Source organism: Silene latifolia, chromosome 1, assembly GCF_048544455.1.
Source record: "Silene latifolia isolate original U9 population chromosome 1, ASM4854445v1, whole genome shotgun sequence".
In the NCBI taxonomy this organism is placed as follows: Eukaryota; Viridiplantae; Streptophyta; class Magnoliopsida; order Caryophyllales; family Caryophyllaceae; genus Silene; species Silene latifolia.
Genome location: NC_133526.1, coordinates 39,574,897 through 39,719,075, shown reverse-complemented (window position 1 = coordinate 39,719,075; position 144,179 = coordinate 39,574,897). Strand labels below are relative to the sequence as shown.

General features: G+C 35.6%; 2 protein-coding genes and 1 non-coding gene across 5 annotated transcripts; 2 read left to right on the top strand and 1 right to left on the bottom strand.

Moving 5' to 3' along the window:
- Window positions 1–37,238: 37,238 nt before the first annotated feature.
- Window positions 37,239–43,065, top strand: LOC141644475 (uncharacterized). The gene is made up of 6 exons (XM_074453959.1): window positions 37,239–37,354; window positions 41,943–42,120; window positions 42,248–42,371; window positions 42,469–42,598; window positions 42,692–42,852; window positions 42,955–43,065. Exons 2-6 carry the CDS (start codon window positions 41,948–41,950, stop codon window positions 43,063–43,065), a joined length of 699 nt encoding a protein of 232 aa, XP_074310060.1. The 5' UTR covers window positions 37,239–37,354; window positions 41,943–41,947.
- Window positions 43,066–77,919: 34,854 nt separating this feature from the next.
- Window positions 77,920–87,572, bottom strand: LOC141604157 (uncharacterized). 3 transcript variants are annotated; one of them, XM_074422950.1, is made up of 5 exons: window positions 87,257–87,572; window positions 87,090–87,157; window positions 83,094–83,553; window positions 81,177–81,244; window positions 77,920–78,123 (listed from the first exon to the last, which is right to left on the bottom strand). In XM_074422950.1, the coding sequence occupies exons 3-4, from the start codon at window positions 83,551–83,553 to the stop codon at window positions 81,189–81,191; spliced, it is 516 nt and encodes a 171-aa protein (XP_074279051.1). In that variant the 5' UTR covers window positions 87,090–87,157; window positions 87,257–87,572; the 3' UTR covers window positions 77,920–78,123; window positions 81,177–81,188. The 3 variants fall into 3 exon arrangements, 1 of the variants encoding a protein (XP_074279051.1); XR_012525923.1 differs by lacking the exons at window positions 83,094–83,553; window positions 87,090–87,157; window positions 87,257–87,572 and adding an exon at window positions 81,344–81,617; XR_012525921.1 differs by lacking the exons at window positions 77,920–78,123; window positions 81,177–81,244; window positions 83,094–83,553 and adding an exon at window positions 83,830–84,033 and having other exon boundaries at window positions 87,257–87,541.
- Window positions 87,573–88,581: 1,009 nt separating this feature from the next.
- On the top strand, window positions 88,582–88,688 carry LOC141620352 (small nucleolar RNA R71). Its single transcript, XR_012531943.1, has one exon. It is a non-coding gene; the product is annotated as a small nucleolar RNA R71 (small nucleolar RNA).
- The last annotated feature ends 55,491 nt before the right edge of the window (window positions 88,689–144,179 follow it).

Here is a 144,179-nt window from a genome sequence, read left to right as displayed (position 1 = left end):
TTAGCTTTGGGACCATTTTGAGAAACATTTTGATATGGATGCCCTGAACGAGTAAGGTGGTTTATATCTTGGTCTTCACTATTTTTGACTATGTCCTCACTAATCTTGACTAGGTAGTGTTTGGTGAGGTATTCATCTTCATCACCATTGGCCCATATGCCGTTGACTATAGCAAGTTCTCTCAACCTGATGATTTCAGCATCTAAGTGGATTATTTGATCGATTAGGCTATCAACCGCGGTTATCACTTCTTGTATTGTAGAATTTTGAGAGAGGTTTAGTGGCATGCTCTCTTTAGGTATGGTTTTTGGATTGCGAAGGGATGCTACTACATTTTCTAGCTCCGAGACTTGTCTATTCACACTCTTTGCCCATGCAACAAAGTCGGCGATGGTAGGAGAAATGGTAGAATAACTCCCCTCGTATTCTAATGCATGGATCTCATCTTCGATTGGAGAAATGAGGTGCGAACAATATAAGGTATATTCTTCATTTGTAATCATCAGAACTCCAAGGATTCTGAGTATTGTTAGGCTTACCTCCAAGAGGTATGGGTAGGCAACCGTCTTCGATCATATCTTGAAGGACATGTTTTAGTTTGTAACACTTCTCTGTATCGTGTCCCTTACCTCTATGATATTCGCAGTATGAATTTTCGTCCCAAAACCTGGACTTCTTTTCTGGATCAGGCGTAGGCCCTATGGGTTGGAGCTTACCCTGTTTCAGCAACCTCTTCAAAGCATTGGAATATGTGTCACCAATGTTTGTGAACTTCCTTTGGGGGTTATTCTTCTTTGATGATTCGAGAAGATTAACCTCATCAGTCTTGCTAGTAGAGCCATAAGAATGACTCGTCGAGCCTTGAGATCCACGACCCACCGTTTTGGACAAGAGTCCTTTACGGATGTCATCTTCGAATCTGGTCCCTATCACAGTTAAGTCCTTGAAGGTCTTAATGTTTTGATACCTTAAGTGATTTGCATAGATGGGTCTTAAGTTATCCACAAATTTTTCCACGAGGGTAGCTTCATCCGGACGCTCGACAAGTTGTGTGCTAGTATTCCTCCACCTACTTAGGAAGTCGGTGAAGCCTTCTTTCTCATTTTGGGTAAGAACCTCTAAAGTGCTCATATTGACTTGGATTTCAGCGTTATCCGCGTATTGCTTAGCAAACTCGATTGCGGCGTCATCCCAAGTGGCAATCTTCTTGTGCTCTAGAGAATAGAACCATTGCTTAGGAATGGTGTCAAGAGATGAAGGAAAGATCCTTAAGAACATCTCGGGTTTGATGCCTTTGATAGGCATGTAGTCTTTGAAAGCACGAATGTGGTTCAAAGGGTTTTCATGTCCCTTGAACTTTGGGATGTCAGTCATGTTGAAGTTGGTTGGTAATTTGGCACTCACGGCCTCATACTTGCGATTGTTTTCCCTATAGATATCGTCTTCTTTGAGGTACATTATTGCTCCTCCAAGTATTGGAGTCGCTTTTCAGCTTCAGTAAGACCTACTGGAGGGTTGATTTCTACTTGTCCAACATAGGGTGGAAGGTTGTTATTCACAACTTCATTAGGAATTTTATCTTCTGCAGGAGGTAGCCTAGTTTCTACCGCAACAATTCGGCTTTCAATAGCATTAAGGCGTTCATAAGTTTGTTCTTGACTTGTTTGGAGACGAGCGAGCGCAGCTAGGATTTGATCAATACCATTTTGGGGTTTTCCATTGACACTTGCGTGACTAGTTCTAGACATCTTTCAAAACTGGATAAAAGATCGATGACAAATCAAAACACGATCGACCACTCTAGCACACTTACTGAAAGAAAAGACTCGAATTCTGAAGTGGGAGTGCGCCACTCGTGTCAAGTGAGGTTTGAAAATGACAGAGTTTTGAAATGTTTGTCCTAATCAACTGTAGTGTAGTTGTAGGGGTGTTGACTCGAAGTGAGGTTTTGAGGCCCGAATTTTGACTCGATATTTGGACAGAGCTTCGGCTCATTTTGCGCTAATTTGGGCCATTCCTCGAAATATTTACATTTTGAAAGAGGTTTTTTTTTTATTTTACAAAATTCGTCATGGTTTTGTTTAGAAAATGGTGATCACATATGTTACAAGCATTCAAACAGGCATTATAACGGTATGCTGAGTGCATTTAAAGGGTTTTGGCTTAAAAGGGTGGGTTGCCATACCGAGCAATCAAACCCGGGTCTGTGGAGAGGTCCGCGCCAAACAAGAGTAAGGCCGGTTCCTAGTCCATTCCCTCGAGTAGTGAAAGCCCTTGATACAAACAGGAGTATGCATCATGGTATGGTTGACGTCAATCGTTATCCATCCTTAGGCCTAGATAAGAATTTGGACCGTCCAGACGGGACGATTGGTCGAATGGGTTGGGTTGGGCCTAGGAAGGCCGAATAAAACGATCTAAGAAGATCGAGTAATGAAAACCGACGACTGTCTCATATAAACTATTCCCTAACCTTCTTCAAGTTTTACCCTTGGCAACATGTAAGTGTATTACTCCCTAGCGAAGTCGCCAAACTGTGGACACGGGGGGCCCACGGGGGCGCTTGGGAAAACAAGCGTTTGCATTTGTGGAGTCGCCACCAATTTTTATGGGAAATTGGAACCGTTCGAATACCTCGTGCCATGTCAAGACGACACAAAGTAGTGACATGAAAACTAAGAACTCGTTACCCTTAGCATTCTATGTCTAGAATGACTCTCGTGGATGCCAATGAACACGGATGTTCACAGAGATCTGGAGTAAGGGGTGAGGGTACGTATTAGGAAGCTCTTTTGATCGAACACCTAATCCCGCCCGCCTCGATAGCGGCCTCTACTAATGATTTGGGAAATCATCTATACTTGATATGTTGTCGATTATATGCATGCAATGCAACAAACAACGTTTTGATCCTAACATGTGAAAATTAACTAAATCGGTGAATATGTAATTAGCACTCATTAATGTCAAAGTAAGGATTTTAGGTTGATTAAATGTGAGAGCAAACAAACGATAATAAAGAGTACAATAAACAAAAATAAACAATAATAAAAAATACAATAATTACATTGGTTTAATGATTTACGTCGAAAATACATTTAAAACTGGTAATTTGAGAAAAGAAAAGGGAAATAATTAAGGTTAGACAACGGACAGATTAGTTGTGATATTACGATTAATAGTCGATTAATACGTAAACTAATGAATTAGGTCAAAGCAAGAACGGAAGTTCAGGGACAGAAATCACCTCGGAACAGGCGCAGCAATGCTGCGTCCCTTGGAAGAGGCGCAGTGGTCACTGCGTCTGTTCCTGAGGTGAGTTCTGGCTGTGAAGCCGGAACTGCATATTGTTAATGTTCGTTGGTGAATTTAATGATCTATTATTAATGTTCGACTCAAGTAGAAGTGATTTAACGGATTATTTACATGTGAATTGGTCATAAAAGCGATAAAAAAACAAGTTTAAACGGATGAGAATTAATTAAAGCGAATTGAAGTGAATTATAAACTAATCACAAATTAGGTTTATTAATACAAATTTAATTAGACTAATTAATTAGGTTAGATGATGATAAACAGATGAAATATACAAAAAGCGAATTCTAGAGACTTGATATGAACAAATCGAATCTCTAAAACCCGGGTTTGATTTTAATGACGAAAACCCGCAAATATCGATTACATGGGATTTAAGTCGGATTTAAAGGTGATAAAATAATGTGATTATGTATTATAATTATGCGAATGGAAATATGAAGAAAATAAGACAAAACTAAATAAAAGAGGCGAATCATCAAAAAACAAAAGGAAGAAGAAGAAAGGCAGAAACTGCGGCAACCTCATGAAGAGGCGCAGCAGTTGCTGCGTTTCTTCTCGACGTCTGTCTTCTGTTAATCCGTGAAAATAGGTTTGATAAAAGGTTTTATAAATCGGTTTTGAACATGCTTTCGACGTAAATCTTACATTAATTTATACAATAATAAAGATATAATAATAAAACATGGGATTTACACCCTCAGACTTACATGTTTGACGAAACGAGATTAACTAAGTTAACGATTAGTGATTGCTCGACTCGAATGTATGATGAAAGTGCCCTCGTAAGAGGAATTAAATTAAATTGAGTGGAGTTGGTCAAATTGGTCGGTCATGCAAAACGAGCCTGGTACTCAGAAGGATCCGAGCTTACGTGGTCAAAAGTTCAAGAACGTAGACGTCTTTAAGCAAAGAGAGCGGTCTTAGAATGCAAAGGGAGATGAGAAGAGTGGACACTCGCGCGAGAAATATGAGGAATGAAGGTCCCTATTTATACTAATCACACTGAAGAATTAGGGTTACGGTAAAACTTTGGAAACAAATCTCGAAAAGATCTTAAAATACGCAGAAAAGAGCTGGGGAAGAGGTGAAGCAACGACTGCGACCCTTAGAAGAGGCGCAACAGGTGTTGCGTCCTTTCCCCAGAAGTTTTCTCCTGCGGAAGAAAGATTTTCCGCGTTTCTGTTATGGAATTGCGGTAGATCTCAACTTCCTTATTGTTTAAAATATGATTTCGGGATATATTTTGCCAAAAGATGAAAAGATTAAATTATGGAATAGAAACATCCGGAATATTCCAGAACGTTCTGACTCGACATTTTAAACGGCTTATTGGAAAATAAAGATGGTTTTTGACCCGGACTCCAAATGAACTCTAATTACTGTCAAAACGACCGTAATGGCGCGTAGATGACGACCAAGGGGTAGACACAAGTATTTGAGCTATAACTTGATGATAAACTTACGAACTGTCATAAATCATTCCGTGTACCAAACATGCGGCCCAATCATCACCGGGTGGTTTGCGGGAGGTGCAGAAATGAGGTATCTACAAGTTCGTCGCGTTACTATCAAATCCCAAGGGCTAAGGTTGTCGGATCATCGTGTTCTTTATGCCGTTGAGTTCTCGTGTCGAGGGTAAGATCCTTGTATAGTTTTTATATTGTTTCATTGATTTTGTTTAAAACCCTAATTAGGTAGATTGGGGGTTTTGGGAGTATATTGTTGATGAGATGGTAATTGTATGATTATATGCTTATAGGAGGAGGCTTCGTTCAGGAGCGATATTGATTAGCTGCTTGTGACGGTCTCGTGATTGCTTATTCCAGGTAGGGTTTCCCTACTCGGTTATTGATTACATAATGTTGATTGTGGTGGTTTATTATTGTTGATTCATATCTTATTGGAATTGGTAATTGGTAATTATTGTTGTATAATGTGGTTGGTTGTGATTGTTTGTCTGTGGTTCTCGAGGTGCATCCTCGGTTGAATGCAGTCACTTGCGGGAGTGGCTTCACACCTTTGATTCGCCTTCTGTGGAACCCGCCACAGAAGGGATGTGCACATTTAGGAACATGGGTTATCGCTTGGATAAGATGAGCGGGGCTTAGGCGGGAACGGCTTGTTAGGAAATATTAATCTCAATAATTTACATATTCATATATGTGAGAAATTATTTAGTCATAAAATAATTACAAATCTTATGCATGCAAACATGAATAAGAATAGAGAATAAATCGTTATCCTTACTATAAAATTTCGGATCAAAGGGCACAAGTAAGATCTCCTTCTTATTTGTTCTTGAGCTTTCCTTATATGGATGAACAAAGATTCAAGCTTAGAATCCCTCCTAAAGATGAATACCCAAGATAACCTCTTAAAAGACTAATATTATTTGATCTAGAACAATATTAATCTTACTAAAAATTGACCCAAAATATTGTTTTTGCTCTCTTGTTTTTCGGCCAAGAGAAAGAAAAGAATGATGGAGTATTTTCTATCTCTAAGTTCTAGTAATCTTAGAGAATGGAATAATATTACACTAGAAAAATATGTAGTGTAAAAGTAGAATGATTATGGAAGAAAAACTCTTGTTTTTCTAGGTGGAAACCGAGTGGAGGAAGAAAAGGAGCCAATGCATGGCCAAGATGCTCTTCACAAAAGCAATTAGGCATGCATAGCTAGAAGTAATGTAATCATTTTGCATTCCACTTAATTATTTAACACAATTTAAACATATACTCCCTCCATTTTTTGGCACTTATAAAATGTGAGGTCCATTTTATATTTTGTTATTTGTCAATTGTCACATGTCACTAGTCATGTGTAATTGTAATGTATTTTTAACATATTAAAAATCAACGTATTAATAAAAATACGTCATGTACAAAATCGACTTAGTAATTCATAATTACTTGTACCAAAACGGTTTACCAATTATAAATCACAACATCTTGTATTTATAATAAATTATTCATTCAGATTTAATTGTTTCGTAAACAATAATTTTATCTAAGTAATAAAACAATTTGATTACTTAGACTGTATCTTATTTAATCGAATTACAATAAGATACGTCAATAATATTCACAAAATCGTCCGTCAATTTTAAGCAATTTAATTAGCCCGTATCAGCATACGATCAATTAAATAATCAATTAAGAGTGTTACCCTTTAGGTATGACCTAAGGGGATCAACTGATCACCACCGTCGCACGACAGTAATGTCAAACTCTATTCAGCCAATCATTACCGATATGTGTGGACCAGTTGACTGTAAAATATTACATCCCACATGTATTCTTAAAATGAGATTTAAACATGTGATCATCATGATCGACAGTTGTGATCGCATTATTGTCGGAGGACACTTATTCCAACACGGCTGCGGTCCCCCACTGGTGGTGTGGAATACTTGTTGCGATGGGTATTCTGGCAGGTCTACACACTTTAGTGTGTAGTCCGGTGTGTGGAGTTGTGACGGAGATTGGGTAATTTGTGTATTGTATCTGTTGTATTATTTTTGTGTAATCAGTAACTAACCCCGTTTAAATGTTTTAAAAACTGTGGTGATCCATTCGGGGATGGTGAGCAGTTGTCTAGCAGGTATACTATGGATGCGCACGGGATTAGCTGGGGATGGAGTCGCCACGAGCCTGATAGTAGTCTTCCGCTATGTTATCTTGAGACCTTTTGTTACTTTAGTTGTAGTTTGGTTTGAGAACAGTTGTACATTACTTTACAGTTGGTTTTGTTATGCAATCACTTAAACTTATCTATTAAAGTACGTTCTTTTATGGTCTATTTGATATTCATTGCCTCGGGTAACCGAGATGGTAGCATTCCCATGCGTTAGGTGGTCCTGGTAAGGCACTTGGTGTATGGGGGTGTTACAGGTTATGAGATACAAAATTACACTTCGGATTATTACCTATTGATTTTTTATTTTAACATAAATAATATTAAGTGTGATTACAAATTAGTCATTTCAAGTCTTTTTGGGTCAACTAGAGTTATGTTTTGTCGGGTTATTTTAGGATTGGGTGGTTTCAGATTGGGTCATTTCGTATTGAGTTAGTTACGTGTTAACAAAGCTCGTGTCATGTTTAGGTCGGGTCGGGTACGTTCGGGTTTAGGATCACATTACGGTGCTATAGTGCGAGTCAATTTTGTGTCTCGGATCAACCCTTTTGGGTCTAGTCAATTAGGTCGGTTGATTTTGCCTAGTCAACTCAAAGTCACATTGCTTTTGATGAATTTACATATTGGTCAGTTGTCCTTTCCTCATATGGAAACAGATATAATATATGGCAGTAGTAAGGCAACATCTATACCATTTTGCTCTCCAATGTTTCCTGTGCCTCCTCATACTTATCCTATGAAATTCTACCGTGTACTCTGAACTTTGACGTCTGATGCCCATCGAGCCTAACAGGTTCAACCATATGGCATTAGAAAATGAACATTTGAATAATAGATGCGCAAGAGTTTCCCCCTTAGCTTTGCAAAGGAAACACCTATTAACCAATGTTGGAATATGTTTATTTCGACATAAATTATTTGTTCGTATTTGTTCAAATTACACATTATACCACCAAGTTTTAGATAATTATAAATCCAAACATTACATTAAAATTAAAATCTTAATTATTTTGAGTCTATTGACCTTTTCATATCCAATCGAGATTTATAGTCTCTGATCCGAAAATAGTTGTTTAAAATTAATATTTTGTTTAGTTTAAATGTTTTAAATCGTCTCATTGCCTAAATGATATTTTGATATTTAACAATACGTTTGTTTGAAATATTACCGAGTTCTGAAAATGATTATAAATGAAAAGTTATATTTGTACATAACTCAAGAGTTCGCATGTGATCAAAAAGCGTGGATATCAACTAATAAAATAAAATCCTTATGTCGTATATGTAAATATTAGATGTAAAAGCAATCCGCCTTTTTTTTAAACTTCTGCCGATATAAAACAACAAAGTTAAAATGTTGATGAATTCCCCATCTAGATATATATTTATTTTAATTTACAATTTCAATTCATAGATTTTAAAAAAAAAATTTCAACATTAAATAATTTCACTTCATTATTTTTATATTTGCGCAGACATTTGTTATGTAATGTTAGCAGTTATCTTATGATTTAGTAATATTCGTAATATTTCAGTGAGTAACATTAATGATTAAATATTTGACAGATTAAATACTTGGTTAGAAAAACATAGATCAAATGGAGTTTTCATTTTATAAATTAAATAGAAATAAAACTAGATTATATATGTATGAAAACTAATTTAATAGATAGTGGAAGCTAAAACTTTCAAAATCGGATGTTAAGAAATAAGACTAATGCGAATGTTAGAAAACGTAAATAAAATATAAGTCTTCATTATGATTAGGGGGTATAACCTACAATTGTTATGTGAAATATATGAAATTTAGTAATAAGAGATATAATTTCACTAACCACAATTTCAATTATGCAAATATGTTAGATAACGTACGTATTATTCAATATGTGTTTTGAACTACAATTTAGAAGAGAAAAAAAAATATCCTAATAACTAACATGTCCAAATGTCTTGCAAAGTTGCCACACTTCATCATTTTTACCCCAAGCTGCTCGTGTTTCTTTCTTCTGAAGATGCAAGTATACTATCGTCACTTCTGTTAGAAGATCGTGACAATCCTCTCCGACGCTTAACAAAGCGCTACAACATTCTTTTGAAATATTTTTTCCGCTGGCAAATATATATTTAGATATGGCATCTCCACAAGTCCCTAAACTAGTTGCACATTTTTGGAATTCATCGATTGTTGTAGGGCTTGGTGCGGGAGCAGATTCAGTAGCAAACCCGTATTCTACTATTATAAATAATGGAATTAGGAGTAGAGCCATAGTGATTGGTTTTGACTCCATAATGAAAAGTTAATTTAATTATTTGTATTTTTAGTGCTAATATTGTTTAGCGCCCTTAAAATAGAAATACAAAAGAAGTATAGGGCTAGTTGTTTGAAAACAAAAGCATTCATCGTTCTAATTTATATTTGAAGTTTCACATTTAACGTTTTATTCTGCATATAATAAACATACGTTATTGCTAATATTTATTTAAAAGTAATTAATGTGCATTGTTAATAACTACGAGTTTGTTTCTTAACTTATCAAATGTTTTTTTAATGATATTATCTTCATAATTTTGTGTGGTTACTTTGGGAGTAATATTTAGTGTAATAAACAAGTTATCTTATTAAACTCGATTGTTAAACATTAACTCAATATATGATCATTATAAAGAATAAATAAAGACAAATTATCCGACTTATTAAGATCTTTTAACTCCTTATAGTTCATAACATAAGTATAAAGTAGTTTAATAGCCTACACGACTACACCTGCCAAACAGGCCAATCAGGTCGGATCGGGTTAGGCTAGGTTGAGTTTGTCACATTATTTGGTTTGTTCGGTTCGAGTCGGTTTTTTTACGGTTTTCAAGTCATCTTCGAGTATGTTGGTTGCGTCATTTCCGGATCAAACGGTTCGGGTTATTTCGGGTTAATGGTTATGAGATAAGAAATTACACTTTGGATTATTTCCTATTGATTTTTTATTTTAACATAAATAATATTAAGTGTGATTACAAATTAGTCATTTCAAGTCTTTTTGGGTCAACTAGAGTTATGTTTTGTCGGGTTATTTTAGGATTGGGTGGTTTCGGATCGGGTCATTTCGTATTGAGTTAGTTACGTGTTAATGGTTCGGTTTAAAACTCGTCGTTAAAAGCTACCAACCAATACAATATTTATAACATCACAAACTACTCTTAGTGTACCAAAAAAAAAAACCAAACAAACAAACTACTCTTAGTAAAGAGGTAAGTAAAGGTCGGATCCCAAGGGACGGGTATTGATGTAGGATTTTCGATTGCAAGTAGCTATGTCTTAGGGTGTCACAAATTGGGTTTGAGATGAGATATGGTCTAAACTAATCAACAAAATGAATGTAAATTAAGTAAAGTAAATAAAAGAAAATAAAGGGGTTTGTAAACAATTTATTAAGGGCACTAGGGTGTCATGGGTTCATAGGGGATTCTGGAAATAGATTATACAAACATGTTCTCAAATAGATGCAAGCACTTATTGTTGTGATGGGATCGAGTTAGTGTATATCTTACAATCCCTAGGACAATTTAGGTCCCGAAGCCGAGTCGTCTAGACTATACAACACCTAAAAGTCGACTTAGTCTCCTCCTATTCAACTCTATACATGGTCTAATGAGGTTCGAGTTGGTTTATGTCTTACAAGCCTTATTGAAAAGATAAGGGATGGTCCAAAAATGCAAGGATTCATAGGCTCGCATTTCATCAAACATAACATGTGCATAAGTTGAAATCACAAACAAGCAAGCAAATTAATTATGAAAACATATTAGATTAAGCATAGAGCAATCCCCATGTTTGTTTCCCCTAATTCCCCATTAACCCTAGCTAAATAACTACTCACTCATGATCAAGTTTAGCATGCTAATAAGGTTGTCAATCATACTAACAAAGCAAAATATCATGAATAAATGATGTGATTAACAATAATTAAACAAGGGTAAAAAGGAATTATACCTATGGAGATGATCCAAATAATAAAGCAAAGAATAATAGAAGTAATCTTGATGATTGATGGAAGGTTGTCAATCCTCCAATAAACCCCAAATAATCTTCTAATTACCCAAATAAAACTAAGAACAGTTTAGAAATTAAGGAAAGATTAAGATGTGATTAATATTGAGAAATGTATTACAACTAAATTAAAAGATGATTAAAACTTGATTAAGAAGGGATTAAAGCTTGATTAAGAGTTGATGATAATCTAGGTAGTACAAAGGGGTATTTATACTAAAATTAAGTACAAGGATTAGGGTTACTAAGGGCTTAAATGACTATTAAGACCCTAAGAGAAACTTGAGGAAATGCAACTCCTGAGGGACATGCGCTGATCATGCTTGCAACTCCCACCAGGATCCGCTCGTCCTCACCTGAAGCACGGGCTGTCCTGTAAGAAGATCCACTCGGGTTGGCAGTCGGGACGCCCGGATTGTGCTTTGGTACGCTCGGATCATTCTCAGGGATGCTCGGATTGTTGCTCTGATCCGCTCGTCCTGAGCTCGGGTTGCTCGGATCGTGGCACAGGATTATTCTCTTGTTTGGCTCCTCAACAATCCGCGTGGATCTTGTTTGGGATGCAAGGATCTTTTCCTCATTGCCCATTTCACTTTATTTATTCGCTTAGGCCTCTAGTATCGGTCTCCTCCTTGATGCTTGGTCATTAGATGCAATCCATTTAGCTCCATTTCGCTCTATAAATGCAAGGATAGCGATCCTCTCCTACCAAGGACACAAAACCTCAAAGAATATGCAAAATGGGAAACTAAAGATAAGAAATGACCCTAATATATGCTATAAAGCATGGGAACGAGGCTAATTCAGGGACTAAATGTGCATAAATATGAGTCATATCAAACATCCCCAAACCGAACCTTTGCTCGTCCCGAGTAAAGAGGTGACTAAAACTATGACCTTTATTTAAACTAACCTACTAATATAACCGATTTGAGACAATTAGCGGGTCTCACTCCGCCCCTTCAACTCACAACAAGACATCTATAAGGTAAGATGCCTTCTTGCAAGGCAAGGTGGGGCTGGCCAAAATAGCGATACATCCAAGCATTAAGCACACAAAACAAGTAATGGATGCATCTACAAAAATGAATAGCCACTTTCCCCATCTAAGTGGCGGAAATTATCTGGAAGGGAAGAAATCTAAGGGTACACACTCCATTATATATATGGTTTCTTCAAGTTAGTAAGCCTAGGAGGATACCAACAAATCACCCCCAAGTTGTGTCAAGCTAGAGTACCTTCGTCCTCAATTGCTAAATGCTTTCGTCAAGAGTAGTCTCCCTATGATGTTAGAAACATTGTATGATCGCGGAATTCCCCCTCTTGCCTAGGCAAGAAGAAGGATCGTCCCCTCTCCACCATGCGCAAAAGTGGGTTCAAGTGCAAAAAGGGATCAATGTATTTGAGTTTCATAATGGGAGTTTGCATTTGATTTTGTTATTCCCCCCAATTTCTTGTGGCATTTGACATTTTTGAGAACAATTTATTTTGCCACTTCTTTGATGTTTGGCAATTTGATGCTTCACAATTTGATACTTTTGCATTTTTTTTGAACATTTTCAAAGTCACCCCAATTTCCAACGAGGGCGCTTTTATTTGAAGCATAGGAGTTCTTATTTTTGTACTCCTCTTTTCATTTGATGCATTTTGCAAACTTTTTTATTTTGATTTTGGTACTTGAACTCAAGTTGATAATTTTTGTGCTCATTCCCTTTTTGTTAACAAAAATGATGATAGCTATGGAAGATGGTTGCATGGTTTCAAGGGTCACCATAGAATAAACGGTAGCCAAGGAGCCATCACATCACAAGGTACTCTTGACTAGGCCTTAGTCCATGGGTAAAAGGATACTAGTGAAGGAAATGTAGATCTATATACATAAACATACTCATATATGTTATAAATTAATTTGTCATAAAATTAAATATGGATTTTATGCATGCAAACAAATGATAAAATAGAGGAGAAATCATGTTCTTAGATTGGTGATTTCGGTTTTATGGGCACAAAAGAAATCTCCTTTTCTTTTGTTCTTGAGCTTTCCTCTAATGGAAGAACCAAGATCCAAGTATAGGATCTCTCCCTAAGCTTAATACCCAAGGCTTTCTCTTAATAAAATTAATATTATAGGCACTAGTACAATATTAATTTGAAGAAAATTGAACCAAAATATTATGTAACACTTTGAATATTTCGGTTTTGTAGAGAGAAGGAGAGGAGAATTATTTTTCTCTCTAGAATTATATTTTGGATGAGTGTTAGAATGAATAAAGATACACAACATTTTGTATATCATTAGGTAAAAATATGAGAAAACCATGATGGTTTTCTCTTCTCAAAAACCGGGTGGAAGGGGGGCTTTTGGGTGAGCCAATGCATGCAATTGTTGCTCTTAACAATGTTAATAGGGTTGCATGGCTAGACAATTAGGTAATCATTGTGTTTACTTAATAAATTAATCAACACAATATTAACCTAATACCCCATTAATTTCGGTACAATCATAATATGGAGTCCATATTATTTTTGTCAATTTCTCAATATGTAACATGTCACATGTAACATAAATTTGTTATGTATTTTTAACATATTAAAAATCAACGTATTATTAAAAATACGTCACATACAAAAATCGACTTAGTAATATCATAATTACTTGTACCAAAATTTTTTACCAATTTATAAATCGTATTCATAATAATTCATTCAAATTTAATTGTTACCTTAAACAATTATTTCATCCGAGTAATGATACGATTCAATTACTCAGACCGTATCTTATATAATCACATTTTAATTTGATACGTAAATTTTTACTTCCAAAATCGTCCGTCAATTTTCAAATAATTTAATTAACTCGTAATGTTATACGATTAATTAAATAATCAATTAAGAGTGTGGCCCTATAGGTATGACCTAGGGGGTCAACTGATCACCACCGTCGCACGACAGTAATGTCAAACTCTAGTCAGCCAATCATTACCGATATATGTTGACCAGTTGACAGTAACAATATTACTTCCCAATTGTATTCTTTATAATGAGATTTAAACATGTGATCATCATGATCAACAGTCGTGACCGCATTATTGTCGGAGGACACATATTCCAACAATCTCCCACTTGTCCTCGACAAGTGTGCGTCACCAATTCTCTTGTCCTATTACTATCTCCCACTCAATGCAAGGTGTCTTTCAGGTCGTACTTGCAAGGGATCATATCGAGAGTGATTTCCTCGATCTGGAGAATAACTGATTGACCGGACTTATCTATCATAGATACTTTCCGAGCGTGGCCACGCATTTCCAGTTCATTACTCCTCGAGTGGCCCTGAGATATTGTTATAACCCTGACTAGGGGTGGACAATTCCTATCGCACTCATTCCCTTCAACTAGCCACAGCCATCATAACCCAAAATATGCCCATTTGACCCCATTTACGAAGGTCGTAGTAACACAAATCAAAGTTAATCTGAAACTGTGCCATCTTAGGCGAATAGTCTTTAGTCAAAAGAATCGACTCATTTGAATACTATAGTAGCTCTCGCCACGACCAGGCTATATAAATTTCCAGAACTCTATAAGCGGTCATTAGGCCCGACAAAATGTTCCTAACAGTCTGCCTATGTGACCGACTAGTCATCTTACATGACTCTATGGCACTTGAACTTGCCATCAATCGCATCACACTCTAGTCACTTCGAGACGTCACCTCATACAAGTAACTATGGGCAAATACAATGTTAATCCGTGCTCACTTTAACGGGGTTCAATTGTCTCCACAACCCGTTTGGATACAACAATGTACAAGGTGAGTTAATAATAACTCAAACGACAAATGTCGACATCACACTCGGGTAGTCAATATCATATTACAACTTTGTGATGTATATCATAAGTGTAAACACTTATTAATTGCAATAGAAGTTTAATATGCCATGTGTCCATATGTTCAAACTTCTTAAACTTGCAATTTCCGTTACATTCATGTTCTCTCTCATAGCATGAATCTTACCAAGTACACATCAAGGTTCCCGACCTTGGTTTTGGTTCTTTAACTTGAAAGAACTTTCTTATGGATTATCTCATAACGAACGAATTTGTGATGAATGATATAACTTGTACTGATCAAGTAATCCATCCACACACAATGCACTAGGTACATGTTTTGTAGAGTCTTGCAACAATTTGACAAGATGATTAGCCTAGCACTTCTCACAAGTCCTAGCATAGTTAGGAAGGATTAGTTTTGAGTAACTTCTTATTCAACTAAGTATCTTTCCAAAACTTCTTATTTCTCTTTCTAGCTAGAAAGGTTAAGGATTCTCATAAATCCTTACATGTGCTCGGATTTTTATTAATATGCGCAACCTCTTGACACATATAAGAGCATTCCATCAAACACTAAAATCGCTCATCGGATTCTATTCGAGAATTCATGACGTTTCTATTATAGCTTACCAATCCATCATCATGCTCGTATGCATATGATTCATAATTGGACATGTACATGATCATTCTAATGGCGGAAACATTAGTTACTAATAATCATGAGATCAACCGTTCATAGGTTCAATGAACGACCATGACTGCTAATGGCAATTCCATTTTCATCTACATGAATAACCTATGTGAATGTTGATACGATGAGTATATCTTAATACAAATCCAATACCTCTCAATGTAATTGGATTCATCATAGTCCATGTTCATCCAGAATTGAAAACTCAAATACTTCATTGTGAAGAAGATATCAGCTCGTCATTCCTTAATGAGTAATGAGTTTTATACATTCAAGGATGATAGCTCCCACTAAATTCCATGTCTTCACATGATAATTTCTAAACTCCCACTCAATTTCACACATTTCGAAATTGACTTCTCAATCAAGAATTGAAATATAAATTGCACTGCCAAGTTATTAGGATAAAACCATATATGTTCTCATCATATCCTTTCAAAATACTTATTTTGAAGTGGTCTCATCTTAACCTTATGGAAAGAGATTTTTAAATCTCCAACACACTCATGTCATAACGATGTGTAGCAATGTCATTATTCCAATATAAATAATATCTAGAATACGTCCTTCGCAAATACCCTTTTGGAAGGAGGTTTAACCATTTCATAATGAGGTTAAGCAATGACATTTGCGTGGTTAAAACTTTGGCCATTGAAGATATCGGTATATCAATCTTTGCAACTCGATCATAACTAGTATGTAACCATGATTCATTTAGGCTCTTAAGTAAATCTCAAGGTTGAAACTATTGGTCAAATGTTTCATAAACTTAGTCAAAAACTTGTTAAGACTTTACATTAGTCATTTTTCTTCCAAAACATTCTTTTGGTCTCCTCGTGTAGTTATCTTGAGAATATACTCTTATGATTACTTCACTTGGTCTCTTTAGTCATATAGAACTAACTTGAGACTATAGATCTCATCTATTCGGCATACTATGTAAATAAATATGTAATACTCCGTATTTATGGTCTTGGGGGTACTCTATCGAGTAGCCCTTACTCTGTCGAGTAAGGGTATGTTGCAGAATAAAATAGTTTCTGACCTGTTGGGCACTCGATCGAGTAGCTGGGGCACTCGATCGAGTAGGGGGGTACTCGATCGAGTACCTTGGGTACTCGATCGAGTGTCCGGTTTATCGGGGGAGTTTTCTCGGGTTTTGTTAATTACGCGATTAAGGTATATAAACATATTCGTCTTTGTTTTAAAACACTTTTACCAAAACCTAAAACCTGTTTAAGAGAGGAAGCAGTCAGTCCTTCTTCCTAATCGCGTTCTTGACAATTCCCGGAGTTCAGACGGTCGGTTTGCATCGTAGTTCATGTCGTTGGATTCCTTGCGTCGAGGGAGGAGAATTCGTAGAAGAGGCGTTTTGAGACAGCTGTAGATACCGTCTGCGTGTTGTGCTTTCCAGGTAGGATTTCCTACTCAGTATTAGTCCCATAATGGGATATTGGTGATGTGCTGTAATTAGTTGATTGATATGATGATTGTAATTGTGATTGTGATTGTGGTTGTGTTTGTTGATGGTTCTCGATATGCGTTCTCGGCTGAGTGGGGTCACTTGCGGGAGTGATCTCACGCCCTAGTTTCGCCTTCTGTGGAACCCGCCACAGAAGGGATGTGCACATTAATGAGCAGGGTTATCGCTCGTACGATGAGCGGGGCTTAGGTGGGAACGGCTGCGGTCCCCCAGCGGGGTGGTCCGGTGGACGATCGGTGATTGAGACGGTTGGTTGGTGTGTGTGTGTGTGTGGCGGTTTAGCATTGTCTGTTTGTCTTATTGTTGTTATGTATATTGATTGTGTGATTAATCGACCCGGTGTTGTTTTGTAAACTGCGGTGATCCATTCGGGGATGGTGAGCAGATATTGAGCGGTATTGAGATGAGTGCGGGATATTTGGGATGGCCACGACATGACGATAGAGTCTTCCATTGTAGTTTAGCATTTATTTATATTTCGATTGAGAAACGATTAGTTTGGAATAATGTATCGTACTTTCAGTTTGGGTTTCAAGGATTGTATTCATTCATTAAAGTATTTATAATAAATGTTGTTTCTGTTTTGTCTATTTGATTATCATGCCTCGGGTAACCGAGATGGTGATGTCTTCATACCTGAGTGGTCCTGGTAAGGCACTCGGAGTATGGGGGTGTTACAAATGGTATCAGAGCGACGATCCTGAAACCTGTAACCAATAAACTTAATAAACATAGGGAGTCAATTAAAATGAACCCGGGGTAAAAGTTGTAGGAGCTAGTGCAAGGGCTTGGGAGACGTCCTAAAGTCGTAAGGGGTCGCCCTACAACTTTGAACCGGTCACGGGGGAAAGTGTTTGTTGAATATATGTGTGCTTGTTAACTTGTGCAACAAAGTGATGAAGTGTGTTGATTGTTTGGTGTTGAAATAGGAAGTTGAGCATGCGAAAGGAAATGATATGTGGAACATGTTAATGAGATGATAGCATGTTGAAGTGTTTACAACGTGACTTTCATAGCATGATGATTTGATTTTGTTGATAAGTAAAATAGATGCGTAGCATATTATTTATGATATCATGCGTTTTTAATAAAGTTTAGCATGTTAATATATGACGTAACATGCGGGTAGTCTTTACGTATTAGTGATACTTGATCGAGTGAGACTAACTCGATCGGGTGGGTTTCTGGCGATTTTGAGTCCAGAATCGCGTTTTGGGGCACTCGATCGAGTAGCTAGGGGTACTCGATCGAGTAGGGGGTCACTCGATCGAGTAGCCTAGATACTCGATCGAGTGGGTTAGAGATCAGAAGGTCTGTTTGGTTCTGGAGTTTGGGTACTCGATCGAGTACATAGGGGCACTCGATCGAGTAGCCCGTTACTCGATCGAGTGGGTTTGGATACTCGATCGAGTAGGTTCTGGGCAGCGAGTTTTCGTGTTTTGAAGTTTAGTACGTGTGTTCATATCTACTCTTTCTTATATATGTTTAGTTTCAAGATGCCGCCAAAGAGAAATGCCTTGTATGCGAGAGCTGAGCTTATGACCGTGGATGACATCGTTAAGATGTTAGAGCACCAGGATGCTCTGACTGAGACCCTGAAGAAAGTGAATGAGGACAAGAATAAGGGAAAGGAGAAGGAAGTTGACCATGCTAAAGTCAGCCTTTATATTGCGAGGTTTAACCCGAAAGAGTACAAGGGAGTTGAGGAGCCTAACCTTCTTGATAGTTGGCTGAGGGAGATGGAGAACATACTAGACTTAGTCCACTGTCCTGATGAGATGAGGGTGGATCAGCCGCATTTTATCCGAGGGAGGAGGTGGCAAGTGGTGGGATTCGGTGAAGGTGAGTGCTAAGGAATTGTATACCAACCAAGGGTTACCTGCTATACCTTGGGAGGAATTTCGTAATTTGTGAGGAAGGAGTTTTGTCTTAGGAGCATGTGAGGAGTAAGTTGAGGGAGGAGTTTGATAAGTTTAAGATGATCACTTTGAGATGTCGTGGTGAGTACTACGAGACAGTTCAATGAGAAATCTAGATATCTTTGAGGACATGGGTTTGAGTGATGAGAATTTGGCTTTGAGGTTTGAGAGTGGACTAACCACGAAAATTATGGATAAGTTACCCGTGGGAGTCCTTGCGATGTGAAGGAAGCATATGAGAGGGAGGGGAGAGAGCGAGAGACTAGTGGAGATGGCGCGGGAGAGGTCGGGTGGAGAGAAGAGGAAGTCGAGAGCGAGGGTGGTGGCCAATCTAATTACAAGAAAGGCAACCACAATCAGTCTAAGGGGTTTTCTTCGGATCGGGGTTTAGTCTTTGGGGCTTCCTTTGGGCGAGGCCGAGGGAGTGTGAGTAATAGTTGGGGAGTGACCTGCTTTGGATGTGGTGGCGTAGGCCACAAGAGACATGAGTGCACGAGTGCACCGGGATCTTTCGAGACCGCACAGAGCTTCGCGAGCAAATGACCAGTGGGTCATGGCCAAACCGGGAGGTCGAGCTACCAGAGTGGAGGCAACCGCAACGGCGGTAATTCTTATCGGAAGACACCGATGAACAACAACAACAATCAAGGGTCGGGTGCTAAGCCGACCGCATCGCCTAGTCTTGTCCGGGGAGGTGGGCGGAAGACCGATGGCAAGTTATTCATGATGGACAAGAAAGCGGTGAGGAAGATGAGCATGTTATCACCGGTACATTCCTTGTTAATGGTATTCCTACGTTTGTTTTGTTTGATTCGGGGGCTTCTCAGTCGTTTGTGTCTTCGAGTCATGTGAAACAGTTGGGTTTGAGAGTATATGAGTCTGTTAATGAGCAAGTTTTCATACCTTCGGGTGAGTCTGTACCATGTGGGAGGTTGTTTAGAGGTGTATCCTTGATAGTTGGGCAAGTCGATTTCCCTGTAGACTTGCTAGAGTTTCCTTTTAATGGTTTTGAGATGATAGTTGGGATGGATTGGTTAGGAAAGTATAAAGCTAAGATAGACTGTCATCAAAAGAAAGTGTCCTTGAGAGGTCCTAAGGGTGTTAGTGTGTCTTCAGGGGTTTCTAGTCGGACCCAAAGTTAAGTTGATTGCAGTTTGTCACCTTGAAGTCTTATTTGAGGAAGGGATGTCCTTTGATTTTATGCCATGTGAGAGATGACCGGATAGAGAGTCCGACGGTTGATGAGATACCAGTGGTGGGAGAGTTTGCGGACGTTTTCGATGAGATTCGGGGTTACCACCGAGGAGAGAGATAGATTTTACCGTGGAGTTGAAGCCAGGGACGGGGCCAATCTCTAAGGCCGTGCCACCGTATGGGTCCTAAGGAGATGGAGGAGCTTAGGAAGCAGTTAGATGATCTGATAGTGAAGGGATACATTAGACCAAGTGTATCGCCGTGGGGAGCACCAGTTCTATTTGTGAAGAAGAAAGATGGAACCTTGAGGTTATGCATAGATTACAGAGAGTTGAACCGTGTGACGATAAAGAACAAGTATCCTTTGCCAAGGATAGATGACCTGTTTGATCGGTTGAGTGGTGCAACAGTCTTTTCTAAGATTGATTTGAGGGGGGTACCATCGGTGAAGATTAGAGATGTGGACATACCGAAGACAGCTTTCACGTCAAGGTATGGCCATTATGAGTATGTGGTGATGCCGTTTGGGTTGTCTAATGCGCGGCGGTGTTTATGGATTTGATGAATAGGATCTTTAGACAGTTCTTGGACCAGTTTGTAGTGGTGTTTATCGATGATATCTTAGTCTACTCTAAGACTAAGGAGGAGCATGAGGAGCATTTGAGGATCGTGTTGCAGACGTTGAGGGAGCATGAGTTGTATGCTAAGTTGTCCAAGTGTGAGTTCTGGTTAGAGAAAGTTGCTTTTCTGGGACATGTGATATCTAAAGATGGGGTAGTCAGAGATCCGGCGAAGATTGAGGCGGTGACAAAGTGGGAAGCACCAAAGAATGTTCTTTGAAGTTAGGAGTTTCTTGGGTTTATTTGGATACTACAGACGGTTTGTGAAAGATTTCTCCAAGATAGCTAGACCGATGACAGCATTGATGAGAAAAGAGAACAGGTTTCGTTGGGATGAGAGTTGTGAGACAGCGTTCCAAACATTAAAGGAGCGTTTGACCACAGCTCCTGTCCTAGCATTGCCTGAAGGGAGCGAGAATTTTGAGGTTTATACCGATGCCTCGAAGAATGGGTTGGGATGTGTGTTGATGCAGAATGGTAAAGTGATTGCCTATGCTTCTAGGCAGTTGAAGCCTTATGAGGAGAATTACCCTACTCATGATCTAGAGTTGGGTGCGGTGGTGTTTGCTCTCAAGATTTGGAGACATTACCTTTATGGAGCAATCTTTAAGGTATTTTCGGATCACAAGAGTCTCAAGTACATCTTCACGCAGAAGGAGTTGAACATGAGACAGAGGAGGTGGATGGAGTTAATTGGCGACTACGACATGGAAATCATCTACCATGAAGGGAAGGCCAATGTTGTTGCTGATGCTTTGAGTAGGAAGAGTGTACATTCCTTGTGTACAGCTCTATCTTTGATGAGGTTGAGGGATGAGGTCGCGAGCTTTGGGATTCATATGATGCAGAGAGGAGATGCCATGGGTGATATGACAGTACATATGGAGTTTTATGATGATATTCGAGGTAAACAGGCTTTGGATCCTAAGATAGTTGAGTGGAGAGCTGGGGTAGAGAAAGGGACAGTGTCCCGGTTTTCTATTCATACAGATGGTAGTTTGAGGTTTGATGGTAGGTGGTGTGTTCCTAATGATGAGGAGTTGAAAAAGACAATCATGACAGAAGCGCATTGCACACCATATTCAGTTCATCCAGGTGGAGACAAGCTTTACAAGGATTTGAAGAAAACGTTCTGGTGGCCTGGGATGAAGAAAGAGACAGCTGAGTTTGTGTCCCGTTGTTTGACATGCCAGAGAGTTAAAGGGGAACAGAGAAGACCACAAGGTAAGATTCAGTCTTTAGAGGTGCCTGAGTGGAAGTGGGAATCCATTTCCATGGATTTTATTGTGGGTTTGCCAAAGAGTCAGCAAGGTAACAACATGATTTGGGTGATAGTGGATCGCTTGACCAAGTCAGCTCACTTTGTCCCAATGAAAGATACATGGACTAAGGCACAATTGGCTATGGCCTATCGAAAGAACGTGCTTAAGTTACATGGAGTCCCTAAGGACATAGTGTCTGACAGAGATGCGAGGTTTATATCGAGGTTTTGGAAGGAGTTGCAGGAATCGTTGGGAACAGCTTTGAAGATGAGTACAGCATTTCATCCTGCGACAGATGGGCAGACTGAGAGAACAATCAAGACTTTGGAGGATATGTTGAGAGCTTGTGTGATGGATTTTGGTGGTAGCTGGGAGCAGAGGTTGGACTTGATAGAGTTCTCTTACAACAACAGTTATCACACTAGTATTGGTATGGCACCGTTTGAGGCTTTGTATGGGAGGAGATGTAGGAGTCCAATCTGTTGGGACGATAGTGCTGAGGCAGTAGTTTTAGGACCAGAGATGGTGCATGAGATGGTTGAACAGATTAAGATGATCAGGGAAAGGATGAGAGCGGCTCGGGATAGGCAAAAGAGTTATGCAGATCTACATCGCCGGGATATAGAGTTTCAGGTTGGGGATAAGGTTCTTCTGAAAGTGTCTCCTATGCGCGGGGTTATGAGATTTGGGAAGAAAGGCAAGCTAAGCCAGAAGTTTATAGGGCCGTATGAGATCTTAGAGCGAGTTGGAGAGGTTGCTTATCGTCCGGCTTTACCTTGCGTTAGAGAGAGTGCATAATGTGTTTCATGTTTCGCAGCTGCGGAAGTATGTGAGTGACCCGTCACATGTGTTGGAGGCAGAGAGCTTGGAGCTAGATGAGTCTTTATCATATCTTGAGGTACCTAAGCAGATCCTAGACCGAAAGGTTAGAAAGACTAGGAGTGGGGAGACAGTTCTGCTTAAGATCCTGTGGTCTAACCACGAGACCGAGGAAGCTACATGGGAAGCCGAGGGTATTATGAAAGAGCGTTACCCTTTCCTTTTTGATCAGGTATGTATGGTTACGGGGACGTAACCTTGTTTCTTTTAGGGGGGTAGGAGATGATCGCGAGAGTTTTTAAGGGTCTATACACCTTTTATATGTTGTGTCGGGATGTTTGTCTTGGGTTTGTATCATGTTTTGTCTGGCTTTTGAGTCGGGAAGGTTGAGGGAGTACCTTTGTTTTATAGTGGTTTGAACTTCGGGGACGAAGTTCTTTTTAAGGAGGGAAGACTGTAATACTCCGTATTTATGGTCTTGGGGGTACTCTATCGAGTAGCCCTTACTCTGTCGAGTAAGGGTATGTTGCAGAATAAAATAGTTTCTGACATGTTGGGCACTCGATCGAGTAGCTGGGGCACTCGATCGAGTAGGGGGGTACTCGATCGAGTACCTTGGGTACTCGATCGAGTGTCCGGTTTATCGGGGGAGTTTTCTCGGGTTTTGTTAATTACGCGATTAAGGTATATAAACATATTCGTCTTTGTTTTAAAACACTTTTACCAAAACCTAAAACCTGTTTAAGAGAGGAAGCAGTCAGTCCTTCTTCCTAATCGCGTTCTTGACAATTCCCGGAGTTCAGACGGTCGGTTTGCATCGTAGTTCGTGTCGTTGGATTCCTTGCGTCGAGGGAGGAGAATTCGTAGAAGAGGCGTTTTGAGACAGCTGTAGATACCGTCTGCGTGTTGTGCTTTCCGGGTAGGATTTCTACTCGTATTAGTCCCATAATGGGATATTGGTGATGTCTTTGTAATTAGTTGATTGATATGATGATTGTAATTGTGATTGTGATTGTGGTTGTGTTTGTTGATGGTTCTCGAGATGCGTTCTCGGATGAGTGGGGTCACTTGCGGGAGTGATCTCACGCCCTAGTTTCGCCCTTCGTGGAACCCGCCACGAAAGGGAATGTGCACATTAATGAGCAGGGTTATCGCTCGTACGATGAGCGGGGCTTAGGTGGGAACGGCTGCGGTCCCCCCACTGGCGTGGTCGGGTCCAAAGTGGACGATCGGTGATTGAGACGGTTGGTTGGTGTGTGTGTGTGTGGCGGTTTAGCCATCTGTTTGTCTTATTGTTGTTATGTATATTGATTGTGTGATTAGTATCGACCCGGTGTTGTTTTGTAAACCTGCGGTGATCCATTCGGGGATGGTGAGCAGATATTGAGCAGGTATTGAGATGAGTACTGGGATAGCTGGGATGGCCACGACATGACGATAGAGTCTTCCGCTGTAGTTTAGCATTTATTTATATTTCAGTTGAGAACAGTTAGTTTGGAATAATGTATCGTACTTTCAGTTTGGGTTTCAAGGATTGTATTCATTCATTAAAGTATTTATAATAAATGTTGTTTCTGTTTTGTCTATTTGATTATCATGCCTCGGGTAACCGAGATGGTGATGTCTTCATACCTGAGTGGTCCTGGTAAGGCACTCGGAGTATGGGGGTGTTACAAAATATACCTTTATTCAAATCATTCTCTCTTGCGTAGATCTTCATTTACACAAGTACACAATTTTATCTTGCCTTGTGTGTTGTGTCCTCATTTTTCTCCCACTCTATCTTTAGAATAAATACACTATAGATTCAAAGATAGCATATGAGACACAAATTAATGATGTTGAAGTATAAGGAGAACTATCTCATAGATAGACTAATAGTTATTGATTTCATATGTGTACTTGGTGATTGACAATCCTTTAAGAGTGTTTATAGACTCAAAATCGCTTTATAAATGATCATACACAAGCCTTAAACATGTGGACATATAATGAAACCCGTCATTATATTTGTCTATTGGATCACTTTAAGTGAATAATCTTATGTTTCAAAGTGCAAGCAATTAAAGATGAATTTTTAGAACATAAAAGGATAAATGATAAAACGGGTGACTTGGGTTGCAAACCAAGTCACCATTATCCAAAATACAAACCATTATCCAAAATACCTTTCCATGTCGAACACGGAAACTTAAGGTTCTAAAATTCAAAACATAATTTAAAGTAAGACAATGAAAAGCAAAGCTCCATAAAAGCTATCCCTAGCTTCTCGATGGTTTCTCATGCTTGCTTTTCCTTTCCCTTGTCTTTGCTTGGTGGAGGCCCTATTTACAATAAAAAGGGAGATACATTATCACAACTTTGCATCATATTACCATAGTTGAATTAGAAACATAAAAGAAGGATAGTCATTTACCTACTGGAGTAATCTTTCCAGTTTTGATATCACCAAGGTATTTGGAACAATTTCTTTTCCAATGTCCCATACCATTACAATAATGGCATTTATCAAGAGGACCCTTCTTGATCTTTGAGGTGCTAGCTTCACAAGTCTTAGCTTTGGTGAATGTGGGAGCTTGCTTCTTGCCCTTTCTCCCATTCTTCTTGAACTTCCCCTTACTCTTAGTGTTTATGTTAAGCACATCCTTGGGAGGGTTCACATTTAACCCCATGTCCCTTTCGGCTTGCACAAGTAACTTGTGCAACTCCTCAAGAGACACATCCTTGTCTTGCATGTTAAAATTCACCCGGAATTGAACATACGCTTTCACTTTAGACAAGGAGTGTAGAATCCTATCTATAATGAGTTCTTTGGGGATTTCAACCTTTTGAATTTTCAAGGTCTCGACAAGCTCCAATAGTTTGAGCACATGAGGGCTAACCTATTGGCCCTCTTTGAAGTCGAGATCAAAGAATGCCGCGGCCGCCTCATATTGGACGATCCGCGGAGTTTGTGAAAACATGGTCAAAAGTTTGGAGTAAATCTCATTAGCATTGCCCATTTTAAAGGCTCTCCTTTGGAGGTCCGCCTCCATCGCTAATATTAAGAATTTTTCATTGCGGCGGACTCCTTTTGGTAAGCCTCATATGCTTCCCTAGTGGCCGCGGTGGACCTAGTGGAGGGTTCGGGTGGAGAGGCCTCGGTAAGGTAATGAAGCTTGTCGTCACCTTCGGCGGCTAATTTGAGTTGGGCATCCCAATCGGAGAAATTTGACCCATTCTTTTCAAGTTTACATCGATCCATAAAGGATCGGAGCCATGACGAACTAGCGAGAGGTGTGGCGTTAGGAGTTGGTGTTGGTGTTGCCATTTGTTATGAAAAAGAAGTGGTCTACAAAACAAAATATAAGGAGTAAAACAAATGTCGTTTTAATAATACTCGTAAAAAAAAGTATGATTTAAACAAGTTTCATGCATTTTTCTAGTGACCTCTACCCAACTAGATAAATGATTTCAAGACCCAAATTCATATCGACTTAGGCACGGTAGGGCCGATTCATCCTTTATCAATATAACTCGGTGGATTAACGTTTAATCGATTCTACTTTTAGAACTCTTGGTTGATAATATTACATTAACAATTATCTTTAGCCCAAAACACATTCGACAAGGGCACGGTAGGGCCGATACATCCCTTATCAAAAACTTTTGTTGAGTTCAATCCAAATTTCGAATAAATGTGTCCATGATCCAAATCCATATCAACTTGGGCACGGTAGGGCCGATTCATCCCTTATCAACATGAATTCGGTGGATTAACATTCATCACCCACTTCCCCTACGTAACAAGGTTTGTACCCCGGTAGGGCCGAGTGCACTCCCTCGCGAAATAGGTTTTCATGGTTTCTACTATTTGGTAAGGCTATGTGTCAATTAATTGTTTTAGCGAGAGGTCATGTCAATTTATTATCTATCACGTTTTAAGTGAACTAAAGCGGTGAACTACGATAATTCTAATTGACACGGTCGATAAACTCGATGAAAAGATGCATGTTTTAGTTATGGCGATTTAGCGATGCATGTGACATAAAATAAAATGCAAGCATAAAAATAAATAAATCCTAGTATGGCCTTTCCTAAAATAGAAAAACTATTTAACTATTACAAATTCGGAAACCAACTCCATTGGTCCCTTGAACTTCGGTTGTGGCACGCATCTCGAGGTAACACCGTCTTTATGTATCGCCATTCTTGAAGAAATCCGTCTTTGGGAACTCCGGAATGATTAAAATTACATAATAAATTACATAATTTCCTATTATACATTTGTAACTAAAATAAAATAAATCTATTAAATTACAAAACGGTGATACGAGATCACAATAAAATTACAACCGAATCGATATTCCCATACATTTCGGGAAATACCAATTAAAATCTAAGGCCATACTAAGTAAAATTACATAATTCAAAATTACATAAATTAAAATTATGACAATCATAAAGAAAAATGCAGCATTATAATATGTATGAACATGCTCAATTTTATGCTAAATCGCCTTTAATTAGCCAATATCGTATATTACTCGGTTTTTACGGATTTGCGTGATTTCAACATTTTTATAATCACAAAAATACATAAACTCATATTTATGCATAAGTTAATTATCCTAACCTCTTAGGACTCAAAATTTAGTCTTCACTAATAATTTGACCATAATTAACCCATATTTTATAAAATTGTTCATAAATGGACCAATAATTACAAAAATAAGCTATAAACTCCAAATAAATCACAAAATTTCAAATAAATTCAAAATTCAAAATTTAAACTCATGAACATTCTGGAAAAAAAATACCATGACACTCATAATGTTCAAAATCTTAGGTTAAAAATTTCGAAATTTTTCCGGAAAAACAATGTTGCGGTTTATCGATTTTTAATAAAATAATCATAAAAAACATGGAAAAATTATATTCATTAACTTTTCAATTTTAGATCTGAAAAAGATAATAAAAGGCAACATTAGACGTTTTTCCTAAGTCATAGATTATGTTTTATTAATTTTTCACTAATAATGTCACTATTTATGCTATTTTTCTTCAAAAATCCATAAATCATGCAAAAAGACTTCTTTATAGCCAATTATTTTACACACATCTTGTAAAATTGCATGTGACAACATATTAAATTTCTATGACCAGATTCGAAATTTATCTCATATTAACCTATTTTTTACCTAAATCCGAATTTAATAATGAAAAATCCATTTTTCGAGCATAACAAGTCCAAAAATTATGAAAATTTACAGGTTATCTCAAAATAATATATGTGACAACATATCCAAAAATCAACTGAAAATTCGAAGTATAGCTAATTTTAGACCGAAAATGACATTTTTACTCATAAAATCATATTTAAATGCCATTATTGTATAATATGAACAATAAAAATCCGTAAAATTAACCAAAATATCCTAAAACATTTTAGGACCAGAAATATTAACATGCATGAATTAATTTCGTGATATATCATAATAACACAAATTTTACAAGTTTTATATGTTATTCTTATAACTCGGAAAAACTTTTAACCGATTTGCATGCAAACAACCATGGCTCTTGATACCGATTGAAGGAAATGTAGATCTATATACATAAACATACTCATATATGTTATAAATTAATTTGTCATAAAATTAAATATGGATTTTATGCATGCAAACAAATGATAAAATAGAGGAGAAATCATGTCTTACATTGGTGATTTCGGTTTTATGGGCACAAAAGAAATCTCCTTTTCTTTTGTTCTTGAGCTTTCCTCTAATGGAAGAACCAAGATCCAAGTATAGGATCTCTCCCTAAGCTTAATACCCAAGGCTTTCTATTAATAAAATTAATATTATAGGCACTAGTACAATATTAATTTGAAGAAAATTGAACCAAAATATTATGTAACACTTTGAATATTTCGGTTTTGTAGAGAGAAGGAGAGGAGAATTATTTTTCTCTCTAGAATTATATTTTGGATGAGTGTTAGAATGAATAAAGATACACAACATTTTGTATATCATTAGGTAAAAATATGAGAAAACCATGATGGTTTTCTCTTCTCAAAAACCGGGTGGAAGGGGGGCTTTTGGGTGAGCCAATGCATGCAATTGTTGCTCTTAACAATGTTAATAGGGTTGCATGGCTAGACAATTAGGTAATCATTGTGTTTACTTAATAAATTAATCAACACAATATTAACCTAATACCCCATTAATTTCGGTACAATCATAATATGGAGTCCATATTATTTTTGTCAATTTCTCAATATGTAACATGTCACATGTAACATAAATTTGTTATGTATTTTTAACATATTAAAAATCAACGTATTATTAAAAATACGTCACATACAAAAATCGACTTAGTAATATCATAATTACTTGTACCAAAATTTTTTACCAATTTATAAATCGTATTCATAATAATTCATTCAAATTTAATTGTTACCTTAAACAATTATTTCATCCGAGTAATGATACGATTCAATTACTCAGACCGTATTTCATATAATCACATTTTAATTTGATACGTAAATTTTTACTTCCAAAATCGTCCGTCAATTTTCAAATAATTTAATTAACTCGTAACGTTATACGATTAATTAAATAATCAATTAAGAGTGTGGCCCTATAGGTATGACCTAGGGGGTCAACTGATCACCACCGTCGCACGACAGTAATGTCAAACTCTAGTCAGCCAATCATTACCGATATATGTTGACCAGTTGACAGTAACAATATTACTTCCCAATTGTATTCTTTATAATGAGATTTAAACATGTGATCATCATGATCAACAGTCGTGATCGCATTATTGTCGGAGGACACATATTCCAACAACTAGCATGCCACATCCTAGGGTGTTTTAGAGGTATTCTAATGAGCAAAGTCTCAAGAAGAAAAAGTATCTACAAGGGCCTTATATACACTTGTCAAGTTTCCCAAATAGATGTTTTCACAAAAATTTTCCTAAAATGCAACTACATGCCATGATGCAACTAACATTTATACAACCTAATGCATATGCTTCTATCAACTAGTATGCCATATAAACTACATGCAACTCCTAAGATCACATTGGTTTGTACCGCATCAATCAAAATAAAGCCACATAGTCATTAACATAGAGAGGAAAAAGGAGATTTGGAAATATCATACCAAGCGGTCTTCATATTCCTCATGCCTCGGATGTGGCGTAGTCGATCCAATGTGATAAGAGGAACAACAAACACAAGTATATACACAATATACAATTCTATACTACAAAGGAAAGGACATGTTTTTGGATTTTTAAATTTTTCAAATTTTTATGGTTTTTGAAATTTTTCAATTTTTATCATTTTTGATTTAAAAGTTAAGTTAGAATTTCCCATCCCCACACTAGTATGGGCATTGTCCTCAATGGCCAATACGATAGGAAATTATATAATGCAAGCTAAATGAATATGCATGATTTCTATACTAATATGCAAACTATATGACATATATATACACAAGTGATGCATTCTAATCTATTCTATATGATGCATGCTTTCTATTGTTCGGAGAGCTAATTTGAATTAACTCGCATTTCTTGTGTTTGAACTTTCCCAAACCAAGTAAGACACTATTTCTAGTGTAAAAATAGGGAAAGTTCATGCACAAGGAAAGTATGCAATGCATGAATCCTAATTGTCATTTTGGATTGTACAAGTGGGAACAATAAATGAGACACCTCAATTGAACCGAGGTAGGAGTCCCTTAGATGTTGCTAGGACTCAAAACAAACACTCAAGATAAAGATTAAAAACATGATATAAAGACAAAGTTAAAGGAGGTGTAGGAAACTCACAATGGAATGGGTTGAAGTCAAGTAATCAACCCCACATGTGTGGTATCCTCCAAAAAGCCTTATAAACCCTCAATTGTCGCTCATTATGACATCCTCATCACCGGCATCATTTCCGTCATCATCATCATCATCGGAAGTATCATCAATTTCTTCATTATCTTCTTAACCATCTACCTCCATTGACCCGGAGGATTCACCATTTCCATCATCATCATTGGAACTTGAACCTTGCTCTTCTTCTTCTTGGCATGAATCATTACCTTTCCTGTCTTCATAAACAATAACCTCCTTTCCATTAGCCACCCGACTATCCATTTCGGCATCTTGAGAAGCACTTGGGAAAAATACCTCCATATCCGCCCAACTAGGCAAAGGACATGAAGGATCAAGAAGTCCTTGCCTAGCTAGATATAGAAGGGCGGATATTGGGCATGGTAAGCATTCATCCGATCTTCATGAGCTTCTTTATGCATTTCTTGCATTAGTTGGGTCAAATAGTCGTTGCCTACCATGACATTAGAGCGACACGGTTTGAATTCTTGGTAGGCAAAGGGGTATGGTGGAGTCACAATGGTGGAGGAGGAGGACTTTGCAATTGCCCTATGTTGCTTAATTATCACTTCAGCTTCCTTGGAGACGGGTAATAGGTAGTTTAGTCTATGGACGGAGAGACGACAAATCTTACTAGGCAAGACAAAGGACTTAGCTTCTTTGGTGAGCCACTCATATTTGTTGTCAAGATTGTCATTCTTGACCCAATGGAATTTGTTGATCATAGTGCACATATCGAGGAGGTTGCTCCCTTTAACCAGTTTGTATGTGTTATCTTTGTTGAAATTTGGGTTAAAGTGCTTAGCTAGCCTTGTTACTAAGTCGCCGTTTACAATGAAGGCCACTCCGTCTTTCCCATTATCAATGTAATACTACGGTTTTATGAGTCTTAGGATACTCTATCGAGTGGGGCTTACTCTGTCGAGTAAGTATGGTTTTACGCAAAACAGTAGTCTGCCTGATGGGTACTCGATCGAGTAAGCTTGGCATTCGATCGAGTAAGGGTCACTCGATCACGTAAGTGACTTACTCGATCGGGTAAGTCGGTTAACGGGTGACTTGCGACGGGTTTGTTAATAATGCGGATTAATATATAATGTTTCGTCAACTTTTTCCTAAAACACTTTTACAAACCTAAAATCACAAAAGGGAGAAGATCTAAGTTACGTTGCTTCATCTCATCGCATTATTAGCAAATCCCAGAGCTAGAAGTGACGGCTTTTGTCGTTCTTTATACCTTTATGATCCTTGCATCGAGGGTAAGATTTACATATAATTTTCATATCGTTTTGTTAAAGTTGGTTAAACCCTAATTGGGTGATTTGGGGGTTTTAAGTGGTTATATGATTGTATGTATGTATGTATGTATAGGAGGAGGATTCGTTAAGAAGAGATTCTGAGTTTGCTGCTTGATCGTCTATTGTGGTGTTTGCTTTCCAGGTAGGGTTTCCCTACTCGGTATTAATTATATGGCATGATTGGTATTGGTGTTGTTAGTATCCTTGTATTGAGTAATTATCATGTTGGTTTCTGATTTGCTGGTTATTGATAGAAGTATTGTGATTACTGTATAACTATCTGTGATCTTTGGGGTGCACCCCTGGCTGAGTGGAGTCACTTGCGGGAGTGGCTTCACGCCCTTGATTTGCCTTTTGTGGAACCCGCCACAAAAGAGATGTGCACATTAATGAACATGGGTTTATCGCTCAACGGAGATGAGCGGGGCTTAGGTGGGAACGGCTGCAGTCCCCCACTGGCGGCGAGGAGTACCTGTTGCGATGGGTACTCTGGCAGGACTACACACTATAGTGTGTAGTCAGTTATGTAGAGATTGGAGATGGTGACTAGAGTAGTGCTAAGATGTTTGAGCTGTTTGTATAATTGTTTCATTGTGGCTTTGATTGTGTAATTAGTACTGACCCCGTTAATTGTTTTAAAAACTGTGGTAATCCATTCGGGGATGGTGAGCAGTTGTTGAGCAGGTATGAGACGATGCGCATGGGATAGCTGGGATGAGTCATCACGTTGCAGTTTTAGAAGTCTTCCGCTGTGTCGAACATTTTGTTATTGTTTAGAAGTTGACACTTTTGAGAACCTTGTATTCCCTTTTATCAGTTTTGCGCATTTGAACATGTAATCACTTTAAACTGTATTGTTATTTAAATTATGTTTCTTCATTGTCATTTGATTATCATACAGTGTTGCTTAAGGTTCTTTGGTCCAACCATGAGGTTGAGGAGGCTACATGGGAGGCAGAAGAGACTGTGAGGGAGCGGTACCCGTCTCTGTTTGATCAGGTATGTGTGGTTACGAGGACGTATCCTTATTTCTTTTAGGGGGGTAGGAGAAGGTCGCATAGGGTTTTTGCATGTTTTATATGAGTTTTAGTATAGTTAGTGGTTGTTTTGAGTCGGGTTGAGTTTTATTTTGGAGGTGTGTTTTGGAGTTTTGTGTCGAGTTTTGTTTATGTTGTTGTGTCGGGTTGATGTTAGTGTGTTTTGTTTTGTTTGTGGTTTGAACTTCGGGAACGAAGTTCTTTTTAAGGAGGGAAGATTGTAATACTACGATTTTATGAGTCTTAGGACAATCTATCGAGTGGGGCTTACTCTGTCGAGTAAGTATGGTTTTACGCAAAACAGTAGTCTGCCTGATGGGTACTCGATCGAGTAAGCTTGGCACTCGATCGAGTAAAGGTCACTCGATCGAGTAAGTGACTTACTCGATTGAGTAAGTGACTTACTCGATCGAGTAAGTCGGTTAACGGGTGATTTGCGACGGGTTTGTTAATAATGTGGATTAACATATAATGTTTCGTCATCTTTTTCCTAAAACACTTTTACAAACCTAAAATCACAAAAAGGAGAAGATCTAAGTTACGTTGCTTCATCTCATCACATTATTAGCAAATCCCGAAGCTAGGAGTGTCGGTTTTCGTCGTTCTTTATACCTTTGTCATCCTTGCGTCGAGGGTAAGCTTTACATATAATTTTCATATCGTTTTGTTAAAGTTGGTTAAACCCTAATTGGGTGATTTGGGGGTTTTTGGTGGTTATATGATTGTATGTATGTATGTATGTATGTATGTATGTATGTATGTATGTATGTATGTATGTATGTATGTATGTATGTATGTATGTATGTATGTATGTATGTATGTATGTATGTATGTATGTATGTATGTATGTATAGGAGGAGGATTCGTTGAGGAGAGATTCTGAGTTAGCTGCTTGATCGTCTATTGTGGTGCTTGCTTTCCAGGTAGGGTTTCCCTACTCGGTATTAATTACATGGAATTATTGGTATTGGTGTTGTTAGTATCTTTGTATTGATTAATTATCATGTTGGTTTCTGATTTGGTGGTTGTTGATAGAAGTATTGTGATTACTGTATAACTGTCTGTGATCTTCGGAGTACGTCCTTGGCTGAGTGGAGTCATTTGCGGGAGTGGCTTCATGCCCTTGATTCGCCTTTTGTGGAACCCGCCACAGAAGGGATGTGCACATTAATGAACATGGGTTTATCGCTCAATGGAGATGAGTGGGGCTTAGGTGGGAGCGGTTGCGGTCCCCCACTGGCGGCGAGGAGTACCTATTGCGATGGGTACTCTGGCAGGACTACACACTTTATTGTGTAGTCAGTGATGTGGAGATTGGAGATGGTGACTGGAATAGTGTTGAGATGTCTGAGCTGTTTGTATAATTGTTTCATTGTGGCTTTTATTGTGTAATTAGTACGGACCCCGTTAATTGTTTTAAAATCTGTGGTGATCCATTTGGGGGATGGTGAGCAGTATCTAATACCTTCTGCAGGAAGTAGTGAAAGAAAACAATCAATGGTATCTTGACAGTGGATGTTCAAGACACATGACCGGAGATAAGAATCTATTTCTTTCACTCAAGCCCTTCCACGGAGGAAAAGTGACGTTCGGGGACAATAAAAAGGGAAAAGTAATCGGCGTTGGCAAAATCGGAATTTCTAAGTCTCACGCGATCAGTGATGTCTATCTCGTGGACGGTCTAAAGGATAACTTGCTAAGCATATCTCAACTATGCGACAAAGGTAACAAAGTTGTCTTCCATACTGATAGTTGTCGCATTATAATCGAAGGAACTAGCAATGTTATTCTTGAAGGCCATAGGAAAAGGAATGTTTATATGGTAGATTTAAATGATGTGCCTAATAACTCTTTCTCTTGCATGAAAGTTACACTTGATGATCCCTGTTTATGGCATAAACGGTTTGGTCACATTAGCTCACTAACCTTGAACAAACTCAAGAAGTGGGACTTGGTTGAAGGATTACCTAAGATCAAGTTCGACCAAGAAAAGATGTGTGACACGTGTGCTAGGTGCAAACAAGTAACATCACCATTCAAACCTAAAAGAGTAGTAAGCACAAACCAAGCCTTGGAACTAGTACACAGGGATCTATGTGGTCCTATGAAGGTAAGGAATAGAGGAGGATCCAGGTACATCTTTGTTCTTGTAGATGATTACTCAAGGTATGTATGGCCTATCTTTGTTCATTCTAAAGACGAAACATTTGATGAATTTGATTGTCTTATGAAACGTGTTCAAAATAAGTATAACACTAATCTTGTATCCATTCGTACGGATCATGGTACCGAGTTTGACAATCAAGCTTTCATAGAATATTGTAGAGTTAATGGTGTAGGGCATAACTTTTCTGCACCAAGAACTCCTCAACAAAACGGTGTCATTGAACGTATGAATAGAACGTTGGAAGATATGGCTCGTACAATGCTTTTGTGTAGTGGTTTGCCTCGTAACTTTTGGGCTGAAGCCATTAGTACTTCTTGCTATATCCATAATCGTGCTATGATTAGACCTATTCTTAAGAAAACCCCTTATGAACTCCTTAGAGGTCGAAAACCTAATATCTCCCATCTTCGTCGCTTTGGGAGTAAATGTTTTGTTCACAATAGCGGTAAAAACCGGTTAAGTAAATTCGACCCTAGGAGTGATAAGGCGATTTTCATAGGATACTCAGATCATAGCAAGGCTTATAAAGTCTTCAATAAGAGAACTCTCTGTATTGAAGAAAGTGTCCACGTTATTTTTGATGAAGATAACGTGTTTGATAAGCCTTTACAGGATGAGGAAGAAGACTTGGATGAACCCGACTTTCGTCTTTCAAGAGACGAGCCCCCGGAACTGGAATTGGAGGATAATGAGATTGAAGGTACAAGTGATGAACTTGATCGTTCCTCAAAAGATAAAAAGGAGAAAACCAAAGTTATAGTTGATGATACTATAACATTGACTCAAAATAAGGACTCCCAAACTAATGTTATAGGTGATGTTACTATAACATTGGATCCAAATCAAGGTGTAGAGTCCGAAGTTATAAATGGCTCTAATACAACACCCGTATTGGATTCAGGGGGAACTTCCTCCAATTCCGATCCAAATGAAGTTGAGTCAAGCTCAAATAACGATGAAGAATCAAGTACTTCAACAAAATGGAAATACAAGAGCTCACACCCCATGGACAATATTCAAGGGAATATTAAGAAGGGTGTTCAAACGAGATTATCCTTAAATAAATTCTGCTCCTTCTACTCTTTTCTATCCATGATCGAACAAACGAATATTAATGAAGCTCTTGCAGAATCAGATTTGATTATAGCTATGCAAGAAGTGCTACAACAGTTCAAACGAAACAAGGTTTGGCACTTAGTTCCTAGACCAAAGGATCGATCTGTCATTGGAATAAGTTGGGTCTTTAGGAACAAACTAGATGATGTCGGAGTCATTATCAGAAACAAAGCAAGATTGGTGGTTCAAGGATATAATCAACAAGAAGGAATAGATTATGACGAGACTTTCGCACCTGTTGCTCGTCTTGAAGCTATTAGACTTCTGATAGCAATCGCTGCACATAAAAGAATGAAGCTCTTCCAGATGGACGTCAAGACAGCATTTCTAAATGGGTATCTACAGGAAGAAGTCTTCGTTGAACAACCCCCCGGATTTAAGAATAGCAAATTTGAAGATCATGTCTTCAAGTTAGATAAAGCCTTATATGGATTAAAGCAAGCACCTAGGGCATGGTACGACAGATTATCTAAGTTTCTACTTGACAGTGGATTCAATAGAGGATCCGTTGATAAAACTCTATTTCTAAAATCCGAGGGTTCTGACCTTTTGGTTGTTCAAATCTACGTCGATGACATTATCTTTGGATCGACCAACCGAAGCTTGTGCAACACTACAAGAAAACACGATAAAAGCGACAGACATACTACAGTCGCCAAATTGGCGACAGGAAAAAAAAAACGGGCGACCACTATCCGTCGCCAATTTGGCGACTATACCTTTTTATCCAAAAATCCGTATGAAATCCACGGGCGACGCAATATTATCCAAATTGGCGACCGAAATCAGTCGCCAATTTTGGCGACCAAAACCCGTCGCCAATTTGGCGACCAAAAACGGTCGCCAACCCTCTGTTTATTTTTTTTTCGCCAATTTCTTCACCCCGTCCCCTTCATTCACTTCAATCACAACTTAAAAAAAAAAAAAAACGCAGCAGTTTGTCCGACGATCCGACGCCACCACCAACTACAACCACCGGACGCCACCACTCGCCGCCGCCATCCGCACACTACATCCCTACCGACCCTTTGTTTATAATAAAGGTTTGTTTTCGACTCAAATCGATTTAATTACTTCAATCCTTCATATTTTGTTTAAGTTGTGATGTTTATTTAGTATCTAGTTGTAATTTATACATTAGTGATGCTTATTATTGTATGTAGTTGTAATTTAATTAGCATTTTTGTTAATTAATTTGAGTTAGGGTTAGAAATTGGGGTTTTTGTTAAATTAGTAATGTGATTTGATTAGGGGATTGTATAAGGTAGTATAGTTTTATGAAGGTAGAAATTGTGGTTTTTGTTAAATTAGTAATGTGATTTGATTAGTGATGCTTAGTTTTAGTAATATTGAAGTAGTATTGTTGAAGGTAGTATAGTTTTATGAAGGTAGTATAATGTTAGGATTGTATAAATTTGCCTTATAATTAACCAAATTAAGTTAGAATGATTTAATTAGCATTTTTGTTAATTAATTTGAGTTAGGGTTAGAAATTAGCATTTTTGACAACTTGTATAATTAACCAAATTAATTAAGTTAGAATGATTTAATTAGCATTTTTGTTAATTAATTAGCATTTTTCTTGAATAGAATGAGCATGATGTATAAATTTGTTAAATTAGTAATGTCATTTGATTAGGGAATTGTATAAATTTGCCTTATAAGTTTGACAACTTGTTTAATGACCTAGTACCCGTTCAAGAATTACTCATTAGGAGCAATTCTTGAATAGTCCCCATTTTGGGATTTGTCTTTTACGTTTCAAGTCACTTAGGTAGTAAACACATAGTTGTGATTTTATTAATGAGAAAAGAATTTGGTTGCAAATTTCTCCAATGTTCTCTGAATACATATGTGGAATATGTATCTTTTCCACATTGTGTATTTGGAGAACTAAGGGGAATTCTTTGCCGAATTTTTTCTCATTAATAATTCACAAATGTGTGTTTGCTAGTGACTTGAAACGTACATTGATGGGTTTAGGTTGGAGTGATAAGGACCCAATTGAAATCTTGAAATTAGCATAAAATGGAGGATGAGATAACCATTGCTTTTTTTGTTGAAATTAAATATTATTATTTAAAATGGTTAGTTTGCTATATATTGCTTATAGATTAAAATGAAGAGATCTGAACGTAGTTGGATGTACGAAGAAAGAGTAGATAAGAAGAAACGTCCTATCGCTAGATTTGTAAAGGGAGTTCGTGGATTTATTGAATTTGCTAGATGTCAAGATTCATATGATTTGGAACAACATAAACTTAGGTGTCCTTGTACTAAATGTAAAAACTTAAAATATTTATTTGACATTGAAGTAGAAGAGCATCTTGTTACAAATGGTTTTTTTCCAAACTACTACAATTGGATCTCCCATGGAGAAAAATATTATCCCGAAGAGCCTCAAATCCAACAAAATGAGAACCCATATAGAGAAATGGTACTTGATGCCTTTCAGTCTAATGATTTCATTAATGACGACCGTGTACCAATGATTGATGAAGAACAACCAAACCCAAGAGCAAAAGCCTTTTTTGACATGCTAAGTGCTTCCGAAAAAACCTTATATGAGGGGAGTAGAATGACATTGTTACAAGTTGCATCCAGGATAGTTTCTTTAAAATGTGAGTATAATATGCCATTTAAAGCCGTTGATAGTATTGCTACGTTGGTTGAGGATGTTATACCCGATAATAATGTTATGACCCGAAATTTCTATAATACCAAGAAAGTGGTCAAAGGTCTTCAACTTCCACATGAAAAGATTGATGCATGTCCTAAAGGATGTATGCTTTTTGGAAAGATGATGCTTTGCTTGACAAATGTAAGAAATGTCAAAGGGATAGATATGAGACAAGTGAAGGAAATATTGTTTTGAAGGGGAAGAAGGGTAATAAAAAGAGTGGAAAGAGAAAGAAACCAATATCAGAAAACACATTAATTTATTTTCCATTAGCTCCTAGACTTCAAAGAATGTATGCCACGAAAAATCTTGCCAACCAAATGAGATGGCACAAAGAAAATCCTCGTACACCAGGAAAGATGTGTCATCCGAGTGACGGGGAGGAGTGGAAGCGTTTTGATAGGTTATATCCCGATTTTGCCGAGGAACCTCGCAATGTGAGACTTGGCTTGTGTACGGATGGGTTTGACCCTTTTGGTGAGTTTGGTAGAAACTACTCATGTTGGCCCGTAATGACCACGCCGTACAACTTACCTCCTTGGCTTTGTGCGAAAAGACAATTTATTTTCCTCTCTTTACTTATTTCCGGTCCGATAACCCAAAAAACCATCCGGATGTTTATTTACAACCGTTGGTGGAGGAACCGAAGTATTTGTGGGAAGTTGGTGTAGAAACATTTGATGTGTCGAAGAAGCAAAATTTCCAACTAAGAGCTTCATTGTTATGGACTATAAATGATTTTCCCGCATATGGTATGCTATCGGGATGGGCAAACCGGGGCGAAAGGCATGTCCTTATTGCATGGATAGGAGTAAAGCATTTTATCTTCCTAATTCCAAAAAAATTAGTTGGTTTGATTGTCATAGATGTTTCTTACCGGATGGACATATTCATAGAGAGAACAAGAAATCTTTCTTAAAAGGTAAGGAGGTGCGTGACAATGCTCCGGTTCGACTCTAAGGGGATGAGATATGGGAGGTCATACGTGATTTGCCAACAAGCGTCGATGGGGTGAAGAAGAGTTTAAAGAGTTGAAAAAAAAAAAAAAATGGTTGGTTTAAAAGAAGTATTTTTGGGAGCTTCCCTCTTGGAAAACAATGTTGATCGGACACAATTTGGATGTGATGCACATAGAGAAGAACTTCTTTGAGTTACTTATTCATACGATTATGGATGTAAAAGGAAAGACACGTGATGATATTAATTCAAGAATAGAATTGAAGAAATTTTGTGATCGTCCTAAACTTCATATTCGTAAGGATGGGGCTAAACCAAAAGCCATATTTACTCTTGACAAAGCTCAAAGAAAGGTATTGTGCGATTGGATAGGAAACTTGAAGTTTCCAGATGGATATGCATCCGATTTGAGCCGTTGTGTTGATTTGAAGGAACTGAAGTTGAAAGGGTTGAAAAGTCATGATTGTCATGTTTTCATGGAGCGCTTATTACCCGTGGCTTTTAAAAATTTACTCCCGACTACGAGTTTGGAATGCGATTCTGAGAAATAAGTCAATTTTTTAGAGATTTATGTTCCTCCACGATATCAGTTGAGGACATGAGTCGTTTAGAAGACCAAATACCAGAAATTTTGTGTAAACTTGAGATGATATTTCCGCCTTCTTTTTTCAATTCGATGGAGCATCTACCTATCCATTTGCCATATGAAGCTAAAGTTGGTGGACCCGTCCAATATAGGTGGATGTATCCTTTCGAAAGGTTTCTTAATCATGTGAAGAAAAAAATTGGTAATAAAGCTCGTGTGGAAGGTTCTATATGCAATGCCTACCTAACGGAAGAGATTGCCAATTTTTGCTCTCTTTATTTTGAAAAACATATTGAGACCAAAGCAAAATACTTGAATATTGATGAAGCGGATGAACTAGACACAAGTATACCCAAGTGTTTCCAAATGCAGGATGAAATAGGGTGTTCATCGGTTGGGGAACAAGATTTACGGATGACAAGGAGTATAACCGTGCCCACCTTTATGTGCTATCTAATTGTGAGGTTTTGGAGCCATATGAAGCTCAATTTGTGACAGATTTCATTAAAGATCACCCTAATGTGAACAGAGAGGATGTTTGGCATAAGCATGAGGATCAATTTCCAGCCTGGTTTCGGAAGCATGTATGTAAGCTAAATATTCAAGATGATGTGATAAGAAGCTTGGCTTTGGGTCCTTCTCGAAAGGTTGTGACGTGGAATCGATATTCAATTAATGGGTTTAAGTTTCAAACATTTGACTATGGCAAAAGTAAGGCTAAATGCAACTACGGCGTTACTATTTCTTCTCTTGATGGCAATGATTATTATGGCATATTAGAGGATATCTTTGAGTTTTGCTACAATGGCCGGGATAGGAGTTATAAAACCGTCTTATTCAAGATTCAATGGAGGGATAATTCCGTAGCTGGAACGAGAGTCCATGATCGTTACAAACTCGTGGAAGTGAATCATACTCGAACCTACTCTCAATATGACCCATTTATACTTGCACAACAAGCTCATCAAGTTTATTTTGCATCTCTTCCGAGCACAAGCAATGATAGACAACAAAAGCAATGGTGGGCCGTTTTTAAAACAAAGGCACGATCAGAAGTTGATACATCTTTTTTCCAAGAAGAGGTTGTATCGAAGCAGATTTTGTCCCCAGTTGATCATGATGAAATTATTTATGCAAATGAGATAGAAGCGGAGGAGGAGTTAGAAGAGGAAGAAGAAGAGAATGATAAGGAGAGGGATGGGATAGAAGAGGGGGAAGAAGAAGAAGAAGAGGAGGAGGAGGAAGAGGAAGAAGAAGAAGAAGAAGAAGAAGATGAGGATGATGATGATGATGAGTAAGAGAAGGTTTTATTTTGTCTTTTATACTTGTTTATTAGGTTTTATTTTTTTGTATCTTATAATAATTATCCTGTAATATTTGCTAACACTTTTTATTCAATTGTATGTAGTACACATGGCTCCTGGAGGAAGTAGGCAGCGCGGAGGCTATAGTGAGGGAGGTAGTAGCTCCCGAGAGCAGGAGGAGGACGTTGACCGTTCTACTACGGAGGTGAGTGAGGAGGAGGAGGAGGTTGCTATACCCCGACATACTGACAACAGGATGATCCTTGATCCGAATGGTCTTTGGTAATTTTTTATTCATTCTATTTTGTAATTTTTTTATTTAGTAATAAATGACTTTTTTTAGACATATGTTAATTATACATTATTTTTTTTTCCTATATAATTATGTTTTTAACATGTTTGATTTCAGGTTTAGAAGTCAAACAGTTGTTCGTGGTGTGACTAATAGCACCCAAGAGAACATGACACACGGCGTTACTTGTTGGAGTAACGCTAGTGATGAAGATAAGGAGATGTGGTTCAACAACTTCCGGGTATCTATTTATAAAATATATATTATTAAATATAATTTATTTATTCTTTTTACCTTATTATTAATTTGTTTCTCATCTATATGTTTACTTTTTGTAGCGTGTGTTCTATTGGCCAACCAACCTTGAGCGCCTAGTTTGGCAAAGGTATAATGACGTTGGCAAGAAGAGGCTAAGGGACAACATGTATAAGGTGTCTAAGAGGAAGAAGGCGCCATCTTTCATGAAAGGTATTTAGTTTCTTTTAATACCCGTAATTAGTTAAAATTCATTACATATTTTGAAAATATATTAATTAATAATTGTTATTTTATTGATTACAGGTTCGTCATATGAGGAATATACCAAGTACCGGAACAGTCCTGAGTTCAAGGAAGCATCGGCCCGGAACAAGATCAACAGGAAAGGAGGAGATAAGGATGCGGAAGTTGAGCCTACTCATTATGGAGGGTCTCAATCTTTTCATGATCGTGTGGTGTTAGATGTAAGTTATTTGTCTTAGCTTTTAATTTAATAGTCTTCTAATTTAATTAGTCTCATTAATTATCATGTTTGAGTAACAATTTCCTTGTTTTTTTTCCGGAAGACCAAGAAGAATAAGGGTAAGGTACCCACGATTGTTGATCTCTTTGTTGACACTCACGCAAAGAAGACAAGCAAGGGCAAGTTGATCTTCGCGAAGGAAAAAGATCAATGATTATATGTAAGTGTCAAAAAATAAAAATTTCTTAGCTTTTTAAAGTATATGTTTTATCAATTTTTAGATAAGTAACCTCTAACCATTAATGTTTTATCAATTTTTTAGGAACAATTCCTTGTCCGTAGGAAGAACAACCCGGAAATTGATGACAATGAGCTATGGTTTGATCTTGTTGAGGGGTTCCAAAGAGGAGATGTGTATGGAGCCGGGTCGGCAAAGGAGATTTTCTACCCTCCTACAAGAAGAAGAGGGTCAATTTCCTCCCAACAACAACCTTATACCCCAAGTGTCGTGAGTGTGCTCCAAGCTCAATTAGCCGCCGAGGAGAGGCGGGATGCCGAGAGGGAGAGGCGGGATGCCGAGAGAGATCTTTGAAATTAAGAGGATGAAGGATGAAATGGACCGGATGAACTCCTTCTTCGCCAATTGCAACACCGGGTGGCGCCCAACCAAAGGATCCTAGAGATCCTAATCATGGAGGTGGTAGTGGAGCGGGAGCAAGTTTCCCTGTTATGTAGTTTTTTAGAAAACATGTTATTCCCGGATAATGTTAGATGACCAAAACTCGTAGAACTCGTAGTTGTGTGTATGGAACATGATTTTCTTTATCAAGTTTGGTTGTGTTGGCTTCCCATGTGTTCTCTGCTGGAAATGTTGGTTTATTTGCAGGTTTTTACGTATTTGGCTAGGTCAAAAACGATTTTTAGGCTAAAAAACATGTAAATTTGGCGACAGACACTGGGCATTTGGCGACGGGAAACCGTCGCTAAGTCTCTGATCATGAATTTATTTTATGGGCATTGGCGACGGAAAACAGTAGTTTTGGCGACGGAAATCAGTCGCCAAAATGGCGACCAAAAACAGTCGCCAAAATGGCGACCAAAAGCAGTCGCCTTTTTTAACAATATTGAGATGACGTGGATTTTAGTAAAGCGACTAATAGCAGTCGCCTTTTTAGCGACTAATGACAGTCGCCAACTTTGGCGACGAATTTCGGTCGCCCGCTTTAAAAAATTCGATCGCCAAAATTGGCGATTTAACGCTGTCGCCAAAAGCGACCAAACCCAGCTACGAAGTGCGGGCGACGGGTCTTAGTCGCTTTATTCGTAATGGCGACTGTTCTCAGTCGCCTTATATGGTCGCCAATTACCTTATTTGTTGTAGTGCAAGTATTTCTCTGAGTTGATGACTTCCGAGTTCGAGATGAGTATGATGGGAGAATTGAAATTCTTCCTAGGTCTGCAAATACAACAAACTAATGAAGGCATTAAAATCCATCAACAGAAGTATATCAAGGAATTAATTCGAAAATTTGAAATGGAAAATTCTCATGCTATGTCTACTCCAATGGTCGAAAATAAGAAGTTAACACTAGATGAAGACGGTAAGTCAGTTGACGAAATAACTTACCGAGGTATGATTGGGTCATTGTTATATTTGACCGCAAGTCGACCAGATATCATGTTTAGCGTATGCGTTTGTGCGAGATATCAATCATCTCCCAAAGAGTCGCATATGACGGCCGTAAAAAGGATTTTACGATACTTAATTGGAACGGCTAAGCTTTATTTATGGTATCCAATGGAGTACAATTTCGATCTAGTCGGTTATTCTGATGCCGACTACGCAGGATGTTCTCTTGACAGGAAAAGTACGTCAGGTGTTGCCACATTCGTTGGACCTTGCATTATAACGTGGGGTTCAAAGAAGCAGAATTCAGTTGCCCTTTCAACTGCTGAAGCCGAGTATATCACTACAGGACTGGTATGTACTCAACTATTATGGCTTAAGCAACAGTTATGTGATTATGGTGTTAATGTAGGTTGTATTCCTATTTTATGTGAAAATACGAGTGCTATAACAATTTCCAAAAACCCCTCACATCACTCGCGTACCAAACACATTGAAATTAGACACCATTTTATACGAGACCATGTTGAGAAAAGGAATATAAAACTCGAATTTTGTAGTACTAAAAAACAATGGGCTGACATTTTTACCAAAGCATTGGCTAGAGAACATTTTGAGATTTTACGGTTGGAAATTGGTTTAATTGGTGGCAACTAAACTTGTCATAAATATTTTATTTCCCGTATGACTGACTAGATTTGACGAGATTGTATGACTGTGTTCGTATTTTCCGTTGCAAGTATATTCATGTATAGTATTTTACTATCTTATGAGAATATTCCATTTGCTAGTCTGTTATATTTTGTGTTGTATACAAACCATATTTCTTGTTATTCACATATATATTCTAAGGTTTAGAGCTTCATAAACCAATGACATTCATGATTGGTTTCATTTAGGATGTGAGTAGTACTCCTTACATGGCATGTAACATCAAATTGCATAAGCATGAAATTTGTCTCTTATTACCTGTATACACTCGGGTTTGTGGTGGTGATACATGTGGAGAGGCGGCCCTTCCTTTACGTTTTACCTACTAATCTCACATTAGCCAAATTTGTCTTGTTTTGACCTATTTATTCAACTACATTCCATATGGCCTACCCTTGTCAAGTTAGTCTTGTTGATATATTTGGAAGTCTTGTTGTGGTCAATTTGGTTGGTGTTGTGATGAATATTGGAAGGAAGGAAGAAAAAAATGAAATGAAAAAAATATACGATAAAAAAGGAGAAAAATGTTATTATAAAAGATGGAAAAGCAGAAATCTCTTATTACTCCTATTCTTATTTATTTCCATATTACTTGAGGAGAAGTACTTGTTGATGTGAGTGAGTTGTGCCATACTTGGCATTGTGCATCATTTTGCAAGTTGGGTTGAATAGTGGAATTTGGTTACTTTTGGTTGTGTTCGGTGCTAGCTTGGCTTTTACCTCCACATATCCAAATTATTTTACCCCTTCTTACCCAATTACCTTACCTCACATTCATATGTAAGTCCTGGGCATGGGTTTTGGACCTCGATTGGTTGGAGTGTATATGTACGGTAGCTAGAGATATCTATCATGTTAGATTGCATGCATGCTTCTGTAGGTCGTAGTTAGCTGAGTGACTATTTTCATTCTCTTTTACAAAAATCTATACTCATCTTTGTTTGTATTACACACTTTATAGAGCTTTCTTATGTTGAAATCGTTCTTATACTATAATATGTGCTTTGATTAATATATATTTCTTGCCTCAGTTGACATCATTCTAGTCGTTTTATGTCTGTTCTCGTCTTTTCGATGATGTCAAGAGGGGGAAGAAATTACCATGATTTAGTATTTGCCTAAGCTTGCTCCTTGTCAAGACCTTTAATCTCTTAAGGTCCTTAGATGCTATACTTTGTATATAATTGTTTGATCTTGCGTTGATCTTTATCTATAAAGATGACGGTATTATATTGAGGGGAAACTTTATACTTAGTCACAATTTTAGGAGACTTGCCATCATCAAAAAGGGGGAATTTGTTGAACCATATAGATATATATGTTTATGTTTTGATGATGTCAAGAGTGCTTTATATTCTATATACCGTAATTGTTTCTTTAGTCTTTTAGATTGGACTTACAATCGCAAGCATTAAAGAATTGTGATGGAAGTATACAAGAACATATTGTGATCAAGCCCTCAATCACGGATCAAGATATTACAAGATAGTGAAAGAGTTATTCAAGCGTCATGAGAAGATAAAGCTCATCTAAAGATTGATCAAGCTTGAATAATGAAGTAGCCTACATTCGAAGATCTCCTAACGAAGATTAGAATAGCGTAGGTGATTATCTCGTAATGATAACGTAAGAATGGACTTCTTACATTGGTAAAGTTATAGCCTCACAGCTATAACATTACTTATATAAGAGCTCAATGTTATAGCTCTTCTACTATAACATTGAGATGTGAATTTTATAAAACACACGACAAAATAGTTTTTAAATTGTTTTTGAAAAACCGTTTTGAATGTTTTAGTAAAAGTATTTATTTTACAAGGGAGCTTATTTTTATATTGAGTATGGTTTTACTATTAGCTTATAATTAGTAATTATGATTGAATCAACTTATGAGTTGAGGCATCTTGCTAATTAGGGTTTCTAGTTTCTACATACTCTAAAAACCCTAAATCTAATTTATCTTACCTAGGGTTTTCGTGAAAGAGGATTGGGCTTATGAGTCGTTTCTTTCTCATACACGGTTACTCTTTGTACAAGTTGGGGTTTTGTGTAAATCTTTATAATATTTGATTAGAGATTTAATATCTCTTTTATATTATTTTGATTTATTCTTTCCTAACTTATAAGATATTATTTTTGCAAAGATAGAAGGAAAAGATTGAGTAAATCTTTAAAATAATATTTGATTAGAGATTTGTTATCTCTTTATTATTTGATTTATTCTTTTCTATCTTATAAAAATATTAAGGATGAATAGTGCTGCGTGAATAGTGCCGCGTGAATAGTGTTGTGAATAGTAAAACGTGAATAGTAATTTCTTTCTTGTGCAATAAACCTTTGGTTGAATAAGGGTTAAGGTATTAAGATAATATTTGTTAGAGATTTCTTTATCTCCTTATATTATCTTTCCTAATCTCCAAGATATTGGTGAGTTGTTAAGATAGGAAGATATTATTTATTAAGGCAAGTCTTGGAAAAGAATTAAGGAAAGATTTAACCTAATTCTTTCTTGCTTTACAAGACTTCCACGGCACTTAGGGTTTTAAACAAACCAAAACCCTTGTTCCTCTTTTACTATAAATACTCCATACTTTACATCATTAAAAGTTAAGACCTTTGAGCATAACTTTCATATATTTTCAAAAAGCAAAAAACCGTGTTTTAGAGAAAAAAGCGTTTTGATATTTTTCAAAAAAGGTCGTGTGATTTATAAACTTGTGCATTCGTTCTTATTGTTATCGTTATAAGATAATATTGCTTATTTGATTTCTTACTCGTTCATTAACGTGAACTTTTAGTAGAATTATTAGTGCTTTCTTATTAGCGTAAGTTAGTCACTCGAGTATTTAACGGTACTCATTGAGTTACAGCTAGAGTTAGTTGTACGAGTTGGGTCAGTAAATTTGTAATCCGTAGAAAGGTACTAAATTTATTAATCGAGAATAGTGGACGTAGGTTTCGATTTGTGAAACTGAACCACTTCAAAAACCGTGTGTCTCTTCTCTTTCATTCTTTCGTTTACTTTGTTTTAATCATTCATTAGTTGATTAGTTAAAGTTTAATCAATAAACTTTAAATAATCAATTATATACACATAATCGAAAAAGCTTTCAAAAGTTTTAAATCCTCAATTCACACCCCCCCCCGAGTATTTTAGATCTATAAACTCTTCAGTAATTATCATGTTGGTTTCTGATTTGGTGGTTGTTGATAGAAGTATTGTGATTAATGAATAATTGTCTGTGATCTTCGGGGTGCGTCCCTGGCTGAGTGGAGTCACTTGCGAGAGTGGCTTCTGTTGGAGTTAGTGTCCTCCACAATAGTGCGTTAACATAATAAATCTCATTAATAGAATATCATCAGATATTTAATTATTTGATCCTCGTCAGTTGATTAACGTAAATCGATAACGGTTGGCTGACTAGAGTTTGACGTTATTGTCGTGAGACGGCGGTGATCAACTGACCCCTTTCGGTCACACCTAAAGAAACGAACCCCAATTGATAACTAATTAATTGTATGAGATACAATTTGTTTAGTCCCTTGATTTATAGACTAAGAGGTTAGTCGATTATTTTTAGAGAGATTTCGAGTTGCGAACTCGAGGACCGGCAGTTATTATTTAATTATGCGATAATTAAATAATAAGTTTTGGGAAACGGGTTTTAGTTAATTAACTATTAATTTACTAAAATTGTACTAATTGATTAATGTGATTAATATTAGTACGTAAATAATATGTGTAGTGGTACACGTATATTTACGAAGTGAATTGGACGAATTAATTATGGAAGTATTTAAACATGATACGATGTTTAAAATAAAAATTACACGGATTTGTGTGACAAATATAAGAACCAACATGGACCCGTAAATGGTCAAGTGGACCGTGTAAAATAAGAGTAGTGGATGATTACTCACATAATCATTTCACCTTACTTTATATTCTTCCATAAGTTATCTTATAATGATTTTGCATGTGATGTAAGATTGATAAAAAAATAAGAGATTCACTCCTACACTCCTCCTCACCAACCCGCCACTTTTCCTCCTTTTTATGAACCAACATTTGCTCATTTGTACACACTACCTCATTTTGTGCATTTGCATGTGAAAGTTTTGTTGGTCTTTTCTCTCTAAAAAAAACCAATAAAATCATTTTACTAAGATATGTTAGTAAAATAAATAATTACTAAGATGTAAGTAATATCTACATATTATCAAGAGTAGTCTTACTTATATCTAGTTAATATTAGTAAGGTTGTTGGGTAAGTTCTTGGGTGGATTAAGGAAGGAGACCTTCTACTTTGGAGGTTGGTTTTGGAGGATCTTCCATATTCATATAGCTCAAGAACAAACTAGTAAGGTGAACTAGTTTGTGCCCTTTTTACCACTAAATCAATGTAAGGAAATTATTTTTCCTCATACTTTCATTTTTATGCTTTCATATTAGCATGTATGTTACATAGATCACCTAAATGACAATTTATGAGATAAATTAATTTTTATTAGAGAGTCTAGTATGGATCTATGATCTTTCAAGTGGTATCAGAGCTTAGGCTTGTAATTTGCATGTTGATTTTAAGCATTTTAATGAATTATGTGATAATTTATAAAAACTCAAAAATTGTGTTAGAAGAGGTTTTAGCAAGAAATTTTTGGGACATGCATACCTATTGATCTCAAAAGATTTGTCGAATTTGTTGGTGATTTTTGAAGTTATTTTGCTTTTTTTAATGTTTTTTGGTAGAAAACCGAGTCAAAATGTCGTATTTTAGTTAAAAATTGACTAAAATTAGTTAAAAGTTGATTCGGTGCATGAATTTTTTATGGTAGTTCATGCATGTTTTCTACTGATTTTATGCAAAAAGTTGAAGGTTGGTTCGAATTTTTTGCATGTTTATTGATTTTTCGAATTAAAAGTCGATAAAAGTCAAATTAATTAATCATAATTTTGAAACTTTTGATTCTGCTCTTGATAAATTTATGTACATTTAAAAATATTATTTAAATGTTAAAAGTGAATTTGCATGTGTGTTTTCACTTTATTTTGATGTTCATTGGTTTTTATGGTTAAAAACCAATAAATATGGATCTTTTTCTTCATAAAATTTATCCGGATTTTTGGGGCAATTTTTCTGACATTTTAGTATTCTTGGGAGTGTTCCAGAATACTAAAAATTTTTGTTTCATTTTTTTGGGTAATTTTTCAATTATTTTGGATTTTTACTTAAATATTGTGATTTTACCGATTAAATTAACAAAATATCACCAAATCAAACTAATTATTTATCATAAAATTAGTGAGGACTAATTTTGAGGTTCAAAACAGTTTGGACAATTAGTTTGGACTTAAATGAGATTTAAGAGTTGATTATTGATTTTTACATGTTAAAAATCGATTAAATCCACAAAAACCGAGATGGATACCAACGATTGATAGATAGGGCGATTTTGGCATCATATTTACATCATTTTAAGCATATTTATTTAAGTTGAATGAATGATTGTCATTTATTTAAAGTATTTATCTTGTTGTACCTAGTATGACCTAGTTAATTTTAATCGTTATTACCCGAAATGAATGGGAATATCGATTTGTTTGTAATTAAATACGATCTCGTATCGTCGGTTTGTAATTCATTAATAGTTTTATTTATTTTATTAATTAATGTATAATAGGAATAGCTATGTAATTCAATAGTAATAGTTATTTTTACCGGCGTTTCCAAAAGACGGATTACAACGAGACGGAGTCTATTTTTGGAAGGTGTTCCAAATCCCACAAGGAAGAGCCACTTATGGTATGAAGAGGCAAGAGACCAAGGAGTTGGTTTCCGAAATGTACTAGACTAGTTTTTATTAACTAGGTGGCCATACTAGGATTTATACATATACTTACATGTTTGCTTGTTTTATTTTCGCGCATGCCAAAATCGCCATTCACATGCATTTTATTTTCGCGATTGTCAATTCACGTCATTTACATTCACCGACTTAATTCACTTATAAGGAATTTATGACTAAATTGATAAGATCACTCACATAACTAAAATTGAGATTAGCCTTACCAATTAGTAACACCTATGAATCTCTTGTTCATTAGAGCCACGCTCGCCCAAGCGGGGTGTTCTCTTTTTACCTTGAGTAAGTAGGGTGGTAAGCGGTTATTACACGCCAAAATTGGTTAGACTCAACGGGATATAAGACGGTCTTGTATTCCGGGGCTAGTAGATGGATTTAAGGAAATTCGTCGACCAAGAGTTCTAGAGGTAGAATTAGTCAACATGACTTACCGAATTTACACAATTATGGGATGTTTCGCCCAAGCGATGCCTATTTTTGTCTAAAGACGGATCTTGGAATCATTTATATAATTTAGTGGGAGATCATTATATAAATGTTAAAACTTGTTGAACATGTTTTCACAAGTATTTTTAAAACATTGAATGTTAATTTTTCCTATTTTTCGTTCTTTTTTATTAATGTATTTTCTATGACATCGCGCACTTCATCCTCTATTTATTATTATACTCGTTTCGTTCTTTCATAGAAAGCGGTTTCTTTGAAATAATTCGGTAGCAATGATTGGTAACATGATTTACTAATTCACCTACATAAGCTTACAACAATTATTGAGATTATTATACAACTTAACATCCATACATATTTAAAAGGGAGTCAAATTTTATCAAGAGAGTCTTGATTTCGAAAGTGACACCTCCGTCATGATGATGACATATTAATTTTAATTACTCAAGAGTAATTTAAATGTTTGCGAAAAGAGTTTTCAAAAACACAAACAATACTCCAATATGATACCGTCAAATGGCTCACTTCGAGAAAGGCCAAATCAATTGTTTATGCGCTGAAGAGTTTAGGCATATGATAACAATTGAACGGTTAGGTAGTCCAATTTCGCAAGAAGTTCAGATTTTGCCACATGTTGCACTCACTTTATAGTAATTCACTCTTACTAAGTGTATAAAATATCACGAATGACATGAAGAGAGGTCTTCATGAGATTCATTTTTGCTTGATTGAAGCAAAGAGGAATGTGAAAGAGAGTGGCAGTTAAGAAGAATCAACCCTAGATGTATGCGATAGAACAAAGTTGATAGAGACATCTACTCAATGAATAGGCTAGTTCCACTATCTTGGTATGAGATACCAAGTACGGGTCATTTCTTTGTAAAGAAGTTTACATGAATTGATAAAACGTAAGACGTCTAGCATAGGACATTTTGTATCGAAATGGTGCCAGATTAGCAATGATTTCGATGGGGACAAATGTACCTAAATTTGGTTTTAAAAGAATGTAATCATCTATGTTTATACATAGAAGTCATCACTTATGTAATTTAAAACAAAATGCTGTACCTACTCCTATGATAACTTGGTGGTTGGTTTAGACCACTTAAGTTAGAGGAATTTTACATTCTTCACAAAAACTAAATGTTATACTATCTTGTAGATTTTAAAGTCTCTAATCTGGTGAACCCAATTGATCAAACCTCAAGTAAATTTGTTTATACGAATAAACGATAAGCACATCGAACAACCATTTGATTGAGAATCTTATGGTGTGTGTGCATATATTATGTTTTCTTTTGCAGAAAAGAAACACAATAGTTAGGTGATTGACCATATACATACGGATGTGTAAGGCCGATAGTTGGGTATAAATATACTTCGTTACTTTTACCGTAATGTTAAGTAGATATGAAAACCTCATATCTATTTAATAAGACATAAAAGTGATTTTTGAAACGTGGAATATTTTCAAAATGAAGTAGTAAACCAAAAACACGATAAGATCAAGATGTTGATCGGAAGTTTCAAAGTAATGACTTTGAAGATCAAATGGGTAATATCAAGTAATGACCTTGATAATCACTAAGAAGATTGTGAACCAGTTCACATAATACCTTCTCCTTGGGACACCATAGAGTATGGTGTAGTCAAGTATATAAACCGAACTTTATGAGATATAGTTTGAGGTTTTTCGCAATTTTTGTAAGCTATTTTCTCACTAAAAGTTTAAAACCCGACTATAATAGCCTAAATGACTCCATATGAGATATGGATAGGGAGAGTCCCTAACTTGTCTTTTTATACATTTGGGATCATAAATGTTTATGTTCAGAACCAATTTGTGTATTTGTGAGGGTTATCCAAAATTGAACCACTTGGTTTTTACTCCTCCAAAACGAGAACAAAGAGTTTGTGGCTCATAATACTGTCTTTCCAGAAAGATTTTCATTTTCTGGAAGACAGAGTGAGAGAAATTTTGAACTTACGGAAGTCCAAGACCCACAAACTGAGTAGAAGGCAAGAAGATGTTCTTTATTTGAGGCTCAGTGGAGAGTACAATGCAAGAAGACGTTCTTTATTGAGGCTCAGTGGTTATAAGGAGATAATTTTGCGATAATATTGCGTTACTTTTCAAAAGTGACGAATCTTAAACCCTCATCAAAGGCTTTTCTATAGTATGAACTCTATGTGATGGCGTGTCACCATGCAATTCGAATTGATCTCCTTGCACACGATGCGATAAGGAAGGAAATACGAGATGTTTTCGAGACTTGATTTAAGGTGAATACTTTGGTTGGTTACCTTGATCTTGTCGTAAAGGTCACATAAGATGTTTAAAATTTGGGCTTGTTCTAGAGAGTTTGTGACAACCCAAATGCCTTTATCAATTCGTATGGTCTTAGCAATATAGCCTCTCATGAGGATGAGTTTAGGCAAAAGGATAACGAAACTTTCACCTTGGGAGAAGTTTTGTTGATCTTGTCAATGCTAAGAAGCCAAGCATGCTTGAAAGATCCCTTTTGTGATCTATTTACGTCAAATAGTTGGAAATTTGGGTTCAATCATGTAGTCTATCAAAATGGTATTACTCGAGTGTTGAGGTACCATGATGATACATGGATTTTAGTGGGAGCTAAAGTGAGTTTCTTAGTCTAAATATGTGCTTGACATATTAGTGACTAGAAATGTAGCTAAGGTGATGTTTCTTAGTCTAAAAATATGTGTTTGACATATTAGTGACTAGAAATATTCTCGGGTGAATACTTGAGAGTAGCATGGCGCATATTAAATATCCGGATCTAATGAGATAGATCTCTATAGATATTAGCATTATAGTCAAGAGACTTATGTGATAAGATTCTTGACTCGTTCAAGTTGTTGAACAATTAATATGATCTCTTGTGCTTCCGCTGAAAAATCTATTAAATATGCTAAAAGATTCTCTCGTCGGGACTTATCATGTTGAGAATATGAGAAGTCATTACCAATCATTTTTTAGTGAGTGTCACTAGATGATTATCAAGAGCATCCTTGAGTACTTGAGAAGCACTAAGGATTTACTCTTATAGTTTGGAGGAATTTATGAATTTTGTGTAAAAGGATTACACGGAAACATTCCTATGCTTATAAGATGTTATGGGCCTCGTTAAGGAATAGTTAGCATGTAAGAGTGTTATGTGCATAAAGAATAATATGTATAAGAAGTTATACATGTATAAAGAAGATATGTATGAGGAGTCATACATAAAAGATGTCATATGAAGAATGTGTATGTATAAGTGTTACGCGTACAAATCATGAACGAAAAGCTAAGTACATTACAGCATCCGATGTTGTAAAAGAGATAGTTGATAACCGGAATTTAATGGAACTAGAGTAGTTCTGTTAGCCGAATATCGTCTCCCGAGAGACTGTGAAAACAGTGGGAGTGTTTGACTGGCTTTAGAAGCAGAGTCTAAAAACTTATTTAGACATGTACTTAGAAAGGCTCTATGTGATGAAAAGATTGCATAGAACAAAGGAAAATTGCAATGGAAATTAGAGTGATGCAACTGTTGTTAATCCTCTAACCAAAGCCGTTGGCATAAGGTAGACATGATGGTTATGTCATCTCAATGTGATTGAGCAGTATACCTTAATTGCTGAAGATCGTTATGTAAATATTGGATAGAGTATTGATATTTACATAAGTGATGATCGCATTCATTGTTAGAGTTTCTTTAAGAACTCAATTATTCAGTTTGACTGAAAACATTGAATACCTTGTTTATCTGAATAAGTTGTGGAGACAATGTTGAACAATATTCAAGTGAATAAGATGAACATTGTATTTTGTCCCTAGTCACTTAATGAGGTGACGTCTCAGAGTGACTAGATTGTAAGTCGATTGATGGTTGTTCAACACCATAAGGTCATATGTGATGACTGGTCGATTACATAGGCAGAGTGTATGACACTTTTCGGACGGTGACCATTTAGAGAGTCCCTAAGTTCTATTATAGACGCCTGGTCGTGGCGGGGATCTCTAAGATGTTCTAATGAGTCGATTCTTTTGACTGGAGACTATTATCTGAGCAAGTGCAGTTTTCGAGTGACTTTGGTTTTTGTCCTAGGTCGTGCCGTGAAAGGAGGCCAAAAGGGCATTTACTAGGTCATGGTGAGCTGTATTGTGCAATAGGATAGATAGGGCATATAGGAATTGTCCACCCACGTTGGGTAACTATATCTCAAGGCCACTCGAGGAGTTAATGACTACAAATGCGTGGCCACGCTCGGAAGTAATCTGTGATAGATTTTTCCGGTCAGGTAGTCACACTCCCGATCGAGAAAACCACTCGCGATATGTTCGTGTGCAAGTACGACCTTAAAGACACCTTGCATTGAGTGGGAGATTAAAACGGACAAGAGAATTGGTAGCGCACACCTTGTGTCGGACAAGTGGGAGATTGTTGGAGTTAGTGTCCTCCACAATAGTGCGTTAACATAATAAATCTCATTAATAGAATATCATCAGATATTTAATTATTTGATCCTCGTCAGTTGATTAAAGTAAATCTATAACGGTTGGCTGACTAGAGTTTGACGTTATTGTCGTGAGACGGCGGTGATCAACTGACCCCTTTCGGTCACACCTAAAGGAACGAACTGTAATACCCGGTATTTTAATATGATATTATATTAGGCCGAGTTACCAGCTGGGTCGTGTAGTGTATTTGTGACTCGGGTAAGTATGTGACTCGGGTTTTAATTAATCTAACTAGGCTAGGCCCGTATCGTCTTAATAGCACCTATCCTATATGTATAACTCATCTAACCAAACCCTAATCTCCCTATCACCATATTCACTTTAACCATGAGAAAAGAGAGAAAAGAGAGAAGAGGGAGCCGTGTGTGAAGGGAGTCGCGTGAGGCATTGCGAGGCGATTTCTCAGCCTATTCTCATCCTATTTCGTAAGTAGACTATCCTATTACCTCTTTATTCAATTATTAGCATAATTATAGTAGTAGTGGAATAATTTTTGTAACCCTAGAAATTGGTTTGGGGGTTTTGATTATAAATTGTATGAGATAAATGAATAGAATAGTTACAGGAATTTACAGATTCGTTGGCCTGTGTTGTTTGAGTGTTTTACCTGTCTTAAAGTCGTGAGATGCAAAAAGTTAAAGAAGAGACTCATGTTTATTACAAGCCTAGTTTATGCCTGTGAAAATTGGTAGCATTTCACCGTGTAGGTTTTCCTGAAGAAATTATTTGTGAACGTCTATCTAAAAAGTCCGCGAATCAGTAGAGGCTGAAAGATTACTTCTAAAACATAATTTAGATATTGAATTGGTGCTGGGTCTTTTTCATATATTTAATTTAAAGAGTTTAGATGAGTTAGGCGTTGGTTTTACTTAAAAATCATTTGTCAAACTCGTTTTATGAATCAATACTTTTTATGCGATGGTTTCTGTCAGTTTTTGGAAATCAGTCTGAAAACCCTTGATAAGTTTGGAATTTGAGAAAAACACGTTAGATATAATTTGTAGCTAAGACTCATGGGGTTCCAATTCAATTGGCCTTGCATCAATTCGAATTTTCTGGATTTAGTTATTCATTTTATACCGAGTCTGCCATGTGCAGGAAAATCAGGGAAAGTCGTGTTTGTTCCTTAAGTTGATATTCCTACTAAATTACGATGAGTCTAGGTTATGTGAATGATTAATTGACTGAGTAGGTGGTAATTATACATAATTATGTTATGTAGGTGATGGATATGTGAAGGATCATAATTGATTGCTTGTGCGTGCTTGGATTGCGAAAAGGTAGGGAAATACACTTGACTTATTATCGTTGTTGTTGAATGATGTTGATTTGTTGTGTTTCGTATGACCAAGTTGTGAATGTTGACTTATTTCGTGGTTGTTGCTTTATGCTATGACTCATATCTTTGGATTGTGATTGATCGAGTTGATCGTATTGAGTATGCTATCACAACATTTTGTAGTTGGCATGATTTTATAATTGATCAGTTCAATGGTATACATATTGCATTGCATTGTTTCTCGTTAAGCATTTCATGTGCATTGGAGTTGGAGGATAGTGTGGTGGTGACGAGGTTGTGATACATTGTGATGTTGTGATAAGGCCCGGGCGGGTTCTGCGCAGACCCGCCCTGGATAACCTCACCTGCGAAGTGGTATATCGACGACGGTCGATTGATAGTCCGGGGATCGGTATGGTGGGCGTTCAGGTTATGAGATATGAGTTGAGATGGAGGTGGAGGTGACGGAGGAGCATGCATATCATATTTTGTTGTTTCATTGTATTCCCTACTCAACCTCGTGGTTGACCCTGTGTATTCGTGAACACCTGTGACGATCCAAATATTGGGGAGCAGACTTGAGAGGTTTATGAGATAGGATGGGAGCTTGATAGGCGTGAGACACTGGATCAGAAGACTTAGTAGCTAGAACATCATTTAGAAGACTTTCACTTTTATTTATGTTAGTTCTTTGTAATTTGATGTAAATGAGGTTTTGTAAAAAAGTTAAGTTAAAGAAATTATGTAATTTGCCTTGGAGTTTAATTTGTTATTCACTACCTCGGGAAACCGAGATGGTAACAGTCCGGTTTATTAGGGAATGTCTTGCTAGAGGCTCCTTTATAAATCGGGGTGTTACAAAGTGGTATCAGAGCGAACGATCCTCAGGCCTAAACCAATGAACCCAATGAACGTAGGATGTGTCTAAATAAAATGAACCCCTGGGAATAAACTGTTAGGAGCTCACAGTGCGGTTAAGAAGGCGCCCTTAATGCGTGCTCTTTTGCCTTCTCAGTTTTGAACCAGGTCACCCGAGAGAAATCGAGTGAATGGGGTAGTTAGAAGGAAAACCTTGGATATAATCGAGTGGGTGTACACCTTAAGACCTATATATTCTAACCACTCTGCAGGACAACGTTACGGTAAGTATTTTGTATGAATGATGACGTGATCATATGATGTTGTGGAGATGAGAAATAAATTTTCGTGTTCAGGTTGATAATCAATGAAGTGTTGGATTGTGGTAATCGTGAGCGTAGAAATAATTGCGAATTGATGATATTTATCTGGATGGATGTTGAATGACGTGTTGATAGTGCTATTATGTCTAATGATATGCGGTTATGTGATCCCGAAGCCATGCTAGTATAGTATTGTGATAGTAATCAGAAACACTATTGAATTGCATGTTTCTAGTCATAGCAATCGTGATTTAGATGTAAGGAGTAGATCGAGATGCGAAGGGATTCTATGGGATAGATGTTTACGTAAGTACAAAGTGTGAGATTTAAGTTGGGATGGGTTAGTATACATAGTATGTTCATAAGAGCTTGTAACATAGTAAAGAATGACCTAGTGCTGAAACTCGTTTTGTTTGATTTTACTCTTTAATTGACCTTACTGCCATTTCTTTTCTGTTTATTGCCTATGGATGAAAATTTTATGGGAGATAGCCTCGGGAGTTAGTGTTCATTTGGCGTTGGTTCATGCTTATAGGATATACGGATTAGGAGTAATAAATATTTTAGTGGGCTATGGTCAGGAAGTTCCTGTGCAGTGATGTTTTGACCAACGATTTTGTAAAAATCCTCTTTTAAATTGTATTAATAATTTTTGCATAATTCCAACACCATCGATTAGAAGATTCACATATGTTTTCAAATTGATAAGCCACGAAAATTTTTGATGTCTCTATATTAAATGGTAAGTTTTGCAAACTGACCCAAGTTTCGGACCAATTGCTGTCACATACTTGTTTGGACCAACTGAGTTGTAAAATCCTTTAAAAATTGAATTCTTGAGCTTTGGACCTCATTCTTTTTCTCACGAATTATTAACTCTCTGTATGTTATAAAAAGTAATATAACTCAACTTTTCGTTGAACGGTTATTTATTCGTGATTTTTGGAAGTTACAACGTGAATCATAACTTTTAAAATGTGAATTCTATGTTGAGTTTTCATATAGTTGTTCGATTATTTCATGAGCCTTATTAATGTGAAATTATAGTGTCCTTATATGATGATAGTAGCACACATATTCATTGGTTATGTATCTTAACAAGTGATAAAAAAAAATTAAAGTTTAGTTTATAACATTGTTGGCATGATAGTATGTGTGAAATTGAATAGCTTAATCTGATCCTTAATCGAGGGTGAAATATTTTATACGAGTCCAGTTGTTGCATATTTTATATATGTTTGGCATATTGTAATATCTCTGGTGTGTTCATCATATTTGTATAGTGGTCGGATATATATAAATATAAAACTATATTGTCATATCTTGGTAAAGTTGGTGGCGTTAAATGTTAACTTGATTGTTCTAATATACTCGCGTGAATATTTATAATAATTATGTTTAAATGTTTACACATGGATGGTAGTAATGAGTATGTCTAAATGTTCACACATGTAGGATGTCATCTGAGTTCTCATGTCTTTTATGTGAGTCTGTGTGCCTATAGTTATACTTATTACTTTCATTGCATTAATTTATTTGATTGAACCTAAACTTATGATATGATAATAAAATAGTGTTGTTGTTCCTTATTGGATATGTTCATAGTTGTATTGTCATGAAATGCTAAGGTGATTGTTGCAATTGTCACGATATTTGAAATATAGTTGATATAGTTACGATATAGTTACGATATTTGAAATATATTCTCGAACCGTCGAATTATAATGAGATAACCCTTTGATGATTCACATGTCATGCGTATGTTTAAATGATAGTCGTTATAGTTACGTTTGATTGAGCCGCGAGTTGCCTATTTGTTCAAATCGTGCAAACCAGAGAACTTGTTCACCTTACTAATCTTTTGTCATAGATAATGTTTTACAAGTTATATGATGGTATATGTACATGTTTAAGTTGTTTATGCGATATCTTTTATTTTTGCTGAAAATGAATTATACTGAGTTGATGGATACAATTGATTGGTATGGTTGCTAAAATGTTAAACATATGTGTGATATGGAAGTAATTTTGTTGTTATTGTGAATCATATAACTATTAATACTCAATTGTAATTTCAGTTGTTTGACTTCTACATTATTAAGTTAATTACTCATGACCTTACGATCGATGGTTCCGTAAGGAGTTTAACGGGAATTTTATAGTGTGCCTCCGATCTAAACTAATAATCTTCTTATATTGACTATATGGTTAGACTCTTGTCTAGTTCTTATGACGTGATAAATCGTTTTAAAATTTAACATGTAATTGAGTTGGTACTTATACTTTTGTGTGACCATGCAACCTGTGATAAATAGATCTGTAATAAAGAGGTAAAATTTTGATTGAACACAGTTAATTTGTAGTTACTTGCTTTACATTATGGTACGAATCGTATGGTTTGATGAGACGTCACCAGGGAATGTGTACTATCTAAAAGGTCTCCGATTAAATGATGTAGTCGTGTTAGCCGTGAATATAACTGAGTAAAGAAGTGCAACTAAAATCCTGATGTTGAGGTAATAGTCGTTCATTAGTAAAGATAGGACTGAAATGAATAAGATGAACCTGTAAATTACGAAATATGAGTCGACACCTAAGCTTGTATTGTTTGAAGGAATTGAGTTAAGTTTATCTGATTTTGAGTTAAATGGATTCTATGGACGACTCTGTTATAAGATTTATGTTAAGAAAGTTATTCACCGTCCAGTATGAAAGTAAAAGTTTTGAAAATGAAGTTAAATTTTGTCGTGTGAGTATAAATTCGGAATGAGATTTCCAGCCAGTGTCTGGTTGTATGGTTTCATGATATTTGCTAGTCTGGAGGAATGAAGCTAGAACGGAATTACAAATAGTGGGTTAATTTAGTCATGTTGTTCGTTCATGTAGTGAATTGGTGGGTTGTGGTTAGTTACGAATGTCAAAACGGGAAATGTAATGTGGTGATTTAAGTGAGTTGTGTGTTAACATGGTATGTTGATATTAGCATGATATGTAAAGAATATTTGTAAAATTGGTGTAGTTAAATACATTTAATCTTTTATGTCATTGTGTTGGGTGCAGTTTAAATATATTTAACACCAAGAACAAAATTTTATGTATGATAGTCTTGTATGTTAACTTTCCAATATCGTTGTTTACTCGCTTGACTGACTCGACCAATAAGCTTGTAAAATTTGCCAATCAATGTGCATTCGTCATTCGTGAATAAATCCCAACCCTTTGTTATGAGGATTAAAGATATTTCTAGGACGATAAGTGTTGCGAAACTGGTTGTCTTCATTTTATGGGTGATTCTGTGTCTTGACCTAAATCGGTACAGTTATGTAAAGGAAAGTCAGACTGGACCTATTAGGTTACAAATTCTCATAAATCGATTTATTAAGTTTTGACCCTAATTCTTTTCTTATGTTGATTGATTCCCTATGTTTCTAAGGTATGAGATTAAAATGATTAGTGAAATGAATAATTACTAATGATTTTTACTGGTGACCTTGTAAAGCATTGTTCCATTCATAATTTGATTATTCACATGAATAAATGTTACCAATATTTCTTGGAAAATATGCTATTTGACATGAACCATATGTGAGCACCTAAGCATCTTCATCTTTGTAACCTGAGTAGTAATGTATAAATTAGATTGACAAGCAGATCCTGTGAATGTTATTGCATGTATTGATTGATATGAAGAGTGTTTAGATTAATAATGAAATGTCTTAAGTTATTCAACGTGGCTTTTGCTCCGATCCGTGGCGATGTGCTGTAGCAGCAGTAACTGTAGCTTCCTTGAGAGAGCTTGTATATTGATTGTCTTTAGTAGGGATTAGTTAACTTGAGTGTGAGTTGTGAATCTTTTATCCTCTGTAAGTTGTTAGCAGTAGTTTGAGAACTTTTGTTATAATAATGAAGGTTACGGGGACGTAACCATGTTTAAGGAGGGTAGGATTGTAAAATCTTTATACTTTCATGTGTGATTTCTCAGTTTGGCTATATTGGTTATGCGTTGTGTGGGTTATGTTGGAGTGTTACATAATGTGTTTCTGTTATGGTTAAACTTCGGGGACGAAGTTTATTTTAAGGAGGGTGGAATGTAATACTGCGTTTAATATTCAATTTGGTGGGTGCCTTACATACTTTTGTATATGCGTTTCATAATTCGTTTGCGTTGGTTGGTAGAGAGGGTAAACTTCGGGACGAAGTTTCTTTTAAGGAGGGTAGACTGTAATACCCGGTATTTTAATATGATATTATATTAGGCCGAGTTACCAATTTGGGTCGTGTAGTGTATTTGTGACTCGGGTAAGTATGTGACTCGGGTTTTAATTAATCTAACTAGGCTAGGCCCGTATCGTCTTAATAGCACCTATCCTATATGTATAACTCATCTAACCAAACCCTAATCTCTCTATCACCATATTCACTTTAACCATGAGAAAAGAGAGAAAAAGAGAAGAAGGGAGCCGTGTGTGAAGGGAGTCGCGTGAGGCATGCGAGGCGATTTCTCGGCCTATTCTCATCCTATTTCGTAAGTAGACTATCCTATTACCTCTTTATTCAATTATTAGCATAATTATAGTAGTAGTGGAATAATTTTTGTAACCCTAGAAATTGGTTTGGGGGTTTTGATTATAAATTGTATGAGATAAATGAATAGAATAGTTACAGGAATTTACAGATTCGTTGGTCTGTGTTGTTTGAGTGTTTTACCTGTCTTAAAGTCATGAGATGCAAAAAGTTAAAGAAGAGACTCATGTTTATTACAAGCCTAGTTTATGCCTGTGAAAATTGGTAGCATTTCACCGTGTAGGTTTTCCTGAAGAAATTATTTGTGAACGTCTATCTAAAAAGTCCGCGAATCAGTAGAGGCTGAAAGATTACTTCTAAAACATAATTTAGATATTGAATTGGTGCTGGGTCTTTTTCATATATTTAATTTAAAGAGTTTAGATGAGTTAGGCGTTGGTTTTACTTAAAAATCATTTGTCAAACTCGTTTTATGAATCAATACTTTTTATGCGACGGTTTCTGTCAGTTTTTGGAAATCAGTCTGAAAACCCTTGATAAGTTTGGAATTTGAGAAAAACACGTTAGATATAATTTGTAGCTAAGACTCATGGGGTTCCAATTCAATTGGCCTTGCATCAATTCGAATTTTCTGGATTTAGTTATTCATTTTATACCGAGTCTGCCATGTGCAGGAAAATCAGGGAAAGTCGTGTTTGTTCCTTAAGTTGATATTCCTACTAAATTACGATGAGTCTAGGTTATGTGAATGATTAATTGACTGAGTAGGTGGTAATTATACATAATTATGTTATGTAGGTGATGGATATGTGAAGGATCATAATTGATTGCTTGTGCGTGCTTGGATTGCGAAAAGGTAGGGAAATACACTTGACTTATTATCGTTGTTGTTGAATGGTGTTGATTTGTTGTGTTTCGTATGACCAAGTTGTGAATGTTGACTTATTTCGTGGTTGTTGCTTTATGCTATGACTCATATACTGGATTGTGATTGATCGAGTTGATCGTATTGAGTATGCTATCACAACATTTTGTAGCTGGCATGATTTTATAATTGATCAGTTCAATGGTATACATATTGCATTGCATTGTTTACTGTTAAGCATTTCATGTGCATTGGAGTTGGAGGATAGTGTGGTGGTGACGAGGTTGTGATACATTGTGATGTTGTGATAAGGCCCAGGCGGGTTCGCGGCAGACCGCCTGGATAACCTCAACATGAAGCCGGTATATCGACGACGGTCGATTGATAGTCCGGGGATCGGTATGGTGGGCGTTCCGGGTTATGAGATATGAGTTGAGATGGAGGTGGAGGTGACGGAGGAGCATGCATATCATATTTTGTTGTTTCATTGTATTCCCTACTCAACCTCGTGGTTGACCCTGTGTATTCGTGAACACCTGTGACGATCCAAATATTGGGAGCGAGACTTGTGGGTTTATGAGATAGGATGGGAGCTTGATGGGCGTGAGACACTGGATCAGAAGACTTAGTAGCTAGAACGTCAATTAGAAGACTTTCACTTTTATTTATGTTAGTTCTTTGTAATTTGATGTAAATGAGGTTTTGTAAAAAAGTTAAGTTAAAGAAATTATGTAATTTGCCTTGGAGTTTAATTTGTTATTCACTACCTCGGGAAACCGAGATGGTAACAGTCCGGTTTATTAGGGAATGTCTTGCTAGAGGCTCCTTTATAAATCGGGGTGTTACACGAACCCCAATTGATAACTAATTAATTGTATGAGATACAATTTGTTTAGTCCCTTAATTTATAGACTAAGAGGTTAGTCGATTATTTTTAGAGAGATTTCGAGTTGCGAACTCGAGGAGCGGCAGTTATTATTTAATTATGCGATAATTAAATAATAAGTTTTGGGAAACGGGGTTTAGTTAATTAACTGTTAATTTACTAAAATTGTACTAATTGAATAATGTGATTAATATTAGTACGTAAATAATATGTGTAGTGGTACACGTATATTTACGAAGTGAATTGGACGAATTAATTATGGAAGTATTTAAACATGATACGATGTTTAAAATAAAAATTACACGGATTTGTGCGACAAATATAAGAACCAACATGGACCCGTAAATGGTCAAGTGGACCGTGTAAAATAAGAGTAGTGGATGATTACTCACATAATAATTTCACCTTACTTTATATTCTTCCATAAGTTATCTTATAATGATTTTGCATGTGATGTAAGATTGATAAAAAAATAAGAGATTCACTCCTACACTCCTCCTCACCAACCCGCCACTTTTCCTCCTTTTTATGAACCAACATTTGCTCATTTGTACAAACTACCTCATTTTGTGCATTTGCATGTGAATGTTTTGTTGGTCTTTTCTCTCTAAAAAAACAATAAAATCATTTTACTAAGATATGTTTGTAAAATAAATAATTACTAAGATGTTAGTAATATCTACATATTATCAAGGGTAGTCTTATATCTAGTTAATATTAGTAAGGTTGTTGGGTAAGTTCTTGGGTGGATTAAGGAAGGAGACCTTCTACTTTGGAGGTTGGTTTTGGAGGATCTTCCATATTCATATAGCTCAAAAACAAACTGGTAAGGTGAACTAGTTTGTGCCCTTTTTACCACTAAATCAATGTAAGGAAATTGTTTTTCCTCATACTTTCATTTTTATGCTTTCATATTAGTATGCATGTTACATAGATCACCTAGATGACAATTTATGAGATAAATTAATTTTTATTAGAGAGTCTAATATGGATCTATGATCTTTCAGCTTCACGCCCTTGATTTGCCTTCTGTGGAACCCGCCACAGAAGGGATGTGCACATTAATGAACATGGGTTTATCGCTCAGCGGAGATGAGCGGGGCTTAGGTGGGAACGGCTGCAGTCCCCCATTGGCGGTGAAGAGTACCTGTTGCGATGGGTACTCTGGTAGGACTACACACTTTAGTGTGTAGTCAGTGATGTGGAGATTGGAGATGGTGACTGGAGTAGTGTTAAGATGTCTGAGCTGTTTGTATAATTGTTTCATTGTGGCTTTGATTGTGAAATTAGTACTGACCCCGTTAATTGTTTTAAAAACTGTGGTGATCCATTCGGGGATGGTGAACAGTTGTTGAGCAGGTATGAGACGATGTGCATGGGATAGCTGGGATGAGTCATCACGTTGGAGTTTTAGAAGTCTTCCGCTGGGTCGAACATTTTGCTGTTGTTTAGAAGTTGACACTATTGAGAACCTTGTATTCCCTTTTATCAGTTTTGGGCATTTGAACATATAATCACTTTAAACTGTATTGTTATTTAAATTATGTTTCTTCATTGTCATTTGATTATCATACAGTGTTGCTTAAGTTTCTTTGGTCCAACCATGAGGTTGAGGAGGCTACAAGGGAGGCGGAAGAGACTATGAGAGAGCGGTACCCGTCTCTGTTTGATCAGGTATGTGTGGTTACGAGGACGTAACCTTGTTACTTTTAGGGGGGTAGGAGATGGTCGTATAGAGTTTTTGCATGTTTTATATGAGTTTTAGTATAGTTAGTGGTTGTTTTGAGTCGGGTTGAGTTTTGTTTTGGAGGTGTGTTTTGGAGTTTTGTGTCAAGTTTTGTTTATGTTGTTGTGTTGGGTTGATGTTAGTGTGTTTTGTTTTGTTTGTGGTTTGAACTTCGGGGACGAAGTTCTTTTTAAGGAGGGAAGATTGTAGTACTACGGTTCTATGAGTCTTAGGGTAATCTATCAAGTGGGGCTTACTCTGTCGAGTAAGTATGGTTTTACGCAAAACAGTAGTCTGCCTGATGGATACTCGATCGAGTAAGCTTGGCACTCAATCGAGTAAGGGTCACTCGATCGAGTAAGTGACTTACTCGATCGAGTAAGTGACTTACTCGATCGAGTAAGTCGGTTAACGGGTGATTTGCGACGGGTTTGTTAATAATGCGGATTAATATATAATGTTTCGTCATCTTTTTCCTAAAACACTTTTACAAACTTAAAATCACAAAAAGGAGAAGATCTAAGTTACGTTGCTTCATCTCATCGCATTATTAGCAAATCCCGGAGCTAGGAGTGTCGGTTTTCGTCGTTCTTTATACCTTTGTGATCCTTGCGTCGAGGGTAAGCTTTACGTATAATTTTCATATTGTTTTGTTAAAGTTGGTTAAACCCTAATTAGGTGATTTGGGGGTTTTTGGTGGTTATATGATTGTATATATGTATGTATGTATGTATAGGAGGAGGATTCGTTGAGGAGAGATTCTGAGTTAGCTGCTTGATCGTTTATTGTGGTGTTTGCTTTCCAGGTAGGGTTTCCCTACTCGGTATTAATTACATGGAATGATTGGTATTGGTGTTGTCAGTATCCTTGTATTGAGTAATTATCATGTTGGTTTCTGCTTTGGTGGTTGTTGATAGAAGTATTGTGATTACTTGCGGGAGTGGCTTCACGCCCTTGATTTGCCTTATGTGGAACCCGCCACATAAGAGATGTGCACATTAATGAACATGGGTTTATCGCTCAACGGAGATGAGCGTGGCTTAGGTGGGAATGGTTGCAATCCCCCACTGGCGGCGAGGAGTACCTATTGTGATGGGTACTCTGGCAGGACTACACACTTTAGTGTGTAGTCAGTGATGTGGAGATTGGAGATGGTGACTGGAGTAGTGTTGAGATGTCTGAGCTATTTGTATAATTGTTTCATTGTGGCATTGATTGTGTAATTAGTACTGACCCCGTTAATTGTTTTAAAATCTGTGGTGATCCATTCGGGGATGGTGAGCAGTTGTTGAGCAGGTATGAGACGATGCGCATGGGATAGCTGGGATGAGTCATCACATTGCAGTTTTAGAAGTCTTCCGCTGTGTTGAACATTTTGTTGTTGTTTAGAAGTTGACAGTTTTGAGAACCTTGTATTCCCTTTTAACAGTTTTTGGAGTTTGGCTTGTATCACTTAAACTTTATTATCATTTAAATACGTTTCCTTATTGTCTATTTGAGTATCATTAACTCGGGTAACCGAGATGGTGACGTTCTCATACCTTAAGTGGTCCTGGTAAGGCACTTGGAGTATGGGGTGTCACAATCAATCTCAAGCCACCGATCAAGCAATAGTTGAAGAATGTTGTAATTTTTGGTGAACTTTCTATTTATATTCATGTAGGACTCAAAGTAGACAAAATCAAGTTCGGTGAAGTGATTGGTGCCTTTTCTAGTAATTAAGGTATTGCCCACAAACTTGTGCCATACTCTATGCACGGATGATGAACATATAAAGCATGACACTCCCGGAAAGAGTCGAATTTTCGACCGATAATGGCTTTCCAAAGGGGTGCGGCATCATATTTTAAAGGCTTCTTCTCATAATGATGATATTGTGAAAGACCAAACACATTACCAAACTCACTCAAAGTCATGCTTCTACTCTTGTTCTCAAGACGGAAATCAACATAATGTCGAGTCTCTACCTTAGACACCTTCAAGTAGCTTATGAACTCCATGGTTAATGAAGGGTAGGTCAATTCTTCCATTTCAAAGAGGGCTAACAACCTCATGGACTCGAAAAATGTTCTAGTTCGCTCAAGCACACCCAAGTTTTCCAAAGTGTCTTGACATATAAACTTGGTAGCTACAATAGTCTTTCTAGTAAGGGATAAAAATGCATTCCTATGAGCATCGGTTAAGAAAGTTACCTCCGGAAAATTTGGCAATTGTTCTATAACCGGAGTAGGTGTGGTAGCTTCCTCAATAGGAGTTGCGATTTCTTGGATTTCCACCCTTGGTTGCGTCACTACCAAAGCCTTAGATGCAAGAAAAGCTTGTTGTCTCTTTGATAAATTTAGAGTCTTTGATAAATTTAAGATTTTGCTTGAATGTTCCTTGCTTCCCCAAACTTTAATCAATTCCTCGATCAATTTAGGATTTTCAAATTTTTGGCCAAACCCTAGAAAATTGATTCAATTGGTGAGGAAATTGATGTTTAGATGGTCTTTTGTTGATAAAGGAGTGATTTAATTTTGTTTTGAGCAAGTTTTGTTTGAATGGTGATGAATTTTGTTGAGAAATTGGTGTTTTTAAATGAGGAGATTGAGGGTTTTAGTGGGAGAAAAGGTATGTGTTTGTGTTTGTGAAAGATAAAAATATATTGGCAATAAGGAAGGGAAATCCCGTGTTTTGCTTAAGTAGCAGCTGAGGACGCTCAGATTAAACACGGGACGCTCGGATCAGTTTAAAGGATTTCCTGAAATTGCAAACCCGTGCCAGGACGCGCGGATTCACCTCAGCTCGAGCGAATTCCTTCTGGGGACGCTCGGATTCTCCTGGGGACGTGCAGACTTCCTTGCAGGGAAATTTCATAAACTTTGAAGCATGCCAGGACGCGCGGACTGATGCAAAGACGAGCGTCCTAAGAATGGGGACGAGCGTCCTGATGATGATCTGCTCAGAATTTGTTACAGGACACTTTCTTCAATTCAAGCTTTCCCAGGACCCACGTCCTAAGACCAGGACGCTCGGATGCAGGCTGGGGACGCTCGGATTACCTTGGGGACGCTCGGATTCCCTTGGGCTCCCACGAGCTCAGGTCCGCTCATAGGGATTCTTTTTCCCATGTCATTCTTTCTTCTTCTCCTTTGTTAAATGTTGTGGGTGCACTACAAAGGCTTGGTTAGCCTAGGCATTTGCTATCCCCACACTTGGTCAAACACTACACATTAAAACACATTAAAATACCTCCCTTACTTGCTCTCATGTCAAAAATCTTGATCAAAACACAAAAATACAAATCCAAAAATGACAAAGATGCAATAAAGGAAATAAAATGCGAGTTAAGGGGTTAGAATATTTACAAATGGTGGTTTAGGGAGGACTCCACCAAACTCTCATTCTTGGATGAGATGTCATGGGGGCAAAGCCGAGATGTTGTTGATGTTGCTCAACACCTTGTAGAAGTAGTCGAAGGCTTACTCATTTTCATGATAGAGGTCTTGGGTAGACCTTTGCACATTATTTTCTTCATTGTTATTTTCCAAGTCAAAGTGATGACAAGGATCAACAAAGCCTTGGTCTAAGATCATAGCATTTCCAATATAAGGATTAACCAATCCTTCAAATTCATCATCCCATAGACCACAAACTTCACTAGCTTGTTCCCCAATGATGTCATGAGTTGACAAGGGCAACTCCTCTTTCTTGTTGTCTTGGCCAATGAGACCTTCTTCATTACTTGTCATGATGGGTGAGCTATTCAAGCTCTCATTGTTGTTTAAAATTCCTTGCTCTCCAAATAGAGCTACTTGAAGGTCATCCACTTTCTTCTTCCATATGGGTGGTGTTTCTTTACCCATGGCTTGACCTTTGCATAGAGATTCTAACTTCTTCCTATCACTTTGCCGGCTATAATGATCGACCATGACGCATGGCTCATGTAGTCAGGGAGCTCTCATTGTTTTGTCAAGATTGAAAGTGATTGTCTCGTCCCCTACCTCAAGTGTGAGCTCTCCATGTTTCACATCGATTACAGCTCCAGCGGTATGCAAGAAGGGTCTTCCTAAAATGATAGGAATGTTGGAATCCTCTTCCATGTCTACAATGACAAAGTCTACCGGGATGAAGAATTTCCCAATTCTTACGGGCACATCCTCCCATACCCCTAAAGGTACCTTTGTTAATCGATCTGCCATTTGAAGAGTGATGTTGGTGCATTTGAGCTCTCCCATTCCTAGCCTCTTACATACCGAGTATGGCATGACACTTACACTTGCTCCAAGGTCACATAATGCTTTGTTGATTGTAGTGTCGCCAATGGTACATGGGATAGAAAAACTTCCCGGATATTTGAGTTTTGAAGGGGAACTCCCTTGAAGAATAGTACTACTCACTTTGGTAAAGGCAATACTCTCCAACTTTTGGATGGATTTCTTCTTGGTAAGAATGTCTTTCATGTACTTTTCATAAGCCGAAACGTGATTGATCAATTCCGTGAACGGGATTGAGACTTCTAAGTTCTTCACAATTTTCATGAACTTTCCAAGTTTATCATCAAGCTTAGGCTTAGCTTGGCGACTTGGGAAGGGAAGTCTAATCACAATAGGCTCTTTTTCCTTAGCCTTCTCTTCATTCTTCTTCTTTGAAACTTCATTGGAAGTAGGATCTACCTCCTTAGGGTTCTCCACAACTCTTTGCTTGTCACTAGCACTAGTAGAAAAAACCCCTATCACGACGCAGTTATCGTGGCGGTTCTAATAGAAACGACATAAAAAGCCCAATAATTTGGCGGGAAGGAAATATTTTTGTATGTAGGAGGTCTATAGTGGCGGTTAAAGTAAGAACCGTCGTGATAATATAAGTTTTTTATGGCGGTTCTAAATAGGAAACGCCACCATAGTTCAATAGTGGCGGTTCTATTAACAACCGACGTTAAGAATGACGCTAAAAGTTAATACAAAGTTATAATTTTTTGGGCTAAAAACCACCACGATATGTTTTTGTGTCAGTTCTAATTAAAATCGACTTTAATAGAAAAATTAAAAAAAATAATTAAAAAGTCAAACCCTTAGCGCTGGGTTCATTCAATCAACCGCCAAAATATACCGCTGTTTCTTCGTCTTCTTCACTTCACCGCCAAAACCTCGCCCCTCACAATTCAACTCCGACAAATCGAAAACCTGCTTTCCTCACGCCGCCCTCTGACATAGTATTGATTAAGTTCCTCAAAACTTGTTGCTTCCGTTTACACCGACTATTGTTGGACTCAATTCAATCATCAATTCGAATTTAACACTGGTAATCCTATTTTTCGAACTCGCATCCTCTTTATAAGGTTGTTTCCGTCTACACCGCAGAAGCAACGATACAAAGGCACAGCCCTTTATCCGCAACAACTTCAAAGGTACTTTTGACCATATTTAATTGCAATTTATAGTATCTTCATTTAAAAATTATCACTATCATCAAATTAATTGTTATTGTATTGTTGTGTTATTGAATTATGAATTATTGAATTATACAAAGTAGCATCTCCATTAGTATAATTGGAATACTTGTTTTAGGTTGGTAAAATATCGAGTTTAAAGTCGGGTATTTCTTTGCCCCTTGTTCGTTTGAGTATTAGTCGTTTTTGGGGCTTATTTTGTGCGACTTGTAATGTGTTGATCGAGGCTGTTAAAGGGTTTGAAGGGTATGAATCTAGGATGGGTTCATTATGTTTTAGAGTTGAAATATAGGCTGGTAACATCCCCTGTTCAATCATGAAATATAGGCTGGTAACATCCCCTGTTCTAGTCGGGTTCATTAATACAGAATACATTACTAGTTTAGCGTAACAATCACAATTCTCTACGGTTAAATAATCGCCAAAATCATGATTGGACAAGATTATTAGGGCTTCAATGAAGCAAAGTAAATGGCGATTATTAGGGCTTCACCCGAGTTATCAAACATTCAGGCCTTTGCAGTAGTCCTTCAAGTCTGGCCAAGTTTCGTTGCTGCCAAACACTACTACAAAAATAGGCAACAAGGACGGTTAAAAACTGTCTTTAAAGGGGTACAAGACCCGTCCTCTAGGTCACCGTCCTCTTTGCCTAGGAGGACGGTTGTATCCGATTCAAACCGTCTTCTTTAGTAACACAAAACAGCACGGTTGAGTTTTAGAACCGTCTTCTTTGTAAAAAAACAAGAGCACGGTTGCTTGTATGAACCGTCTTCTTTGTACCTGTTGAACTGTGCTATTTTGCCTTGTTGAACCGTGCTCTTTGCCTTGCTAAACCATGCTCTTATGCCACCAGATCCCCTGCCTAATTGTCTTTCACCGTCCTCTTTCAACATAGCTTTTGTAATAACAATTTTTGTTTCATTTTAACCCTACACAATATTACTCAAAAGATTTTATAACTCTTACAAGTTGATGATTTCACAACATCTGAGTATGCCAAATCAATAAATATCAAGCCTGAATTATCCATAATGTAAAGATCAAATCTTGAGGAAAGAAATACAAAGTAATGTTTGAACTCAAAATATAAAAATATTGGGAAAATATACACTCATGGCACAGTAACTAATTACAAACTTGAGTCCTTCAATCCTCAGCCGTACATCTAATTGCGAACAGAGCCCGAATACTTTAAACCTCATCATTACTTACTGTTGCTTATGACTCTAATTTATTTCTTCTGCTTGTGGTTCTACAAATATGGGCATGCACACTTGCATAACGTAGGTTATTCCCCTGTTAAATTCATATTGAGGTGGTGTTGTATAAGAGAGAACACAATTCAATAACAGACAATGATGTATTTGGATTATAAATATAAGTGAGCTAACCTGAACATATCACGACACTGATTGTAATCGATCCATATGTTTTCCATCCACTATCCCTGAAATAAGTTTAAAATGCTAGATAGATTAAAAAAACACTAGTAAAAATATAAAATCATCGACAGTCATACAAATGACGAGATTACCTAGTCCAAGGTCAACAAGAAACAACTTTCTGTCATGAGTAGTGGTTGGTTGACTAAGTAAAAGTTCTCTGGTTACAGGTCCATGTATATAATTGACATTGGCACAAAACATGACATCCTATAGAAAGAATGCAAGAAATTTTTAGAAACATTGGCACAAAGCATGTCATGGTCCTAATTAACTTTTTGAACTATATTCTTAGAAACATTGGAAGGAAAAGGAGCAAAAAGGAGAGTTTGTTCCTACAAGATTTGAAGATGCATTGGCCAAAGCATTAGGAAACCCGGAACACAATAGCAGAACAAGAGGAGTCGGAGGTTTTGTTGGTCTCCAGAAGTTTTTTGGAAAACCATCAAGCCGAAGTACTAATGGAAAGAAATTTTCTGAAGATAAAATTCAATCGCTAATTGGGAAGGCAAAGAGTGAAGCAAGGGAGGAGTTTAAAAGACAAACCTTTGATGAGTTGAGCGTGATGATGGAGAAGAAATGGGCGGAAATTATGGGAAAAAAGTCTCAACTAGATGGTGTTAATACTGAACGTCCATTTACGGATCCATCAACGCATCAAAGTGATCCAAGCAGTCAGTCTACTCATCAAATTACTACTCACCAAATTGACCCCTTTATTGAATTAAAGGTAATATCACCACCTGCTCAGGCTGCTTGATGATGTTGCTTTTGTCTAAACCAGTTGCTTATGTTTGTTTTTCAACTTATTTTAGAATAGTTTGTGTTTTGACTCAAACCTCCAGGTGGTTTCACAAGAGTTGACAATTAAAAACCAACCGTTCTCATATAAAATTTGCAGGTTACTAACTTGCAGCTAACTTTCGGAATCTGTCTGTTAATGATTGTAGGAATCAGTTTGTTGTTGGCTTGTTGTACATGTGAACGAGGAGTTCACCATTGTTGCTGAAGGATTGGTTTTCCCATGGGTAGAGGGTAAAATGGTACACAACAAACTATTAACCATGGAGAATGCTCATGTTTGCATCGATAAAATCATACGAGGGGATGTACCACTTTCGTTGCCATGGACTGGATTCACAATGGTCGGTGATGCACAGGGTAGCTTTGCTCAATGGCCCAAATCATTGGTTTTATTAGATGAAAATGAGGTAATCACTATATCATGGATGAGCTCACTTGCAATTTATAGTGCCATCAGGTCCTAAAACTAAAAGTGATCTGTGGCTATGACATAGCCATTCAATTGTGTAAGGCCAATTACGTTGTAACATGTCGGGCAGGCTGTGAACAGTTTATTGCATCGTCTCATGTCAGACAACCATGGTTGGGTTTAATTGATCAATAAGCAGTAGTCAAATGTAGCTTATATAGATACATCAGTGCAGAGTAATTTTTGAACTATGTCAACATGTACTCTGTCTAAAGTAGAACAAGCCTTTGTAAAACTGCAAATGTAAGAAATAGGTTTATGATATTCCCTCTATTATTAATGTACATACTAATGAGTTAATTCTACGTTGTCCATGTTTTTTTTTCGGGTTGTTAAGGTCAATTATAAGACTCGAAAGTCCAAGAGGAAACACAACTCCAAAGATGCGGGGGAGTCCGCTAATAAAGTTCAAAAGCAAGTAAGTATCATCATTCCTTACTAATTAATTACTATATCATGGATGAGCTCAGTTTGACTTGTTTTTATTTTACATGATAAATCCGTTGAAAAGGCTATGGTAAAAGGTAATACTCAGTCGTCATGTGTTGAAGAAGAAGATGATGTTAGACCTCTAAGCGTGGAAGAGGTTGGGGAATTAGGTTATTTTGGTCGTTCTTTAGAAGAGAAGTTGTGTTCCTTATCCAAAAATGCTATAATCGAGATGGTGATAGATGAGTCCGTTTATAATTACCAAGAAGGTAGCGCAAGGAGCTTTTTAACGGTTATCGAGATTAGGGAGATGTTGAGAAATAAATGGCTAAATGTTGTTATGCTTCAAATTTGGGGAAGGTATGTATTATATGTAAAACCTTGTATTATAATTTCGTATGCTCTGACTTTTTTTACCTGGTCGTTATGTATCATTCTTTGTTCACTCATTCTTTGTTTACTAATATAATCGATGTAGTTTCCTATATCAAAGTGTTACTGAAAGCAAAGAAGGAGAACCGACAAACGTAGTTGGATACATGTGTCCGGTGAAACTTTGTGAATATATATATAGGGGGCGACAATGTGAAGATTATATTGCTCATGTTTGGAAGAGTCAAGAAAAAAAGAATTATATCATTGGCGCATTTCATGAGAGGTAATAATTTTATTTGTTTTTAATTTTTTTTTTTTCTTGCTAAGAGGTAAGTTTCATTAATAATTAAAACCAGCTTACAGTTTGTGGAGATAATAGGCAATTTTAATTTCCTAACAATTGGACACTACTTAACCATTGCCTATCTCTACTCATTAACCTATTACATAGCTCATATTGAAAATGATTTTTTAGCAAATTCTGAATATTCCTAACTACACAGTCAGGCCTGAGGAGCTTTGCATTCAATCGTGCTTCATTTCTCTGAATCCAGATGTTGTACCAGATAGCCAAATGCACAGCCCTGACCACCTGTTTCTTTACTCTGGACCATCTCTTCTTCTGAATCCGTTCTTTGTTGTCAGTACCTTTAACCTCACACCCCAGCCAGTTATGAGCAGCTTGATAAAGTTGTAGTTACATGCCAACTTACATTAGAGGAAGGTGTATAATCCAGCCATTGGATGTTCAAATTTTCCCATCGCCTTTGCACATAAGCCTTCCTTAGTTATTTGTTTTTAATTTATTAATTTATTAATATATGGCTTATTAGTAGTAATTCTAACAATGAACCTATATGTGCAGCAACCATTGGATGTTGATCGTTACATGCTTGGGGTTAAACACTATTTATATTTTGGATTCGGATCGAAAAAATCCAAAGAGATTGGAGATAAAAAAAAAGACTCCACAACGCTTGGTTCATACATTGCGCTCATGGCGGAAGGCGTAATTTCAATAGAAAGAATAATAAACTCATAATAAAAGACGATATCTTGGTAAGTGAAATGTGAACTCATTTTATATTCTAATGACTAACTTTAAATTATAATTACATTTTATATGTTACATAATTAATATCATATTTTTTCTATAAATTTTAGTGCCCTCAACAACCAAAGGATTACGAGTGTGGTTATTATGTCATGAAATGGATGTATAACATAACTTTTTACCTTTCGAGGGTTAAAGAAGAAGAATTTGTGAAGGTATATCTTATTTCCGTTCTTGGTATTGTTTATTTATGTAGTTGTATATTTATATTGTTGCTAATTGACCTATTTATTAACTATAGCATATGGAGCAATCAACCATGTCAAGTGCTGATATTTATGAGATCAAAGAAGAGTGGGCTACCAAATTTTTAGACAACTTCTAGATTAGTTTTTCAAGTAAGGCGTGTATGTTATTCATACATTATATTGGATTTACCTTTGGTAAGAATGATAGATGTTAATTTTATGTTCGATGCATGTAATGCAAGATTCTTGTAAGTTTGTTGGACTTGTGTTGTTGCAAATAATATAAATGTGGTTACATTTCTATTGACAGGTTTCATTTTGTTCGTATAATATTTGGATTTATCAAATTTAGGGGAGGTCTTTCCGAAATTGCGGTAGAAAATTATTATTAAAAAAATATAATTTTTTTAACGACGGTTCTTTTAGAAACGACGTCAAAAATTTAAATATTTCAAAAATAGTGATTTATTTAATGACGGTTCTTTGTTATACAACCGACGTCATAAGTAACTTTAGTGGCGGTTCTGTAATCACAGCCGACGTTATTTTTACCTTTTACAACGGTTGTGTAAAAACAACCGCTGTTATAGAGGAAATGTAGCGGTGCACTACCATTATTGAAATATCTAACGTGGCGGTTTTCAAACAATAACCGCCACTATAGATGAGTTATAACGGCGGTTGTTGTCTAAAAACCGTCGTTTTATATAAGGTTATAATGGCGGTTTTGTTTGGAAAACCGACACTGTAGGCTAGCTATAGTGGCGGTTGTACAACCGCCGCAAAAGTATATACGACCCCGTGATAAACGACGCACCCAAAACCTTTAAAACCCGCCATAAAAGGTCATTTTCGACCGCCACCGTAGGGGTGTTTTCTACTAGTGTAGAATCTACAATATCTTCATCAATTGGCCTCTTTGGCCCCTCATATCTTGTACCACTCCTCAAATGGATAGCACTAACCGTCTCATGTCTTGTGGGCGGGTTACCTTGAGGAGGTAGTTGTCCCTTTTGTCTTTGAGAGCTAGAAGATGCTAATTGAGTCATTTGAGTCTCTAACATTTTGGTGTGGGCAAGAATGTTTATGAACCCCCGCAATAACGCGGAAAATATAACTTATAAAATGCGGAATTTTAGTAAATGTTTAGAAACTTTTAAAGTTTATAAAGCGCGGGTTCATAAAAATCTAAAAGACAAATAAAGAATGCGGAAATAAAGATTAAATTATACAAACGCGATAGTCAAAGGTGAGGGAAAATATATCCCTCGAATGCCAAAAGATAAAAGGGAAGTCTAAACAATCTTAATAAACCAACTACTAGTCCAAGGTTTAGTTCTCGCTAGCCCACACGTCTTCCCCACGTAAGCATCTTCACAACCTGTCATTCATGTAAACATGAACGCCACAGTCAGTGGGGAGTAACTCAAGGTTCTCCCAGCCACAAAATGTCGAAACACAGATAAACAAGAACATATTAGAACATTATGAATATAAACATTTGATTCAAGTATTGAAACATGAGACTAACATTCAAAACATGCGTAGTCAATCATAGATAAGGCATATGATACATACATATGAGACAATCCAACCAAAATGTCATAAATGATAATACAACTATAAACACGATAGAATATCATAGGTCACGGATAAACAAGATTAACATCATGAAACATGTGAATGGAAACCTTAGCCATGAACTTTGAAAGCCAAATAACATACGATACACGAAATGGGACTACTAACATCACATAATAAGCAAAGCATCCGGCTCAGAGGCTACCTTTAAAGCATGTCCGAGATACAAAACCTTAAGTACCTTGGTTCAGCGGTTACCTTTAAAACATGTCCAAGGCACGACCTCTAAAGTATCTGGCTCAGCGGTTACCTTTAAAACATGTCCAAATACTACAAACAAGTGCCCGACTCAGAGGTTACCTTTAAAACATGTCCGAGGCACAACACATAAAGTATCTGACTCAGCGGTTACCTTTAAAACATGTCCAAATACTACAAACAAGTGTCCGACTCAGAGGTTACCTTTAAAACATGTCCGAGACACAACATATAAAGTATCTGGCTCAGCGGTTACCTTTAAAACATGTCCAAATACTACAAACAAGTACCCGACTCAGAGGTTACCTTTAAAACATGTCCGAGGTACAACAAACAAGTATACGCTCGGCGGTTACCTTTAAAACATGGCCAAATACAACAAGCAAGTGTCCGGCTCAGAGGTTACCTTTAAAACATGTCCGAGACACAACAAACAAGTATCTGGCTCAGCGGTTACCTTTAAAACATGGCCAAATACAACAAACAAGTGCCCGACTCAGAGGTTACCTTTAAAACATGTCCGAGGCACAACAAACAAATACAACAAACAAGCACATAGAACGGGATTATTAATGTCACACTCATACTCATGGCTTGCATCTCACCATAAGTACGGATGGGAACATCAATCCCGACGACCTTACCGCAACTAGAGGGCCTATGGCTCACCCCTAGAATCCGATAGGACCGTGACTCAGGGACGGGATGCTTAACGTCACATTCATACTTATGGTCTGCATCACCATGAGTACGGATGGGAACATCACTCCCGCCGAATCATATCGCAACTAGAGGGCCCTCGGCTCACCCCTAGTATCCGATAGGACCAAGACTCGTGGTCGGGATTATAAATGTCACATTCATACTTATAGCTTGCAGCACCATAAGTACGGATGGGAACATCACTCCCGGCGTTCATACCGCAACTAGAGGGCCTCTGGCTCACCCCTATTAGTATTCCGGTAGAACCAAGACTCTCACAACCGAACAATACTAGACATTATCTAGAATATGACCCTTTATAAATAACTATTTAAATAATAATAACTCCTCCTTGTCTCATATTAATAGATACTCCATTTCCCAATTTTACATGCCAGTTAAATAAAATATAATAAATGATAATGAATAAATTACGTTATATGAAATTACGGAATAAAATGTGACCAAGTCCAGGTGACTCATTTATGAGCCCACTACAAAGCATAGGGTTATTTGGCCCAACAATTTAATCATGTGACAAGTCTAGCAAATGAGATATAACAAGCCCAAACAAAGGAGGCATGTGACTCCAACAAGTCACATACAAGAAGCCCAATAAATTAATCATGTAAAACCCAATAAACTAGTCATGTTAAGTCCAACCATTTACTCATATAATGCCCAACAAAAGATTTATATGAAATCCAATAAGTGGCATACAACAAGCCTAATCACTTTAAGTACACAAATCCAACTAATTTAATATAACTAGTCCAACTAATTTAACATAATAAATCTCAACTAAATATAAAGATTGGATTCCTTTCGTGAGGGCATACAACACGCTACGGGTCAACTGTGCTAACTGCTAATTGATGTCATGCCATTACTAATTGTTACGTTATTTTTTTGGAAAGTTGATATAAAAGGAAATCCATGCAAGTTGAGGATTGATGGACTAAAAGTTGCAGCATTTACCTCTTGTTCAACCGTCTTAGGACGGTTTTTCTAGGCTAAACCAAGAGGAATTTCACCCAAACAAAAGACCCAATCCAAACATGTATATGCACTTGAGACAGTAGCAAGGAACTTGGTTCAATTTAACATAAAGAAATCCGTCAAAACAGCCCGCTAAAAGCGCTCGACAAAGTCCATTTTTCACGATTTATAAAGTACTTTTGTGACCGTCTTAAGACGAAATTTTAAGCATGAAAAGGGTGAAATTTCTCACATACAACCAACCCAATTCATACATGGATATACACATGAGACGGAAATTAAATAATTGGCTCAAATCATCCGTGAAATCTACTCGAAAACAGTCCACAAAAGTCATCCATCAACAACCTACATACATGGTTTTCTAGACAATTTGTGAAGCCGTCATAAGACAAGTTTTTAAGCATACAAAAGATGAAATCTTTCCCATATAAATGACCCAATTCATACATGGACATGCCCTTGAGACGGAAATAAGAAATTGGCTCGAACCACCAACTAAACAATGACCAAAGCCGTGTGTAAGACCATCTCATAACCAATTCTCTCCACATTAATGGCATAAGCTTATAAATTAAAAAGGTTCAATTATCCATATGCCAAAACCGTAGCATTGGACAAATTTTACACGCTATCAAAGTCAATCCCAAATTTATACCTATCACCACACTTGATTTTCATCTTTATTAGCTTATCAGTGCAAATCTACGTACTAGGTTCCCTAATCAATTACTTAATCATCAGTTTTTATTTCTATATCCATCCCATTAATCAAACATTCACATTCAGTAATAAAAGAAAAGCAAAAGAATCAAATTTTATCACACAAGAGTTTATAACACGACCCATAGGACGAAATTTCGACAATTTTGTCGAGTAACCTATCACCGTTACCTTAAACGCTCCCTATTCTTCGAATAAACGGTTACCAAAGCTTGACTCTTCCACCGAGTCTTCAAATCCTTCATTAAAAGGCAAGAAAACGGGATAAAGAAGCTAAAAGACGAAACTTTTATAAGACGGCGAAAAATGAAACCATCACAAAAATGAGACTTTATTACCTTGAAAGATGAAGGACGAAGTAAGGAGGAGGATGGTACAAAAATTAAGAGGAATGGTGAAGAAATGAGCGGGAAATCTAAGTTTGTAGCTCGGCCAAAAATGGCGTCTGAGTATTTGTTTGTTGCTTTTGTTGCAGCACCCTATGTTCAGGAAAGTTAAAAGGAAGGGAAGGCTTAAAGGGAAAACGGATGGGGATTGGTCAGTAAGGTGAGAGTGTGAGTCAAAAGGTAATATTTTAGTTGGGTCTCAAATTGAGGACCGAGTTGTCGATCCGGGATAGGTTGAGAATAGATTAATGTAGTCTCACATGTGAACATGTGACGGTCTTTAGTTAGACGGAAATTCATCTTAAATATACTATAATTTAAGACGGAAGTTTATTATTATTAATATTATTACATTATTATTATTATCCGACTAAAATATGTAGTTTTATATAAATGAGCTTTAATAAATTACTTTTATAAAAATCGTGTTTAAAATAAATTAATTAAATTAAATAATTTAAAAATCTAAAATAAAGTAATTAAACGGTTAAATAAATTATAAATGTCAAAATGAGAAATTCGCAGGTGTTACAATCACCCCATCTTTTAAAAAGTTTCGTCCTCGAAACTTGAAAGTAGAAATGAAAGGTTATAAAAATAAAGCTGGAATTTTTGAAATTGGTAACTAAAATATTAAAAGGTTACTTATTGTAATAATTAAAATTCCTTCAAAAGTTTCAAGTAAGATTTTCCGACAGCACCATATTCTCGTCAAAGGAACGAAAGTGTTCTCGTTGCGCATTCAAGAACATTACACTCCAAATCGAAGACAAGGTCAAAAATCAAATCCTTTACAGAAATCCAAAATCAGAATACTTTCGAAAATATTTATGAAGAGTTTTCAAAAGTATAAGTCTCTTTCATGGAACGAAATTGCTCTTGTCGTGCACACAAGAACGCTAACTTTCCAAGTCAAAGACAAGTTTTAAACAAAAATCATCCATCGATAAGCGCAGGACAAGTTATTAGACGCCTTTAATAACGAGTCCTAACATTCCATCAACGTTAAAACCAATTGAAAATGATAATCCACTCAAATTTGCTTTTATAAAAGCCAAAATAAAAATAAAAGCTCCACTTTTAAATTCAAAAAGGATTTAAGTTCTTTAAAATGTAACTTCAAACTTGCAGAGAAATCATAAATAATAGGTTAGTTAGAAATTGAGCAAAATTCAAAGTAACTCGGGTTTAGCAATTAAAAATTAATAAAAAGAAGTTATGCTCAAAGAACAAAAGAGAATTAAATCAAATTTTCATTTTCAACCCTTAAAAATAGGTAAAGTTTTGTAAAAGTGATATAAATTTTTAAGAATGGACCAAAAATGGTAGTTTGAAATTTTTAGAAATTGAACGAAATGGAAAAACAACTTAGATATCATAAATAACATCATAGGGGTAAGAGTAGAGGTAAGGTCAACAAGGATGTCAAAGATAGAATCTTTCATAAGCCTCTAGACTAGATTTAAAAGGGAAAGCATAACCAAAAGAATAGGAGATGCAGGAACAATAAAGCTCATGGTCAAGGAAAAGGGAAAGGTACAAAGGTGAACTGAGAGGAAAGATTCACAACAAGAATTCCAAGGGTAAGACGGAAAGAATGATATGAGAGGAACTCTCAAGGTAAAACAAAAAGGAGTTTAGAAGAAGGATGAGTATCACGGGATAAAAGTAAGATAAGGTTGATCAAGGATAGAAAACACACCCGAAGCGGTGTCGGGAGGAACGACGGCTCCGACTTGATTCTCGACACGAACGGCTTCTCTTGGCTCAGCTTCCGGATCATGAGGAGGAGAAGTCTTCTTCTTCTCGGGGCAATCCTTGATGAAATGACCGGGCTTCTTGCAAAGGTAACACTTCAAGGGCATATCAAAGCATCCAATTCCGGGGTGATAAGCTTGCCTACACTTGAAACACTTGCGGGTCTCCTCAGGGTTGTCTTCCGACGAGGGAGCTTGTCCACCTTGCACTTGTCCACTTGGTACTTGTCCTCTTGGAAAAGGCTTCTTCTTCTTCTTAGCAGATGACGAAGATGAGGGCACAAAGGATCTCTTGCCACGGGAGTTAGGACGATGATTGACTTGAGCATTGGCATCTTGTTGATTCCGGAGAGTTTGTGTAAGGGCTTCCATGATAGTATTCTCCACCTTGGTTGGTCGCACCATCTTCTCAAGACACCAAATAAACCAATCAAGTTAGCACCTAACAAATAGCATACACAAAGAGACTACCAACTTAGGTCCTTAGTTCTACCCATCTCTCATTCATTATTCAAGGTCAAGTTCAAGTTCAAACTAAGTTTGGGGTACACGTGTGTGCGTCGGGAGCAACAAAGGCTCTGATACCAACTATGAACCCCCGCAATAACGCGGAAAATATAACTTATAAAATGCGGAATTTTAGTAAATGTTTAGAAACTTTTAAAGTTTATAAAGCGCGGGTTCATAAAAATCTAAAAGACAAATAAAGAATGCGGAAATAAAGATTAAATTATACAAACGCGATAGTCAAAGGTGAGGGAAAATATATCCCTCGAATGCCAAAAGATAAAAGGGAAGTCTAAACAATCTTAATAAACCAACTACTAGTCCAAGGTTTAGTTCTCGCTAGCCCACACGTCTTCCCCACGTAAGCATCTTCACAACCTGTCATTCATGTAAACATGAACGCCACAGTCAGTGGGGAGTAACTCAAGGTTCTCCCAGCCACAAAATGTCGAAACACAGATAAACAAGAACATATTAGAACATTATGAATATAAACATTTGATTCAAGTATTGAAACATGAGACTAACATTCAAAACATGCGTAGTCAATCATAGATAAGGCATATGATACATACATATGAGACAATCCAACCAAAATGTCATAAATGATAATACAACTATAAACACGATAGAATATCATAGGTCACGGATAAACAAGATTAACATCATGAAACATGTGAATGGAAACCTTAGCCATGAACTTTGAAAGCCAAATAACATACGATACACGAAATGGGACTACTAACATCACATAATAAGCAAAGCATCCGGCTCAGAGGCTACCTTTAAAGCATGTCCGAGATACAAAACCTTAAGTACCTTGGTTCAGCGGTTACCTTTAAAACATGTCCAAGGCACGACCTCTAAAGTATCTGGCTCAGCGGTTACCTTTAAAACATGTCCAAATACTACAAACAAGTGCCCGACTCAGAGGTTACCTTTAAAACATGTCCGAGGCACAACACATAAAGTATCTGACTCAGCGGTTACCTTTAAAACATGTCCAAATACTACAAACAAGTGTCCGACTCAGAGGTTACCTTTAAAACATGTCCGAGACACAACATATAAAGTATCTGGCTCAGCGGTTACCTTTAAAACATGCCCAAATACTACAAACAAGTACCCGACTCAGAGGTTACCTTTAAAACATGTCCGAGGTACAACAAACAAGTATCTGGCTCAGCGGTTACCTTTAAAACATGGCCAAATACAACAAGCAAGTGTCCGGCTCAGAGGTTACCTTTAAAACATGTCCGAGACACAACAAACAAGTATCCGCTCAGCGGTTACCTTTAAAACAAACATGGCCAAATACAACAAACAAGTGCCCGACTCAGAGGTTACCTTTAAAACATGTCCGAGGCACAACAAACAAATACAACAAACAAGCACATAGAACGGGATTATTAATGTCACACTCATACTCATGGCTTGCATCTCACCATAAGTACGGATGGGAACATCAATCCCGACGACCTTACCGCAACTAGAGGGCCTATGGCTCACCCCTAGAATCCGATAGGACCGTGACTCAGGGACGGGATGCTTAACGTCACATTCATACTTATGGTCTGCATCACCATGAGTACGGATGGGAACATCACTCCCGCCGAATCATATCGCAACTAGAGGGCCTCTGGCTCACCCCTAGTATCCGATAGGACCAAGACTCAGGGTCGGGATTATAAATGTCACATTCATACTTATAGCTTGCAGCACCATAAGTACGGATGGGAACATCACTCCCGGCGTTCATACCGCAACTAGAGGGCCTCTGGCTCACCCCTATTAGTATTCCGGTAGAACCAAGACTCTCACAACCGAACAATACTAGACATTATCTAGAATATGACCCTTTATAAATAACTATTTAAATAATAATAACTCCTCCTTGTCTCATATTAATAGATACTCCATTTCCCAATTTTACATGCCAGTTAAATAAAATATAATAAATGATAATGAATAAATTACGTTATATGAAATTACGGAATAAAATGTGACCAAGTCCAGGTGACTCATTTATGAGCCCACTACAAAGCATAGGGTTATTTGGCCCAACAATTTAATCATGTGACAAGTCTAGCAAATGAGATATAACAAGCCCAAACAAAGGAGGCATGTGACTCCAACAAGTCACATACAAGAAGCCCAATAAATTAATCATGTAAAACCCAATAAACTAGTCATGTTAAGTCCAACCATTTACTCATATAATGCCCAACAAAAGATTTATATGAAATCCAATAAGTGGCATACAACAAGCCTAATCACTTTAAGTACACAAATCCAACTAATTTAATATAACTAGTCCAACTAATTTAACATAATAAATCTCAACTAAATATAAAGATTGGATTCCTTCTGTGAGGGCATACAACACGCTACGGGTCAACTGTGCTAACTGCTAATTGATGTCATGCCATTACTAATTGTTACGTTATTTTTTTGGAAAGTTGATATAAAAGGAAATCCATGCAAGTTGAGGATTGATGGACTAAAAGTTGCAGCATTTACCTCTTGTTCAACCGTCTTAGGACGGTTTTTCTAGGCTAAACCAAGAGGAATTTCACCCAAACAAAAGACCCAATCCAAACATGTATATGCACTTGAGACAGTAGCAAGGAACTTGGTTCAATTTAACATAAAGAAATCCGTCAAAACAGCCCGCTAAAACTGCTCGACAAAGTCCATTTTCACGATTTATAAAGTACTTTTGTGACCGTCTTAAGACGAAATTTTAAGCATGAAAAGGGTGAAATTTCTCACATACAACCAACCCAATTCATACATGGATATACACATGAGACGGAAATTAAATAATTGGCTCAAATCATCCGTGAAATCTACTCGAAAACAGTCCACAAAAGTCATCCATCAACAACCTACATACATGGTTTTCTAGACAATTTGTGAAGCCGTCATAAGACAAGTTTTTAAGCATACAAAAGATGAAATCTTTCCCATATAAATGACCCAATTCATACATGGACATGCCCTTGAGACGGAAATAAGAAATTGGCTCGAACCACCAACTAAACAATGACCAAAGCCGTGTGTAAGACCATCTCATAACCAATTCTCTCCACATTAATGGCATAAGCTTATAAATTAAAAAGGTTCAATTATCCATATGCCAAAACCGTAGCATTGGACAAATTTTACACGCTATCAAAGTCAATCCCAAATTTATACCTATCACCACACTTGATTTTCATCTTTATTAGCTTATCAGTGCAAATCTACGTACTAGGTTCCCTAATCAATTACTTAATCATCAGTTTTTATTTCTATATCCATCCCATTAATCAAACATTCACATTCAGTAATAAAAGAAAAGCAAAAGAATCAAATTTTATCACACAAGAGTTTATAACACGACCCATAGGACGAAATTTCGACAATTTTGTCGAGTAACCTATCACCGTTACCTTAAACGCTCCCTATTCTTCGAATAAACGGTTACCAAAGCTTGACTCTTCCACCGAGTCTTCAAATCCTTCATTAAAAGGCAAGAAAACGGGATAAAGAAGCTAAAAGACGAAACTTTTATAAGACGGCGAAAAATGAAACCATCACAAAAATGAGACTTTATTACCTTGAAAGATGAAGGACGAAGTAAGGAGGAGGATGGTACAAAAATTAAGAGGAATGGTGAAGAAATGAGCGGGAAATCTAAGTTTGTAGCTCGGCCAAAAATGGCGTCTGAGTATTTGTTTGTTGCTTTTGTTGCAGCACCCTATGTTCAGGAAAGTTAAAAGGAAGGGAAGGCTTAAAGGGAAAACGGATGGGGATTGGTCAGTAAGGTGAGAGTGTGAGTCAAAAGGTAATATTTTAGTTGGGTCTCAAATTGAGGACCGAGTTGTCGATCCGGGATAGGTTGAGAATAGATTAATGTAGTCTCACATGTGAACATGTGACGGTCTTTAGTTAGACGGAAATTCATCTTAAATATACTATAATTTAAGACGGAAGTTTATTATTATTAATATTATTACATTATTATTATTATCCGACTAAAATATGTATTTTTATATAAATGAGCTTTAATAAATTACTTTTATAAAAATCGTGTTTAAAATAAATTAATTAAATTAAATAATTTAAAAATCTAAAATAAAGTAATTAAACGGTTAAATAAATTATAAATGTCAAAATGAGAAATTCGCAGGTGTTACAATGTTGTTGATGGTGATCTCCTTAGCTTGGCTATCTTTTTGCATTTGGGTGAAAAATTCTTGTTAGTTCTTTTGCATTTGAAGGACCGATTTTTGAACATCAAAGTTTTGGTCATTTGATTGGTTGTAGGAAAGTTGATTTTGGTAACCTTGGCATTGGTTGAAAAGGGGTCTTTGAGCTTGGTTTCTCATTGGAGGTGGGGTGTATGTTTGTTGGGGGTTTTGGACATTTTGGCTTTTGTATGAAAGATTTGTATGAAATTTGGTATTCTCATTATAGTAGTTGGAATAAGGGGTACCACTCTTGTATATATGCTTCGAAAACATTAACTTGTTCATTTGTTCCCCTACATTCATTTTGATCATGTCCCAAGGTTCCACAACTTTCACATACTCCACTTGGGATTGAGGATGATGCCACCATAGCATTAACATGTTGTTTGGGTGATTTGGAGGCTTCATCAAGCTTAGCCATGGCCTTCTCAAACTTTAAATTGATGGTGTTGATATGAGCACTTAGTTGAGCACCCAATTGAGTGATGAAATCTAGCTCATGCTTTCCTCCTCTTTTGGCCTTTCGAGGCCTACTATATTGGGAATTATGAACCGCCATCTATTCGATTTTGGTCCATGTTTGATTGTCATCAACTTTGGTAAACATCCCATTGGATCCCATATTGAGAATATTACATGAGTCTTCATATAGGTCGTTCCAAAATTGTTGCACAAGGAACCGCACTCACTAAGTTCATGGTGTGGACAAGAACGACAAGTGTCCTTAAATCTATCCCATGCTTCATATAATGATTCCTCATCCCTTTGCGTGAACCCGGTGATTTAGGCTCTCAACATATTTGTCTTCTCCGGAGGATAGAATTTCTTGTAAAAGGCAAGTGCTAACTTCTTCCATAAATCAATACCAAGGGTAGCCTTGTCTAGACTCTTCAACCATTTCTTTGCGGCACAGATCAAAGAAAAAGGAAACAATACCCATCGGATTTGGTCTTGAGTAACTCCGGTTTGAGAAATTGCATCACAATAGTCACAAAAAGTCTCCATATGTAAGTGAGGATCTTCATTAGGCATCCCTCCAAATTGACTTCTCTCAACTAATTGTATGAATGCGGATTTGGGAATGAAATTACCGGTTAAATATGGTGGTGTAGGAGTATCGTTTGGTAGGTTCTCCTCGGTTGGTACGGAATGTGATGAAAATTTAGGCATTGTTGGTTGATTTTGTGGTGGGTTTTGAATTGGGTTATCCTCTCCTTCTCTTGCAAAAGGGTTGACAAACTCAATGTTATTTGGTACAATCTCACTAATACCTACAACTCTTGAAGTACCTCTAACAACTCTTTTATTGTTGGTTAAGGTCCTTTCAATCTCGAAATCAATAGGTAATAAATTACCTTGTGATATCCTAGTCATGCAAAATGTCAAACAACTCGAAAACGATTAGAACAGCCTTGAGGAGATTGACTTCCCCAAGGGGAAGAAAGACACAACTAAAAAAAATTAACGAAAATCCAATCAATTAAACACCGTCCCCGGCAACGGCGCCATTTTTGGTTCGGTTTACAACTCGTCGTCAAAAGCTACCAACCAAAACAATATTTATAACTTCACAAACTACTCTTAGTAAAGAGGTAAGTAAAGGTCGGATCCCAAGGGACGGGTATTGATGTAGGATTTTCAATTGTAAGTAGCTATGTCTTAGGGTGTCACAAATTGGGTTTGAGATGAGACTTGGTCTAAACTAATCAACAAGATGAATGTAAATTAAGTAAAGTAAATAAAAGCAAATAAAGAGGTTTGTAAACAATTTATTAAGGGCACTAGGGTGTCATGGGTTCATAGGGAATTCTGGAAATAGATTATACAAACATGTTCTCAAATAGATGCAAGCACTTATTGTTGTGATGGGATCGAGTTAGTGTATATCTTACAATCCCTAGGACAATTTAGGTCCCGAAGCCGAGTCGTCTAGACTATACAACACCTAAAAGTCGACTTAGTCTCCTCCTATTCAACTCTATGCATGGTCTAATGAGGTTCGAGTTGGTTTATGTCTTACAAGCCTCATTGAAAAGATAAGGGATGGTCAAAAAATGCAAGGATTCATAGGCTCGCATTTCATCAAACATAACATGTGCATAGGTTGAAATCACAAACAAGCAAGCAAATTAATTATGAAAACATATTAGATTAAGCATAGATCAATCCCCATGTTTGTTTCCCCTAATTCCCCATTCACCCTAGCTAAAGAACTACTCACTCATGATCAAGTTTAGCATGCTAATAAGGTTGTCAATCATACTAACAAAGCAAAACATGATGAATAAATGATGTGGTTAACAATAATTAAATAAGGGTAAAAAGGAATTATACCTATGGAGATGATCCAAATAATAAAGCAAAGAATAATAGAAGTAATCATGATGATTGATGGAAGGTTGTCAATCCTCCAATAAACCCCAAATAATCTTCTAATTACCCAAATAAAACTAAGAACAATTGAGAAATTAAGGAAAGATTAAGATGTGACTAATATTGAGAAATGTATTACAACTAAATTAAGAGATGATTAAAACTTAATTAAGAAGGGATTAAAGCTTGATTAAAAGTTGATGATAATCTAGGTAGTACAAAGGGGTATTTATACTAAAACTAAGTACAAGAATTAGGGTTATTAAGGGCTTAAATGACTATTAAGACCCTAAGAGAACTTGAGGAAATGCAACTCCCGAGGGACATGTGCGGATCATGCTTGCAACTCCCACCAGGATCCGCTCGTCCTCACCTGAAGCACGGGTTGTCCTGTAAGAAGATCCGCTCGGGCTGGCAGTCGGGACGCTCGGATTGTGCTTTGGTAAGCTCGGATCATTCCCAGGGACGCTCGGATTGTTTCTCTGATCCGCTCGTCCTGAGCTCGGGCCGCTCGGATCGTGGCATAGGATTCTTCTCTTGTTTGGCTCCTCAACAATCCGCGTGGATCTTGTTGGGGATGCAAGGATCTTTTCATAATTGCCCATTTCACTTTATTTATTCGCTTAGGCCTCTAGTATCGGTCTCCTCCTTGATGCTTGGTCATTAGATGCAATCCATTTAGCTCCATTTCGCTCCATAAATGCAAGGTTAGCGATCCTCTCCTACCAAGGACACAAAACCTCAAAGAATATGCAAAATGAGAAACTAAAGATAAGAAATGACCCTAATATATGCTAGAAAGCATGGGAACGAGGCTAATTCGGGGACTAAATGTGCTCAAATATGAGTCACATCAGCTAACAAAGCTCGTGTCATGTTTAGGTCAGGTCGGGTACATTCGGGTTTTGGATCACAATACGGTGCTATAGTGCGAGTCAATTTTGTGTCTCGGGTCAACCCTTTTGGGTCTAGTCAATTAGGTCGATTTTGCCTAGTCAATCAAAAGTCACATTGCTTTTGATGAATTTACATATTGGTCAGTTGTCCTTTCCTCATATGGAAACAGATATAATATATGGCAGTAGTAAGACAACATCTATACCATTTTGCTCTCCAATGTTTCCCGTGCCTCCTCCTACTTATCCTATGAAATTCTTTCGTGTACTTTGAACTTGACGTCTGATTCCCATCGAGCCTAACAGGTTCAACCATATGGCATTAGAAAATGAACATTTAAAGAATAGATGCGCATGAGTTTCCACCTTAGCTTTGCAAAGGAAACGCCTATTAACCAATGTTGGAATATGTTTATTTCGACATAAATTATTTGTTCCTATTTGTTCAAATTACACATTATACCACCAAGTTTTAGATAATTATAAATCCAAACATTACATTAAAATTAAAATCTTAATTATTTTGAGTCTATTGATCTTTTCATATCCAATCGAGATTTATAGTCACTGATCCGAAAATAGTTGTATAAAATTAATATTTTGTTTAGTTTAAATGTTTCAAATCGTCTCATTGCCTAAATGATAATAATATTTAACAACTCGTTTGTCTGAAATATTACCGAGTTCTAAAAATGATTATAAATGAAAAGTTATATTTGTACAAAACTCAAGAGTTCGCATGTGATCAAAAAGCGTGGATATCAACTAATAACATTAAATCTTTATGTCGTATATATAAATATTAGATGTAAAAGCAATCCGCCTTTTCTTTTAAACTTCTGCCGATATAAAACAACAAAGTTAAAATGTTGATGAATTCCCCATCTAGATATATATTTATTTTAATTTACAATTTCAATGCATATATTTTAAAATTTGTTTTCAAAATTAAATAATTTCACTTCATTATTTTTATATTTGCGCAGACATTTGTTATGTAATGTTAGCGGTTATCTTGTGATTTAGTAATATTCGTAATATTTCAGTGAGTAACTAGATTATATATGTATGAAAACTAATTTAATAGATAGTGGAAGCTAAAACGTTCAAAATCAGATGTCAAGAAATAAGACTAATGCGAATGCTAGAAAACGTAAATAAAATACGGAGTATAAGTCTTCATTATGATTAGGCGGTATAACCTACAATTGTTATGTGAAATATATGAAATTTCGTAATAAGAGATATAATTTCACTAACCACACAATTTCAATTATGCAAATATATTAGATAACGTAAGTATTATTCAATATGTGTTTTGAACTACAATTTAGAAGAGAAAAAAAATATTCTAATAACTAACATGTCCAAATGTCTTGCAAAGTTGCCACACTTCATCATTTTTACCCCAAGCTGCTCGTGTTTCTTTCTTCTGAAGATGCAAGTATACTATCGTCACTTCTGTTAGAAGATCATGACAATCCTCTCCGACGTTTAACAAAGCGCTACAACATCCTTTTGAAACATTTTTTCCGTTAGCAAATATATATTTAGATATGGCATCTCCACAAGTCCCTAAACTAGTTGCACATTTTTGGAATTCATCGATTGTTGTAGGGCTTGGTGCTGGAGCAGATTCAGCAGCAAACCCGTATTCTACCATTATAAATAATGGAATTAGGAGTAGAGCCATAGTGATTAATTTTGACTCCATGATGAAAAGTTAATTTAATTATTTGTATTATTAGTGCTAATATTGTTTAGCGCCCTTAAAATAGAAATACAAAAATAGTATAGGGTTAGTTGTAGGAAAACGAAAGCATTCATCGTTCTAATTTATATATGAAGTTTCACATTTAACGTTTTATTCTGCATATAATAAACATACGTTATTGCTAATATTTATTTAAAATTAATTAATGTGCATTGTTAATAACTACGAGTTTGTTTCTTAACTTATCAAATGTTTTTTTAATGATATTATCTTCATAATTTTGTGTGGTTACTTTAGGAATAATATTTAGTGTAATAAACAAGTTATCTTATTAAACTCAATTGTTAAACATTAACTCAATCTATGATCATTATAAAGAATAAATAAAGACATATTATCCGACTTATTAAGATCTTTTAACTCCTTATAGTTCATAACATAAGTATGAAGTAGTTTAATAGCCTACACGACTACACCTGTCAAACGGGCCAATCAGGTCGGATCGGGTTAGGCTAGGTTAAGTTTGTCACATTGTTTGATTTGTTCGGTTCGAGTCGGTTTTTTTACGGTTTTCAAGTCATCTTCGAGTATGTTGGTTGCGTCATTTCCGGATCAAACGGTTCGGGTTATTTTGGGTTAATGGTTATGAGATAAGAAATTACACTTTGGATTATTACCTATTGATTTTTTATTTTAACATAAATAATATTAAGTGTGATTAAAAATTAGTCATTTCAAGTCTTTTTGGGTCAACTAAAGTTATGTTTTGTCGGGTTATTTTAGGATTGGGTGGTTTCGGATCGAGTCATTTCGTATTGAGTTAGTTACGTGTTCACAAAGCTCGTGTCATGTTTAGGTCGGGTCGGGTACGTTCGGGTTTAGGATCACATTACGGTGCTATAGTGCGCGTCAATTTTGTGTCTCGGGTCAACCCTTTTGGGTCTAGTCAATTAGGTCGGGTTTATTTTGCCTAGTCAACTAAAAGTCACATCGCCTTTGATGAATTTACATATTGGTCAGTTGTCCTTTCCTCATATGGACACAAATATAATATATGGCAGTAGTAAGACAACATCTATACCATTTTGCTCTCCGATGTTTCATGTGCCTCCTCCTACTTATCCTATGAAATTCTTTCGTGTACTTTGAACTTGACGTCTGATTCATATCGAGCCTAACAGGTTCAACCATATGGCATTAGAAAATGAACATTTCAAGAATAAATGCGCAAGAGTTTCCCCCTTAACTTTGGAAAGGAAGCACATATTAACCAATGTTGGAATATATTTATTTCGACATAAATTATTTGTTCCTATTTGTTCAAATTACACATTATACCACCAAGTTTTAGATAATTATAAATCCAAACATTACATAAAAATTAAAATCTTAATTGTTTTGAGTCTATTGACCTTTTCATATCCAATCGAGATTTATAGTCTCTGATCCGAAAATAGTTGTTTAAAATTAATATTTTGTTTAGTTTAAATGTTTCAAATCGTCTCATTGCCTAAATGATATTGATATTTAACAATTCGTTTGTTTGAAATATTACCAAGTTCTGAAAATGATTATAAATGAAAAGTTATATTTGTACAAAACTCAAGAGTTCGCATGTGATCAAAAAGCGTGGATATCAACTAATAACATTAAATCTTTATGTCGTATATATAAATTTTAGATGTAAAAGCAATCCGCCTTTTTTTTTTAACTTCTGCCGATATAAAACAACAAAGTTAAAATGTTGATGAATTCCCCATCTAGATATATATTTATTTTAATTTACAATTTCAATTAATATATTTTAAAATTTGTTTTCAACATTAAATAATTTCACTTCATTATTTTTATATTTGCGCAGACATTTGTTATGTGATGTTAGCGGTTATCTTGTGATTTAGTAATATTCGTAATATTGCAGTGAGTAACATTAATGATTAAATATTTGACAGATTCAATGCATGGTTAGAAAAATATAGATCAAATGGAGTTTACATTTTATACGAAATTAAATAGAAATAAAACTAGATTATATATGTATGAAAACTAATTTAATAGATAGTGAAAGCTAAAACTTTCAAAATCGGATGTTAAGAAATAAGACTAATGCGAATGCTAGAAAACGTTAATGAAATATAAGTCTTGATTATGATTAGGGGGTATAACCTACAATTGTTATGTGAAATATATGAAATTTAGTAATAAGAGATATAATTTCACTAACCACACAATTTCAATTATGCAAATATGTTAGATAACGTACGTATTATTCAATATGGGTTTTGAACTACAATTTAGAAGAGGAAAAAAAATATCCTAATAACTAACATGTCCAAATGTCTTGCAAAGTTGCCACACTTCATCATTTTTACCCCAAGCTGCTCGTGTTTCTTTCTTCTGAAGATGCAAGTATACTATCGTCACTTCTGTTAGAAGATCATGACAATCCTCTCCGACGTTTAACAAAGCGCTACAACATTCTTTTGAAACATTTTTTCCGTTAGCAAATATATATTTAGATATGGCATCTCCACAAGTCCCTAAACTAGTTACACATTTTTGGAATTCATCGATTGTTGTAGGGCATGGTGCGGGTGCAAATTCAGCAGCAAACCCGTATTCTACCATTATAAATAATGGAATTAGGAGTAGAGCCATAGTGATTGGTTTTGACTCCATGATGAAAAGTTAATTTATCTATTTGTATTTTTAGTGCTAATATTGTTTAGCGCCCGTAAAATAGAAATACAAAAAGTAGTATAGGGCTAGTTGTTGGAAAACAAAAGCATTCATCGTTCTGATTTATATATGAAGTTTCACATTTAACGTTTTATTCTGCATATAATAAACATACGTTGTTGCTAATATTTATTTAAAGTTAATTAATGTGCTGATACCCGTCGTTGTGAGTACCAAAGATAAAATTTATAATTCCTATTAAGACTAACCTAGGCTAGTGGTAACAGGGTCGAACCACAAGGAGGCAGATGTAAATTTTAGTTGATTTAAGTTCAGTCTGAGGTAACTATTGTGGGGGTTGATTTGAATTGATCTACAGCTAAAAGTGAACAAAGATAATAAACTAAATAAACGATTTAAACAGATAAAAGAAGGGTACTAGGATGGTCGGTTCATTATAGCTTCGGCGGCAGCAAACTAAGTCAGTCTGAATCAAACACAGGTAAGGCGGGAGATAAAGAGGTCCTCTCGGTCTACTCTTAACAAATAGCATCTTTCGATCTCGCTATAGGTCCCTAATGTCACTAATACTAACTTTCGTCCTGAAAAGTGACTAATGGTCTAAACTATACCTATCTTTCGATCTTAGCACAGTTTAGTCGATTTAATTGTTGGTCAAATAACTTTCCCTATCTTTCGATCTAATGGGTCGGTCACAAAATAGGTATCTAACTGGTCGCATACATTCGATTCGCTAAATACAAGATTAAATTCAATTAAAACGAAGGAAAACCCTACGAGGTCAGTCGATCGACTGACAATGTTAGTCGATCGACCAACACGCGAGACAGCCGTGTAAAATCTATTGCCGCCTATGCCATAAATCGCCTACATCCTAGCACTAAAGAATTAGCTACTCATGATGAAAGTGATAACAACAATAAAACTAATAACGATTACTGAATTCATGCTTAAAGTAAATAACAAACAGCGATAATACGATAATTGGCTTTCGGGATACTAACTAGCAAATCTATACTAATGATGAAAGTAAAACAATAAAACTGGAATTAGGCGGAAGGAATACCGAGATTTCAGAGGAAAGATTAAGAACAAGAACAGAATTCCAATGCTAAAACGATGTTCCAAACCCTAATTACTCGAATGAATAAAACTGAAAGTTACTGTATGAAACTTAGATAAAAACTTCGATGATAAACTGAATGTTTTGTGTTACGTTATATAGCAAAAAACGTAACATCTTATTTCCTAAACCTAGAATCATGGGCTTGCGCTTTCTCGGTCTTCTAATTCTCGTCTGGAATAGCAATCTGGTCGATCGATCGATAAGGCTGGTCGATCGATCGCTCCTCAAAGCAAACAAGTAGCTTCGGAACCGAACATTGGTCGATCGACTGAGGGTGATGGTCGATCGACTAATGGAGCTGCTACTTGACTTCTTGAAACTCGTGGACTTGTCTTTTGGGCCTTGGATTGCGCACCAAGCTCGTTCCTTAAGTCAATACTTCATGTCAAATGCAATGTTAATTACTTAGGAACGGATTCGGCTCGATTTCCGCTCAATTCTTCATATTTCAGCAATAATAGACAAAAACACGAAAGTAGGGGAAAATAGAGAAATAATGGCATATATTGCACATTTGAGCTCTGAAATGCGTGTAGAATAAAGTGTGAAACATCATATTTTAGACACGCATCATGTGCATTGTTAATAACTACGAGTTTGTTTCTTAACTTATCAAATGTTTTTTTAATGATATTATCTTTATAATTTTGTGTGGTTACTTTAGGAGTAATATTTAGTGTAATAAACAAGTTATCTTATTAAACTCGATTGTTAAATATTAACTCAATCTATGACCATTATAAAGAATAAATAAAGACAAATTATCCGACTTATTAAGATCTTTTAACTCTTTATAGTTCATAACATAAGTATGAAGTAGTTTAATAACCTACACGACTACACCTGTCAAATGGGCCAATCAGGTCGGATCGTGTTAGGCTAGGTTGAGTTTGTCACATTATTTGGTTTGTTCGGTTCGAGTCGGTTTTTTTACGGTTTTCAAGTCATCTTCGAGTATGTTGGTTGCGTCATTTCCGGATCAAACGGTTCGGGTTATTTTGGGTTAATGGTTATGAGATAAGAAATTACACTTTGGATTATTACCTATTGATTTTTTATTTTAACATAAATAATATTAAGTGTGATTACAAATTAGTCATTTCAAGTCTTTTTGGGTCAACCAGAGTTATGTTTTGTCGGGTTATTTTAGGATTGGGTCATTTCGGATCGGGTCATTTCGTATTGAGTTAGTTACGTGTTCACAAAGCTTGTGTCAAGTTTAGGTCGGGTCGGGTACGTTCGGGTTTAGGATCACATTACGGTGCTATAGTGCGAGTCAATTTTGTGTCTAGGGTAAACCCTTTTGGGTATAGTCAATTAGGTCGGGTTGATTTTGCCTAGTCAACTAAAAGTCACATTGCTTTTGATGAATTTACATATTGGTCAGTTTGTTGGAGTTAGTGTCCTCCACAATAGTGCGTTAACATATTAATTCTCATTAATGGAATATCATCAGATATTTATTTATTTGATCCTCGTCGTTTGATTAACGTAAATCGATAACGGTTGGCTTACTAGAGTTTGACGTTAATGTCGTGAGACGGCGGTGATCAACTGACCCCTTTCGGTCACACCTAAAGGAACGAACCCCAATTGATAACTAATTAATTGTATGAGATACAATTGGCTTAGTCCCTTGATTTATAGACTAAGAGGTTAGTCGATTATTTTTAGAGAGATTTCGAGTTGCGAACTCGAGGAGCGGCAGTTATTATTTAATTATGCGATAATTGAATAATAAGTTTTGGGAGAAGAGTTTTAGTTAATTAACTGTTAATTTACTAAAATTGTGCTAATTGATTAATGTGATTAATATTAGTACGTAAATAATATGTGTAGCGGTACACGTATATTTACGGAGTGAATTGGACGAATTAATTATGGAAGTATTTAAACATGATACGATGTTTAAAATAAAAATTATACGGATTTGTGCGACAAATATAAGAACCAACATGGACCCGTAAATTGTCAAGTGGACCGTGTAAAATAAAAGTAGTGGATGATTACTCACATAATCATTTCACCTTATTTTGTATACTACCATAATTTATCTTATACAAGATTTTGAATGTGATGTAAGATAAAAATATAAGACAAAATTGTCCACTACCACACTCCATTCCACCCGCCACTTCCCTTCCTATACACTCCATATATTGTTCATTTATTCACTCTACCTCACTACTTCACTCAACACTTTTGCATGTGAATAATTCTACTACATCTCTCTAAAATAATAATCATCACTACTAAGCTTGTTAGTAAGAACATAAATAATATTACTAAGACTAGTTAGTAATATTACTAATAATAATCAAGGGTACAATATTAACAAGTTCTAGTTCATACTTATTATTATTATTGGGTTAGTTCTTGGGTGCAACAAGAAGGTGATCTTCTTTCTGAAGATTTGCAAGGAGGATCTTCCATTTGGTTTAAGCTCAAGAACAAGGTAGTAAGGTGAACTAGTTTGTGCCCTTTTTTTTACCACAAATTCAATGTAAGGAAATTGTTTTTCCTTATACTTTCTTTTTATGCTTTCATATTAGCATGCATGTTACATAGATCACTTAAATGAAAATTTATGAGATAAATTAATTTTATTAGAGAGTCTAATATGGATCTATGATCTTTCAAGTGGTATCAGAGCCTAGGCTTGTAATTTGCATGTTGATTTTAAGCATTTTAATGAATTATGAGATAATTTGTAAAAACTCAAAAATTGTGTTATAAGAGGTTTTATCACGAAATTTTTAGGACATGCATACCTACTGATCTCAAAAGGTTTGTGGAATTGTTTGGTGATTTTTGAAGTTAATTTGCTATTTTTAATGGTTTTTGGTAGAAAACCGAGTCAAAATGCCGTATTTTAGTTAAAAATTGACTAAAATTAGTTAAAAGTTGATTCGGTGCATGGATTATTTATGGTAGTTCATGCATATTTTCTAATGATTGTATGCAAAAAGTTGATGGTTGGTTCGAATTTTTTGCATGTTTATTGATTTTTTGAGTTAAAAGTTGATAAAAGTCAAATTAATTAATCATAATCTCGAAACTTTTTATTCTGCCCATGATAAATTTATGTACATTTAAAAATATTATTTAAATGTAAAAAGTGATTTTGTATGTGTGTTTTGACTTTGTTTTGATGTTTATTGGTTTTAGTGGTTAAAAACCGATAAATATCGATCTTTTTCTTCACAAAATTTATCCGGAATTTTTGGGCTATTTTTCTGACATTTTGGTCTTCTTGGGAGTGTTCCAGAATACTAAAATTTTTTTTTTCAATTTTTGGGTAATTTTTCAATTATTTTGGATTTTTACTTAAATATTATGATTTTACCGATTAAATTAGCAAAATATCACCAAATCAAACTAATTATTTATCATAAAATTAGTGAGGACTAATTTTGAGGTTCAAAACAGTTTGGACAATTTGTTTGGACTTAAATGAGATTTAAGAGTTAATTATTGATTTTTACATGTTAAAAATCGATTAAATCCACAAAAACCGAGATGGATACCAACGAATGATAGATAGGGCGATTTTGGCATCATTTTACAACATTTTAAGCATATTTATTTAAGTTGAATGAATGATTGTCATTTATTTAAAGTATTTATCTTGTTGTACCTAGTATGGCCTAGTTAATTTTAATCGTTATTACCCGAAATGAATGGGAATATCGATTTGTTTGTAATTAAATACGATCTCGCATCGTCGGTTTGTAATTAATTAATAGTTTTGTTTATTTTATTAATTAATGTATAATAGTAATAACTATGTAATTCATTTGTAATAGTTATTTTTACCGGCGTTTCCAAAAGACGGATTACAACGAGACGGAGTCTATTTTTGGAAGGTGTTCCAAATCCCACAAGGAAGAGCCTCTTTTGGAATGAAGAGGCAAGGGACAAAGGAGTTGGTTTCCGAAATGTAATAGACTAGTTTTTATTAACTAGGTGGCCATACTAGGATTTATTCATATGCTTACATGTTTGCTTGTTTTATTTTCGCGCATGCCAAAATCGTCATTCACATGCATTTTATTTTCGCGGTTGTCAATTCACGTCATTTACATTCACTGAATTAATTCACTTATAAGGAATTTATGACTAAATTGACAAGATCTCTCACATAACTAAAATTGAGATTAGCCTTACCAATTAGTAACACCTATAAATCTCTTGTTCATTAGAGCCACGCTCGCCCAAGCGGGGTCTTCTCTTTTTACCTTGGGTAAGTAGGGTGGTAAACGGTTATCACACGCTAAAATTGGTTGGACTCAACGGCATATAAGATGGTCTTGTGTTCCGGGGCTAGTAGATGAATTTGAGGAAATTCGTCGACCAAGAGTTCTAGAGATAGAATTAGTCAACGTGACTTACCGTATTTACGCAATTATGGGATGTTTCGCCCAAGCGATGCTCATTTTTGTTTAATATTTGGGTCTTGGAATCATTTATATAATTTAGTGGGAGGTCATTATATAAATGCTAAAACTTGCTAAACATGTTTTTACAAGTAATTTTTTAAAACAATGAATGTTAATTTTTCCTTTTTGTTGTAGCATTTTAATTCGCAATGGCAACTTCATCAACTCCATCGACTACTTCACTAGGCAAAGATTCACGGCTAAGGTCTGTAATGGACAAATGTATTTTAAAAGATGACGGTAGTAACTTTCTTGAATGGGAATCCAACATCAAAAGTGTCGCGTTGTCCGACAATGTGCTCACTTACTTGACCGATGCTCCTCCTATCGAGCCCGGTGCAAGAGCTTCATCGGCGGTGCGGACCGCCTATGATGACTATGTGAGGATGTTGAATGATATCAAGAATGTGTTGATATGGTCAATATCCCCAAAGCTCAAGCTATCATGCATTTCTTTGAATGCGTACGAGATTTTCACTCGTATGATCACTATGTTTTCACAAACACCAAAAGTCCGTCAATACGATGCGGCGGCACGCTTCTTTGAAGCTAAGCTTGAGAGGGGCCAAAAGGTTGGTGCCCATGTACTCAAAATGGTCGAATATGTTGACATCCTAGAGCGTCTAGGGTGTAAGATTCCTAAGACTCTTGTGGTGGATCGTATCCTTCACTCACTCCCTACCAAGTTTGCCCACTTTAGGTTAAACTACAACATGAATGACATGGATAAGAGTTACCATGAAATTCATGCACTCCTCTCCCAAGAGGAGAGGGATATGGAGGCTAGTGGGAGTAAAAATGGAGATGTTTTAACCATGAAGTTAAAGAACATGTCTCTTGGAGTTAAGAAAGGAAAAGGGAAAGAAAAGTCCCAATTCAAGAAATCGTCAAAGAAACATGACAAGGGAAAGGGGAAGTCCGTTGAGAATGGCAATCCTAAGGCAAAAAGTGTCAAGCTCTCCGAGGCCGAATGTTTCCATTGTAATGGGAAGGGGCATTATAGGAGGAGTTGTCCAAAATACTTGGAGGATCTCAAGGAAGGGCGTGTGACGCCTATTGGTATGATTTCCTCTCTCTATGTGATAGACGTTAATTATGCTTGTACTTCCACTTGGGTACTTGATACCGGATGTGGCTCTCACCTTTGTAACCATTTGCAGGATTTAAGGGACGTGCAAGCACTAGCAAAAGGTGATGTGGATCTCCGCATGGGCAATGGAGCTAGAGTAGCCGCCGTTTCCGTGGGGACCTATGTGCTCACTTTAGCTAGTGGTTTAGAGTTGTATTTAAATAAGTGTTATTTTGTACCAACTTTAACTAAGAACATCATCTCCATTTCGCGTTAGACACGAAAGGTTTTTGTTTTATGATTAAGGACAAGTGTTGTACTTTTTCTTTTAATGATGTGGTTTATGGCAAGGCCATTTCAATTGGAGGCATTTATGTTTTAAATGATGTTAATGACGTTTGTCATGTGGAAACTAAAAAGCTCAAAAAGGGTGATCCAAACGAATCCTACCTTCGACATTGTCGTTTAGGCCACATAAACGAAAGACGCATTAAGAGACTTGCTTCATCAAAAGTGCTCAAACCATTTGGTTTCGAATCTTATGGTACATGCGAATCTTGCCTTTTAGGCAAGATGACTCGTGCACCTTTTGCGGGAAAAGGGACACGAGCTAGTGAGGTTTTGGCTCTCATACATACGGATGTGTGTGGACCATTAACTATCACCAGTAGAGGAGGTTTTCACTACTTCATTACTTTTACTGATGACTTAAGTAGATATGGGTATGTCTACTTAATGAAGAACAAGAGTAAAGCCTTTGACAAGTTCAAAGAGTTCCAAAAAGAAGTAGAGAACAAATTGGATAAAAAGATTAAGACCCTACGGTCCGACCGTGGTGGTGAGTATCTAAATATTGAATTTGATTCACACCTAAAAGATTGTGGCATAGTATCACAATGGACTCCTCCTGGCACACCGCAATTAAATGGTGTGGCCGAAAGGAGAAACCGAACTTTACTTGATATGGTTCGGTCAATGATGAGTCTAACTGAGCTTCCTAGTTCATTTTGGGGTTTTGCCCTCTTGTCTGGAGTACTTTCACTAAATCGAAGCCCGACTAAAGCGGACGATAAGACTCCATATGAGATATGGACAGGGAAAGTCCCTCATTTGTCATTCATGCGTATTTGGGGTTGCGAAGCGTACGTTAAGATCAAGTCTGACAATAAGCTTGCACCTGTGTCCGACAAATGTCTTTTTGTAGGATATCCAAGGGAAACACGTGGCTATTACTTCTACAATAAACACGAGAACAAAGTGTTTGTGGCTCATGATGCTGTCTTCCTAGAAAAGGAGTTTATTTCTAGGAGACAGAGTGGGAGAAAATTTGAACTTGAAGAAGTTCGAGAGCCACAAACCGAGAATGAGGTAGAGGAGAACGTGGAGGATAGCATTCCCTCTTCCTCTGAAACGGTAATTGTTCCTAGAAAGTCAAGTAGGGTTTCTAATCCACCTGACTGTTACCTTGGTAACATCGAAGAGGATGGTGTTTTGTTACTTCTTGAAAGTAATGAACCCACTACCTACAAATCGGCCATGTCTAGTCCCGACTCCTCGCTTTGGCTAGAAGCCATGCGATCCGAAATGGATTCCATGTACGAGAACCAAGTATGGGACTTGGTGGATTTACCTTAGGGAGTGCGACACCTTCAGTGTAAATGGATATATAAAATTAAGCTCGACGTGGATAAATATGTGGATGTTTACAAAGCTAGATTGGTGGCAAAAGGTTTCACCCAAGTTCATGGTTTACACTATGACGAAACCTTCGCTCCAGTCTCTATGCTTAGGTCCATTAGGATAATCTTAGTGGTTGCCGCATTTCATGATTATGAGATTTGGCAAATGGATGTCAAAACCGCCTTCTTGAATGGGATTCTGGAAGAAGAGGTGTACATGATACAACCTGAAGGTTTTGTGGATATATCTAACCCTAAGAAGGTGTGTAAGCTCAAGAAGTCCATTTATGGTCTTAAGCAAGCATCTAGGAGTTGGAATCATCGCTTTGATCATGTTATTAAACAATACGATTTCACTAGAAGTGTGGAAGAACCGTGTTTATACATGAAGTTTAGTGGGAGTAAGGTTGCATTCCTTGTCCTATATGTGGATGACATATTGCTCATTGGGAATGATGTTCCATCACTCACTTCCTAAAGGAGTGGCTAGGGAAACACTTCCAAATGAAGGACTTGGGAGAGGCACAACGAATCTTAGGTATCCAGATCTATAGGGATAGGTCCAAGAGGATACTAGCATTGAGTCAAGAAGCTTATATTGACAAAGTTCTTGACCGGTTCAATATGAAAGACTCCAAGAGAGGATTTATACCTATGGGCTAAGGGATCACTTTGAGCAAGTCACAGTCTCCCTCCACCCCTAAGGAAATTGAACACATGAAGACCGTCCCTTATGCTTCCGCTGTTGGGTCTATCATGTATGCTATGATTTGCACTCGTCCCGACATTGCGTATGCCTTTAGCATGACAAGTCGGTATCAAGCCAAGCCTGGTGAGAGTCATTGGATAGCCGTAAAGAACATCCTTAAGTACTTGAGAAGGACTAAGGATTCGTTCTTAGTGTTTGGAGGAGAAACTGAGTTGCGTGTAAGAGGTTACACGGACGCAAGTTTCCAAACCGATCGGGATGACATGAAATCCCAATCCGGCTATGTGTTTATGCTAAATGGAGGAGTGTTTCTTTGGAAGAGCTTCAAGTAAAGCGTTATCTGCGGATTCTACAACAGAGGTGAGTACCTTGCGGCGCCCCGAGGTCGCGAAGGAAGTTTGTTTGGATTAGGCAATTCATGGAGGGGCTAGGAGTAGTCGATTCCGCCAAAGATCCTATCACTCTATATTGTGATAACAGTGGAGCTATTTTTCAAGCCAAAGAGCCTAAGTCTAGTAACAAATCTAGACACATTGAAAGGAAATACCATGTAATTAGAGATTATGTGGAAAGGAAGGAAATTGACATTTGTAAGGTTGGGACAGATGATAATATTGTTGATCCTTTAACCAAGCCTTTATCAAAGGCTAAGCATGATGGTCATGTCATCGCTATGGGATTGAGACGAGAACCAAATTTTCTTTAGATTATGGATATGTAATAATTGGATAGTGTATCTTTTATTATATATATATATATATATATATATATATATATATATATATATATATATATATATATATATATATATATATATATATATATATATATATATATATGATAATCACATTCATTGTTTTCGTATTCATTATTTTATGAATCTTTATTTAGTGTGACTAAATTTTAATACCTTGTTTATCTGAATAAGTTGTGGAGACAATGTTGAACACTATTCAAGTGAATAAGATGAACATTGTATTTTTGTACCTAGTCACTTAATGAGGTGACGTCTCGGAGTGACTAGATTATAAGTCGATTGATGGTTGTTCAACACCATAAGGTCATACGTGATGACTGGTCGATTACATAGGCAGAGTGTGTGACACTTTGCCGGACAGTGACCATTTAGAGAGTCCCTAAGTTCTATTATAGATGCCTGGTCGTGGCAAGGATCTCTAAGATGTTCTAATGAGTCGATTCTTTTGACTGGAGACTATTATCTGAGCAGGCGCAGTTTCCGAGTGACTTTGGTTTTTGTCCTAGGTCGTGCCGTGAAAGGAGGCCAAAAGGGCACTTACTAGGTCATGGTGAGCTGTATTGTGCAATAGGATAGATAGGGCATACAAGAATTGTCCACCCACGTTGAGTAACTATATCTCAAGGCCACCCGAGGAGTTAATGGCTACAAATGCGTGGCCACGCTCGGAAGTAATCTGTGAGAGATTTTTCCGGTCAGGTAGTCACACTCCCGATCGAGAAAACCACTCGCGATGTGTTCATGTGCAAGTGCGACCTGAAAGACACCTTGCATTGAGTGGGAGATTAAAACGGACAAGAGAATTGGTAGCGCACGCCTTGTGTCGGACAAGTGGGAGATTGTTGGACTTAGTGTTCTCCACAATAGTGCGTTAACATATTAAATCTCATTAATGGAATATCATCAGATATTTATTTATTTAATCCTCGTTAGTTGATTAACGTAAATCGATAACGGTTGGCTGACTAGAGTTTGACGTTATTGTCGTGAGACGGCGGTGATCAACTGACCCCTTTCGGTCACACCTAAAGGAACGAACCCCAATTGATAACTAATTAATTGTATGAGATACAATTTGTTTAGTCCCTTGATTTATAGACTAAGAGGTTAGTCGATTATTTTTAGAGAGATTTCGAGTTGCGAACTCGAGGAGCGGCAATTATTATTTAATTATGCGATAATTGAATAATAAGTTTTGGGAGACGTGTTTTAGTTAATTAACTGTTAATTTACTAAAACTGTACTAATTGATTAATGTGATTAATATTAGTACGTAAATAATATGTGTAGCGGTACACGTATATTTACGGAGTGAATTGGACGAATTAATTATGGAAGTATTTAAGCATGATACGATGTTTAAAATAAAAATTACACGGATTTGTGTGACAAATATAAGAACCAACATGGACCCGTAAATGGTCAAGTGGACCGTGTAAAATAAGAGTAGTGGATGATTACTCACATAATCATTTCACCTTATTTTGTATACTACCATAATTTATCTTATACAAGATTTTTAATGTGATGTAAGATAAAAATATAAGACAAAATTGTCTACTACCACACTCCATTCCACCCGCCACTTCCCTTCCTATACACTCCATATATTGTTCATTTATTCACTCTACCTCACTACTTCACTCAACACTTTTGCATGTGAATAATTCTACTACATCTCTCTAAAATAATAATCATCACTACTAAGCTTGTTAGTAAGAACATAAATAATATTACTAAGACTAGTTAGTAATATTACTAATAATAATCAAGGGTACAATAATAACATGTTCTAGTTCATACTTGTTATTATTATTGGGTTAGTTCTTGGGTGCAACACGAAGGAGATCTTCTTTTTGAAGATTTGCAAGGAGGATCTTCCATTTGGTTTAAGCTCAAGAACAAGCTAGTAAGGTGAACTAGTTTGTGCCCTTTTTTACCACAAATTTAATGTAAGGAAATTGTTTTTCCTTATACTTTCTTTTTATGCTTTCATATTAGCATGCATGTTACATAGATCACCTAAATGACAATTTCTGAGATAAATTAATTTTATTAGAGAGTCTAATATGGATCTATGATCGTTCAAAGTTGTCCTTTCCTCATATGGAAACAAATATAATATATGGCAGTAGTAAGACAACATCTATACCATTTTGCTCTCCAATGTTTCCTGTGCCTCCTCCTACTTATCCTATGAAATTCTTACGTATACTTTGAACTTGACGTCTGATTCCCATCGAGCCTAACAGGTTCAACCATATGGCATTAGAAAATGAACATTTCAAGAATAAATGCGCAAGAGTTTCCCCCTTAGCTTTGGAAAGGAAACACCTATTAACCAATGTTGGAATATGTTTATTTCGACATAAATTATTTGTTCCTATTTGTTCAAATTACACATTATACCACCAAGTTTTAGATAATTATAAATCCAAACATTACATTAAAATTAAAATCTTAATTGTTTTGAGTCTATTGACCTTTTCATATCCAATCGAGATTTATAGTCTCTGATCCGAAAATAGTTGTTTAAAATTAATATTTTGTTTAGTTTACATGTTTTAAATCGTCTCATTGCCTAAATGATATTGATATTTAACAATTCGTTTGTTTGAAATATTACCGAGTTCTGAAAATGATTATAAATGAAAAGTTATATTCGTACAAAACTCAAGAGTTCGCATGTGATGAAAAAGCGTGGATATCAACTAATAACATTAAATCTTTATGTCGTATATATAAATATTAGATGTAAAAGCAATTCGCCTTTTTTTTTAAACTTCTGCCGATATAAAACAACAAATTTAAAATGTTGATGAATTCCCCATCTAGATATATATTTATTTTAATTTAAAATTTCAATTAATATATTTTAAAATTTGTTTTCAACATTAAATAATTTCACTTCATTATTTTTATATTTGCGCAGACATTTGTTATGTGATGTTAGCGGTTATCTTGTGATTTAGTAATATTCGTAATATTTCAGTGAGTAACATTAATGATTAAATATTTGACAGATTAAATACTTGGTTAGAAAAACATAGATCAAATGGAGTTTACATTTTATACGAAATTAAATAGAAATAAAACTTGATTATATATGTATGAAAACTAATTTAATAGATAGTGGAAGCTAAAACTTTCAAAATCGGATGTTAAGAAATAAGACTAATGCGAATGCTAGAAAACGTAAATAAAATATAAGTTTTCATTATGATTAGGGGGTATAACTTACAATTGTTATGTGAAATATATGAAATTTAGTAATAAGAGATATAATTTCACTAACCACACAATTTCAATTATGCAAATATGTTAGATAACGTACGTATTATTCAATATGTGTTTTGAAGTACAATTTAGAAGAGGAAAAAAATATCCTAATAACTAACATGTCCAAATGTCTTGCAAAGTTGCCACACTTCATCATTTTTACCCCAAGCTGCTCGTGTTTCTTTCTTCTGAAGATGCAAGTACACTGTCGTCACTTCTGTTAGAAGATCATGACAATCCTCTCCGACGTTTAACAAAGCGCTACAACATTCTTTTGAAACATTTTTTCCGTTAGCAAATATATATTTAGATATGGCATCTCCACAAGTCCCTAAACTAGTTGCACAATTTTGGAATTCATCGATTGTTGTAGGGCTTGGTGCGGGAGCAGGTTCAGCAGCAAACCCGTATTCTACCATTATAAATAATGGAATTAAGAGTAGAGCCATAGTGATTGGTTTTGACTCCATGATGAAAAGTTAATTTAATTATTTGTATTTTTAGTGCTAATATTGTTTAGCGCCCTTAAAATAGAAATACAAAAGTAGTATAGGGCTAGTTGTTGGAAAACAAAAGCATTCATCGTTCAAATTTATATATGAAGTTTCACATTTAACGTTTTATTCTGCATATAATAAACATACGTTGTTGCTAATATTTATTTAAAATTAATTAATGTGCATTGTTAATAAGTACGAGTTTGTTTCTTAACTTATCAAATGTTTATTTAATGATATTATCTTTATAATTTTGTGTGGTTACTTTAGGAGTAATATTTAATGTAATAAACAAGTTATCTTATTAAACTCGATTGTTAAATATTAACTCAATCTATGATCATTATAAAGAATAAATAAAGACAAATTATCCGACTTATTAAGATCTTTTAACTCTTTATAGTTCATAACATAAGTATGAAGTAGTTTAATAACCTACACGAGTACACCTGTCAAACGGGCCAATCAGGTCGGATCGGGTTAGGCTAGGTTGAGTTTGTCACATTATTTAGTTTGTTCGGTTCGAGTCGGTTTTTTTACGGTTTTCACGTCAACTTCGAGTATGTTGGTTGCGTCATTTCCGGATCAAACGGTTCGGGTTATTTTGGGTTAATGATTATGAGATAAGAAATTACACTTTGGATTATTACTTATTGATTTTTTATTTTAACATAAATAATATTAAGTGTGATTACAAATTAGTCATTTCAAGTCTTTTTGGGTCAACTAGAGTTTTGTTTTGTCGGGTTATTTTAGGATTGGGTGGTTTCAGATCGGGTCATTTCGTATTGAGGTAGTTACGTGTTCACAAAGATCGTATCATGTTTAGGTCGGGTCGGGTACGTTCAGGTTTAGGATCACATTACGGTGCTATAGTGCGAGTCAATTTTGTGTCTCGGGTCAACCCTTTTGGGTCTAGTCAATTAGGTCGGGTTGATTTTGCCTAGTCAACTAAAAGTCACATTGCTTTTGATGAATTTACATATTGGTCAGTTGTCCTTTTCTCATATGGAAACAGATATAATATATGGCAGTAGTAAGACAACATCTATACCATTTTGCTCTCCAATGTTTCCTGTGCCTCCTCCTACTTATCCTATGAAATTCTTTCGTGTACTTTGAACTTGACGTCTGATTCCCATCGAGCCTAACAGGTTCAACCATATGGCATTAGAAAATGAATATTTCAAGAATAAATGCGCAAGAGTTTCCCCCTTAGCTTTGGAAAGGAAACACCTATTAACCAATGTTGGAATATGTTTATTTCGACATAAATTATTTGTTCCTATTTGTTCAAATTACACATTATACCACCAAGTTTTAGATAATTATAAATCCAAACATTACATTAAAATTAAAATCTTAATTGTTTTGAGTCTATTGACCTTTTCATATCCAATCGAGATTTATAGTCTACGATCCAGAAAATAGTTGTTTAAAATTAATATTTTGTTTAGTTTACATGTTTTAAATCGTCTCATTGCCTAAATGATATTGATATTTAACAATTCGTTTGTTTGAAATATTACCGAGTTCTGAAAATGATTATAAATGAAAAGTTATATTCGTACAAAACTCAAGAGTTCGCATGTGATGAAAAAGCGTGGATATCAACTAATAACATTAAATCTTTATGTCGTATATATAAATATTAGATGTAAAAGCAATTCGCCTTTTTTTTTAAACTTCTGCCGATATAAAACAACAAATTTAAAATGTTGATGAATTCCCCATCTAGATATATATTTATTTTACTTTAAAATTTCAATTAATATATTTTAAAATTTGTTTTCAACATTAAATAATTTCACTTCATTATTTTTATATTTGCGCAGACATTTGTTATGTGATGTTAGCGGTTATCTTGTGATTTAGTAATATTTCAGTGAGTAACATTAATGATTAAATATTTGACAGATTAAATACTTGGTTAGAAAAACATAGATCAAATGGAGTTTACATTTTATACGAAATTAAATAGAAATAAAACTTGATTATATATGTATGAAAACTAATTTAATAGATAGTGGAAGCTAAAACTTTCAAAATCGGATGTTAAGAAATAAGACTAATGCGAATGCTAGAAAACGTAAATAAAATATAAGTTTTCATTATGATTAGGGGGTATAACTTACAATTGTTATGTGAAATATATGAAATTTAGTAATAAGAGATATAATTTCACTAACCACACAATTTCAATTATGCAAATATGTTAGATAACGTACGTATTATTCAATATGTGTTTTGAAGTACAATTTAGAAGAGGAAAAAAATATCCTAATAACTAACATGTCCAAATGTCTTGCAAAGTTGCCACACTTCATCATTTTTACCCCAATTTCGCTCGTGTTTCTTTCTTACGAAGATGCAAGTACACATCGTCGTCACTTCTGTTAGAAGATCATGACAATCCTCTCCGACGTTTAACAAAGCGCTACAACATTCTTTTGAAACATTTTTTCCGTTAGCAAATATATATTTAGATATGGCATCTCCACAAGTCCCTAAACTAGTTGCACAATTTTGGAATTCATCGATTGTTGTAGGGCTTGGTGCGGGAGCAGGTTCAGCAGCAAACCCGTATTCTACCATTATAAATAATGGAATTAAGAGTAGAGCCATAGTGATTGGTTTTGACTCCATGATGAAAAGTTAATTTAATTATTTGTATTTTTAGTGCTAATATTGTTTAGCGCCCTTAAAATAGAAATACAAAAGTAGTATAGGGCTAGTTGTTGGAAAACAAAAGCATTCATCGTTCAAATTTATATATGAAGTTTCACATTTAACGTTTTATTCTGCATATAATAAACATACGTTGTTGCTAATATTTATTTAAAATTAATTAATGTGCATTGTTAATAAGTACGAGTTTGTTTCTTAACTTATCAAATGTTTATTTAATGATATTATCTTTATAATTTTGTGTGGTTACTTTAGGAGTAATATTTAATGTAATAAACAAGTTATCTTATTAAACTCGATTGTTCAATATTAACTCAATCTATGATCATTATAAAGAATAAATAAAGACAAATTATCCGACTTATTAAGATCTTTTAACTCCATATAGTTCATAACATAAGTATGAAGTAGTTTAATAACCTACACGAGTACACCTGTCAAACGGGCCAATCAGGTCGGATCGGGTTAGGCTAGGTTGAGTTTGTCACATTATTTGGTTTGTTCGGTTCGAGTCGGTTATTTTACGGTTTTCACGTCATCTTCGAGTATGTTGGTTGCGTCATTTCCGGATCAAACGGTTCGGGTTATTTTGGGTTAATGATTATGAGATAAGAAATTACACTTTGGATTATTACCTATTGATTTTTTATTTTAACATAAATAATATTAAGTGTGATTACAAATTAGTCATTTCAAGTCTTTTTGGGTCAACTAGAGTTTTGTTTTGTCGGGTTATTTTAGGATTGGGTGGTTTCAGATCGGGTCATTTCGTATTGAGGTAGTTACGTGTTCACAAAGATCGTATCATGTTTAGGTCGGGTCGGGTACGTTCAGGTTTAGGATCACATTACGGTGCTATAGTGCGAGTCAATTTTGTGTCTCGGGTCAACCCTTTTGGGTCTAGTCAATTAGGTCGGGTTGATTTTGCCTAGTCAACTAAAAGTCACATTGCTTTTGATGAATTTACATATTGGTCAGTTGTCCTTTCCTCATATGGAAACAGATATAATATATGGCAGTTGTAAGACAACATCTATACCATTTTGCTCTCCAATGTTTCCTGTGCCTCCTCCTACTTATCCTATGAAATTCTTTCGTGTACTTTGAACTTGACGTCTGATTCCCATCGAGCCTAACAGGTTCAACCATATGGCATTAGAAAATGAATATTTCAAGAATAAATGCGCAAGAGTTTCCCCCTTAGCTTTGGAAAGGAAACACCTATTAACCAATGTTGGAATATGTTTATTTCGACATAACTTATTTGTTCCTATTTGTTCAAATTACACATTATACCACCAAGTTTTAGATAATTATAAATCCAAACATTACATTAAAATTAAAATCTTAATTGTTTTGAGTCTATTGACCTTTTCATATCCAATCGAGATTTATAGTCTCTGATCCGAAAATAGTTGTTTAAAATTAATATTTTGTTTAGTTTAAATGTTTCAAATTGTCTCATTGCCTAAATGATATTGATATTTAACAATTCGTTTGTTTGAAATATTACCGAGTTCTGAAAATGATTAAAAATGAAAAGTTATATTTGTACAAAACACAAGAGTTCGCATGTGATGAAAAAGCGTGGATATCAACTAATAACATTAAATCTTTATGTCGTATATATAAATATTAGATGTAAAAGCAATCCGCCTTTTTTTTAAACTTCTGCCGATATAGAACAAAAAAAATAAAATGTTGATGAATTCCCCATCTAGATATATATTTATTTTAATTTACAATTTCAATTAATATATTTTAAAATTTGTTTTCAACATTAAATAATTTCACTTCATTATTTTTATATTTGAGACATTTGTTATGTGATGTTAGCGGTTATCTTGTGATTTAGTAATATTCGTAATATTTCAGTGAGTAACATTAATGATTAAATATTTGACAGATTAAATACTTGGTTAGAAAAACATGGATCAACTGGAGTTTAAATTTTATACAAAATTAAATAGATATAAAACTAGATTATATATGTATGAAAACTAATTTAATAGATAGTGGAAGCTAAAACTTTCAAAATCGGATGTTAAGAAATAAGACTAATGCGAATGCTAGAAAACGTAAATAAAATATATGTCTTCATTATGATTAGGGGTATAACCTACAATTGTTATGTGAAATATATGAAATTTAGTAATAAGAGATATAATTTCACTAACCACACAATTTCAATTATGCAAATATGTTAGATAACGTACGTATTATTCAATATGTGTTTTGAACTACAATTTAGAAGAGGAAAAAAATATCCTAATAACTAACATGTCCAAATGTCTTGCAAAGTTGCCACACTTCATCATTTTTACCCCAAGTTGCTCGTGTTTCTTTCTTCTGAAGATGCAAGTATACTATCGTCACTTCTATCGTCACTTCTGTAAGAAGATCATGACAATCCTCTCCGACGTTTAACAAAGCGCTACATTATTCTTTTGAAACATTTTTTCCGTTAGCAAATATATATTTAGATATGGCATCTCCACAAGTCCCTAAACTAGTTGCACATTTTTGGAATTCATCGATTGTTGTAGGGCTTGGTGCGGGAGCAGATTCAGCAGCAAACCCGTATTCTAACATTATAAAAAATGGAATTAGGAGTAGAGCCATAGTGATTGGTTTTGACTCCATGATGAAAAGTTAATTTAATTATTTGTATTTTTAGTGCTAATATTGTTTAGCGCCCTTAAAATAGAAATACAAAAGTAGTATAGGGCTAGTTGTTGGAAAACAAAAGCATTCATCGTTCTAATTTATATATGAAGTTTCACATTTAACGTTTTATTCTGCATATAATAAACATACGTTGTTACTAATATTTATTTAAAATTAATTAATGTGCATTGTTAATAACTACGAGTTGCTTTCTTAACTTATCAAATGTTTTTTTAATGATATTATCTTTATAATTTTGTGTGGTTACTTTAGGAGTAATATTTAGTGTAATAAACAAGTTATCTTATTAAACTCGATTTTTCAATATTAACTCAGTCTATGATCATTATAAAGAATAAATAAAGACAAATTATCCGACTTATTAAGATCTTTTAACTCCTTGTAGTTCATAACATAAGTATGAAGTAGTTTAATAACCTACACGAGTACACCTGTCAAACGGGCCAATCAGGTCGGATCGGGTTAGGCTAGGTTGAGTTTGTCACATTATTTGGTTTGTTCGGTTAGAGTCGGTTTTTTTACGGTTTTCACGTCATCTTCGAGTATGTTGGTTGCGTCATTTCCGGATCAAATGGTTCGGGTTATTTTGGGTTAATGATTATGAGATAAGAAATTACACTTTGGATTATTACCTATTGATTTTTTATTTTAACATAAATAATATTAAGTGTGATTACAAATTAGTCATTTCAAGTCTTTTTGGGTCAACTAGAGTTTTGTTTTGTCGGGTTATTTTAGGATTGGGTGATTTCAGATCGGGTCATTTCATATTGAGGTAGTTACGTGTTCACAAAGCTCGTGTCATGTTTAGGTCGGGTAGGGTACGTTCAGGTTTAGGATCACATTACGGTGCTATAGTGCGAGTCAATTTTGTGTCTCGGGTCAACCCTTTTGGGTCTAGTCAATTAGGTCGGGTTGATTTTGCCTAGTCAACTAAAAGTCACATTGCTTTTGATGAATTTACATATTGGTCAGTTGTCCTTTCCTCATATGGAAACAGATATAATATATGGCAGTAGTAAGACAACATCTATACCATTTTGCTCTCCAATATTTCCTGTGCCTCCTCCTACTTATCCTATGAAATTCTTTCGTGTACTTTGAACTTGACGTCTGATTCCCATCGAGCCTAACAGGTTCAACCATATGGCATTAGAAAATGAACATTTCAAGAATAAATACGCAAGAGTTTCCCTCTTAGCTTTGGAAAGGAAACACCTATTAACCAATGTTGGAATATGTTTATTTCGACATAAATTATTTGTTCCTATTTGTTCAAATTACACATTATACCACCAAGTTTTAGATAATTATAAATCCAAACATTACATTAAAATTAAAATCTTAATTGTTTTGAGTCTATTGACCTTTTCATATCCAATCGAGATTTATAGTCTCTGATCCGAAAATAGTTGTTTAAAATTAATATTTTGTTTAGTTTAAATGATTCAAATCGTCTCATTGCCTAAATGATATTGATATTTAACAATTCGTTTGTTTGAAATATTACCGAGTTCTGAAAATGATTATAAATGAAAAGTTATATTTGTACAAAACACAAGAGTTCGCATGTGATGAAAAAGCGTGGATATCAACTAATAACATTAAATCTTTATGTCGTATATATAAATATTAGATGTAAAAGCAATCCGCCTTTTTTTTTAACTTCTACCGATATAAAACAACAAAAATAAAATGTTGATGAATTCCCCATCTAGATATATATTTATTTTAATTTACAATTTCAATTAATATGTTTTAAAATTTGTTTTCAACATTAAATAATTTCACTTCATTATTTTTATATTTGCGCAGACATTTGTTATGTGATGTTAGCGGTTATCTTGTGATTTGGTAATATTCGTAATATTTCAGTGAGTAACATTAATGATTAAATATTTGACAGATTAAATACTTGGTTAGAAAAACATGGATCAAATGGAGTTTAAATTTTATACAAAATTAAATAGAAATAAAACTAGATTATATATGTATGAAAACTAATTTAATAGATAGTGGAAGCTAAAACTTTCAAAATCGGATGTTAAGAAATAAGACTAATGCGAATGCTAGAAAACGTAAATAAAATATAAGTCTTCATTATGATTAGGGTTATAACCTACAATTGTTATGTGAAATATATGAAATTTAGTAATAAGAGATATAATTTCACTAACCACACAATTTCAATTATGCAAATATGTTAGATAACGTACGTATTATTCAATATGTGTTTTGAACTACAATTTAGAAGAGGAAAAAAATATCCTAATAACTAACATGTCCAAATGTCTTGCAAAGTTTCCACACTTCATCATTTTTACCCCAAGCTGCTCGTGTTTCTTTCTTCTGAAGATGCAAGTATACTATCGTCACTTCTGTTAGAAGATCATGACAATCCTCTCCCACGTTTAACAAAGCGCTACAACATTCTTTTGAAACATTTTTTCCGTTAGCAAATATATATTTAGATATGGCATCTCCACAAGTCCCTAAACTAGTTGCACATTTTTGGAATTCATCGATTGTTGTAGGGCTTGGTGCGGGAGCAGATTCAGCAGCAAACCCGTATTCTACCATTATTAAAAATGGAATTAGGAGTAGAGCCATAGTGATTGGTTTTGACTCCATGATGAAAAGTTAATTTAATTATTTGTATTTTTAGTGCTAATATTGTTTAGCGCCCTTAAAATAGAAATACAAAAGTAGTATAGGGCTAGTTGTTGGAAAACAAAAGCATTCATCGTTCTAATTTATATATGAAGTTTCACATTTAACGTTTTATTCTGCATATAATAAACAGACGTTGTTGGTAATATTTATTTAAAATTAATTAATGTGCATTGTTAATAACTACGAGTTGCTTTCTTAAATTATCAAATGTTTTTTTAATGATATTATCTTTAAAATTTTGTGTGGTTACTTTAGGAGTAATATTTAGTGTAATAAACAAGTTATCTTATTAAACTCGATTTTTCAATATTAACTCAGTCTATGATCATTATAAAGAATAAATAAAGACAAATTATCCGACTTATTAAGATCTTTTAACTCCTTGTAGTTCATAACATAAGTATGAAGTAGTTTAATAACCTACACGAGTACACCTGTCAAACGGGCCAATCAGGTCGGATCGGGTTAGGCTAGGTTGAGTTTGTCACATTATTTGGTTTGTTCGGTTCGAGTCGGTTTTTTTACGGTTTTCACGTCATCTTCGAGTATGTTGGTTGCGTCATTTCCGGATCAAATGGTTCGGGTTATTTTGGGTTAATGATTATGAGATAAGAAATTACACTTTGGATTATTATCTATTGATTTTTTATTTTAACATAAATAATATTAAGTGTGATTACAAATTAGTCATTTCAAGTCTTTTTGGGTCAACTAGAGTTTTGTTTTGTCGGGTTATTTTAAGATTGGGTGATTTCAGATCGGGTCATTTCATATTGAGGTAGTTACGTGTTCACAAAGCTCGTGTCATGTTTAGGTCGGGTAGGGTACGTTCAGGTTTAGGATCACATTACGGTGCTATAGTGCGAGTCAATTTTGTGTCTCGGGTCAACCTTTTTGGGTCTAGTCAATTAGGTCGGGTTGATTTTGCCTAGTCAACTAAAAGTCACATTGCTTTTGATGAATTTACATATTGGTCAGTTGTCCTTTCCTCATATGGAAACAGATATAATATATGGCAGTAGTAAGACAACATCTATACCATTTTGCTCTCCAATATTTCCTGTGCCTCCTCCTACTTATCCTATGAAATTCTTTCGTGTACTTTGAACTTGACGTCTGATTCCCATCGAGCCTAACAGGTTCAACCATATGGCATTAGAAAATGAACATTTCAAGAATAAATACGCAAGAGTTTCCCCCTTAGCTTTGGAAAGGAAACACCTATTAACCAATGTTGGAATATGTTTATTTCGACATAAATTATTTGTTCCTATTTGTTCAAATTACACATTATACCACCAAGTTTTAGATAATTATAAATCCAAACATTACATTAAAATTAAAATCTTAATTGTTTTGAGTCTATTGACCTTTTCATATCCAATCGAGATTTATAGTCTGATCCGAAAATAGTTGTTTAAAATTAATATTTTGTTTAGTTTAAATGTTTCAAATCGTCTCATTGCCTAAATGATATTGATATTTAACAATTCGTTTGTTTGAAATATTACCGAGTTCTGAAAATGATTATAAATAAAAAGTTATATTTGTACAAAACACAAGAGTTCGCATGTGATGAAAAAGCGTGGTTATCAACTAATAACATTAAATCTTTATGTCGTATATATAAATATTAGATGTAAAAGCAATCCGCCTTTTTTTTAACTTCTACCGATATAAAACAACAAAAATAAAATGTTGATGAATTCCCCATCTAGAAATATATTTATTTTAATTTACAATTTCAATTAATATATTTTAAAATTTGTTTTCAACATTAAATAATTTCACTTCATTATTTTTATATTTGCGCAGACATTTGTTATGTGATGTTAGCGGTTATCTTGTGATTTGGTAATATTCGTAATATTTCAGTGAGTAACATTAATGATTAAATATTTGACAGATTAAATACTTGGTTAGAAAAACATGGATCAAATGGAGTTTAAATTTTATACAAAATTAAATAGAAATAAAACTAGATTATATATGTATGAAAACTAATTTAATAGATAGTGGAAGCTAAAACTTTCAAAATCGGATGTTAAGAAATAAGACTAATGCGAATGCTAGAAAACGTAAATAAAATATAAGTCTTCATTATGATTAGGGGTATAACCTACAATTGTTATGTGAAATATATGAAATTTAGTAATAAGAGATATAATTTCACTAACCACACAATTTCAATTATGCAAATATGTTAGATAACGTACGTATTATTCAATATGTGTTTTGAACTACAATTTAGAAGAGGAAAAAAATATCCTAATAACTAACATGTCCAAATGTCTTGCAAAGTTTCCACACTTCATCATTTTTACCCCAATTCGCTCGTGTTTCTTTCTTCGAAGATGCAAGTATACTATCGTCACTACATTAGAAGATCATGACAATCCTCTCCCACGTTTAACAAAGCGCTACAACATTCTTTTGAAACATTTTTTCCGTTAGCAAATATATATTTAGATATGGCATCTCCACAAGTCCCTAAACTAGTTGCACATTTTTGGAATTCATCGATTGTTGTAGGGCTTGGTGCGGGAGCAGATTCAAGAAACAAACCCGTATTCTACCATTATTAAAAATGGAATTAGGAGTAGAGCCATAGTGATTGGTTTTGACTCCATGATGAAAAGTTAATTTAATTATTTGTATTTTTAGTGCTAATATTGTTTAGTGCCCTTAAAATAGAAATACAAAAATAGTATACAGCTAGTTGTTGGAAAACAAAAGCATTCATCGTTCTAATTTATATATGAAGTTTCACATTTAACGTTTTATTTCGCATATAATAAAGACGTTGTTGGTAATATTTATTTAAAATTAATTAATGTGCATTGTTAATAACTACGAGTTGCTTTCTTAAATTATCAAATGTTTTTTTAATGATATTATCTTTAAAATTTTGTGTGGTTACTTTAGGAGTAATATTTAGTGTAATAAACAAGTTATCTTATTAAACTCGATTTTTCAATATTAACTCAGTCTATGATCATTATAAAGAATAAATAAAGACAAATTATCCGACTTATTAAGATCTTTTAACTCCTTGTAGTTCATAACATAAGTATGAAGTAGTTTAATAACCTACACGAGTACACCATCAAACGGGCCAATCGGGTCGGATCGGGTTAGGCTAGGTTGAGTTTGTCACATTATTTGGTTTGTTCGGTTCGAGTCGGTTTTTTTACGGTTTTCACGTCATCTTCGAGTATGTTGGTTGCGTCATTTCCGGATCAAATGGTTCGGGTTATTTTGGGTTAATGATTATGAGATAAGAAATTACACTTTGGATTATTATCTATTGATTTTTTATTTTAACATAAATAATATTAAGTGTGATTACAAATTAGTCATTTCAAGTCTTTTTGGGTCAACTAGAGTTTTGTTTTGTCGGGTTATTTTAAGATTGGGTGATTTCAGATCGGGTCATTTCATATTGAGGTAGTTACGTGTTCACAAAGCTCGTGTCATGTTTAGGTCGGGTAGGGTACGTTCAGGTTTAGGATCACATTACGGTGCTATAGTGCGAGTCAATTTTGTGTCTCGGGTCAACCTTTTTGGGTCTAGTCAATTAGGTCGGGTTGATTTTGCCTAGTCAACTAAAAGTCACATTGCTTTTGATGAATTTACATATTGGTCAGTTGTCCTTTCCTCATATGGAAACAGATATAATATATGGTAAGTAGTAAGACAACATCTATACCATTTTGCTCTCCAATATTTCCTGTGCCTCCTCCTACTTATCCTATGAAATTCTTTCGTGTACTTTGAACTTGACGCCCGATTCCCATCGAGCCTAACAGGTTCAACCATATGGCATTAGAAAATGAACATTTCAAGAATAAATACGCAAGAGTTTCCCCCTTAGCTTTGGAAAGGAAACACCTATTAACCAATGTTGGAATATGTTTATTTCGACATAAATTATTTGTTCCTATTTGTTCAAATTACACATTATACCACCAAGTTTTAGATAATTATAAATCCAAACATTACATTAAAATTAAAATCTTAATTGTTTTGAGTCTATTGACCTTTTCATATCCAATCGAGATTTATAGTCCGATCCAGAAAATAGTTGTTTAAAATTAATATTTTGTTTAGTTTAAATGTTTCAAATCGTCTCATTGCCTAAATGATATTGATATTTAACAATTCGTTTGTTTGAAATATTACCGAGTTCTGAAAATGATTATAAATAAAAAGTTATATTTGTACAAAACACAAGAGTTCGCATGTGATGAAAAAGCGTGGTTATCAACTAATAACATTAAATCTTTATGTCGTATATATAAATATTAGATGTAAAAGCAATCCGCCTTTTTTTTAACTTCTACCGATATAAAACAACAAAAATAAAATGTTGATGAATTCCCCATCTAGAAATATATTTATTTTAATTTACAATTTCAATTAATATATTTTAAAATTTGTTTTCAACATTAAATAATTTCACTTCATTATTTTTATATTTGCGCAGACATTTGTTATGTGATGTTAGCGGTTATCTTGTGATTTGGTAATATTCGTAATATTTCAGTGAGTAACATTAATGATTAAATATTTGACAGATTAAATACTTGGTTAGAAAAACATGGATCAAATGGAGTTTAAATTTTATACAAAATTAAATAGAAATAAAACTAGATTATATATGTATGAAAACTAATTTAATAGATAGTGGAAGCTAAAACTTTCAAAATCGGATGTTAAGAAATAAGACTAATGCGAATGCTAGAAAACGTAAATAAAATATAAGTCTTCATTATGATTAGGGGTATAACCTACAATTGTTATGTGAAATATATGAAATTTAGTAATAAGAGATATAATTTCACTAACCACACAATTTCAATTATGCAAATATGTTAGATAACGTACGTATTATTCAATATGTGTTTTGAACTACAATTTAGAAGAGGAAAAAAATATCCTAATAACTAACATGTCCAAATGTCTTGCAAAGTTTCCACACTTCATCATTTTTACCCCAAGCTGCTCGTGTTTCTTTCTTCTGAAGATGCAAGTATACTATCGTCACTTCTGTTAGAAGATCATGACAATCCTCTCCCACGTTTAACAAAGCGCTACAACATTCTTTTGAAACATTTTTTCCGTTAGCAAATATATATTTAGATATGGCATCTCCACAAGTCCCTAAACTAGTTGCACATTTTTGGAATTCATCGATTGTTGTAGGGCTTGGTGCGGGAGCAGATTCAGCAGCAAACCCGTATTCTACCATTATTAAAAATGGAATTAGGAGTAGAGCCATAGTGATTGGTTTTGACTCCATGATGAAAAGTTAATTTAATTATTTGTATTTTTAGTGCTAATATTGTTTAGTGCCCTTAAAATAGAAATACAAAAATAGTATACAGCTAGTTGTTGGAAAACAAAAGCATTCATCGTTCTAATTTATATATGAAGTTTCACATTTAACGTTTTATTCTGCATATAATAAACAGACGTTGTTGGTAATATTTATTTAAAATTAATTAATGTGCATTGTTAATAACTACGAGTTGCTTTCTTAAATTATCAAATGTTTTTTTAATGATATTATCTTTAAAATTTTGTGTGGTTACTTTAGGAGTAATATTTAGTGTAATAAACAAGTTATCTTATTAAACTCGATTTTTCAATATTAACTCAGTCTATGATCATTATAAAGAATAAATAAAGACAAATTATCCGACTTATTAAGATCTTTTAACTCCTTGTAGTTCATAACATAAGTATGAAGTAGTTTAATAACCTACACGAGTACACCTGTCAAACGGGCCAATCAGGTCGGATCGGGTTAGGCTAGGTTGAGTTTGTCACATTATTTGGTTTGTTCGGTTCGAGTCGGTTTTTTACGGTTTTCACGTCATCTTGAGTATGTTGGTTGCGTCATTTCCGGATCAAATGGTTCGGGTTATTTTGGGTTAATGATTATGAGATAAGAAATTACACTTTGGATTATTATCTATTGATTTTTTATTTTAACATAAATAATATTAAGTGTGATTACAAATTAGTCATTTCAAGTCTTTTTGGGTCAACTAGAGTTTTGTTTTGTCGGGTTATTTTAAGATTGGGTGATTTCAGATCGGGTCATTTCATATTGAGGTAGTTACGTGTTCACAAAGCTCGTGTCATGTTTAGGTCGGGTAGGGTACGTTCAGGTTTAGGATCACATTACGGTGCTATAGTGCGAGTCAATTTTGTGTCTCGGGTCAACCTTTTTGGGTCTAGTCAATTAGGTCGGGTTGATTTTGCCTAGTCAACTAAAAGTCACATTGCTTTTGATGAATTTACATATTGGTCAGTTGTCCTTTCCTCATATGGAAACAGATATAATATATGGCAGTAGTAAGACAACATCTATACCATTTTGCTCTCCAATATTTCCTGTGCCTCCTCCTACTTATCCTATGAAATTCTTTCGTGTACTTTGAACTTGACGTCTGATTCCCATCGAGCCTAACAGGTTCAACCATATGGCATTAGAAAATGAACATTTCAAGAATAAATACGCAAGAGTTTCCCCCTTAGCTTTGGAAAGGAAACACCTATTAACCAATGTTGGAATATGTTTATTTCGACATAAATTATTTGTTCCTATTTGTTCAAATTACACATTATACCACCAAGTTTTAGATAATTATAAATCCAAACATTACATTAAAATTAAAATCTTAATTGTTTTGAGTCTATTGACCTTTTCATATCCAATCGAGATTTATAGTCTGATCCGAAAATAGTTGTTTAAAATTAATATTTTGTTTAGTTTAAATGTTTCAAATCGTCTCATTGCCTAAATGATATTGATATTTAACAATTCGTTTGTTTGAAATATTACCGAGTTCTGAAAATGATTATAAATAAAAAGTTATATTTGTACAAAACACAAGAGTTCGCATGTGATGAAAAAGCGTGGTTATCAACTAATAACATTAAATCTTTATGTCGTATATATAAATATTAGATGTAAAAGCAATCCGCCTTTTTTTTTAACTTCTACCGATATAAAACAACAAAAATAAAATGTTGATGAATTCCCCATCTAGATATATATTTATTTTAATTTACAATTTCAATTAATATATTTTAAAATTTGTTTTCAACATTAAATAATTTCACTTCATTATTTTTATATTTGCGCAGACATTTGTTATGTGATGTTAGCGGTTATCTTGTGATTTGGTAATATTCGTAATATTTTGTGAGTAACATTAATGATTAAATATTTGACAGATTAAATACTTGGTTAGAAAAACATGGATCAAATGGAGTTTAAATTTTATACAAAATTAAATAGAAATAAAACTAGATTATATATGTATGAAAACTAATTTAATAGATAGTGGAAGCTAAAACTTTCAAAATCGGATGTTAAGAAATAAGACTAATGCGAATGCTAGAAAACGTAAATAAAATATAAGTCTTCATTATGATTAGGGGTATAACCTACAATTGTTATGTGAAATATATGAAATTTAGTAATAAGAGATATAATTTCACTAACCACACAATTTCAATGATGCAAATATGTTAGATAACGTACGTATTATTCAATATGTGTTTTGAACTATAATTTAGAAGAGGAAAAAAATATCCTAATAACTAACATGTCCAAATGTCTTGCAAAGTTTCCACACTTCATCATTTTTACCCCAAGCTGCTCGTGTTTCTTTCTTCGAAGATGCAAGTATACTATCGTCATACGTTAGAAGATCATGACAATCCTCTCCCACGTTTAACAAAGCGCTACAACATTCTTTTGAAATATTTTTTCCGTTAGCAAATATATATTTAGATATGGCATCTCCACAAGTCCCTAAACTAGTTGCACATTTTTGGAATTCATCGATTGTTGTAGGGCTTGGTGCGGGAGCAGATTCAGCAGCAAACCCGTATTCTACCATTATAAAAATGGAATTAGGAGTAGAGCCATAGTGATTGGTTTTGACTCCATGATGAAAAGTTAATTTAATTATTTGTATTTTTAGTGCTAATATTGTTTAGCGCCCTTAAAATAGAAATACAAAAGTAGTATAGGGCTAGTTGTTGGAAAACAAAAGCATTCATCGTTCTAATTTATATATGAAGTTTCACATTTAACGTTTTATTCTCGCATATAATAAAAGACGTTGTTGCTAATATTTATTTAAAATTAATTAATGTGCATTGTTAATAACTACGAGTTGCTTTCTTAACTTATCAAATGTTTTTTTAATGATATTATCGTTATAATTTTGTGTGGTTACTTTAGGAGTAATATTTAGTGTAATAAACTAGTTATCTTATTAAACTCGATTGTTAAATATTAACTCAATCTATGATAATTATAAAGAATAAATAAAGACAAATTATCCGACTTATTAAGATCTTTTAACTCCTTATAGTTCATAACATAAGTATGAAGTAGTTTAATAACCTACACGACTACACCTGTCAAACGGGCCAATCAGGTCGGATCGGGTTAGGCTAGGTTGAGTTTGTCACATTATTTGGTTTGTTCGGTTCGAGTCGGTTTTTTTACGATTTTCAAGTCGTCTTCGAGTATGTTGGTTGCGTCATTTCCGGATCAAACGGTTCGGGTTATTTTGGGTTAATGGATATGAGATAAGAAATTACACTTTGGATTATTACCTATTGATTTTTTATTTTAACATAAATAATATTAAGTGTGATTACAAATTAGTCATTTCAAGCCTTTTTAGGTCAACTAGAGTTATGTTTTGTCGGGTTATTTTAGGATTGGGTAGTTTCGGATCAGGTCATTTCGTATTAAGTTAGTTACGTGTTCACAAAGCTCGAGTCATGATTAGGTCGGGTCGGGTACGTTCGGGTTTAAGATCACATTACGGTGCTATAGTGTGAGTCAATTTTGTGTCTCGGGTCAACCCTTTTGGGTCTAGTCAATTAGGTCGGGTTGATTTTGCCTAGTCAACTAAAAGTCACATTGTTTTTGATGAATTTACATATTGGTCAGTTGTGCTTTCCTCATATGGAAACAGGTATAATATATGGCAGTAGTAAGACAACATCCATACCATTTTGCTCTCCAATATTTCCTGTGCCTCCTCCTACTTATCCTATGAAATTCTTTCGTGTACTTTGAACTTGTCGTCTGATTCCCATCGAGCCTAACAGGTTCAGCCATATGGCATTAGAAAATGAACATTTCAAGAATAAATGCGCAAGAGTTTCCCCCTTAGCTTTGGAAAGGAAACACCTATTATCCAATGTTGGAATATGTTTATTTCGACATAAATTATTTATTCCTATTTGTTCAAATTACACATTATACCACCAAGTTTTAGATAATTATAAATCCAAACATTACATTAAAATTAAAATCTTAATTGTTTTGAGTCTATTGACCTTTTCATATCCAATCGAGATTTATAGTCTCTGATCCGAAAATAGTTGTTTAAAATTAATATTTTGTTTAGTTTAAATGTTTCAAATCGTCTCATTGCCTAAATGATATTGATATTTAACAATTCGTTTGTCTGAAATATTACCTAGTTCTGAAAATGATTATAAATGAAAAGTTATATTTGTACAAAACTCAAGAGTTTGCATGTGATCAAAAAGCGTGGATATCAACTAATAACATTAAATCTTTATGTCGTATATATAAATATTAGATGTAAAAGCAATCTGCCTTTTTTTTTAAACTTCTGCCGATATAAAACAACAAAGTTAAAATGTTAATGAATTCCCCATCTAGATATATATTTATTTTAATTTACAATTTCAATTAATATATTTTAAAATTTGTTTTCAACATTAAATAATTTCACTTCATTATTTTTATATTTGCGCAGACATTTGTTATGTGATGTTAGCGGTTATCTTGTGATTTAGTAATATTCGTAATATTTCAGTGAGTAACATTAATGATTAAATATTTGACAAATTAAATACTTGGTTAGAAAAACATAGATCAAATGGAGTTTAAATTTTATACAAAATTAAATAGAAATAAAACTAGATTATATATGTATGAAAACTAATTTAATAGATAGTGGAAGCTAAAACTTTCAAAATCGGATGTTAAGAAATAAGACTAATGCGAATGCTAGAAAACGTAAATAAAATATAAGTCTTCATTATGATTAGGGTTATAACCTACAATTGTTATGTGAAATATATGAAATTTAGTAATAAGAGATATAATTTCACTAACCACACAATTTCAATTATGCAAATATGTTAGATAACGTACTTATTATTCAATATGTGTTTTGAACTACAATTTAGAAGAGGAAAAAAATATCCTAATAACTAACATGTCCAAATGTCTTGCAAAGTTTCCACACTTCATCATTTTTACCCCAAGCTGCTCGTGTTTCTTTCTTCTGAAGATGCAAGTATACTATCGTCATACGTTAGAAGATCATGACAATCCTCTCCGACGTTTAACAAAGCGCTACAACATTCTTTTGAAACATTTTTTCCGTTAGCAAATATATATTTAGATATGGCATCTCCACAAGTCCCTAAACTAGTTGCACATTTTTGGAATTCATCGATTGTTGTAGGGCTTGGTGCGGGAGCAGATTCAGCAGCAAACCCGTATTCTACCATTATAAAAAATGGAATTAGGAGTAGAGCCATAGTGATTGGTTTTGACTCCATGATGAAAAGTTAATTTAATTATTTGTATTTTTAGTGCTAATATTGTATAGCGCCCTTAAAATAGAAATACAAAAGTAGTATAGGGCTAGTTGTTGGAAAACAAAAGCATTCATCGTTCTAATTTATATATGAAGTTTCACGATTAACGTTTTATTCTCGCATATAATAAAACAGACGTTGTTGCTAATATTTATTTAAAATTAATTAATGTGCATTGTTAATAACTACGAGTTGCTTTCTTAACTTATCAAATGTTTTTTTAATGATATTATCGTTATAATTTTGTGTGGTTACTTTAGGAGTAATATTTAGTGTAATAAACTAGTTATCTTATTAAACTCGATTGTTAAATATTAACTCAATCTATGATCATTATAAAGAATAAATAAAGACAAATTATCCGACTTATTAAGATCTTTTAACTCCTTATAGTTCATAACATAAGTATGAAGTAGTTTAATAACCTACACGACTACACATCAAACGGGCCAATCAGGTCGGATCGGGTTAGGCTAGGTTGAGTTTGTCACATTATTTGGTTTGTTCGGTTCGAGTCGGTTTTTTTACGATTTTCAAGTCGTCTTCGAGTATGTTGGTTGCGTCATTTCCGGATCAAACGGTTCGGGTTATTTTGGGTTAATGGATATGAGATAAGAAATTACACTTTGGATTATTACCTATTGATTTTTTATTTTAACATAAATAATATTAAGTGTGATTACAAATTAGTCATTTCAAGCCTTTTTAGGTCAACTAGAGTTATGTTTTGTCGGGTTATTTTAGGATTGGGTAGTTTCGGATCAGGTCATTTCGTATTGAGTTAGTTACGTGTTCACAAAGCTCGAGTCATGATTAGGTCGGGTCGGGTACGTTCGGGTTTAAGATCACATTACGGTGCTATAGTGTGAGTCAATTTTGTGTCTCGGTCAACCCTTTTGGGTCTAGTCAATTAGGTCGGGTTGATTTTGCCTAGTCAACTAAAAGTCACATAGCTTTTGATGAATTTACATATTGGTCAGTTGTCCTTTCCTCATATGGAAAAAGGTTTAATATATGGCAGTAGTAAGACAACATCTATACCATTTTGCTCTCCAATGTTTCCTGTGCCTCCTCCTACTTATCCTATGAAATTCTTTCGTGTACTTTGAACTTGACATCGGATTCCCATCGAGCCTAACAGGTTCAAGCATATGGCATTAGAAAATGAACATTTCAAGAATAAATGCGCAAGAGTTTCCCCCTTAGCTTTGGAAAGGAAACACCTATTAACCAATGTTGGAATATGTTTATTTCGACATAAATTATTTGTTCCTATTTGTTCAAATTACACATTATACCACCAAGTTTTAGATAATTATAAATCCAAACATTACATTAAAATTAAAATCTTAATTGTTTTGAGTCTATTGACCTTTTCATATCCAATCGAGATTTATAGTCTCTGATCCGAAAATAGTTGTTTAAAATTAATATTTTGTTTAGTTTAAATGTTTCAAATCGTCTCATTGCCTAAATGATATTGATATTTAACAATTCGTTTGTCTGAAATATTACCTAGTTCTGAAAATGATTATAAATGAAAAGTTATATTTGTACAAAACTCAAGAGTTCGCATGTGATCAAAAAACGTGGATATCAACTAATAACATTAAATCTTTATGTCGTATATATAAATATTAGATGTAAAAGCAATCCGCCTTTTTTTTTAAACTTCTGCCGATATAAAACAACAAAGTTAAAATGTTGATGAATTCCCCATCTAGATATATATTTATTTTAATTTACAATTTCAATTAATATTTTTTAAAATTTATTTTCAACATTAAATAATTTCACTTCATTATTTTTATATTTGCGCAGACATTTGTTATGTGATGTTAGCGGTTATCTTGTGATTTAGTAATATTCTTAATATTTCAGTGAGTAACATTAATGATTAAATATTTGACAAATTAAATTCTTGGTTAGAAAAACATAGATCAAATGGAGTTTAAATTTTATACAAAATTAAATAGAAATAAAACTAGATTATATATGTATGAAAACTAATTTAATAGATAGTGGAAGCTAAAACTTTCAAAATCGGATATTAAGAAATAAGACTAATGCGAATGCTAGAAAACGTAAATAAAATATAAGTCTTCATTATGATTAGGGGTATAACCTACAATTGTTATGTGAAATATATGAAATTTAGTAATAAGAGATATAATTTCACTAACCACACAATTTCAATTATGCAAATGTGTTAGATAACGTACGTATTATTCAATATGTGTTTTGAACTACAATTTAGAAGAGGAAAAAAATATCCTAATAACTAACATGTCCAAATGTCTTGCAAAGTTTCCACACTTCATCATTTTTACCCCAAGCTGCTCGTGTTTCTTTCTTCAAGATGCAAGTATACTATCGTCACTACATTAGAAGATCATGACAATCCTCTCCGACGTTTAACAAAGCGCTACAACATTCTTTTGAAACATTTTTTCCGTTAGCAAATATATATTTAGATATGGCATCTCCACAAGTCCCTAAACTAGTTGCACATTTTTGGAATTCATCGATTGTTGTAGGGCTTGGTGCGGGAGCAGATTCAGCAGCAAACCTGTAACACCCCCGTACACCAGAACGCCTTACCAAGGACCATTCCAGTATATGACGGTGTCACCATCTCGGTTTCCCGAGGAGGTAGATCAAATTAGACAATACAAGAACACTATTATATCATTGGAATATCTATTACAATATCATGGTATACTAGTCTCCAAAATAAAGCTCAATTACAACGCTTGTGATTCTACAACTCTAGACCTGTAGCGTGATGACTCGATCCCTCCAATCCCAGCAGCAGTAATCAACAATACCTGCTAAACCAACTGCTCACCATCCCCGAATGGATCACCGCAGATACCACAAAACAACACGGGGTCAGTACTGACTAACCAAACATAAAACAAAAACAATAAAGCAAATAGCTGATCATCACTATCCCGCACTCATCACCTCGGACCAACACTGACTACACACGAAGTGTGTAGCCCTGCCAGATTACCCATCGCAACAGGTAATCCTCGCCGCCAGTGGGTGGCCGCAACCCATCCCCACCTAGTCCAGCTCCTCAACGAGCGACTAACAGTCCCTGTCCCTTAATGTGCACATCCCCTCCCGTGGCGGGTTCCACGGAGGGCGAACTAGGGTGTGGAGCCACTCCCGCAAGTGACTCCACCACAATCAATCACAACATCGCAGCTGTCACATGACAACGTCATCATTACCACAACCACTATACTCCGATGATCAGCGGATAGCCATGAATCATAATACAATCATAAATTCAATTCAATTAACAGTAGACTGAGTAGGGAGACCCTACCTCATCGCACAGCATGAAAGAGTTCCAACTACAGCCGCGTACGACTCCAATAAGCACCCTAACAATAATAACCATGTCCTATTACACGACTATACTCAAAGAATCAATCAAAAGGACACAAGGCAGCAACTTACCTAACCTTGCACATCGGCGACGACATAAACAACCACCACCCACGTCATCCTTGCTCCGCGAATCCCGACATTCCCATGGTAGGGGTTTAGGCTAACTTCTTTAGGGTATGAAACTATGGAGTGATAGAGGAGGGAGATGGTCTAGGGTTAGAGAAAGAGAAACTGTCGAGGAAATGAGAAAAATAGAAATGAATCTCGCGAACACGCGTTTAATAATAACGCGTCGACAGCAGCCATACTCGGTCGAGTATAGGAATACTCGGCCGAGTAGACTCCACTCGGTCGAGTATTGGTGATACTCGGCCGAGTGGCCTCCGCTAGGTCGAGTGACTAACTTATACGCCCCCTATTACCAGTCTGATCCCTCCCCCAATCATCCCTAAGTCTGTTTGGTCAACAAGATCGGTCAACAGCGTTCCTACAATTCCCGAGTATTACAATCTTCCCCCCTTAAAAGAACTTCGTCCCCGAAGTTCAGCCCGTACGACACAAAGGTACCATGGCCTTAACCCCCTACCCAAAGGTATATAACTTCACACAATCCGTCAATTATCATCAGTCATCTTACTCAACAACAAGCCATCCTATTCAACAACAATCGCTTACCACCACTACCTTCCCAAACAATGCTACTCCTCACTTACGCATATACATACGGAGATTATTCAAAACGGCATTCAACTCTATACTTACACAAGTATGCAATTGAAACGCTTTACCAAAGTAAGAAAACCATACACCCTTGTACTACTACGTTCCATACGTTTATATTAATTATACAATTGCAAAGTGACACACCATCGTAAAGTACAGAAGTACACAATCACCACATTCCGAACACGAATACCAATTATCATCAATTGAATTGACTCTTTATATTACTTGATACCCTTGCGCCCTAAAATTTTCATATTACTTGGATCCAATATAGATGTAGCATAAAGAAAACATAATTGCAATTCAGTAATCCCCGAATGTGAGCGTACCTAACATACATATGATTCCCAATGTCCCATAAAATTAAATAATTACCCATGAAGAAGATACATTTTTCATAAATACAATACTTGTCATCAAATTTAGTTGCGACATCATAGTATAACCTTTATATTACCCGAATACAACATAGCTATCGCTTCAAGAATATGAACATAAATTCCGAATGTTAACTACATACATGAAATTCCAAAATTATAGGTATAACTAAACACATATCGGTATAACTAAACACATATCAAAAGCATAGGTATAACTAAACACACATTTTTTTTTTTTTTTTTTTTTACATAATTAAATACTTAATTCCGCGACATTACTCTTCCCCTCTTAAAGGAACTTCGTCCCCGAAGTTCACCAGTAATCACTTTCCCAAACCCAACGCTAAAACGTACCACATAACGGTGACATTACTTATAAACTCATGTAGCTAAACTTGTTTTACGACATTACACTCTGGTGACGTATAAAAACCGTATACATATAGAATAATTGGAAAAGGATAGGTTCTACACATAACCTCATTGAAACAATTATCATCGTATCCAAACATATACATACGTATAACACTTCTTACCATGAGCATGTGATATGAGTAAAGTATTCCCTTCCTATAATTAAATGTCTAAGGTATTTCCCCCCTTAAAATTTCATAACAAATTTCTTAACAAATCTCATAACAAATTATGAAAGTCTCATAACAAATTTCCCAATATCCCTCTGAAATCACAACAATCGGCCGAGTATGAAAGACTACTCGGTCGAGTACGGTCTACTCGGTCGAGTATAGGAACACTCGGCCGAGTGAGCTCTACTCGGTCGAGTAGTAATCTATACTCGGTCGAGTGATGCCGACAGGGAGTGTTTTGTCGATATCACTTGGCTATCACTACAACCTGCAACAAATCTGCAACATTACTTCACAGGGGTTTAACACATGAATAATTCCTACCTGGAGTGACATGAAACGCGTCTCCATACGTTCACCAAGTAACGGCCTTATGGCCTAGTACAATCATCTAACGGAAAACACCAAATACTGAAAGCAACGTCTAAAGAAGAGGCAATAAATCCGACACAACAAACAAGTCCATCACCACTAAATAAGTCTAACATCTAAGGAATCAACTAAACAACATCCAAGATCAGCAATGAGGACCCTCCTCCATGTCATCACCACCACCAGCGCCAGAAGTACCTGCACCTGAACTCCCCGCACTGGAAAACCGCCGCCGAGTAGTCCCCTCCCCCGATGCCGGAGTTGGCTCCCCACGGTCCCGCGAGGTAGCCAAACTCGGTCTCCTCTGGAGGTCTCCAGAAACTCGGGTCCACCCCATAACTGTGAAACACTCCCGTATCCACTCCCGGTCCTCTCCACCATACAGGCTGTGCCAAATCAGTCCCGATGCCCTGACTAAGGGTCATCTCGTGAAGGTTGCGGAGCACCAAAGTAGAAGAGATCCGCTCAGCCAGTTCATGAGGCTGCATCCTAGGGTCATGCACCGTAGGGTACGGCGAGAACTGGTAGGGATGGTAAGGGTAGGAGTCGGGGGCAGAGTAAGAGGGCTCAGACACAACCGGGTCTACCCTAGGCTGCCTAACTCCACGACGCTCTCTAGGTAGGGGAGGTGCCTGCTGCTGTCCCTCGTGTACAGTGACGGGCTCAGGTAAGTCCAGGAGGATCCGAGGGTCGATCAGATAAGACTGGGGCTCAGGTCTAGGAATGCCACAAGGCTCCCACTCGGCCAAATGATCAACAACAGGGAGACGAGCTGGGTCCGGAAGCACCATCCACATAGTTCCCCTCACTCTCCAAGCATATGACCCATCATCCATCTTCCTCAACCATCGGTTCTGACGCCAGTACTGGGCGTCCATGGTGGGTACAACCTCAACATACTCGTTCCCCTCAGGAGGTGGGGCCTCAAAGTCGGTCAGTCGCTGAGCTAGGCGGGTCACTATGGCCCCGCAAGCAATAAATCGGGTCTCAGACTGAGCCATGCGCTCTAGATTAGAGCACACTATTCCAGGAGCACTGTAGTAAAACGGTTTCCGACGGTGGAGGTTAAGGTAGGACACAAGAAGCATGACCTCGTGAGAGTTGAGTTTACTCACGTCCTCTCTCGAGTAAAGTAAACAGGTCAACATCCTTAGAAACATACGAAGAGAAATGTGCTGGATATCATTAATCAACATGGCACTGACGGTAGGGGCAGGTCTGCCAGTCAAATACGGAAGGTACTGAGGTGCGCCACTGTTCTTGGCCACGTCACTAAGGTAGTCATCATCCTTTGCCTCTAAACCCAAATGGTCAGCCAACTCATCAAGGGTAAGCTCATGATCCTCGTTCATGAGACGAAAAGAGACGGTCTTGCCCTTCCTATCATAAACAAAAGAGCTCAAAAATTCTAAGGTCAAGTGGGGGTATGATTTCTTTCTCAAGTGATACAACCCCTCCATGCCCAAAATCTTGAAAATGTGAACTATGTCCTCCTTAATTCCCAAAGTCTCAAGGATACTAGGGTTGACACATCGGGTGGGGCGAAAAGGACGGCGCATAAGAGCCACAAAAGCCTTACGATGATCAAAGTTAGCAAAAATTACCGATGGATGTGCCTCCACCGGCGGTACAACTGGTCCACTGCTACCTTGCCCAACCTCGAGTTGGACATTCGCGCGGGGTCTCTTGTTGGGTAAACCTCTAGTTTTCACCATACTGCAAGAAAATTATCTTTAACAAAGGATCGACATTGGAAACTCTTAGCGCAAAAGACGGACTGTTTCACTTGTGTACCGATTTAAGGACAATATTTTTAAAACAACTATCAGAAAATCACCAACTGATTACCATTCACAAAATTCCCAAGTTTTCAAACCGCTTCAAATCAGAAAATACTCATCCACAACAAGAAGAATTTCGTTTTTGCTAACCCTAAAATTTCAGAAATTGAACTTTACCTCACTAAATTAATCAACCAAATATACACAAATTCTATATGGGGTCAAATTCGAAAATTAACAAGTTTAAGACTGAATTTCAATTGTTTTTAACAGGAATCGAAGTATGACATGCTAATACACAATGTCTTTGAAAACAATAAAGGAATTTGAGTTTAAATCTTACCTTAAACTGGTCTAGGGCAATTAAGAACAAGTGTGACACCAAGATTTCACCCAAGAGCTTGAGAAAGGATGAGTATGGAGTTTTAGAGAGAAGGAAAGGTGAAGATGGGAGGCGGAAATAAGAAAGAAAGACACGAAATTAGGGTTTTTGTATAACCCGCAGACGGTCTGCTACAGCAACACTCGGCCGAGTGTTGGGAGTACTCGGCCGAGTGTTTACTACTCGGTCGAGTATTTAGGATACTCGGCCGAGTGAGCACTACTCGGTCGAGTACCTTTCTTACTCGGTCGAGTTCTAAAGACCAGAATCGATTATTATTCTGACAAAATGGGTACTTGGTTATGTAATTTGTTACTCGGCCGAGTTTGGTCTACTCGGTCGAGTACTCGCATCTACCCGATTTAATTTTCGAAATAGAGAAGGAGTCGTAACGTTTCACTGTTCCTGCAAAATCAAATAATATCGTTCGGAGTTCCGGGATTCCGGCTCGTCACAGTTAAAACTGATTCCTATCACATAAACACATAACAACGTGTATATCTGTACATTCATCTCCAAACAATCGTCACTTCTACCTTCATTCCTCACTATGCCAAGAAACTATTTTACTGTACCCATATGGCACATGTCACAATCTAATTACGGTACCTACCAGGTTTAGCTCTATATCTCAACATTTCTACTTCTGCTAATCACCAAAAGTACACATTATTCACATTTGTAACACAACGATTTCACACCTGACACATTAATCATAAAACAAATTGATTAATTTGTCGCTGATCACATCTTGCAACTATTCCATATTCACTTCCCTTTTTCCACACATCTATCTAACACATACCACTCTAGTAATAGATACGCACACAATAGATGCACACCACACACAACACTTAGCAATCCACGACTCACACTAGCTACCCTTTTCCCATGTCTGGCTTAAGTCCGATGGGGCCATGATTTTGAAATGAGGGCGCCTACTCACCCAAAATCTAGCATCGGCTGGGGCTCCCAACGTACATACACCAGGTTCATTTTAATTGACACCCTATGTTCATTAATTTCGTTAGTTTAGGTTCCAAAATCGTCGGCTCTGATACCACTTTGTAACACCCCCGTACACCAGAACGCCTTACCAAGGACCATTCCAGTATATGACGGTGTCACCATCTCGGTTTCCCGAGGAGGTAGATCAAATTAGACAATACAAGAACACTATTATATCATTGGAATATCTATTACAATATCATGGTATACTAGTCTCCAAAATAAAGCTCAATTACAACGCTTGTGATTCTACAACTCTAGACCTGTAGCGTGATGACTCGATCCCTCCAATCCCAGCAGCAGTAATCAACAATACCTGCTAAACCAACTGCTCACCATCCCCGAATGGATCACCGCAGATACCACAAAACAACACGGGGTCAGTACTGACTAACCAAACATAAAACAAAAACAATAAAGCAAATAGCTGATCATCACTATCCCGCACTCATCACCTCGTACCAACACTGACTACACACGAAGTGTGTAGCCCTGCCAGATTACCCATCGCAACAGGTAATCCTCGCCGCCAGTGGGTGACCGCAGCCCATCCCCACCTAGTCCAGCTCCTCAACGAGCGACTAACAGTCCCTGTCCCTTAATGTGCACATCCCCTCCCGTGGCGGGTTCCACGGAGGGCGAACTAGGGTGTGGAGCCACTCCCGCAAGTAACTCCACCACAATCAATCACAACATCGCAGCTGTCACATGACAACGTCATCATTACCACAACCATTATACTCCGATGATCAGCGGATAGCCATGAATCATAATACAATCATAAATTCAATTCAATTAACAGTAGACTGAGTAGGGAGACCCTACCTCATCGCACAGCATGAAAGAGTTCCAACTACAGCCGCGTACGACTCCAATAAGCACCCTAACAATAATAACCATGTCCTATTACACGACTATACTCAAAGAATCAATCAAAAGGACACAAGGCAGCAACTTACCTAACCTTGCACATCGGCGACGACATAAACAACCACCACCCACGTCATCCTTGCTCCGCGAATCCCGACATTCCCATGGTAGGGGTTTAGGCTAACTTCTTTAGGGTATGAAACTATGGAGTGATAGAGGAGGGAGATGGTCTAGGGTTAGAGAAAGAGAAACTGTCGAGGAAATGAGAAAAATAGAAATGAATCTCGCGAACACGCGTTTAATAATAACGCGTCGACAGCAGCCATACTCGGTCGAGTATAGGAATACTCGGCCGAGTAGACTCCACTCGGTCGAGTATTGGTGATACTCGGCCGAGTGGCCTCTCCTAGGTCGAGTGACTAACTTATACGCCCCCTATTACCAGTCTGATCCCTCCCCCAATCATCCCTAAGTCTGTTTGGTCAACAAGATCGGTCAACAGCGTTCCTACAATTCCCGAGTATTACAAAACCCGTATTCTACCATTATAAAAAATGGAATTAGGAGTAGAGCCATAGTGATTGGTTTTGACTCCATGATGAAAAGTTAATTTAATTATTTGTATTTTTAGTGCTAATATTGTTTAGCGCCCTTAAAATAGAAATACAAAAGTAGTATGGGGCTAGTTGTTGGAAAACAAAAGCATTCATCGTTCTAATTTATATATGAAGTTTCACATTTAACGTTTTATTCTGCATATAATAAACAGACGTTGTTGCTAATATTTATTTAAAATTAATTAATGTGCATTGTTAATAACTACGAGTTGCTTTCTTAACTTATCAAATGTTTTTTTAATGATATTATCGTTATAATTTTGTGTGGTTACTTTAGGAGTAATATTTAGTGTAATAAACTAGTTATCTTATTAAACTCGATTGTTAAATATTAACTCAATCTATGATCATTATAAAGAATAAATAAAGACAAATTATCCGACTTATTAAGATCTTTTAACTCCTTATAGTTCATAACATAAGTATGAAGTAGTTTAATAACCTACACGACTACACATCAAACGGGCCAATCAGTCGGATCGGGTTAGGCTAGGTTGAGTTTGTCACATTATTTGGTTTGTTCGGTTCGAGTCGGTTTTTTTACGGTTTTCAAGTCATCTTCGAGTATGTTGGTTGCGTCATTTCCGGATCGGTTCGGGTTATTTTGGGTTAATGGATATGAGATAAGAAATTACACTTTGGATTATTACCTATTGATTTTTTATTTTAACATAAATAATATTAAGTGTGATTACAAATTAGTCATTTCAAGCCTTTTTAGGTCAACTAGAGTTATGTTTTGTCGGGTTATTTTAGGATTGGGTAGTTTCGGATCAGGTCATTTCGTATTGAGTTAGTTACGTGTTCACAAAACTCGAGTCATGATTAGGTCGGGTCGGGTACGTTCGGGTTTAAGATCACATTACGGTGCTATAGTGTGAGTCAATTTTGTGTCTCGGGTCAACCCTTTTGGGTCTAGTCAATTAGGTCGGGTTGATTTTGCCTAGTCAACTAAAAGTCACATTGCTTTTGATGAATTTACATATTGGTCAGTTGTCCTTTCCTCATATGGAAACAGGTATAATATATGGCAGTAGTAAGACAACATCTATACCATTTTGCTCTCCAATGTTTCCCGTGCCTCGTCCTATTTATCCTATGAAATTCTTTCGTGTACTTTGAACTTGACGTCTCATTCCCATCGAGCCTAACAGGTTCAACCATATGGCATTAGAAAATGAACATTTCAAGAATAAATGCGCAAGAGTTTCCCCCTTAGCTTTGGAAAGGAAACACCTATTAACCAATGTTGGAATATGTTTATTTCGACATAAATTATTTGTTCCTATTTGTTCAAATTACACATTATACCACCAAGTTTTAGATAATTATAAATCCAAACATTACATTAAAATTAAAATCTTAATTGTTTTGAGTCTATTGACCTTTTCATATCCAATCGAGATTTATAGTCTCTGATCCGAAAATAGTTGTTTAAAATTAATATTTTGTTTAGTTTAAATGTTTCAAATCGTCTCATTGCCTAAATGATATTGATATTTAACAATTCGTTTGTCTGAAATATTACCTAGTTCTGAAAATGATTATAAATGAAAAGTTATATTTGTACAAAACTCAAGAGTTTGCATGTGATCAAAAAGCGTGGATATCAACTAATAACATTAAATCTTTATGTCGTATATATAAATATTAGATGTAAAAGCAATCCGCCTTTTTTTTAAACTTCTGCCGATATAAAACAACAAAGTTAAAATGTTGATGAATTCCCGATCTAGATATATATTTATTTTAATTTACAATTTCAATTAATATATTTTAAAATTTGTTTTCAACATTAAATAATTTCACTTCATTATTTTTATATTTGCGCTGACACTTGTTATGTGATGTTAGCGGTTATCTTGTGATTTAGTAATATTCATAATATTTCAGTGAGTAACATTAATGATTAAATATTTGACAAATTAAATACTTGGTTAGAAAAACATAGATCAAATGTAGTTTAAATTTTATACAAAATTAAATAGAAATAAAACTAGATTATATATGTATGAAAACTAATTTAATAGATAGTGGAAGCTAAAACTTTCAAAATCGGATGTTAAGAAATAAGACTAATGCAAATGCTAGAAAACGTAAATAAAATATAAGTCTTTATTATGATTAGGGGTATAACCTACAATTGTTATGTGAAATATATGAAATTTAGTAATAAGAGATATAATTTCACTAACCACACAATTTCAATTATGCAAATATGTTAGATAACGTATGTATTATTCAATATGTGTTTTGAACTACAATTTAGAAGAGGAAAAAAATATCCTAATAACTAACATGTCCAAATGTCTTGCAAAGTTTCCACACTTCATCATTTTTACCCCAAGCTGCTCGTGTTTCTTTCTTCTGAAGATGCAAGTATACTATTGTCACTTCTGTTAGAAGATCATGACAATCCTCTCCGACGTTTAACAAAGCGCTACAACATTCTTTTGAAACATTTTTTCCGTTAGCAAATATATATTTAGATATGGCATCTCCACAAGTCCCTAAACTAGTTGCACATTTTTGGAATTCATCGATTGTTGTAGGGCTTGGTGCGGGAGCAGATTCAAAGAAGAAACCCGTATTCTACCATTATAAAAAATGGAATTAGGAGTAGAGCCATAGTGATTGGTTTTGACTCCATGATGAAAAGTTAATTTAATTATTTGTATTTTTAGTGCTAATATTGTTTAGCGCCCTTAAAATAGAAATACAAAAGTAGTATAGGGCTAGTTGTTGGAAAACAAAAGCATTCATCGTTCTAATTTATATATGAAGTTTCACATTTAACGTTTTATTCTGCATATAATAAACAGACGTTGTTGGTAATATTTATTTAAAATTAATTAATGTGCATTGTTAATAACTACGAGTTGCTTTCTTAACTTATCAAATGTTTTTTTAATGATATTATCGTTATAATTTTGTGTGGTTACTTTAGGAGTAATATTTAGTGTAATAAACTAGTTATCTTATTAAACTCGATTGTTAAATATTAACTCAATCTATGATCATTATAAAGAATAAATAAAGACAAATTATCCGACTTATTAAGATCTTTTAACTCCTTATAGTTCATAACATAAGTATGAAGTAGTTTAATAACCTACACGACTACACCTGTCAAACGGGCCAATCAGGTCGGATCGGGTTAGGCTAGGTTGAGTTTGTCACATTATTTGGTTTGTTCGGTTCGAGTCGGTTTTTTTACGGTTTTCAAGTCATCTTCGAGTATGTTGGTTGCGTCATTTCCGGATCAAACGGTTCGGGTTATTTTGGGTTAATGGATATGAGATAAGAAATTACACTTTGGATTATTACCTATTGATTTTTTATTTTAACATAAATAATATTAAGTGTGATTACAAATTAGTCATTTCAAGCCTTTTTAGGTCAACTAGAGTTATGTTTTGTCGGGTTATTTTAGGATTGGGTAGTTTCGGATCAGGTCATTTCGTATTGAGTTAGTTACGTGTTCACAAAGCTCGAGTCATGATTAGGTCGGGTCGGGTACGTTCGGGTTTAAGATCAAATTACGGTGCTATAGTGTGAGTCAATTTTGTGTCTCGGGTCAACCCTTTTGGGTCTAGTCAATTAGGTCGGGTTGATTTTGCCTAGTCAACTAAAAGTCACATTGCTTTTGATGAATTTACATATTGGTCGCTTGTCCTTTCCTCATATGGAAACAGTATAATATATGGCGAAGTAAGACAACATCTATACCATTTTGCTCTCCAATGTTTCCTGTGCCTCCTCCTACTTATCCTATGAAATTCTTTCGTGTACTTTGAACTTGACGTCTGATTCCCATCGAGCCTAATAGGTTCAACCATATGGCATTAGAAAATGAACATTTCAAGAATAAATGCGCAAGAGTTTCCCCCTTAGCTTTGGAAAGGAAACACCTATTAACCAATGTTGGAATATGTTTATTTCGACATAAATTATTTGTTCCTATTTGTTCAAATTACATTATACCACCAAGTTTTAGATAATTATAAATCCAAACATTACATTAAAATTAAAATCTTAATTGTTTTGAGTCTATTGACCTTTTCATATCCAATCGAGATTTATAGTCTCTGATCCGAAAATAGTTGTTTAAAATTAATATTTTGTTTAGTTTAAATGTTTCAAATCGTCTCATTGCCTAAATGATATTGATATTTAACAATTCGTTTGTTTGAAATATTACCTAGTTCTGAAAATGATTATAAATGAAAAGTTATATTTGTACTAAACTCAAGAGTTCGCATGTGATCAAAAAGCGTGGATATCAACTAATAACATTAAATCTTTTTGTCGTATATAAAAATATTAGATGTAAAAGCAATCCGCCTTTTTTTTAAACTTCTGCCGATATAAAACAACAAAGTTAAAATGTTGATGAATTCCCCATCTAGATATATATTTATTTTAATTTACAATTTCAATTAATATATTTTAAAATTTGTTTTCAACATTAAATAATTTCACTTCATTATTTTTATATTTGCGCAGACATTTGTTATGTGATGTTAGCGGTTATCTTGTGATTTAGTAATATTCATAATATTTCAGTGAGTAACATTAATGATTAAATATTTGACAAATTAAATACTTGGTTAGAAAAACATAGATCAAATGTAGTTTAAATTTTATACAAAATTAAATAGAAATAAAACTAGATTATATATGTATGAAAACTAATTTAATAGATAGTGGAAGCTAAAACTTTCAAAATCGGATGTTAAGAAATAAGACTAATGCAAATGCTAGAAAACGTAAATAAAATATAAGTCTTCATTATGATTAGGGGTATAACCTACAATTGTTATGTGAAATATATGAAATTTAGTAATAAGAGATATAATTTCACTAACCACACAATTTCAATTATGCAAATATGTTAGATAACGTACGTATTATTCAATATGTGTTTTGAACTACAATTTAGAAGAGGAAAAAAAATATCCTAATAACTAACATGTCCAAATGTCTTGCAAAGTTGCCACACTTCATCATTTTTACCCCAAGCTGCTCGTGTTTCTTTCTTCTGAAGATGCAAGTATACTATCGTCACTTCTGTTAGAAGATCATGACAATCCTCTCCGACGTTTAACAAAGCGCTACAACATTCTTTTGAAACATTTTTTCCGTTAGCAAATATATATTTAGATATGGCATCTCCACAAGTCCCTAAACTAGTTGCACATTTTTGGAATTCATCGATTGTTGTAGGGCTTGGTGCGGGAGCAGATTCAGCAGCAAACCCGTATTCTACCATTATAAAAAATGGAATTAGGAGTAGAGCCATAGTGATTGGTTTTGACTCCATGATGAAAAGTTAATTTAATTATTTGTATTTTTAGTGCTAATATTGTTTAGCGCCCTTAAAATAGAAATACAAAAGTAGTATAGGGCTAGTTGTTGGAAAACAAAAGCATTCATCGTTCTAATTTATATATGAAGTTTCACATTTAACGTTTTATTCTGCATATAATAAACAGACGTTGTTGCTAATATTTATTTAAAATTAATTAATGTGCATTGTTAATAACTACGAGTTGCTTTCTTAACTTATCAAATGTTTTTTTAATGATATTATCGTTATAATTTTGTGTGGTTACTTTAGGAGTAATATTTAGTGTAATAAACTAGTTATCTTATTAAACTCGATTTATAAATATTAACTCAATCTATGATAATTATAAAGAATAAATAAAGACAAATTATCCGACTTATTAAGATCTTTTAACTCCTTATAGTTCATAACATAAGTATGAAGTAGTTTAATAACCTACACGACTACACCTGTCAAACGGGCCAATCAGGTCGGATCGGGTTAGGCTAGGTTGAGTTTGTCACATTATTTGGTTTGTTCGGTTCGAGTCGGTTTTTTTTACGATTTTCAAGTCATCTTCGAGTATGTTGGTTGCGTTATTTCCGGATCAAACGGTTCGGGTTATTTTGGGTTAATGGATATGAGATAAGAAATTACACTTTGGATTATTACCTATTGATTTTTTATTTTAACATAAATAATATTAAGTGTGATTACAAATTAGTCATTTCAAGCCTTTTTAGGTCAACTAGAGTTATGTTTTGTCGGGTTATTTTAGGATTGGGTAGTTTCGGATCAGGTCATTTCGTATTGAGTTAGTTACGTGTTCACAAAGCTCGAGTCATGATTAGGTCGGGTCGGGTAC

Coding starts and splice junctions, on each gene's coding strand:
- LOC141644475 (XM_074453959.1), top strand. CDS start 41,948: ATGGCTCCTGGAGGAAGTAGGCAGCGCGGAGGCTATAGTGAGGGAGGT. Junction 42,121..42,247: donor CTTGATCCGAATGGTCTTTG/GTAATTTTTTAT, acceptor GTTTGATTTCAG/GTTTAGAAGTCAAACAGTTG. Junction 42,853..42,954: donor ATGATCGTGTGGTGTTAGAT/GTAAGTTATTTG, acceptor TTTTTCCGGAAG/ACCAAGAAGAATAAGGGTAA.
- LOC141604157 (XM_074422950.1), bottom strand. CDS start 83,553: ATGGTGCGACCAACCAAGGTGGAGAATACTATCATGGAAGCCCTTACA. Junction 81,245..83,093: donor TCCTCCCGACACCGCTTCGG/GTGTGTTTTCTA, acceptor CTTTTAATGAAG/GATTTGAAGACTCGGTGGAA.